At 34.9% G+C, this 108,722-nt stretch overlaps 3 protein-coding genes across 8 annotated transcripts; all 3 read left to right on the top strand.

Moving 5' to 3' along the window:
- Positions 1–3,604: 3,604 nt before the first annotated feature.
- LOC113491895 (dual 3',5'-cyclic-AMP and -GMP phosphodiesterase 11-like) lies at positions 3,605–30,161 on the top strand. 2 transcript variants are annotated; one of them, XM_026869108.1, is made up of 12 exons: positions 3,605–3,807; positions 4,453–4,701; positions 18,568–18,726; positions 20,914–21,048; positions 23,633–23,782; positions 24,264–24,314; positions 25,610–25,864; positions 26,630–26,739; positions 26,995–27,183; positions 27,507–27,735; positions 28,220–28,303; positions 28,512–30,161. In XM_026869108.1, the coding sequence occupies exons 1-12, from the start codon at positions 3,661–3,663 to the stop codon at positions 28,848–28,850; spliced, it is 2,097 nt and encodes a 698-aa protein (XP_026724909.1). In that variant the 5' UTR covers positions 3,605–3,660; the 3' UTR covers positions 28,851–30,161. The 2 variants fall into 2 exon arrangements, with proteins under 2 accessions (XP_026724909.1, XP_026724903.1); XM_026869102.1 differs by having other exon boundaries at positions 3,606–3,807; positions 25,607–25,864.
- Positions 30,162–30,290: 129 nt separating this feature from the next.
- On the top strand, positions 30,291–32,143 carry LOC113491912. Its single transcript, XM_026869132.1, has one exon. The coding sequence runs from the start codon at positions 31,378–31,380 to the stop codon at positions 32,056–32,058; it is 681 nt and encodes a 226-aa protein (XP_026724933.1). The 5' UTR covers positions 30,291–31,377; the 3' UTR covers positions 32,059–32,143.
- Positions 32,144–32,979: 836 nt separating this feature from the next.
- Positions 32,980–84,082, top strand: LOC113491865 (long-chain-fatty-acid--CoA ligase 5). 5 transcript variants are annotated; one of them, XM_026869081.1, is made up of 15 exons: positions 32,980–33,055; positions 35,910–35,949; positions 62,429–62,583; positions 71,640–71,763; positions 72,376–72,519; positions 72,604–72,729; positions 72,979–73,178; positions 73,271–73,471; positions 73,650–73,867; positions 74,771–74,921; positions 77,114–77,224; positions 78,330–78,497; positions 79,183–79,326; positions 79,767–79,940; positions 81,551–84,082. In XM_026869081.1, exons 2-15 carry the CDS (start codon positions 35,940–35,942, stop codon positions 81,686–81,688), a joined length of 2,064 nt encoding a protein of 687 aa, XP_026724882.1. In that variant the 5' UTR covers positions 32,980–33,055; positions 35,910–35,939; the 3' UTR covers positions 81,689–84,082. The 5 variants fall into 5 exon arrangements, with proteins under 5 accessions (XP_026724882.1, XP_026724873.1, XP_026724857.1 ...); XM_026869072.1 differs by lacking the exon at positions 32,980–33,055 and adding an exon at positions 33,600–33,769; XM_026869056.1 differs by lacking the exons at positions 32,980–33,055; positions 35,910–35,949 and adding exons at positions 53,375–53,526; positions 59,917–60,197.
- Positions 84,083–108,722: the final 24,640 nt, after the last annotated feature.

Raw genomic sequence — 108,722 nt, 5'->3', positions numbered from 1 at the left:
TATGGAACGTGAAATTTCCAACCAGTTCAAACATTTTCGAGGTTTGTGTTACTAATTCAGTAATTTACTAGATTTTGGTTAAATTTGGACACTTAAAAGCTTAAAATCTGAACTGCCCCTTTAGCCAAATGAGATTGCGACAATCGTAATCGTTAATATATAACGCTCGAATGTTTGAAGTGACAAATCTAAGTCACATGACTTAACGGAAGCAGATGTCATTTTAATACAATTAAACATTTCTATTAATGCTACTACTTCAAAAATGCTACCTGGCTACAGGTGATAATACATATAATTTAATCTGCTAAGAGGCAGCTAATGATTGTAGTAAAGGGAATACAACATCGTCATGGTTTGAGATGGCTACGATCGAAGCACTAGTAAAATATCTTCGCTCCCTACTGAGAAATGTAAAAAGTAAATACTTGAGAGACTGATTCAATGCCAACAACTTAATTTACTCCAGAGACCGTACGAAGAGCTTTAACATTGTGAGTTTGGCACAGAACATGTTCTGCTTAAATCTTACAAAAATATATACTCCGTAATTCACATTGGATTCGGAACGTCCTATATAAATAGTTGTTGTAAATATTCCGATTGACAGAAATATTTAGATCGTCTCAATGAATATGAGACGTGAAATTGAAGTTGAATATTTTGTCACGCGCAGGATGAAGACTGATAGAAATGTGTCAAAGAGTGATTTTGATGTTTGGTATTAGCTCAGTCGCAGCGTTAAAGGGATTTAGCATTCATGAACGTCCTATTGTACCCATTACTTTTACGATCCGTCCAAGATCAGAATCGTAAATGAAACTTCGATCTAGGACGTTTCATTTTGATTTCTGCGAAGGTTGAATTTTACTCTTCTAAACTTCCTCGTAATATAGTTTTCTTCCCACGAAGATATAAAATTCTTCTGCAAGGAAACTTGTATCTGAATTGAATTTCGTGCATGTGCTTTAAAGCTATTGAGTTAGTGAGAGCAAGTTTTTATTTCAGCAATTCTAAAGTCGGTCATAGCCTTAATGTTGGATTTGACTCCAACTCCCAAAGTTGATTATGCGGAAGGATTTTTGACGCCGTGCCAAATTTCCATGAGAAAATTAATACTATGGTAGACTGGTAGTTCTCTACGTCCCATTTACCATTCTATTAGGGTCCCTTAACCAAAGGGTTAAAACGAAACTAAGACACAAAAATTAAAATAACTATTGCTACGACTTAAACCATAATAGCAAGAAAGATGTTTATTTTTTTGTAATATTTCTGTATAACCAACATTACGGTCATAAACCTGATACGTGAACAAGAATCCATAGTCCGAGTCCGACTTGCTCTTGACCCATTTTTAATTAACTACAGAAATTAATGGAACTCATGGACTCTTTATACCGAAAATTGTTATGTTTATCCACGTGTTGAATTAATGTCACTCTAAACAGATTGTCAAATTCAACGGGACACGTGTATCGTTAAACATTGGCATTAAAATCGTGCATAAATTGTGACACAATATGCTTTAGTCATGGCTCTGAAGAGGCATGCGTAAATGCTCAACAATCGTATTACAAATTGTGTATGTTAGCAGTGTGTGAGTAATTCTAAATGAGCCTTGTTTTCCACCGATTTCAGAATAGAGTAGGTGCTCAATTTGTCTGTATTTATTTATGTTTTTACCTTATAACGACCTGAATGATCCGATTTTGTTGTTTTTTTTTATGTCATTCGATCCCATAAAAAAATCATCAAGTTGTTTAGTTATTTATTCCAATAATAAATAACTAGATATGTATGTTTTTGTTTTCAAAACAATAATGTTATCTTCAATTAATTTTGTTATCGAACACAAAACATCTACATCAATCACTTAAGCACGTCAAATACCTAGCGACGTAATAAATATTCAAATTAAATTACAGACGTAAATCAAATTGGTCTCGCACAAATGCTTTCCTGCACTTACTAAACTTCAGTTAGCAGGGGACTACAATTGAATACTAATCAATTTATATCAGATTCAAATTGACTACTGAAGTCAGTAATAGAAATCATATAGCACTCCATGCTCTAACTAGTACCTACTTTAGAATTTTCATGAGATATTTTGAATATAGGTGTTAATGGACTGGTTCCGACTCTACATTTCATCACCCTAACCTTTTCCCAACTATGTTGGGGTCGGCTTCCAGTCTAACCAACTAACGGGTTTCAACTCTTGAAAATGGGGAACGGGAAAACGCTTTATTGTTCGATGTTCCTAAATTTCGTTGACAGATTTATACCAGCCAGAAGTTTAACTGCCTTAAAATTCTGGATATTCGCAATACCAGAAAGTGCGATATGTAAGCTCAATGGATAGTTTAAGCCGAATCTGGCCGGCTGACAGGCGTGTGTAATGAACGGTGGCCCGTAATACCTATAACTTCCCCTCTTGGCTGCGCTCCATACGTTCGATTTCGGTTCCACAAATGTTCGTGTTCGCACTGCATTGTAGGAACAGTTTTGTGCATTGAGTCGTAAATTCGGCGATACAACGGATTCCTCAAATAGCATTCTTCTCTGCTGAGAGATTTACAGTGTTTGTCCAAATAAATTATACCAGCGATTGCCTGCGAGTGTGGGCATGTGATTGCTTTGCGTGATTTAACCGGTAAATGCTAAGATTTAATGACTTGTGGCGTCATTTGTGGAATAGAAATGTGTCAGAGTGAAATGAAATTACTGGGATTCGCGGCAATATCGAAGTAATTACAACCGCAATTGAAATCGGAAATTAATATGAATTTAAATCAACAATTCTGTCCTATAAATGAAATCCGCAACTTTCAATAAATAATAATATCTGATTCATGTCTCTACGTCCCTTTCAACTTTTATATTAACGACTCTTATATTCCTCGCTTTTGTATTTTCAATACCGGCGAATATAAATAACAAAACATATCGATTACCGTATTCAATATTGAATAAAATCTTCCATTTCTTTTGTTACCACGGAAAGCTCATTTAAATCGGTGCATAGCAACTGGAAACGTGGGACCATCGTGTGAAATAAATAGAGATGAATGGCATTTAATTTCCGGATAAGTAAGCAAGTTGCAGAAGAAGCAATAATATTGAGTCCGTTGTATGGCGCCTGCCTGTGGACAGATGTGGTCTGCGGTCACTACCACGACTCCGATTACTCGGCCCAGTTTCTGTGCTTCGTTTAGATCCCGATTTAAACGAGATAATGATTGTTCAATTACTCTTGTCTAAGGAGGCATGGTTTTGGAGCATCTTGTACGAACCATAAGTATAGGCATTATTGCGATGGCTAAATTGTTGTACAACCAATTGAGGTCAACATAGAAGTAGCAGCAAGTAAACCACGAGAAAATTTTTGTAGTCTAATTATTCGTGAGTTTAAAAAAAAAAACATTTCATTCCTGTCACTCAAGCCATAGGATGCCTTGTTTGTATGGCCTCTAGACAAATCAAGCTCAGTAATCTGTGAACGCGGTGTGTCGATATTAAAAGCGAATTTGATTTAACTAAAACCAGTTGAAACTAGGACAGTCCAAAAATATCCTTTGTATATTCCCAACATTTGGTTAAAACCCTAAATTTGAAGCTTCTACGACGAACCTAAATGTTAGGAACAAAGAAAGTATGAAATTGTATTTAAATAGTGTTTCTACGTTGTTGCAGGACGAGAGGTTTAACCACGACATTGACCAACAGACGGGTTACAAAACGAGGTCACTTCTCTGCATGCCCATTAAGGACATTAATGGAGAGGTTATTGGTGTTGCCCAGGTATGTAACCAGTTTGTATTGTACGCAGTTCTTATGAGAATGTAAAATTCTTCGATTTTGACCTTAAAAAAGACAAAGAATCCATCCAGCCCTCTCAACTAATCATGTTTGCCAAAAGTCTCATTCAAAGTAAACTTTGGTCTGTTTACATTAAAATGTTGCTTCAAAAAATCTGGTAAAACGGCGAAATGAGAGCTTAGCGAAGAAAAGATGAAATCAAAAAAGTTCCCGGCACCCTAAGCGTATTAAGTTATAAATATTCCAAAGTGGAATTGAAATTGCTCGGTGAAATGTTTGCAAAACTTTGTATTATCTATCCCATCAACAATGTCCCCTGGGGGAAAACGAATTAGACTCGCTTTTTAAGTTCTTAAAATAAAATATTGCATCTTTTCAATTAAACAAGATTGTTGGACGTAAATAGTTTTACAAGCGATTAATATTGAAATGGGGTTTGTAGTTTTAGTTACGTTTTATTTTATGAACAATTTCAATTGTAATTTTCGGAACTAACCTTTTGATTGCCTCATTGCGGTTTGTAAAAATATTTAATACAGTATTAGATCATTCTAAGAAAATTAAGTAAATTTTTGTAACAACGATAACTAAAAATAATACCAAACGCTAATCGCGATTCTCTTACAGGTTATAAACAAACAAAGCGACGGACCTTTCACGGTCAACGACGAGAAAGTGTTCGCTTCATATCTCCAATTCTGCGGCATCGGGCTGCGGAATGCCCAGCTCTACGAGAGATCGCAGTTGGAGGTCAAGAGGAATCAGGTCCTGTTGGACCTCGCCAGGATGGTGTTCGAAGAACAGAGCACGATCGAGCACATGGTGCTGAGGATACTAACCCACACGCAGAGCTTGATTCGATGCCAGCGGGTACAGGTATGTGAGATTATTTTGTATAATGTAAATGTAGCTCAGCCCGGAGCTTTATAAACGTTCCCTTGAATGTAGTTTCTTTTAGCGTATCGTAGGTAATTTTTTGCCCAATAGTTGACTACACCAATGGCAACATCATTGGTGAGGTTGAATTCTTCCAAAATAGTATCTATTTTTCTGATTACGAAAACCCATAAATCATGTCCCATGAGCACTCAGTACTTTCAACTACACCCACTTAATTGTCATTACGTCATTCCAGTCGATTTGCTCGTTCATAATCTAGGTACACGCCTCAAAGAGTACAGGTAACGTACCAGATAATACACGAAGTAACTCCCAAATATAGTTTATCTTATTAGTCGAAATGGAAAGTTGGAAAGGGTATCGCGGAATCCCAAAAAAACTTAGTAATCCCTACTAACTCGGGTAAAGCGAGCCGATATGCGATCCCGAAGTTATCGCAACTATTTACATGTTTGTTTATCGGAGAGACTTGCTTAAAATGTACCAGAATTTTACTTTAGGTTGCGATCAATATTTTTTAACGCTTTTCTTATCTTCACCAGTTTCTTTGTTTGAAGTCGGTTGAATTGCAATTGCAAGTTGAATTTGTTGGTCGGTTTCCATATGCTATTTTTGAGGCTGATCTGATGCCGATATCAAATTGACAAATGCTTGTTTTGAAGAAATCTATATTTCTTATTTGAATTTTAGTCAGTAGATTTTGGGTTGCCGTCACTGCTCTTTATCCCAAATGAAATTAAAGACATCATGTCTTGTATTTGAATTATCCCTTTGAAACCGTTCAATTTAATTATCCTTGCGAGAAAAGCTGTTCCCAATATCTTAGCGGTGTTCATTATTACCGCGCTTCATGATTGAAAACGAATTTCAATATCGGAATAAGTTTGATAAATTGATTCATTCAATCAACGAACAATTTGGGTCGACTTTTAATATCAATTTCATTTTCATTCGAAATGCTTTGAGACTTGAAAATTAATTTTACTTGTTTTCGTAATGAAACGTTTGAACTGTTTTTACCATAAATGTTGAGGTAATGGATTGTAGAGGTGCTTACACGTAAGGCGACGGGTTTTATCTAAAATTAATTAACTTTATCACCCGTATTTGGTATCGACCCAAATTGGCAGCAAAAACATTAAGGACCACGAATAAACACGATATTTAGTCATGAAATTAATATATTAAATGTGCTTAAATACTCAGGTGTTTATAAAGCCCTTCTTAGAAGTAAGCCTCCGACACCCAATGACATTGGTCACTAAGGCTGGTTTCTCTGTCACGCTGAGCGACAGCTGACGGCCAGTGCTGATGGATCAAGATGTATAAACGTAGATGATGTATGATGACGTTTTTGAGTCTTGCTGTCCACTCAGAGAAAATGGCCGCGTCCATTTCAGCTTTAGCGCTGAATACAAACTCATAGTTTCCAAAATATGAGCACGTATCATTGTAGACAAGACAGCGTATAGGTTAAGTGACCATGCGTCCAACTTTTAGACTGTCTGTGCCACTGTCCCATGCTAGCTTGCGCTTGCAAATAAATAAACGATAACTTTGTTATAATGAGTGACACAATAATTTAAGTAATTTTAAGGACAGCGGACATTTGGCACTATTATTATTAGTCATAAAGTCAGAATTTTCGGCTTACGTTGCCACGTACACAAAGAGTCTTACCATTCATTCATCATATTTATTCAACCTTCAACCGATTACATTAAGAACAAATAGACGGGTATATTTGTTTTAAATTATATTCAAACATCCAAATATTCTCTCATTCACTGTGAATAGGAATTAATCCGCTTTCCGGTCCAATGAATCAAGCAGCTTTGAATATCGTCAAAAAGGGCCAAAAGGTGTTAAATTTACATCAACTTGATTAACATTCATATCTTTTGTTTGATATTTCAATGAGTATTACAATTTTGTTGTTACATGTGGTTTCAATTGAAAACAGCGGAGATACTGACTGTCAATGTTATTATTGTATAAATGCCATGGCATCAATAGATTAATCGGGTGCAAACGGAACCCTATTATAATCCGTCTGTAATCAGTCTCTCACGGTATCTCTTGATTGGACCATGTTTTGCAGTAAATCAGTTTAAAGTTAAATATTCAGATATTAAATATTTATTTTCCCTTTTAACACAAAATTAAGCAATAGTTTCTTAAGCCTATTTGCACGGAACCCTAAGTGTTATGTGTCTGACTCGCACTTGACCTGCTTGTGTTTAATGTTGGTCTCGACTTGGCAGCGACTTACAACTTATCGACGTTTAAGAATTTGGTCATACACACAAAAAGTTAAATTTATGAAGGCATTTATGAATTCATGCAATTTCTTATTCTCATATCTCTACAAAAGTTCACAATGAAAGTTAGTCTATTCTAAAAGAGTTTTTATCGTCTAAAACTGTTCTAAGTTCCATTTATTTCTGTGAATATAAAGTGCATTATTAAGTTTATTTAAAGCCTCTCCAGCTTTGCATAAATTCGTACTGTACCGTTCCAATGCAGTCTATATGTGAACCAATACGTTACACTTAAACTGATTTAAAATATACTTTGAACTTTTCCTAGCGAGTTTTCAGTTCAAGGAAAATATATTTCTTTTTAGGTTGCTCTATTTTTCATTACTTAACTTAATTAAATATAACTTTTACAAAATAATTTAGTTATCTAATGCTTTTTTTACACTTTGATCTTAGCTAAAAAGACGAGAAGCGATATCTTATGCTATATCACCAAACGTGACGTGAGGTCCTTCTTATGAAATGGTTTTGAAATTATTATTTTTATCTAATGCCTTGTCTTTCTGTTCTAATATTTTTAGATTCAATTTAAAACCCTATTTTACACATTCAAAACATCTAATAGAGGATTTAAATAAAAAAGAAAGGCTGCCGCGCTATTAGCTTTAAACCTTGTGTCGCTCCTTGGAAAATTTGTAGTGGTGACCTCAACCACTCAGCTGTCCGTTGAAACAAAATAGCTGAAGATAAACACGACTCAAACTCCAATCGGCAAAAGTAGTTTCAGTTTAATCCAAGGACCCAATATTATCGTACCCAATTTGGTCTATTTGAGCGTTCTATTAATAGAAACAAGATCATAAGGGCTTCAATCCAAGATGCCCGACGATACAAACTATAATTAGTATTATATCCTCGGAAATCCGATCATAAGTAACTAACGAACTATCAATTGTCCTTAGTCCTGCCTTTGTTTAGTAAATCAATTTCTACATGAAAGGAGGCTTAGCTATTGTTAGCAAATTGGGAGTAACTAGGTAGGTGAACGATTATTGTCTGCGATGATGAGCGATGTGAACACGTTAGTGATTAATTTATTGGGTATAAGTAATGTCCTTTTTGGTATGGTTAATGTTGTTGCTAAGGAAAGCAAATGAAGTGTGTTGTATGAAGTAACATGACATATTGGACATTTTCCGATTTTTTTTTTAGCGAACTAATGATTGAATGTTATTATATTTTTGTTTTGTATCTTAAGTCTATTTCTCTCTCAGTCCAACAAGGTTTTAATTAGTAAAAAAATAACCTCCTAAAATTGCTTTTTAGTACTTAAAGTATTACAGATCATTTAAATTCTTATATTCCTAACCATCTAAAAGAGTAACACTGTTAAAAGCAATTTAGATACTGACGATGTCGTTCTCGGAAGTAATTAGCAAAACAGGGACAATTTGTTTCGCATTAAATTTTATCAAGATTGACCCCCAAGTTTATTTGAAAACACGCTTTAAAAGGCTCCTTTTAATTGTAATTTAACGACAATTTTATCCCTACTAATGTTTATAATACGGAAGTTTAATGCGACCTTTATTCTAATTAATTTTCCATTAAATTGAGGTGAAAATTATTTTATAGCTCCATTAAACTTAGCGTACTTCATAACCACGTTGTTTTTGAAATGTTATTGTTTTAGATCCACCATTATACTAACGTAGCCGGTAATAATATTTGTCTGTGTAAAGATGTTAATGTGGTCCGCTCTAAAACTTTAAAGCCTCTTAACCTGAAAAAGGATAATACCCAGTGCTCATCAAAATTAATAATGAACTTTTTTCATTTGTTTTATGGAAATGACACAGACATTTTAATTTACTGAAAAATAAAAGTGGTTAATATGAGTTATACCTTCCACAATGTTTGTCAAAATTGTTAATTAGCATTTTGAAAGGATAATGGTGACGGTGTATTTAAATGTTTGTGGATGAAAGCTTAATTATGCAATTTACAATATTATTTATACAGTCATAGCTCACTGTAGCTTGTACAAAGGATAAACCTGACCATTGCCTTTACGGAGAGATATAATAATTCATGATGGTTGATATTATTTTAACGAAGATTTATTGATGTGCAGGTGACACTAACGTTTGTAACTGATTTCGGTTTTTGTATTAATTACTACTCTTTTGTCAAAGTCAAAGTCTTTGACTTATTTTAACTTTTTAATTACATATTTCCGTGATTTTTAACGCAATGCGGGACACAAAATTATTTTCATTTTATTCATTCGTCTCAGACCGAATCAGACTCGCGAAAGTACGGGTTCAGTAAAATAGGATTTACAAACAATATTGGTCACCCATCAAATTTTTAGTAATGGTTGATGTAGCGGCAACAAAATCCAAAACTTGTGAAGCCTGGTAATCTCTTTACATAAAATACTGCCTAGTGACAGACAGACAGACGTCGGTGTCTCGGTAAAGGATTCGGAATAGGGTTACCCGTGAGCAACGGAACGCTAAAAAGCGTACTATTTAAATGAAACGCGGTATATACACGTACGTATGTTGTTTATGTTTATGTATGTATATAGAAATGTATTGCACAACTTAATGATATGATAGGAATGAAGATAGACAGTTGGCAAGAGTGCGTGATGGTGGGTCAATGTAAATATTGCAGTCCATAGAGGCATATTATATTTAGTTTTTATGATGTAAGATGATCTCGCATTGTTTATAAACAAGTTAATAAAAGTAATTACATTAAGATAAGAATTAGGACATAAAACGAAGCTAAAAAATATGTCCTATAAGCACTATGAGCAGCCGAGTGGTATAGGTGCCTCAGGTCTCAATCCACGCGTAGGACAAGCATTTCTCTGACCCACGAAAGCTTGTCCTGAGTCGTGGAACCTGCTGCATAAGGCTAAATATTAAGTTCTTTAGTGCGGGAGTCGTTTTTTTTAACCACTGTACAACTTTAGTAGTACAACGGCAACTGAAGTCACAAAGAATTACATACAACCTTTATCACGACAACCATATTCATGGGTTTAACTGCGGCGGTAACTAATTGTAACTCGTGGACAAAGTGAAGTCACACAAGTTCGTTCTCAATAACATACAAAGACCCCATGATGTCAATTATTCTGCTAGTATTACAAGTCCCATACGTTGGCCTAGCTGTGCAAAACGGCGTGACGTGAAGTGGCGCGTTAATTACGAACTGTCCCCATAGACTCATGTTTCCTATGTCGGCGAACGACGCGAATGAGGCTAAATCAGTTTGTTTCGACCAACTTCTAATTGGTCCACCGATAGGCCGACCAACCGCCAAAAGTAGTGTTGTGAAAGAGATACGACTATATGATGTATAGTGCTGTCACGCATCCAAAGTTGCAATAAATATATTAAAGTGTAGTATACCGTTGGTACCGAAATGGATCGACGCATGAAATAAAATTTTGATTTACGTTGATGATTCCATTCTGTACAAAAAAGCAATTAATGCAATTAAATAGATATATATTATTAATATTAGCCGCCTCGCCGCGCATTCCGACTATAAATGAGAAGAATTTTGAATATTGGGTGAATTATGATTATAAAGTTTATATATTAAAATGTACCTAATCCAAATCTGCTGAGTAGTTTCCGCTTAAACGCGCTCAAATTGTATCGTCAAAAAATTAAGTTCATGAGATGGATATCTTGGTAGTCACATTGCATAATGAATAGTTGGAAGACGGCACAAAAATGTAAATTTATAGTGGCGCCGCTTTGAAATGCGTTGCAACTCTTTACTTTGATAGACCAGTATCTATACCAAGAGCTCTCGTAAACCAGGGCTGTTGCCGTTGAGGAAGCGAGAGGGTGCTCTGTAAGGCAAATAGTGGTTTCCTGCTTGCACAATGAAAACTGTTCTGCTTAAGGTTTTTTAGTACTGTTATAGAAGAAGCCTTTCGACTGATTGTCACCAGTCAACTGTTTTATAGTCTGTTTGTTATTCTGTATGAGACTAAATAGCGATATTCTCATATCTGAAATAAATAAAATTTATTCCCACAATTATATTTACACGTTTCCAATTATTTTTGAAGCGCTATTTAATCCTTTAGCTTGGATATTAGTTTTTATTAAAATATAGAATGAAACTATGTTAGTGTCGTAATTTTAACAATTACGCAAAAAGAACCCAGACGTGTTTTTTAATATTGTTATGTAACACAATACAACTAAAATAACGCAAAAGGACCGGTACAATGTTTCGTTGATACGAGATAATTAAAAGCTAGTCTTATTTTTCCTCTGTGTAAATAATCGTTAGTATCTAATGATGATTGAAACGTCGCAGTGGCGCCAAGCGCTCCTATTGCGGTCAGACTGAAGGTAGAATACAAATTAAGGCTTATCTCTGAGCATCGCAATCATTACTCATTGCAAAACTGAAGATGGAATTATAAACCAGTTTCTTAATACCTGTAAGTAATTTTGTTGAAGATGACGTACATGTTTGTACAGTATTCGTATACAGCAATATGGTACTATGCTAGAGCACCAATGAGTTTTGCTATCTCAGTCATATTCTGGTGGTAATTGGAGGAGCTCGTGGCTAAGCTATAACCGCATAAGTGAATCGATCACATGTTAAGCTATGCTTGACGCGGTTGGTCCGTAGATGGGTGACCATCTTTGTCATAACAAGTTCCTCCGTGTTTCGGAAGGCACGTTAAATTTTTTATTGCTTCCCGGCTGTTAATCCTACATCTTTGACATTCGTTACAGGTAGTCAGAAGCTTGAAAAAGTCTGACAACCAGTCTAACCAAGGGGTATCGTGTTGCCCAGGTAACTGGCTTGAGGAGGTCAGAGAGGCAGTTGCTCTTTGTAAAACACTGGTACTTAGCTGAAACCGGTTGGACTGGTAGCCGACCCCAACAAAGTAGGGAAAAAGGCTAGGCCAAAAAAAAAATGGGAAAAACCATTATATAAGAATATTGAAGCTAAGGTGCTTTTCAGTACTAGGCGTTAGCTACACATTGTCTTGGATACAAATCCAGTGAAGCATAGGTGCATTCAATTCTTATACACTGACATTTGTTTTAAAGTAAATTATGCAAGTATTATGATTCATTTACCCCTGATACCCGGAAAGCTGTTCAACTTTATTTGTCACTCAAAGCAGCTGATTTTCCATTGTATTCATTTTTTAATGACTCCCGTTGTTAGTAATTTTATTATTTTAATAATATTAACGTCACACGGAATAATATATGAGGTATTGAAAAGTAATTAATGAATTGTGTTAATCACTTTTTCATAATAGGAGGGATTGGGAAGGGGAATGATATGAAATCATTTAATCTGTTATTAGGATATATCATCACTTTTACATGTCAATTTCGCTTTGAGTCGACTAATACGAAATGATTTCTCACTTTTCCTATGAGGGTGATGTATAAGTGTTGTGATCATGAAGTGTTGTGGTAACGTAGCCTAAGAAACTTACATTATAACATGACCCGCATGTGATATATCACTTAGGTACCTACTCAGTAGTCCATGGCGTGCAAAATTGTTTTTACTTTTAACACGTTTGCTATGACGTCTTTTGAAGTTGGTAGTCGACTTATATCGTAAAATTTACTACGGTCAGACGCGGATTCAAAGATGACTATTAATACTCGCTACTGACACTTGAAAGGATTAGTGCTTTATATTTAAGATTAATACGCTAAGGTTTAATTAAGTGTTAAATATATTAATTTCCTAAGTAATTCTGGCGCGTCTCACTAAAACGGAATGCCTCTTAAATGTTAAAACCAATTTATTATTCGGCTTACAAATTAGAGTGGCGTCACAGCTTGTTAGCTCTGTTTAGTAGTCTATCTACGTCTTAGGCGTTCTATAAGCTCTTTTATTCATACTAATTTTTCGATCTAAAAAAACAAGTAAGTCTTGCACATGTTCTTTCAAAACGTTAATATCAATGACTCTAGTTTTGCGTTAACAAAATGTCACTACGGGTATAGGACCCTCAAGAAATTCCATATGTTGTTCTAAAGTATTTTTTTTTTAAACAACAACAACATTCAAACGACTTCATGTAAAAACTACTGAGCCGAACCTGATGTATTTTGTGGTACCAAATGACAGTCAGTCAGACAGACAGAAAATAATCAACAAAATCGCTTTATCCAATCCGAAGTAAAAGAACTACAGACAAATTGTGAACCTCCCTCTTATTGAACTCGGACAAAAAAGGGAAACTGAAGTTTGTAATAAAACCTTTTACATAAAGTCATCTGTAAACAAATACGCAAGACGCTAATGTTTATGTGTAAACGTTTTGGCACTTATCCCTTATTTGTTGTTTTACATGAGCTTAGGTTTGCGCAGTATGTAACAATGTATCAGGTTATTGGGTGCTCGCCAACTTATCGCAATTTCTTAGAAATACTATGCATTATCGTAAAATATAGACAACGTTGTAGAAGTAGTGTCGATGTCTGTCAGTCATTTGTCAATGCTAAGTTTCGTTATGTAGTTAATACTTTCGTTTTGGGACAGGCTACTTAAATGAAATTCTATTAACAATGAAGTCCAAAAATTAGGTTCTATATTTAAAATATTGTAATTCGGTGTGCTACGGTAGGTATATGAAATAAAAATAATAATATTGGGTTTATTAATTGGATCATTAATGTGCGCCATTTCCTACACGAACAGTAAAATCAATATTTCAGTAAAAGATTTAGTTTTCGAATTGCGAATTCACCACATGATGTGGAATACACCCTAAATTACACTACATTTCGATCATACGGTACATTTCGATCACAAAACATAATAAAGATTATTTTAAATTATCATCGCTTGATATCCAATATGCGGACGGATATACATATATCTTAAGGATTTTATTCGCTAATTCTAATGATAACATGATAAAACGCTTTCAGATATTTTCCATTTTAAAATAGTAAAGCATACACGTTATGTTTGTGGGCGGGGAAATGCATAATGGTCGTTTATAACTCCCACGGCCTGTCAAATGATGCCTTTGTATAGCCAGCAACATAAGTTGGTTAACAAGTAATAAATAAATATGAAGCTAAGGGAAACAAATGGTTTAATACGTATGGTTAAAGATTGATTTTTTTTGTAAAACACTGGTACTAAGCTGAAACCGGTTAGACTGGTAGCCGACCCCAACATAGTTGGGAAAAGGCTAGGCCAATGATGACGTATGGTTAAAGATTGCCAAACACCATATTTTATAATACTACTAAATTATGCAACGGCTTGGTGACGCATATTTATTGGAATTTCCCGACTAGTTTCACTAGTTACTCATAAGCTAACCGGGTCTCGCAGGGTTGGGAGTTGAACTTTGGTTGGGTTCCAAACCGTTGCATCATTTAAGTGAACTAACCTGCATTTCCTAGTTGTCATGAAAACTACTGGCTTTTAATAAATCGGCTAGTGTTAATACTTTTGTTGTTGTCTGTACACTCGATAGCTTACGTGGAGTACTCTATCCGCACGCTATTTCATATTGAATCAGAAAATCATATTGAACTGAATATTTCTAAATATTCGACTAAATGTTTGTAACAATCATACATTGAATTTACGAGCGTGCGACCTGAAATGGTTTGTATAATATTTACCTAGGGAATGTTCGTCTGGCATATTGTACTAGACCTAAATAAAAGATCGTTTTACTAAATGTTGGTCAAAATATAGGAATTTCACAAAAGCGCACCCTAAAATGGTTTTGTATAATAATTTAACTCAGAAATGTTGGTTGCCTAAAGTACCTAAGTAATTTTATCTAATTGTAAACAAAAAAACTAGAAACGAATCGGCTGGGAAAAGCTAAACATTCCCACACACGTTAAACAAATACAAGAGACGTTGTACGACGATGCAGGTTTAGTCAGTAAGAGTCAGAAACTAGCATCTTCCTGTGAGTATCCAAGAATTCCTGCGCCTTATCAAACAAAAAAATGGTTCAATAAATGTCATTGTTTGTACAGCTAAAAAACTCTTCATGAAAATATTTTAGTACAGCAAATTTTTTCAATAGCCAATAAAGAATGTTCCAAAATAATCACATATTTTACCCAAGTGTCTTATAAAAACTGATGGATTGATATCATCACTCAAACAATGAACTCTAAATCGCTTGAAATATTAGAAAAAAATGTCTATAGGATCTCATTACATTGAAAATTGCTTTTATTATCCAATAAAGAAATACCTAAGTAACATTTGTATGCAAAAGTTATGAAAGATGTAACATATGATAAATGCTCGATGAAAACTCTTGAAATTAATTTAATTTGACGTTTATGCAAATATTTGTGATTTGATGTATAATAATGAGCGCCATCTGTAAGAAGAAATCTAATTGTATTTTTTATGGAAAGAAAGAAAACAATATTTCTTTCCTACGATTAGTCATTAAAAATAGCCTGTAATTAAGTTATAATTTTCCGGTTTACGTGTCGTCATTAGGAGTTTAAGATCATTTATTTTTAAAAAAGCATGAGTATGCAGTACAAACAGGCCAGCAAGCAAGATGGTACAAAAGAAAGTTACGTCCTTACATGTTAGTTCACACAAGCGAATGAAATACAGCATTCAAGTAAAGGTAAAAGTGAATTACCTATCTATCACTACCCATTCTTCTCCGAGGAAGTAGGTGTCTAAGAGGATACCTCAGTCATAAAAAAAAACCCAGTTCCTCATTGCAAATTGAATTGTCGAGTGGAATAAATATACTACACACAGATTTTCTTTCATCTACGTCCTTCGTCCTACCGCTCATATACTTTGGAAGGTGACTATAGTTATTTACGCCCAAACTATGGTATACTATACTAATAAAAATACATACCGCGTAAACAAAATAACTTGGAGGATAAAACCAGTCCAGACTTGGGTTTACGTGGTAACTGCTTATTTAGATAAAAGCGTGTCAAGAACCCTAATGAGAATGGAAAGCGATAAGCTTACCAACGGCATCCCTGCTCTAGGGACTGGGGAATACTTTGTGAACGTTTTAGAACAGATTGTATACGTTAACACTACGTTTTATAGTGATTGTGTCATTAAGATTATAGATCTTTTAATCTGTAATAATGGGATTATATGGTACGTTTTTAATTAGACTTATTTCACAGCCATCATCCACCATGGCAGTGCAGGTCTTTGATGGATCTCAATTATTCTTGAAACGAATACCTCTACACAATCTTCAAGTTCGTACATGCAGGCATGCGTAATAATTAAGACTTAAGTCCTCAGCCATTGAAGAAACGTACTTGTGTCATGGTTAAATAAAAAAAAACTGATGTATATACTTGCAAAGTACTTTTCATTTGAAGGTTCTTTTTAGGTCTGGAAATCGGACAACATCTATGTTTTCATAAGCCCTAAAACTCATTTGTTTGACAAAACAGCGTTTGCTGGGATAGCTAGTATAGTATAAGAATTAGTTCCCGGATACAATGGGTGGTATAAAAATTAGGAATATACTAAAAAAGTGTAATGTATATCTAATCTATCTTATACATACACGAGAGACTTTCTTTATCATTAGGTCCAGAATGAAACGTGTCCGGTTATATTACGACCACCCAGCATCCTCAAGCAATACTTTATTGGACCGTTTCCAAGGAAAACTCAATTATGAAGGAACAATGTGTAGAAATATCGCGAACTCCTTTAATGGAACTTGGTTTGTTCTGTGAAAGTAGCCCAACATTACAGATCATTTGAGGTAATCGAAATTTCACCTAGATGGAAAGGTACAGGAATTTAAAGAATTGGCAACTTCTGCCCACATTCCTATCACAATAGTAATGTGGGCAGAAATTGCAAAGAGATAGAAGTTTCGAAGGAGATTTAGCATTTACCTAGCAGTATGTTTTCACTCAGGCTCAAAATATCATAAATATGTAACTGTTTGTAATTATGAATTTAGGGTCATTGGAGACCTTGAGTAATTAGTGTGAAAATTGAAAATCAATTGACTTCTTTCATTTTTCATGTTTTAAAGATGATTTTTGACTCCGGTTGGGTCCGATAAATACGCGTGAGCAAACCTTTATTTAATTCACAATTATGATCCTATACCTACTTATTTTAATTAACCGTGAATAAGCGGAATAGAAAAACACAAATAAAAACCTTAAGTTAAGTATTATTATGCTACACTGAACATAAACATAATCGTTAGGTATAGGTGTTTGACCAACTACGCGTTTTGTTTACATAAAATGTAGGTGTCTCGGACCAGGTGTGCTTCTGCTAGCATTATATTAACATCGATTTCCCACGATATAGTCTACAATAAAATTAGCATTCAAATCGAGTCCCTAAAATAATTTTAAATCGGACGATCGACTAGACTATCTTGGCCGATACGAATTTCGTTTTGCCCCACCAATTAACGTTGTTTGCAAGACAATATTGAAGTTTAATATCGGTTTGGTTACTTTGTGCCCGTTCTTGGTGAATTCCAATTAAAATATTTAGCCTAGAGTCGTAAACAACATCAAAACGTACTTTAATCGATACTAATCGATTCATGTTTCATTACTTGTGAATCGAACATAAAATTACGAGAATTTTATATTTCACGTTTCGAATCCCGTATAAAATAGAGACTACGCATTGATAGTCATTGGTGGTCGTAAAAATATCGAATAGCCTGTAATGGTCAGTTAGAGTCGTAATAACAGATAACGCGGCCGGTTTTATCGGATACGATCGGAGACCCGGAGTTGTGTTCTGTACTTCTTATTGCAGTTGTGACTTGTGTGACTATTTTCACACGTGCGTACTGCTCGCGTCTGTGTCGACAGACACTTTAATGTTATATTGGTACAATACCCTCGGGACTAGGAAGAACGGATCGCGACTAGGAAGTTGTTTTCTTTCGTTTTGTATGACTGTTTTAATCTTAGAGAATATCGATAATTTTGATGCTGTTTTTGGTAATCGAAGGCCTTAGTTCCGTTTCTTAGTTTAGCTTGGAATTTGTGTGGTTTCAGTAGAAAAATACGAAGTTTAAATTAATAAAAATAAAACTACAAATTTTCTGGATTCAGATTAAAGTTTAGGATTATGTAAATCTAATTTCCATTTAAATAAAGGAGTGTATCTGTCATATTTAATTTGCATAACATATTGAAATGCGCGACTGTGAGCCGCAAACGACGATTAGCCTTTATTAAATTCATTAAATCAGTGCACAAATTAAGACACCCTTTGCCAAATTAATGTTTTTCTTATGATTTATATTTTTCAACAATTATATTTTCGTAACTTTTTTTGTGCTCATATCACAAATATGTTTGTTAATGTATTTTAGTGAATCGACATTCTAGGTATAAAATATTTGTCCACGGCAAGTTTAAATTATTGCTAGGAAATCCGTGGGCAATAATAACTAGTATTAGTAGAGAAACAATTTCGATTTAATCAAGAAACGTTTGAGACATGCCCAGCTCTGAACGTAATATATTTTGAAACGTTGTCCTAAACTAACGATACCTTTTATTTCCAGGTACTATTAGTACACGAGGCGTCGAAGGGCAGTTTCTCCCGGGTATTTGACCTGGAAGCCGGTGACGATACCGACCTTGGAACTCCGAGGACTTCCCCTTACGAGAGCAGATTCCCGATCAACATCGGCATTACGGGATATGTCGCAACTACGGGCGAGGTGAGATGGAAATTCAGTTATTTTATTAAGTGGTCCACTACTAAGAATTATCTAGGGGTCGTACCCATTGACTGAAATTGAGGCTCTATCACTGATGATTCGTTGGCTGGCCGTCTGTCACAAAGCTGTATCTCCATAAATTGTGATAGAAGGCCTGTGTATCAGATATAAACATCATGAATTTCTGCTTATTTGTACGGAATAGTGTTAAACTCCATTTAACTCCCATTTTGTGTAAGACTCTGTCATCTGTAATGAACATATCTCCCAAAAAAAAACAATTGCCATGCCAGTGTCATGTTTTTGGATAAAATCACTTTCAGGAACGAACTCCTCCTTAATTACTCAAATACCGATGATACTCAAATAGTGAATTAATAAGGATACCAAATACAAATCACAAAATTAACATTATTAACAAAACGATGCAGAATAAGCATCTTCTTTAACCTCGGTTTACACTATTGTTAGTATTAGATCTACGATATTTAGTTAGGTCTAACAAAGTCAGGCTATCAGTAATAAGGTTCTCTTGAGTCAGCAGTCAGAGACCCTCACACTTATTTGTCACACGATTCAGCTCTTATACCTATTTCTATACATTTTGATGATTTTGCTGAAAAATAATGGCCGTAGTTTAGCCTGAAAAAATAAACGCTAAACTAACACCTATGAGGATATTTTCCAATAATAAGGCATTTTAAGGTATAGGTATAGATTTCCAAGAAAAATATTGGCTAAGTATTTTTCCTTGAATCGCATAAACAAAAAAATAAGAGGATACAATAAGTTGTAATCCCGCATCACTTAACTGTTGAAATCTGACGTCATTTATCGGTAAGTCTTTACCCACAAGTGTCAATTAGCCCCAATTACGTTTCACCATCTTCGATGAGTTTTATCTACGTATATTTATTGATTTAAAAAGATATTAATAATATGTATCTAACATTTTTAGCTCTGACGGTCAAAATTGGCTTTTTTGTTAAATACTCAATTATCGGTAATGAGGCAATGAGGGCTCGGTTAACTAAAGCCACGCGTGACATCGTGTTTTATTAGGTACTGCAGTCAACATTACTGATGTGAAAGGTTAATACAAAGTTTTGCTGCGAGCCTTGTTTAAAAATTGATGTTTTAGCTACACCAATTGTTATTGGTTTGAATTTTACATGGTAATACATACCTACTTGCGTTTTGTATCATTTTATTCTTTGCAAAAGGATTTGCAATAAATGATATCTTGAATACTGTATATCATAAAAGACTGCCCATATACTTGATAATTTAAATTTCTAAATCTTATTTTCGCTGCCCGACTATAAAATCTACAAAAATAGGGGCTTAAATTGTAAATACAAAATCTTTTATCACGAAAAAGAAACACAGAGAATGAAACAGATAAAAAATATTATCAAAGTTTTGCATTTTGCAGTAGCATGCCTAATAAATAATATGCAACTCCGCTACTTTATTTGAATAACAAAGGAATGAAACATGCAAGTTTGTTTATATTAAGTACTTAAATAAATTGGCTGTAGTGTCTGGCCACTATTAGTGCCCGCTACGTTGTCTAGAGCCTTTATTCCGGCTTCCACTAGATGTGACAGTGAGCTCTTGAGTTAACTATCTTAGGGAACTCTTACTAAGGTTGTTTGTCCGGCCGACTCAGCTTAATAACTGTGAACACTGTCGGCAGAATGTGGGACGATTAGCTTAAGGACTGTACAGTAAAACGGGGGTGACATAAGACGTTGAATCTACGATTTTGAATAGTTTTGGTATATTATTACAAACATTTGTAGACCTTAGTAAAATGTTGTTTTGAAAATTTTGTTGTAATTTGTTACTGTAGTAAGTGACGTGTGTCAGAATATATATAGGTACTAATAATATTATCTTACACAAAATTTTATTCTAATTCTAATCGTGTCTCGAGAATACATCGTGAAGCCCCTTCGAGAAACTTTTAATTCAACGGCTATAGTAATTTGAAAGTTTTTCCCGAGTGCCGTTCCTCTAATTCTCGCTTGTTCATTAAAACTGTTTCCCAGACAAGTTGACTGTGTATTCTCATGACAGTCGCGAGCGTATTCATTCTCGAGAAGGTTAAGTGCAGGTTTGCGGGAACATTATTTGCCTGTTAACATCATGTTGTTAGAAGTAACATTTCGTGTTTATTTTCAGACGGTGAACATCGCGGATGCCTATTTAGATCCCCGTTTTGATCCGTCGGTCGACGAAGGCACCGGATTTAAACACAACACAATACTTTGCATGGCCATCAAGAATTCTGAAGGAAGGATTATCGGAGTCATTCAGGTAAGCTGCAAATTTAACGGAAACTTTTCTTATTTTATGCTTGTTCTCCTCATATTAAAGATTATCGTATAGAAAATGCTAAAATATGTAGGCAATTACTTAAAAGTTATCTAAAACGTGCCGAAATATGGTAATTGGATCCAAAAAAATAACCAAAAGTTTTTATAAACTGACAAATTTAAAGCGCAAAACGTGCTATTAGCCAACGTGGTCACGTAGAATTAATGAAAAATTCAAATAGAGTGAAGTACAATTGTTATAAAAACAGTAGCGCAATGCGGTTGGATGCGACACTCCGAAACTGGATACAGATCGGAGTAAGAGAAGGTTAGGCGACAACGACGCGGATTTTGATAATTAACTCCGTACTATTGCAAGACCAATACCTACTTAAGTAAAGTTCTAAAAAGACAATTTATCACAAACAAAAGGAAAGACGCTTCGAGTGATAACTTACTATGCGTTTGCCGTGTATTGTTCTTGCATACAATTGTTATAAAATGTTGAGCAAACACGTTTTATACATCGGATTTTGGATTTACGAGGCTCTATAGTCTTTTCGAATAAATTACTCAGATGTGTCAACTGCGTAACTTGACAGGGGTGTTATTAAAAAAGATATGGAACACAGCTTTGAATAATAATAATCTTGTGAAGCAATTTACTTATATTATATTTCCAGGCACTTATTATATTTTATCCCCTGAATTATTGGGCATTAACATGTCGTTTCCGCAATGCGTCATATATTTTGCATATTGTCGAAAAGTGTTATACTCGTAAATGCAGTCGTTTTCGCTTACGCAACTTATTACCGAAAAAGCGGCCCGCATCTCAAGCTGTTACTCGGACAAGTTAAATACCAAGTTAATTTAACTTAAATGTTCAACTGAAGAGTTCTGTGTTTCGTTTGAAGTTTTCTCTAGTTTAAAATACTTCATATACAACGTGAATGTTTATCTGGATCTAGTTGTAGGTATGAGTGACCTATAGGTTGATAATACTTTTAAATCGTAGTTTAGATAATGTAAAAAACCTGTGAAGAACTGACGACGTATTTTTCTGAAAGCAGTAGGTAAATTAACCGTAAAATCACACTTTATAACTTTATCGTTCTTCATAATTCCACTTAGTAAAATTAATTTCGCAAAAAAATATCGCACCAGAGTAAATATGTCCTTCAAAAGTCGCTCCGACTCTGGTGTGTCGTCTACAAACTTGGAGTTGTTTTCTTAATTCAGTTAATACAACAATTTCTTAATGAAAGTTTGTTTTTAAACCTAATTATATCAGCTTGGAGTATCGTTAACTTTCAGCCCAGTTTTAAACATTAAAAATGTATAAAGGCAAGACTTTGGTTCACTTTCTGAAAGTTTAATAAACAGATGTTTTCGTTGCTTAACTTTTGTTTGTAAATGCGGCGAGTTGTGTAATTAGTACTGTTCTCTTACAAAACTATGAATTCATATTTTTGCGTCTTTGTCTTGAGTTCTGACGTAGTGCTAGCTTTATGCCAAATTTCGTGATTCTAGGTCGACCGAAAGTACGTCATAAGTGGCTATTGAGTTACTGGAAAATGTTACAAAGAATAAACAGCACTTGCTTTCTACCTAGCGTGTGTTTAAAAAAGTCAAGAATCTAAAATTATTTAGAATTTATTTATAGATATATCATAACAACAACAGTCGTTATAAATATGTACATGAACATAACATTATTCACAGTACACATATTTCGTGCACAAATATTAAAAACATTTGATGTAACAAAATTACATTTTATATACCTATTATAAAAAATAAAAAACAACGATTTTCAGATAAAATTTGACAGACAGCCCTGCAAACAAATGATCTTGTTAACGGTGAAAGGAAGAACGAGTATTTTATAAATGAATGAAATATGAATTCAACAAATCAAGCACTCTTTTTAAATGTGTTTATGAGTCAACTAATAATTTTCCATCGCACAATGTAATTTTGAAAATAATTAATACAACCTTAATCGTATCCAAAATTAAGCAAATCTCATACATTTCTCATTTTAATGAAATTGCGTTATAGTTGCCGTTGGTTAATTGTCTTTATTGCAACTGTTACTACTGTTAGCTAGCAATTTGCAGTTTGGTTAATACGGATTTGAGTTACTGCTCTCCGTGTCATAATGGCTTTGAAATAAAGCTGTTTTATACACCTTATCAATTAGTCGTTAAAATTTATAATATTTAAATTTAGTCTGCAAGTGCATGTAGGTACTGTTTACTATAATATCCAAGTTAGGAATGCTATTTTCGGAATTAACTAATGCTCTTTCCATTTACGTTACAATAGTATTGCTTCTAAAGTCATAAATTCCTACCAAATAGACAGAAAATTAACGATTTGTTTCTCTGCCTATTTAAAAGGGTAAATAATGATCGCCAATTATTTGCTAGTCTTTCTCTTAAAGAATATACAATAAACATCTACAAACTAGATCTAAAAGGGTGTGAAGGTTGCGAAACTTTTTAGCACTCGCTTTTAAGCTTTTAATAAACGATGTACCTATGTACAATAGCTAATGTTTTCTCTTTATTATATTACAGTTAGTCAACAAATTCGACGAGTTGCTGTTCACGAAGAACGATGAGAACTTCGTGGAGGCTTTCGCGATATTCTGCGGCATGGGCATCCACAACACGCATATGTACGAGAAGGCCATCACAGCCATGGCCAAGCAGAGCGTTACGCTTGATGTGAGTTAATATCGATTTTATTGTAAAGGAATAAGATTGATTATGCTCTAAATAGGTCATTTTAGCATGTTATCAGTGAGATGACTTTTTTCTCGCCATTTCTCAATGGAAGTATTTACTTTAGTAGGAGTGATATCAAATTGCAATTGCAAACTATGTTAAATCATATCCATTTTGTGTAAAAGAGATTTGCGCTTTTTAACTTTTTGATGGCTATAGCCATACTTATAAGTACCTGAGCAAAATTCCTAAAGATGCATTTGGGAAAACTTGGATTCGATCTGGCTGTGATATAGTACCACTTTCCCGATTTATTGTTGTTTTATTCGAGCCGAAATAAAACTGTACAAAAGACAGTTTTCGAATTCATTATCGTTGAGTACAGAGGTACTTACGTAACATACAAATTAGCCAGTCATTTCCCACATACGCATAATTTCACTTGGTCCATTAAATGTGAACATGTTATTTGTTATTGCAGGTACTGAGTTACCACGCATCCGCATCATTAGACGACGCTCAACGGCTACGGGTGGGTTCACAACACAAATGAACATTACACACTAATCTGTACACACAAACAAACTAATTCAAACCTTAACACACAACAATAAAGTCCTATTTAACAGCTATAGAGTTCCAAAGAGATTATTACATAAGTGTTCAATGTACGTTGGTTGCTGCAACTTGTAGTTGGCTTCAAGCGAAACGTCTGAAGCAGTCATATAATTAACAAAGTCCGTAATTAGATGAACATGTTTGTGTTAACAGGTTTGCTTCCCAACTTGGGTCATGATTGTTCGTGGAAAGTTAGTCTGCGTTTTGTTGAGACGTACTTTAAATAAGGGAAGCTTTTTGTGAAGCAAAATTCGTATAACTAAACGACTGTGTAATATAAAATACGTAATGTATCAATATTATCTCGAGTAACGATATCCATTGCGGTTTTATAACAGCTATGGACATAAACTTTGATAATCGCTCCGCAATGTACACAAAAACTTGTTATACCAACAAATAAGCAAAGAACTAAATCACGGCGCTTGGTTAAACCACAGGTGCCTGTTAGCATAGCTTTGAGTCTCGTAATTGAACATGCCACATTGTTTCGGCCATTTAAATTCGCTGCTGAAGCCTGAATGCGCGTAATTAAATTCCAAGCGAATCTCACGTGGAACATTTAATATTGCGACTGCATACATATTCACATAATTTACTGAGTATTAATTGATAACGCGTTTTAATTTACCTCGTGTGTGTATGCCGGTGCAATTTGCTTGAGGTATTTGCTAGTTATGTATTATTTACGAATGGGACTGGAATATTAAATGCTTTTCAAATCTACTTATCAAGAAATTTCGTTTAAGAAATGTATTGTTTGTTTGAATTAACTGTCTGGGTGTTTTGGTATAAAATTATTGCTCTTCGCTCAGCGGGAGTATTCGAGGTTCACAATGCATCAAAACTTGCTTACAATTTGCTCGAAACGTACTAAATTAACTATTACCAAATTGATTTCATTGTTCTCGCCATCTGAAGATCTATTGATGTAAGACTGTTGTGAGATGTCATGCTACATTTTATAGAGTGTCATCTCACTAACAACCGCAACATACTTTGAGAACTGGTGTAGTGGTATGGCTTTTGTACAACCCTGGAACAATAGCCGAGTAAACATACCAAAAGGAAAAAAAAACAGCAGACGAATGAGAACGTCCTCCTTTTGAATTTGATTAAAAATTAAACTAGATTCACCACAACACCACACACAAACAAAAAAAGAAAACAAAGAAATAAAACTTACAATAATATTATTTCTATCAGCAGACGTTAAGGATACCCTCATCAGCTCACTTCAGTCTCCACGAGCTAGCATTCGACGACATCGACATGACGGATGACGACACGCTCCGCGCCTGTCTCCGCATGTTCCTCGATCTCGACTTTGTGGAGAGGTTCCACATTGATTACAGCGTCCTCTGCCGGTGGCTGCTCAGCGTCAAGAAGAATTACCGCAATGTAACGTACCATAACTGGAGACACGCGTTCAACGTCGCGCAGATGATGTTCGCTATATTGACGGTGGGTTTTGATTTTGGTTTTGATTAATAACCCAAGCAAGTAGGTGTAGAATTATGAGGTGAAATATATATACAATGCTAATTCTACATAGTAAGAAGAATAATTTTCAGTAAGGAAATGAAAATAAAGAGTCCTACTTACAAAATAATCTACCATCATGTTTCCAAAATTAGAATGGGTTTCGGTTCTGAAAATTTTGTCTGTTTCTTTGCATAAAATCCGTAGATCATTATAAAACCCTATGTGATGTAGGAGTTTCGTGATAATGGTTAATTATTATAGATTTAATTTTAATAACATTCGTTCAATTTTTCGAAAACAAATCCCTCGAGGAACCACGAAAAGACAATATTGTAAAAAAGATATAGATTCGTATAACACAGAACCATAAATTTTATACAGTTTGATTATTACATTGAAATGTATGTAGCAAGTTGTTTCTGCTATGATTCCGAACACGTTTCTTGCCCCTTAGGGAAATCACCGTTTTTGCAATGTAAAGTTTTTGACTGCAATATGCATATATCAACAATTTTCAGCTTCGGATTCAGTGAATTTAAATTAATTAACTTTATTGCCCTGGTATTGATAAGTACACAAGGATTTTTTTTTGGTATCCATCACATCCTTAATTTCGTTTATTTTTTATAACTACATAATTTCCATTTCGCTTATTTACTTAGTATTAAGTCATAAATATAATTTCGTATATTTGGAGGTAAATTTAAGCTTTAGTTGTTCATAAAAGAAATATCTCTTTTCCAGGAGACACAATGGTGGAAGATATTCGGCGAGCTGGAGTGCTTGGCGCTCATCATCGGCTGCCTCTGCCACGACCTTGATCATCGGGGGACCAATAACTCTTTTCAGATCAAGTTAGTTCATAATGTTTTTATGAATATACTTGTTTTATTATTCGCAACTCCCAATTTTAGCATTAAAATATTTTTTTTCTAATATCTTCTTCCATTCAATTTATGCTATTTTCACTTTTTTATCATTTTTACTTAGCTTTCTATACATAAAACCTAAAATTTAAGTGCCCACTTTTTCATCCAAATTCAGAGTCCACCAACTATACAATAAGAGCAGTAATCAAATAATGATAAATCCTGTTTAAATTCTTCCAGGGCTTCATCACCGCTGGCACAGCTGTACTCCACCTCCACGATGGAGCATCATCACTTCGACCAGTGCCTCATGATCCTCAACTCGCCTGGAAACCAGATTCTGCTCAATCTGTCCTCAGACGACTACGAGAAGGTCGTCAAAGTGCTCGAAGATGCTATCCTGTCCACCGACTTAGCTGTGTATTTCAGGTACTTATTGATTCCAAATAATAGTATAACACACAATATTACCATATCACCGAGGTATTAGGAAGATATGCTACAAATACAATTCTGAAAAGAACTAAATTAAAGACCTAAGGAAAACAATAATTTACTTAATTCCCCTTACATAGCCATATCAATTACCTAGGACTCGCAAGAAATAAAAATACTTGTATGCCCCAAATTTACCCCAACCTGACAAATGCAACAAGGGCAGCATTATCACTAATAATACACCAATTTAATCTCCAACGAAACCAAAATCTATCATAACCTATCCAAACCTAGAACCAAAATTATTATTCCAGCAAACGCAAAGCTTTCATCGAGTTGGTCAGCGAAGAACGTCAAGTGAGTCCGTCATGGGGCGAGTGCGAGGACCGGCGCGGGCTGCTGCGGGCGATGCTCATGACGGCCTGCGACCTCGCCGCCATCACCAAGCCCTGGCCAGTCGAGAGACGGGTGGCAGCCCTGGTCGCCGGAGAGTTCTTCAGGCAGGGAGACCTGGAGAGACAGAACCTGAATTTGACTCCTATCGTAAGTTAAATGTGGATTTGTGGTTGTACAAGGATTGTTGTTGGGAGGTAGTTAATGGATGGTATAGTAGTTAGCCAATGATGACCAAGAATAGGGATGATTAAAACGTCAGCAGAATAATCAAACGTATGGAAGAATGTTTTAAACACTGTCATCATGATTTAGAATTTTCTTTTTGTCATATGATTATCTTTTTTTTCTTTGACTGACTGTACGTATTCCTAGAGTGGGCGTGGCTAAGTGGTCATCACGCTAAACACACTGTGCGTGACGTGTCGCGGGTTCGATCTTCGCGTAGGGCATGCTTTTGTGGGATTCATGAATGCTTTTCTGAATCTGCATTTATGTGCATGTGAGGTAAAATCTCCGCCACACAAGTATTTAATAAATTTATCAGTGTGGAATCCATTATTGTAAAAAAATATAAATATGTCGTGCAATAATAAATGGGTATGATATCATTTTTTTTTCCATTTTCTTTCAGGACATAATGAACCGGGATAAGGAAGATGAGCTTCCAGCAATGCAGGTCAAGTTCATAGATACCATCTGCCTGCCCATTTACGAGGTAAACTATGATCATAATATTAAAAATTAAACACCTAAAAATCTATATTGTTGTAACATTCACGTACATACATACTTAACAATAACAAAATTCAATAAAAATTGCCCTGTTTTTTTTGTTTCTTGAGTTATAAGAAGTTTTTCAATCAACAAGTCTTAATTTTTAAACATTTCTTTATTATACTAAAACGACTTTATTATACTTGTAGGCGTTCGCAGTCCTATCGCCAGCTCTGCAGCCGATGCTCGACAGGGTGAAGAGCAACCGCGCGCACTGGATCGACCTCGCCAACAACGACAAGAACGGCGAGAAGTTCGACTACGGCCTCGAGAAAGAACCCGAGAGGAACGACAAGTCCAGCATTAGCTCGCAAAACGTCGATGACACAGAAAACACCTACGAAGGCGATAGCAGCGGCGCCGTCAGCCTCTCGTCAGAAACCAACTCCAAATACGAGAACCTCGAGAACCCTGTCGTAGGCCTCCTCTGCAACAACGTCCTCACCCTCAGGGAACCCAACAAATTCTGTCAACTAAATGACTACTAAATGTCCAGACTATGACAATGTGATAAACCGTCTCCACGTTTCAGAGGCCAATAGCGAAGCCAAATCGTCCATTTAGGATGCTAGGTTAAGTACTTTAAGTTTATCAGCACAACTAACATTGATTTCACTTCTTAGTTGTGATTCGTAATTATTGCATTTTAGAAATGGTTTTCGTCATTGTTGCGTTCATTTGTTTATAGTTCACTTTTTCCTATTGGTCTGCTTGGAATGTTGGGTACGTCAGATACGTGTACACATGCACTTCGCGCGAGTTTACTGACAGCTGTGTGATATTCGTTTAGTAAATAGATGATTTAGTCGAATTTGAAGTTTGTCTAAACGCAAGGCGTAATTATTCGATAAGTTGTCATGACCATCGCCGCACTATTTTTATACACTTCATTATGTAGCTTTACATTTTTAAGTATGTACCTAATAAGAGAAAATTTTACAAGTAGGTATGTAATGTTTTAATTTACCTCATTCGTCTATTCCTACTACGTATTACATGAAGTTTTTTCGTGTGTCGATAGTTTTGGTATCATTTAAGATACATTTTACAGCTAATGAAATATTCAATTTCTCATAGAAAATAAAATATTTCTACTATAAATACTCTAACCCACGCTAACCGCAGTAAGTGTAAACAGGGCCTAACTGTCGTGACGTAGTTGTATGACCAAAATACCAAAAAGTTTTTATGTAGTTGTTGTACTAAAATCCTAATTGTTCTCTATTGTTCGGATTTATCATGATTTCTTTCATACGTATGTATTGCATATGGATATATTTTTAAATTATTATAAATTCTATTAAAACTTATTATTATGGTGACGTAAATGTGTGTATGAGAATAATGTTGTACACTTCGACAGATTAGTGTATGTCAACTAATAATTTTCCATCGCACAACGTAATTTTGTAAATAATTAATCAATGTTATAAATACTGTAATACTAACATGTTGTAATTTTGGTAAGTACTTATTATAAATTCGGGTTTTCTCTATTTAATTGTTCAAGGATTATTTTTCTATGTCTGCTTATAGGAACCGAGGCCTCGCATTCATTTTATCAAGACAGTTAAGGCACCCGCTGATCCATTCCAATCATAATTTCGATTTAATAGATTATCATGCATCGATTTTGTTTGTGTTGTCCACAAAAGTGTCAATTATATCTGCAAAATAAATTATTTTAAAAAACGAGATGTTTTTAAAATAATATAAAAGCTGCTAACTTTGTTACTTATTTTTTATTGAACTGCAATGTTTGCACGTTTTCTATGAATAAACATTCGCTAATAGTTGTCCTTCTAGTCTTTCATTCAATTTGATGATCATTTCATTTGGATATTTTGTATTTTAATGTTTTTAAAATATTGGAAATTAATAAAAAATATAACATTCTTACGTACAAAGTTACAAACTTTAATGAATATAACTTTTAAAATATAAAGATTGCTATGTATGCTTTAAATTTGGAAGCAAAACAATTTCGAGTCGTTACTTCACATTTAATGTCGACTTTTTTCATATCTACATTATTATGACCAAATCCTCCATAAATGAAAGTAAAAGAATATTTTGTAATTGGAATAATTCTCTCTATAAGCATTAGATATTTACATGAAAAAAATCTCAAATTAATTGTGGTAATAAAACTATGTACAACGTTAATTTTAAGATTGCTGTAAGTATTATTAGAAAGTAATTAGAAAATTAATAATTGTAATTCACTAAATGACGAGTTGTATGGTGTGTGAATAATTATGGAGGTTGTTTTGTTCCAAACAAAAAATGTTATTTATTTATGATTAAACAAATTTTGAAATATCATGTTTTTTACTCCGTGTACCCTTGTAGAAAAATAATTATTGCATGATACCAATAGATAAAAGTGGCCAGAAAATACCTACCAATGCTATTTATTAAGTACTTAAAAAAAGGCAAGCAATCTTGGTATGCATTTCTAGGTAAGCACTGAGTTTTAAAATAAAACGCAACTAAAACCAATGTTACAGTGTAATAAAAGTTACCAAATCAAATTTACTACAAGAATATGTAAAAAATGGTTCAAGGTGGTGCAGTTTAGGGATTTCTGCAAATGTTTAGATACATTTTAGACCAGTAGTGTGCCAAGGCCAAAGAAAATATGGTTTAAAATTTACTTTGATATTCAGCTTCTTTTTTGCGACGATTGACGGACAACGAATTTTCTATTGAAATCTGTCTGCAGCGATCTAAAGCAATTATTGTTTTTGGGTCGACTTGATTGCAATTTTCCATACTACATATTTCATAATTGCGATGATAAGGTTTAATACAAATTTCACACTGGTAGCTGATAGCTTGCGGAGGTTTAAGAGTAATATGCAAAACTTCAAACTTCATTATCAAGAAGTCATTGTTCTTTCAACTATTGATAGTATTATTATATTATCTACGTATTTAACAGCTGATTTGTTGAATATTTTACCGAGTTTTAATAGTCGTATTTTATAAAAGTAATAAATAACACAAGTGAAAATGCCGCTGGACATAACGAACCCGGCTGCAATAATATTTTTCCAAGAAATGTATGAAAGAGAAAAACGTCTGCGGGCGCAATGGGTGTTCACACATCAAGCAAAGATGGAAAAGGCAATATCTTTAAATAGAGAAAGGACTAACTACTATGAAACCGATGTGATCGCTCACAATATGGTAGGAGGGCTAGCCACCATCACACGAGATCACAAAAACGCTGTGGCGGTACGTAGGAAAGTCCCTCTTCGTGACGCAAAGACCATAAAATGCGCTAAAGACATAAGAGAGGACTATTCAATCGTCAAACTGGGTCTCGGTGATCCCAAAGAGGATCCCAGGCTTGCAAGGCCAAAGACTGATCCAACTTTTGAACCAATAATGAGACCTGTCGACCCAAAACTGACGAAAGTACTACATAAGCCAAAACCCCAGTTTGGTAGAGAGCGGTACTTGAAGCTGCGAGGCTTGGAATGGCCTGAGAAGAAGTTTTATTTCCCTGAATGTAGCAACTGGGTTTACGGTTGGCGTATGGCAGATAGTCTTGGGAAGCAACGTTGTCCAGAGCATGGACGACGCTGGCTTCTAAGCAGAACCCTCAACAGCCGCGTCGGACCACAACCGGATCCATACTATTATACGTCCGCAGACATCCCTGGCGTCTCAAAATGTATTGCCCTATAAAAATATTCTAGGTTTAAAAAAGTAATTTTGTTCTAAATGTACGAACTGGTAGGTATTTTATACGTCCCTAATTTTAGAAATGGTAATTTTAATTTTACATTAATTTATTTTATTAAGTTTATATTTTGTAGGTTTTAGTATACTGTTACTTAATATATGCTATATTTAATAAACATATAAATAATTGTGTAAGTTTTTGAGTTTCCTATTTGCAAGTAAATTTTTTTTCTTTTGTGCATCTAAAATGAGTTGGAGCTATTTTCGATATCACAATAATAAGTATTCCTTCGTAAAAATCTTTGAAATGAAGAAAAACTCATTATTGTTGAATGTTTGTGAATGTAAAATAGCTACCACCGGACTTAGCTGGCACCCACCTAATTGGCAATATAATTTAACTCGAAAAAAAAAAAATCACAACACATCATTCACATCAAAGTAGTGCAATAGACATGCTGCAATAAAAAAAAACAGCGGCACGGAGGAAAATACACTGCATTGATATGGCCTGACAGCCAACCAATCACGTGACGCCTAAGGATCACCCCAGATGGTGTGTTTTCCCGCCAAAAATTTTATCAATAACACTGCGCATGTTACTCTAGTAGACCTCTTGTCTCTTTTTCGTCACAGGGAAACCGAAAGGGAAAGTAGATAACCTCTACGCATTGACGCATGCGCGGGAAGAAGCCTTTTCGGAAAAAAATGTTGGCTAGACAGCGCGTTTTCCGCGGCTCACGTCACTGAAAATGCGGTGTGTATAAAATAGTGCAGTGAATTGTACAATTGTAAATTTAAAAATAGAATGTACATAAATAATAGTTTATGATTTACGTTAATTTTATGTTGTAAATATAATATTAAATAGTTTTTTTTTAATATTCATTTTTAGTGCAATAGTTATTCGCGCTAGAATTATTATTGTATTTAGCTGTTTTATCGTGTTTAATGGAACGAGACTGTGTGATAGAATAGACAAATACCTGCAATATTATTGGTGAGTTACAATATTTTATTTAGTTTTACGAGATTAAGATTGCAATAGCTATTAATAACTAGTGTTCTCAATTCATTATCATGTGCGAAGCTAACTCGCCGACCGTCCTACCATTGTTTATTATGAGTATCGTTATTTTTATAAAACATGTGCTCTCGATCTACTTACACTGCAGGACCTAATATACTCGTCTCGATCGATACTCGGCTTCCAGTGATTTCCAACGCTACGTAGTTACATTACGTTCGAAATCGGTTCGATCAGAAATAAAAAAAAAACGTTCTACCGACTTAGACATTTTTTTGTAGTCAAAACTACTTGATACAATTTTAATAATAGCTCAGATTTATATATCGAAATTAAATGGAAATAATGGTACAATTTGTAGTGGGCAAACCTACCGTTATTGTGATTTTGACATAAGTACCAAGGAGGTAAGTGTGGATATTAATCAACCTCCTTAGTACCACGAAAAAGTATTTATTCCTATAATCTATGAAAATAATAATGGCCGCGCGTTTTTCAACAGCGAATTACAAAACGTCAAGTAGACGAAATATAAATACGTATACGCACGATGTTAAATCACAATTTAATAAATAAATCAATTCGTTCGTGTATATTATTAAAAATTGTGCATTTAACAAACACAGCAACTCTAAGTAAATGTGAAAATTCATAGTTGAATGTAAACAAACGAGTTTCATTTTCAAGGTAATGTATCGTTTTACTGTTTAATTGTTCATAATGGAAAATAGAAATTAATTGAGTACGCAATTCATGTTTGCTTAATTTGCGTAAAAGGTAAGTCGGTATGTTAACTATTAAGAATTTTAGATAAGGTTAGTCATTTCGTCTTATCGACGAACGATAACCTATTCGTGGGACATAAATTAAATTCCTTGCTTTCTACAGCCGTTTGATTCCATTGGAAAGTAAACTATATTTGCAAAAGTTATTTTTATTCGTGGCCACGTGCATTATGTGGACAATAGCTGATGTTTACAATACGTAATTATAACGTAATGGATTATTGACTTTCAAATGCATACAATATGTTGCATGAACATTTCTATTGTATGTTTGTGTTTTATCTACTTTTAGCACGATAAGCAAACATGCATTAACTTTAGCTGTTTTTCATACACCATAAAAATTAGGGTAGGCAATGATATCGCGTATTCTGCCAGCGAAGTATTAACACCAAAAAGGTTGTCAACACAAAAGGTACTTTGAAGGAGGTGAGGTCAAGTATCCTTTTACAAACCCTTACATCAAGTGACGTAAGAGCTAAAGCGTATTGTATTTTTTAAATATGATGATGTAATTATTTTATGTTTGAAATTTAAACCATTATTCTATCTGATTTATTTTATAACAAGCTAAACTATGTGCCTAAGGTCTTGTCTTAAAGTAATATTATTGCAGCTGTGGTAGTGACAGATACAATTAGTTAAGCATCTCTCTTCCACAATTTTAGTTATATTCCCTGAAGACTCAGGAGGTAAGTTCAAAATGTCTGCTGATCATCCATTATAGTAATAAATAAGGCAATTTTCAAAAAGGATCATTTGAAAATTATCGCCGTTCTAGCAAATTACAATACAGGTCAATGAACAAGGCACAACAGAAAGAAACGTTCATGACCATGATGGCTGGTTTTGGTTTTATGGAGCAATAGTTTCGTGTTACTAGACGCTGCTTTTATTAGTTCTAAGAAGCCATTATGGCAATACTCATGTTATAAAACAAATGAAACGACCTAATACGGGCTGCGGCTTTCCGAAATATGGAGGTTTAATGCGGTTTCGGAGTAAAATGGATTGAACTAAAAAATTTTCCCATATTTCATTTTTTTATTTTATCGGGTGTTGGGATCAAGTTTTCAGTACTTTTGTTGAATTACAGTTGGAATCCTATATCTGGGGGATGGACTCCACAGGTCTCCAATCTTCTAATAAATGTAGCTTTTCGAGAAATTCTGAGAGGATTGCGAGTTCAGCGAGTAAATATTAGTTTCGGTTTTAGTCAATAGATAATAAAGCTCGAATATTTGTAAAATTCCCCTTGAAAAGTGTTTTTGTATCAAGAAAGCAATTTACAACGATTTATAAAACCAAAAATATAGCAACTAGTTACTTAATTAATAGGAAAAAAACAATATTGTTTACCTTATACAACTTCAACACAAACATGTATTTTATTTACCTTCAATTTTAGCATATTTAACCCATACTGTAATGTTTTATCTTAAATATTACCAATCTATACACGTTTGATTCAAAATATATGACCAGATAGCATACGCGATAAGGATTGCACACACAGTATGTAATTAAACCCTTCTCCTGCAATCATATCGATCGCTATCACTAATGGCATTTACGGAACAGTTTCCACTGCGCCATACTATATTATAATATTTATAACTAAAAACAACTGGTCAAGTGCGCGAACGCGAGAGTCACAAAGGGTTCTGTACGAAAGTCTAAATAAAAAACAAATCGGTTGGGTGACAAATATATTGGTAGTGTCAAAAATTACAAATGTCTATCTATCACGGTTCCTGAGATGTAGCCTGGTGACGGAGGGACAAACAGACAGCGTATACTAAGTAATAGTGGATACTCGGTTGCCCTTTGTTTAAGAAACCCTAAAAATATAAGAGAAAGACAGACATAGAAAAGAGAAGAGAAAACTATGACCACATTATGTACACAGAATAATTGTTATCGCATAATAGATTTGATACTCGAAACAGACGTACATATTTCGTGTATGTAACTCACTGTCCGACTTTTGTAAAATATTATAAACAAATAAATTATAAATTATATTGTTCATTTATTTTCAGATTCCGAGCTGAATACATTGGACCGGCGAGATGTCGAAATGTAAGTGTCTTTGTAAATGTTTATTTTCTATTGTAGCTATTTAAATTTGCAAAAAATGATGTGTGATACATTGATTGACTAACATAATGTGAATTGCGCAATTGTTTTATCAGGCGCTCAACTAGGGCATGAGGACATGTGATAGTGTTTTCTACAACTTATCAATGTATTGCTCGTATAATGCGCGGTCTATAAATTTATGTTTTTCGTGTCTTCTTACTCAGGATTTGTTTTTGTGACATTTTGAATTTGGTTTTCCTAATCTAGCTTTTGGGTTTATGTTATGACCCCCTGACTTTGCGCACGACTTAAACCTGTTGGTCTTCGTCGGATAAATTTTATAGGCTGTAATTTCTTAGGGATAAAGTTCAAATGATTTTATTAACTTTTGAGACTCGGTATCATACTTGTTTACTCTGCATTTTTACTTGTTGAAGAAGAGTTTACTCACCAGCTTTTATCGCGATTGCCCGACTAGTTTCGAACGCAAACCAACTCGATTGTCCCGAGTTGTTAATAAAGAGCTGCCGAGGCAGCAGGGTTGGGAATAGATAAATACGCGCTAGTGAACCCTTCTTAAACAATTACAAATTCAAATTATTGCTTTGTTAAATATAAGAATAAGGTTAAATATAAATATGTTACACATCACGCACAATGCATATAGTGATTTCATCACATTCTGTTCTTCAACAGGATTTTTCTTTCAAAATCTATTAAATATGTTAATTTCCTTGGATTTGTGAAACAACTTTTCGTATTTTTATGATCCATTCGTTTTTTTCGTTTCATGCATTCTATTTGTTTTGCGTTTTGGAAAACTATTACGGCCAAACCGGGCATTATAGTGTCTTTTTTCAATAAACAATCTACAAAAAAAAATACCCATAGTACGGATTTAACGTTATTTTCAAAACAGCGAGTAACATGAAAACTGTATTACCTAATCAAGCATGCAATCAGCATTAATAATATATAATGAGGCAGTGCTGACCTCGGGCTAATCATAGATAGTACGGATGGCATGCCTGACCATACCCAGTAGCCGATCGATGGCATGGAATACCACCAACTGACAGTACGACGAGTAAGTCGAAAGCGTCGATACCGATGTTCCGATAGCTCTACCCCGCTATTATAATAATTATATCATGGCCATCATTTATGAGCCATGAAATTACTATGCTTGCAAATGTTTGTACGTAAATCGTTTTGGAATATTTCATACGATAGTGCAGAGATTTGTTTTGTTTGTTAATTGTTGATGCCTTGGACAACGAATTTTGTGTTAATAGCAATCATACGTGAGGAGGAGCTCGTGGCTAAGCTATAACCGTATAAGTGATTCGATCACAGGTTAAGCTATGCTTGACGCGGTTGGTCCGTAGATGGGTGACCATCTCTGTCATAAGAGTTCCTCCGTGTTTCGGAAGGCACGTTAAATTGTGGGTCCCTGCTGTATTCCTACATCTTTGACAGTCGTTACAACAGGTAGTCAGAAGCTTGAAAAAAAGTCTGACAGCCAGTCTAACCAAGGGGTATCGTGTTGCCCAGGTAACTGGGTTAAGGAGGTCAGATAGGTACTTAGCTGAAACCGGTTGGACTGGTAGCCGACCCCAACATAGTTGGGAAAAGGCTAGGCCAATGATGAGCAATCATACGAGTATTTCCCCTTCCGAAAAAAAAGAGAATTTTAACCAATATGTTAATGTTGGACCTAATCTAATAATGATGAAACAGAACTTAAGTTTAAGCTCTTTATATTGTAACTATTCGCACTGCTAAATACACAGAATAGATAGGGTTATATCCATTTTAAATACTTCATTCTATCAAAGGAATTCCAAAGTATTAAAATTTCTTGTAGTTCTATAACTTTCAAAGCTAAGTTCACCTATTTCTTCGGTTTATTTCAACAATAATGTACCTATCTACGTACTAATATAAAAAAATACTTTAGTAAATAATGTTAAATCTAATCATATTCTCTTTTCCTCTCTCGTTGATGACTGTTATTACAATAAAAGCAAACCCACAGCTTGTTAAATTCTAAACTTACTTCAAAAGAATTTCATCAAAATTTATACAGCAGTTTAGCCTTTAAATCATAAGAAACACGCAGTCATCGTACCTTTTGCGTTTATAACATTATTATAGTACGGATTGACTCATGGTTTTGTCCGTGCCAAAGGTTTATCGCTCTCCCCACTTGTTTAACGTTTACCTGTGGAAAGTGGGGACACAGCCGGTTGATTGCTAGAAAGGGGAAACGTTGTTCACTTCCAGTTCCACCTTTATGTTACCGATGAGGGTGCCGCCTTGCTTTATTTAAGTATTTACAATCATATCAATTTGCTTTAGAAACGCGGATATTGACCAAAGGAAAACTTGCTTATTCGCTTTGTAGAGTTGTATAGTTTCAAAATAGATGACAAAGTTACATATAATCGGTAGGTTGAATTAGTGTCTAAATGAAAGTAGCGGAAATTGTACATCGTCAGATTAGAGAGATCAATTAGGCAGTCGCTCCATGTAAAACACAATATTCAGCTGAATTCGTTAAAACTTATGTATAATCTCAAAATATTTCGTGTGAAAAATAAAAGTAAATAAATAGGTCAGTAGCATTTTCAGTTTTTTTGGTATTAAATGTTCAAAATGCGAAGTCACTAATACGTTTTAGTTCACTCGGGTAGTTCGTAGACCTCCAGTCCACTGCAGCGCCCACACAACCATAAAAATCATCAAATTCAATACATTTTGATGTAAAACTTATAGCGTTCGTAAATTTTGAACGATTTGTTCGTCCTGTTCATGCTACGTTTTTGTCCGTAAGAATGTTATATGTGAAAAAGAAAAATAAAGACTTCTTTTAATTTATTTCCAAACTATGTCGGAACTTGCCACAAGTTTGAAAAAAGATTAAATGGGAAATTTGATATTTTTTTGACTTTTCCGAAAAATTTCCACATTTTGTCACGGCTTAAACCTTCCTTGGACTGGTTCTCAAGTTTTAGCGAGACTAACGACCAGTAATTAATTTATTTTATTTATGTAGATATACAAGTGAAGTGCGTTTAAAGATATAACATAAATGACCTCACCTAAGATTATGAAGTATTCGTGCTCTTACCATTATATCTAAGTATTTAACTGTACTGCTTCTAGAATATACACCCTAGATTTATAATAAACATCGCTAGAACCACCTAGAACTATCGTTGAGACGTGCAACAGATCACGTAGTTCGTTCTCTCGCACAAACTATAACATCTTTAGTATATTAGACTAGATTGTTTTAACTATATTCAAGTCGTACCTATTGTTGAAGTATCTGACTATCAGTAATAACAGTGTTATATTATCAAGTTAGACAATAGTCCTTATTCTATTCGAGTTATTGCTAGGCGTCTACTTGAAGAATGTTACATTATATATATCTACGTTCTACATGTGTGATATGGTAATTATTGATACAATCAGTGTTTCGCTCTAAGATGCAACATGATATCGGGTTACCATACTTATGAATAAAATTATGCACGCAAAACAAGAAAAAATGCTAATTGGTGTGTGTATTCTATGCTCTAAGAATGTATGTGATGTGTTCAAGTTCCATGGAGTTTGTGTTACTATGCGTAATTTACCAATCATATTAATATATAATCTATTTTCAATAGCTTTGAATCTATTTAACTTGTTTTTATCTTTAAATCTATTTATCAGCAACTTTTATTTCACCTCATGTAGGTAAACTTTATTTGTTCATCGAATTTGAAGTCTGTGACGTCTGTTCCAACTTCTAGAGTTTCCGATTCCAATTTCATAATAATACGTAATGATTGTTTGGCACCTAAACAAACAAGAAAAGCAGTGTCAGTAAAACCTTATTATAATCGGCCTTATTTACTGTAAACACTGCCTTACAGTTGACTCAGCATTCGTACGTCCCTTTATTACCTACAAACAATTACGAAACGTAATGTGCGTCGATGTAATTCGGGGACCGGGGTCTACTGTTTGTTTTCGCGATCGTCAACGAAGATTGTCGGTCGTTGCACTCGCTGCAATTATAGTGAGAGCGGTTGTCGGTCACCGCGGCCCGTGCACCGGGTTTCTGTGTCAAACAACCGGACCTGCAGTTCTCAGACACCGAAACCGACTATATTATACTATAGTCATTTCACGTTACAGTTCGAAGTGTGAGGCAGGTGATAATTAACGAAAAGATGCAGCTTACTTCATCAGTTTTGTTACCGACGATAAGCTTAATAAGGTTAAATGATTTTTCATTTGAGTTTCTAGGATGTGTTGAGTAATAAGTTACACGAATTTATATGCACGTAATATTTACATACTAACCTTTTGTTTATAAGCTTTAAAGGAACTATTATCCAAAACGGCGTCTATATGGAATTCTCAAACTGAACTTTCTCGTCTAATAAATCAATACGAAACATGTTTTCCAACGTACGATAAATAACACCCACGCCGTGAATCGCGATTTTTATCTAACTTCACATAATCGTGACCTGTCGTCATAAACCGTACTTCTATTATGTTCCTTTGGCCTTACGGAAACCAGTTACATGTTAGATCTCATCAAAATTATTTATTTTCTGCCACTTCGCGTATTCTACAAACCGAGGCGTCAAGCCGAAAACATGAGTTGCAGCGGTCGTCGACCCCGCACTCCGTCCTGCCTCACAGATAATATGATTCGATAGATAACTGTATAGATTTTTTATTGCTGCCAAATCTAGGTTATGCATTTGATTCGTGATCATTTTTTTTGTTCGCAAATTGAGTCTCTATACTTTGTAACTGTTTGGATATGTGACGTCGATCGTTGTAATTTATAGTTGATCGTTTTTGTGGCGTGATGTAAAATGTACACGTCATTCTGTTGGATTGGGTTCAAATTGAGAGTCTGCGGTTACTAGTTTTTAAGTACTTCTATCGACTAGCTCAATTTAAGGTTTTTGTAATGGAAATTCCTGGTTTAATTTTATGCTTAGCCATGTGATTTCCAATTATCCTTTTTATGTTTTACAATAGATCTTTATTTTAATGAAACATTTAGGTACTTCGCCACAATATTCCTCGAATTCGCCAAAAGCTTTCATATTAAATCATTTGTTATCCTTCCAAACCATCTGAACGAAAATTTTCATAACGACAAAAGCACGCCAGTACAATACATATATGACCGGAGCAGTATTATAAATGTGCGTACAATCGGACAGCGCGAACAATGGTCAGTAATGTTTTTTGTGTATGATTAACATTGAAGTGGGTCAGAGGCATCACATAACTGCTCATGACACACTACAACCAACGCAAGTTCAATACTTTGCCATCCAACATGCACACACAGAGTTCGTATGCTCACTTCTACAGATGCGCGATTAGGTACGATGTAACAATACATATTTGAATAACTACATGATGTTCGCGGTGTGTGTGACTTGTAAGTGTCTCACACAGGTAAATTAAGTTGCGAATTAATGGTTCTTTGCTTTTCATAGAGCCAAGACGCAAGAGCTGAATCTGCGAATGATCGGGAATATGATTGGGAACATGATTGTGATATGGTATCCCATACCTCTACCACCGACTAATCTTTGGAGCAAAGAGCGATAGTTTCCATTTTTCCAAGGATCTGAATGGTTTTGCAGGCTTACTTATTTTTTGATAATGTCACACGTTCTAGAAGTCCCTAATTTGGTTACCTGATCTGTCTTTTAATCAAGCAACAATTTAATTGTTTAGCTATTCTGTCCTTTCCAGTTGACTGCCTAAGTACCTAGCTAGTACATATAACAAGTACATCGTGTCTACAGAGGCTGTTGCTCTGTGTTTCGGTGTAGGCGCGCTCCATCTGCCGCTACACCGTTACTCGACACACTAACCGCAAAGCGGGAGATTAATGTAACCAGTCGGCGCAGGCGCATAGGACGGCTGCGGGTAGGTTCATAGTTCCATTCCGGTACGAAATAGGTCACAGATACTTATTGCTCGTTGACTCCTTTGTCTTTGTGTTCCATCGGAAAGTTTACCGAAAAGCTCGCATACTGAATACTGTATAAAAAGTTGTATTCAATTTTCGAACAATATATTTGATTTTTTCAATTAATTCCTTTTACTGTTTTCATTAAAAATGTTCTTTATACGGTTCGTTCTGTGCCATTCCACGTGCAACATGTTAAAAATAGTTTTCATTTCAGCCGGCTGGCTACACAAAGCATGCGGGCTTTTCGGGCCATATACAGTTACGTTAATGCAATAAAACGGTTTACGACCTACACCACTTTGCCGGCGAAATAAGATTTATCTCATCTTTTGCGGTAATTAAGCTAGTATCAAAAGCCCCTTTGTTCTGAGAAAATAGGTAGAAGCAATAAACTTTACAAACCTCCACTTTATTCTGTGTTTCTGAACGTTTAATGGGCAATGTTAATTTATAATACAAAGGAATATGGAAAATTGTAGCGGTGTTACAATGTTGTACTACAAAACAAGAAATGAAGGTTGTTTTAAAAGGGATGCTTTGGTCACTGAACTGAATAATGTCGTCCATAAAATAAATATCGAAGTATTTGATTTAAATCTGCCACAATTATAGCAAATTTGTTGTGTTTATTTTTTGCTCTATTTATACCTGTAACGGCAAATATCTACAATTTGATATATTTAACATGTATTACGATATCTGCCTGTTAAAGACCTATTGTTGGTTCCCTTTCATAAAGAGAATGAACAACAGTTTGAAGGTTCTGTTACCTATTTGAAATTTTGAATAGAATGATCCTCTCAACATGTTTTCTTCAGCTGTCCTATGTCATGTGAATGTCTGATCATTACTTTAATCTATATAGTCTAAGAATTATCTTCCAAGGTATCATAAATAAATAGTAAGGAATTTACTACACATTTTTTTAGAATAAATTCGAGATTTTTAATCGTTCTGACGTGACTCGTAGTAGCCGTTGTTATTAATTCGCATATTTTATTAAGTTCTCGTATTAAAACTAGTTTAGCTAAACGGCATGATATGACTTTTAATCAAACTTAATTACCCAATATATCCAGTTTAATTAGATAACAGGGTATTAAATAAGAATCTATTTAGTTACCGTTAATTTTTTTATTACTTTATATTGTTTGTTTTACATTAAAACGTATAACTGGATTTGAAAACTGAAGTCGGAGGTTAACGGAGGTCATTTTGAAGTACTCGAATTAAAAATATATATTTCTTCATATTAGTGATAAAATAACGCTACAGCAATCTGTTGTGTTCGATCTTGAGCTTACTCGTTTCATTAAAATCGGTACAGCAGTTTAGATGTGAGCTTATAACAGACAGATATACAACATTATATTCGTATATACATCATTCGTAAGGATGTAAACATCAAAGCCTCCTTTTAATTACGCTTTCAATTCCTGGAAATCGTTAAGTCTTTTCTCAGAAATGTGTACAAAGTTCCCCCGACCCTATAAAGTTACCTATCACTCGGGAGGTGTCGAGTTAATCAATGTCCGCATTCTTATAGCCTTTTACAATGTTTCATGTGTGTATCATGTTCTATATTGACTGCATACCTTATAACACCAATATTTTCTCGTCCTTTCGGTATATTATAAGTCTAGCAAAACAAATCCAGTTCAGCTTAGATCGCTTTAAAGGTATATCTTAAGAGATGCCTTATGAAAGCTAATGATAACAATACTTATTTTTTAATCCCCATCTCAAAAAAAGTGGTGTCATACGTTTGAAGTGTATGGTCTCACTGTGGAACGTTATGAAAATTATGAAAGTAGGGGTTAAAAACTTCATTTGTGGGTAGAACGAATACTGATAAGCGAAGTCGAACATCGAACTAGATTCTAAACGTGTATTGCATATTTTTTGGAAATCTACTCCTATCTGACAGTCTAAATATTTTATATACTCAAATACGCAGTTGTTGTATTCTTGAATAAAGGAATATAAATTAATCATAGTATTTAAATATATTAAGAAAAGATAATCATCATTCATGTAAAGACATAACTGTAATATGTTATGATATCATTAAAATACTTGTCGAGTGAAGCTGGAAGCTTTTTCATGTTGCAAATTAATAAAAGTCGATGACGAAGTGTTCTCGGATAAAATAAGTAAAGTGCCATTCTAATTAATTGTTTATGACAAACGTGAAGACAAAGTTGTTGTAGGATGAATACTGTGGATAGGAAATGTACAGGCTACAGAAACGAATGTTTGTTATTTTCCAATATTTTGTAGTTTAAACAATCTAAATTAGTGTATGGTTTCTTGTTGTGAATAATAGAAAAGGAAGAAGGCCCTCTAAGAATATGGTGATGATCGGCATTGTCAAAATCGTTGCTCAAAGATACAGTAACAGAGAGGACAGAGTCCTATGAGATACGTTTCCAGACCTTTACCAGCGAATGCTAATGTTTATTAGTTTTCAGCGTTGTTAACACTTTGTCATTAATAATTGTCGAATCAAAAAGGTCACTTTTCGAACTCCGTTACATCAGTGATGACTCTGACAGTTTTTAATCGATTCTCGCTTTTTATTAAATCCTTATTACGCGAGCTTTTAGAAATATTCAGACTATATTATTACCCTTTATATATTAAAGTGAGATAACCCTAAAGTATGTCGTAGCAACAAACAGACATTTTATAACATCTTCAATATCAGTAGAGTTCCAAATTTCGGCAGTAAAAGAGAATGTTAAGAGCTTAAGAAATCAAATTAAATCATAGTATTTGTGCGATAGATTTGAACTGTGGGTATAACTCACAAGTGATTCGTCCACAGCAAACATTGCAAACGATATTCCTCATTTAACAGCACAGCGACTATGTACGCCTTTGTTCTTAGTACTTAGTATTGTAAATTAGTATCTTTAGCTCCAGCTGTCGCCAACTTGTCACGTTATGACAGTCAATCTCAGATTCTCAGATCATAATAATATACTGGTCTAAAGGCATGCGATGCTAGGTAACACCAAAGGACGTAATATGATGTATTAATACTAAGTTACATTGAATGGCCAACGTATATTTGTTGCCTTAGAATGACTTGTTTATAGTGTTCCGTACGCTAGGAAAGAAGGAACCCTTTTATGACAGATGTATCCCAAGAACCGTGATATGGAGACAGTTTAAATGTTTTCTGATAAAATATTTCTGTTGCCGCTTCAATAAGGTTAAGCAAATCAAATCGAAGTTAAGCAATAGTTGGGGATTAATATTTTATTTCATTGTTTTTCTTAAAAGCATAATATACATATTTGTATAGGATCCTGAATATCGCGTGTTTGACTCGCACTTGATCGTTCTTTTCTTAATAATAGATTTGTAGTAAGATCGCATTTAATTGTGCTTTAACAAATAAATATAATATTATTACTACTGTTTACGCCTGTTAGATTGAATGATTTTCAGTTTCAGTCTTGCTAAATATTTTATAACAGGCGTTACATTTATTTATACGAGCATAAACATAACAAAGTAGTAACTAATTTTAAAAGCAAATCTTAGTTTAATAATGTATCTATTTTCATTTCGTCATTTTTCTCTAAACACATATCCTGAAATACTTACCACCCAAAATACGAAAACATATTTCGGGATCTGACGTTCTCCTACACATTTAATACTGGCCATAATAGCTTCGAAATGTGGGCCAAGTTTGTCTCACTATGTCCGCACGGCAAAGCTTAAAGCTCGACCGGTTGGCGGGTCGTTGACCCCGCAACCTACTGGCTGTTTACCCCGTACAATTCGCGAGATCGCTGGAAAATTACTAAACTATCCTTTACTTAACTCTCAGAATGTAATGCCACTTAAATTAAATAGGTACTCTTAATGTAAGGCAATGCTTGTTTATTTTATTATCGGCCATTTAAACTTAATATAATATGCGTAAAACCTTGTTCCTATATGTACCTACCGTATAAAATTCAGATTACCTACTTGACTATGAAAGTATAAATTGTGATCTAATAAATTTAAATCCCATATCTATAGAGCCACGGCTGAAAATAACATATATTTTCAGCCGTGGCTGTGTGTGTGAGGTCGTCCATAACTTACCATAAGTTTGACGTTTATATATTTGTTAAGATTAGTATTACACGAAGCATTTATTATAAGTTTTATTATAATTGACTTCCCAACTCATATCGTACGTTCAAATCATTACGAGATGAAATCATTTTCTCAGCTTAATACGACTCCCAAATTACATCGTGATAATTATTTTTGAACATTTGAAGAATGACATTCCCACATTCAGAACGTAATGCCATCCAATTTGGATGATAAAAGTCCAAATAAACGTGTTTTGAGAATTTAAGTTCATATTTATGACTACATTCTACAGTTATAATATTTGTTATTGTAATGTTAGCGGGGGGATTATCCGACGATTGCACTCGGGTACGTCGTCAACGCTTAATTAACATATTTCAGTGTTATCGGCCAGGGAACACGGTGTCGCACAGATGGGAGCACGGAGAGCGCGGGGCTCCGTGTAACGCACACTACGCATTAGGTGCGTTCTGTGTCCGCCTTGTTGGAAAATCCTGCGTGTCGACTTTTACGTACGCATTACATGACGTGCCGACTAGAAATGGCGACTGCTTTCGCATTCATCGCTTGCATAGAAGTGCATGCACAAGTTCAAGGCTGGTCGAGTCCCGCTTCCCATTGCATGTGCATACGCATTAATTCAGCTCACAAACACGACTACCACCATTGTCTATCACTCGAGAACTGGGGTCGAGGAACCCATAAAGGATTAATGACACTATTGTGGGGAGTTATAATCGTGTCTTTCATTTTTCTGCTACCACCTGCGGGTACGCTTATTTCCCGCGGTATAGCTTTATTGCTGAACTGTAATTTCAGTCAAACTAAGTGTGTGGGTAGCGCCAATAAAATTCGATTCTCCAACGTTTTACATTTTAATATCGATTTGCCATTTCTTTAGAGAAGGTTGTATAGATTTACAGCTAGATTATTATGAGATTAGTATTGCGAATTGTATTCGGTATTAATATGGATAAAGAATTTCGGATACCGTAACTGTTCAGTTCGATGTTCTTTCCTTAAGAAAATGTTCAACAAAATATCTGTAGAAGTAATTTAAAATTGAAAAATAATTACTTCGAAATCATCACTGAAATTAATTGTAGTTAAACATAATCGTTCGACTATAATTGTTGAACAGTAATTATAGAGGGTATTTAAATGTGTAATTAAGAAAAGGAAGCTCTGGTTTAAATGTATCAAGTATTTATAAAGTATACTCTCAGCTATGCAAATGATATCGTCATATCAATTAGGTATTTATATAGACTTCCTGTTCAGAATTATATTTTGTATTATCTTAAGTAGGTAGTTGAGGAAGGTCCGTGTCGATGAACTTGAAAAAAATAACGTTTTCTGTTTTTGTTTTGACTTGAAATGTACTTAAAATATAAAAATATTATACAGGTGGTCTACCACCACGACTTAAAGTAATCTATACTCTATAGTAATATACTAATATAGAAGAGTTTGTTTGTTTGAACGCGCTAATCTCAGGAAGTACTGGTCCTAATTGAAAAAATCTTTTTGTGTTGAATAGAACATTAATCGAGGAAGGCTTTAGGCTTTAAATCATCACGCTGCGACTAATAGGATCGAAGATACAATGGAAAATGTGAAAAAACAGGGCAGGTATAATCATAATTTATATCTTCTACCCACGGGGACCAAGTCGCGGGCATCAGCTAGTGTTATTACAACAACTAGTGCAATACATGGCGTAGAGCGGTCTCTCACTCACAATATTACTGTAAGACATGGCGGTTTTCCCCCAGGATAAAATATCTCCAGTATTTGTTGTCATAAATAGTTGTTGAATAAATAAATCCCACCAAAAACATTAAATGTAAAAAAATGCCAAGTCTCTCGATGCAGTCTTTCCATCGTAAAAAGTTTTGAGATCTCATAGAAGCCAAGTCCTATTCAAAATATTTTGTAGTTATAAATCAACATTTAGTAATTGTATCAATAGTTTTCTTTATATTATAATTATAGTGACTTGGCAATGAGCACAAGAAGAAACAAATAAAACGGCATATTTGTAGGAGTTGAAAGTTACACACACCGCATGCGTAAACATTAATATCACAAAATTAATTTTCTTTTGGTTTATCCGTGTCGTCCCAACCGAATTTCGGCAACGGCAGTCAGTCTTAGTGTACTCTCGATTCATTTACTTTCATAAAGCGATGGCCCGTAAGGTATTCTTAATTATTGTATTGGAGCATGTAGTCGGTAGTGACCATCATGATTCACACATAACAAATAATCTGATCACTGGTCTCGTCAGTAACATTTGCACATAATTCCAGGCATCAAGCAGCTTTTAATTTGTGCTCATTGCCAAGTCACTATAATTATAATATAAAGAAAACTATTGATACAATTACTAAATGTTGATTTATAACTACAAAATATTTTGAATAGGACTTGGCTTCTATGAGATCTCAAAACTTTTTACGATGGAAAGACTGCATCGAGAGACTTGGCATTTTTTTACATTTAATGTTTTTGGTGGGATCTCATTTATTTTTTGTAAGTGTATTTCTTTCTTTTTTTTTAGGTGTCATAATTTCTAGGACTTCAGCTACTGCTTTGCTTAGAACCCATTCTCTATCTCTATCTCTTTTGTTTCTTCTCTGAGACTTCGTTACTTCTAATGTAAACAAGCTTAAACTTATATATATATGCATATATATATCTACTAACTTACAAACTATAGCTAAACTAAACTAAATAACACGTAAAGTTCTCCGAATATCAATTATCACTACAATATTTTTTAGTTTCGAAATGGTTTTTCATAGACAGGTGGCGCTATCAAATGAAAATTATCGAATTATTCTGAAGTACTACTTAGACTGCGCTTTGTAACGAAACCATAGCGCGATTCAGACACGTACAACGCCATCTATCGAGCGCGCATACAATATTTATCGCAATACAATGGAGTTTTAGCTTTATTAATTTAATGAATTATGAATTTTATGTATTAATTTGTATTAATGATAGTCTGTGTATTACATTTATATTATTCTTTTCTATTCTATGTATGTATTCATCCAATTGAATAGGTACTTAAACAACGAACAAAGTTAACAATGCAGTCAAAATCCATACATAATGTTCTTGCCAAACCGCAAATATAAAATTGTTTTCTATGGCATATTATTTTTTAATGTTTTTATAATTTTTCCTTTATATGTGGCTAAGGACCTATCTTGGTGCAAAATTTGAAGTTTCTAAGTCTGCTAGAAGTACCTTAGATTTTTGATGATCTGTCAGTGAGTCAGTGAGTCAGTGAGTCAGTGAGTGACAAAATGGTGTAACTTTGATCGACCGTAACTCCTAAACCATTAATTCAATTGGCATGTAATTTCGAACTTAAGCTTGTTCTAATGCCTACTATTATTCCCCGAAAAGCTAAACTCCTAGCTTTGTCCACGTCGAAGATACAGGGGGGGCGAAACAGCCGCGAATCGCTTCGAGAAAAGATGGTACGGCCGTGCCCGTTTTGCTCGAGACTTGGCAGGGGCACTGCCGTGCCCTCAGATCAGTATGTGTAGGTCCCTTAAATGTATCAGTGAAACGTGTAGTAGATGAAGTCTTTGAAAAGCACCGCTCATGTTAGCCTTGCGATTTAGAGTTGGATACCTAGTCCCCGTCTCGACGACGCGACGCGGCGTTGCGCCAAACTGTTTACACACTGCATAAGATTTGCAGATTTACTCTATACGACCCCGATTAGGGCTGGCAAGAACTTCAAAAACATTAAGATTTTTTTTTAAATAGCCTGCTTTTGATCCCACTGCTGGGCAAAGGCCTCCTTCTTTCTCTTCCACACCTCTCTATTCTGTGCAGAATATATTAAAAACAAAACAACGATTTTCTTTGCCTTGTTTTCGTCTATATCGCGGACTACGTTAACCTCTCAGACAGTCTCAAGGCATTTCCATGGAACTACGTCCTATCTGATTCCAACGGTCCATTTTATTGGGTTACACAGTATCCCATAAATGAAGCGATCAAAACGACTTAGTTTAATAAATACAGGAGATTGCTAAACATGTTCACAGCTTTACGAACATGAAAGAAAATTATGTAAGTACGAGATGAAAGGTAGCCTAAGGTAATGGGATTAAGAGGGTAGCTTTGATACTCAGTCAAACAAAACAGTGAGCTCACTTCCACGTCCTAAAGTAATGTTGGGATTGTGGAAGAGAGATGCCGCCCTATGTCAGGTCGTGAGCTGTTACGCTTTCACACCTGCAAATCATAATATTTCAGTGCTGGTCGTGGGCGTTTCAATAACGATTGATGCTGATAGTGACTATATTTCTTATAAGATTATGAGGATTAAAAGAGAGGATTTAGGAGGTTGTATAATTGTTTTTTTTTTATGTATGCAAATTCTCCTTTTCCAGTTATTATTTGACTCTTTCAGTAGAGATTGATAAACTCTCACAGTTACTTTAATTTTTTTTTGCTTTTCACCATTATGATTATACCAGGGTATAAACTGATAATATACGACCTTCTCATTATGATTATACTCAATTGAACGTCTAGTCATTGTAACTCAAAAAAATGCAGAATTTTTGTTAGCCCTATTGATTAAACACTGAACAATTATCTCTCTATTTTCGCCAACATTTTTGGCGGTTTGCCTTCCTTTATTTTGCTCGACACATCGTAATTTATGCCCTCATTACAGTCAGCAAATCAATCAGATTATTCTAGAATTCTCGGCGCATTCCAAAACAATAAGCAATAAGTTTTTACATATTTTTTTAAACTTGTTTTTATTTTTATTTCTTTGAACTAAATTATCGTCGCGATCTGTGAATTATTTTATTTCTACGCTGTTATAGTAACTACATGTTACATTATTCGTACACCAACAACAACACAAAGCAACAAAGATTCATTTAAGAGGTATAAAAGAAACATATCTCCAATGAATCGTTGCATTTTTAACATTTGGCATTTCATCAATCCATTAAAAACGACTATTGCTTTGCATTTTACTGAACTGCCTTGCCTGATAATTTGTAGGCCCTGTTCAAGCATTCAATTGCCTCAAAAGCCTTCTTTCATTATCTATTCCATTTAATATATGATATTGCAAAATCTAAGGAGATGGAAAACACATCAGTCATGTATTTTAAACACCAGTAAACAAATTAACACCAAATCTGCCAATATGTTCGGTCTATTTCGACGCCCTTGCAAACTGCATGTCTGTTTGTTTTACTGCATTGACACGGTTAATGCTTATGTCAATATATGCGAAGTATTTCGTAAGAGTTGCGTGTTTATTGACTCCAAAGGAAGTAGGTATCATAAATTGATGACTTATAGTTATACATATTGATAGAGGAGCTCGTGGCTTAACTACAACTTCATATAACCGCGTGGTTAAGCTACACTTGATACGCTCTTTCTGTGGATGGATGATCATCTACGTTGTAACGATCTCATTGTTTTTTAAGGCTCGTTAAGTTGTGGGTCTCAGTTTTTATTATAACGCCGGTTAGTTAGAAGCTGGTAGCCAGGTTACTGGGCTGGGAGGTCAGATAGTCGCTCCTTGTAAAACACTGGTACTGAGCTTCACCCGGTAAGACCAATAGGTATATTTAGGAAAATATTAGGCTGTTGATGAATTATAAATATTTATTAGTAAACGATTTACAAATATGCACCTAATGCAAACACGAATGTTGTTAGTGTTATCGGAGTGACTCCTTTCATTATTTAAAGATAGATGCACATACTAATTTCGTGTATTTGTGTAATAATTTATTGTTACTTGTAAGTCGTTATGAAAAATATAGAAGGCTGTGCGTCATTGTTGCGGTTTGGCGTTCGTTAAACCTGCTTAGTTACTTAGCGTGGTTAGTTTGCTGGAATGTCTTTTTAGTACGAATTTATGCTCACCAAATGGTTTTTATTTGTCGTAATGTACTAAGTAGTCTGTACCACTGAAAAAGATTCTTCCCTTCATGAGTCTTCAGAAAGTTTTATTTTACGTTGAGAGTAAACGAGCATCACAGAGCGTGTTTGCTCATTTGCGGGTTAATGAAACCTGATTGGAGTTTTCTGACTGTTTTTCTTCACCTCATGTCAGTAGTCTTGTAATAGTTAAGGCATACAATATCATTACCGTTGCTTGACTTGGTTTCCATCGAAAATTATAGCAATCATACATTTTAAACACATCTTTCTATCTCCTTATGCATACAAACGAGCTACATATAATATTCCAAATTAACTATGTGTTAAGTATGGCGAAATTGAATAACGGTTAAAGGACTGTGCCTTGTGGTGAACCCAAACTAAACAAACGTAACGCTATACAGCTTTACAATTTGCTGGATGATTAAGCGTCAACTATTCATTTTGCGTCCGGTATTATAGTGGTATTTCCAGGCAGAAAATTAGAGTACTTTATCCCCGAAGCAATCCTGAAATTTTTAGGCCTAGAGTTCCAAATTACATGACATATAATGAACTGGTCGTCAAGTTATAAACGGATCTAAAACTATTACTATACAATTTCTCCATAAATGAAGTATCAAGGACCTATAATTATAATGACCAGCAATCTCGTCCAGTACGATGGAAGGTCCAGGTTCAGCACTTGCATGTACGGTGTACTTAGTTCATACTATATCTTCCAATAATAAATTTCTTTCCATTAATTTAGTTTTGAAGTACGCATGAGTAGCTTTTCATCAGAAAATTTAAATAAAGGATTTAATACGTTCAAGTTACGACCAAGAGCTCTGAAATATTGGCGATAAAGCAGTATTATCTGGATTTATTTTACAATAATTCAGTACAAGAACGTATCGGAAATTCCTTTATTACTTTTAATTGCGTCTTACTTTATAGGTGTGAACATAATTTACATTTCAATCGAACCATCTCAACAATGTTTTGCATACTTGTGCGCTCTATTTCACCTCTGATTTCATATGAGTTTAAACACGCAAAGAATATGTACTGAACTATTACTTTTGAAAAGGTTACCTCATAAGTAACTAGGTTTATTTTCAGTATTTTATATAATTTCAAACAAATTGGCAAGCTTGAGTTAATTGTTTTTTAGGTATTCAACGTAAATTTTATTTATTTAATACCACCCTTTACACTAAACTTAAACATTGCTTTCAACATTGATGAAAGATAGCAAAGTGTGGGCCCGTGTGCCTACCATTGGCCCGACCCGTGACAACTCAAAAGAGAGAGGTGGCTAGGCAATTGGTGAGACTGGGGGAGGCAGCACACGGCAACATGGAAGCGCATTGTCGCAACGGACGGCCGGCGCAACGGCCGCGCATACAAGCCTGCGCACGCGCTTACCGCGATACCGACCCAGCTCGACTACTCGATACTAGTGACGATTACCGATTACCGAGTCGCGATAACCCAAACTTTGAGTGTTTACAAATTTATAGGTAAAGTGTATAGAGACAGTGTATGTACGCCGCTCGAATGTCGTAATGTTTGTTGTCGTGTTTTCTGTTTGGTGTTCTCTTTATTTCTGCATGTTGGCTTAAATTTGTCATTGTTTTTATTGTTACTACGTACGTCATGCGGTTGATTGCATCGCGTTGGCTCGTTTATACGGTTTGTATTATAGTCTCACGTTTAGCAGGCTCGGTCCAAAACAAAAACAATTCGTTATATCGTGGTAGGATGAACAGTATCGTAATGTAAACATTTTTATAGTGAATCTATTTGCAATGTATCTACGATTGTAATGTTATTTTATTTAATAATTCAGCACAATTTGAGTTATGTTTATTGTGTGTAGGTATATTGCGTAAAATTGTTATTGTAGAGTCATCGATCTCGACATGCTCTAGCTATGGTAGAAATTCGATAGCTATTATGCGTTTGTGGGTCACCAGCGCTGTGAAGAGATCTTTGTTGTCTCGCTGTAAACTGTATCCTATGCATATTCACGTTACGCGAATGAATCTAATTATCCTAGGAACTTAGAAAAGCGAAGGCGAAGAAAAGTTAAAATATTTTCACTGAAACTTATGACGAAATAATCTATTATTTTATTGTTTAATGTTAACCACTTATGCAACTTGGCAATGACTATGAACTTGATCAATTCGTTTCGTAATCCACACATTTGATATTTGTCGCGACGACTGCAAAGTTTATATAAGATCGGTGCAAGTTGGAGCGAGATGGGAAAGGGTCGATCGACATTAGGGCCAAATGGTACTGGCCGGCTCGTTAGTGCACACCTGCTTGCATCACAAGGAAAACGAATAAAAAACCTAAGCCATGCTCTATTTGAGGAAAAGGGAACTGAATATATGCAGCAGACCAACGGTCTGATGTCTAAGAATGGACTTAAGAGTAATGATAGCGTTTGATTGATGTTGCTCCTTTAGTCACGCGATGTTACGTCGGACTAGAATAAGATAAAGCGCCTTAACTTCATATTAATGCTGGATTATCTTCTGAATGCTTTACCTAAATAGGTTTTGTGTCGTTCCGTATACTAGCAATATATTATCATGTCAATTGCATATTGTATAAGATGGTTCATCGATCTCTAGTCCATTTTAGTATTAATAGTTTATATTACGTAAAAATCCCTATAAACAGCTATGTCCGCATTCTATCGAGACTCGAATGCTAAGTATTTAACTTCCACGCCCCCATAAATATAATGACGGCTTGGCGAGTGAACTGCTCTTATTATTACTAATTAATTCATGTCAAAGCCGTCATAGGCCTTGAGCATTGCCAAAGAAATTGCAACGTAGCTATTCAGTCATCACGACGTCCTGCGTAACGAAGATAAATTATCTAAAGCCAGCTCGATGTCAGTAAGAAATTCGAAGGTTAGTGGTTATACCGACTAAAGGGAACTATAAGTAATCGCACTGCAAAAAGTTCGAACCATTTTACGAACGCTTAACCTTAAACTTAAAACATTAAATTACGCTCGTTGCTTGATGTATCCTTGACTAGCTATCGCCCAAGGGCCAACAGCTACGAATCAAAAAAAGGCCCAACCTGAACATAAAGTCGGGATAAAACTATTCTATGTGGTAATCCTGGTTATAAACTTTAGTTGTACCAAGTTTCGTCTAAATCCGTTTAGTGGTTTTTGCGTGAAAGAGGAACAAACATCCATACATACAAACTTTAGAAGGAGTATTTTTGCAATATTTAAAATTAATTATTATTCACATCTGAAGGTTCAAATAATCAAAACCCTTTGTAGCTGACACTTGAATTATAAATAAAGTTGCAGTGCCATACAAAGTTGGTACAACATTTAAGTCGTGCTAATATTAGCCCTAAACGTTCTACGAAACAGTAAAGACATCCTGTAGTCATTTAATCCTGTCATTTGAACGATGAAGTCTCTACAATAAACATCATTATTGTCTTTGCTTGTACAGTCAGCAAGAAAAGACTGTGGACACTGTCACATTTTAACTGAGCAAATTGAAATAAGTTAGTATTTGCCTATTCGAGCAAAGTAACTTTAAAACGGGGTAACTAATGCAAATCTGAAATATACCAGTATTTTAGGTTAGGTAGTATATATAGGTATATTTATAGTACGTAGGCCACTTATGGTAGTTTGTGATATGACTTTGTTCAGCGACTTTCGTTGCTGATCGTACATAATGTATGTGCAATAGTAAAGTAGGGCCGGAGGCGCGTGTGGACGTGACTCACTTACCGTGGGTGTCTCGTTTCGTATGCGCGGGCGCAACGCCTAGGAAGTGCATTCGTGTTCGTACATTGGTACCTGCTTGCGTAATGCCTTGAGCAAAAAAAATATATTTAATTCTTAAAAAAAGACTGGCCATTACAACGACTAAGCAAATCGTCTAATAACTATACACATTTATAAAATACGCCTTTTTAAAACTTATTTAATATCAATTAGAATCGAATCCAACCAAACCCGTATCTTGATTGACAACTGTAAATATATACGCAGTCAATGACTTTTCAATAGTTCCCCGATTAACAGATTCTATCATACGAAACTATTTTTTTCTCAATTTTATATTTGTTGTAATGTAATACGATATCAATTATATAGATGAGTATGTAACTGTTTGCAATAAACAGTAATTTAAACATCGAGTTTTACTTCAACTTTATTTTTTCAATTTTGTACTCGAGTGTACCTGGTCCGCCGCGAATAGAATGGTGATAGTTCGATTTGCATTTAAACAGTACCGATCGACGCGTAGAAGTTATACGGACGACAATAAAAATGGTAAACAAACTAATTACGCATTTACCACGAGGAAATGTTTGTTTTGATTTAGAGAGCGGATATATGCGGATATTGCTGCCTAATATTAAAACTCCATACCTCACATAAATAATACTAAAACGCTGCACGCCATTATACCGAGCTTTTGAGAAAAAAAAACAGAGATCCAATATCGAACCACGTCCGGTTTGTCATATCACTTTCCACTAACGGTAATATTTTACTACGAGTACGTGACTATGAAGTAATTAAAACGGTCCGAGTTTGACCGCTTAGCGCTTTTTTAACTGTAACTGCGATTCTCTCGGAAAAAAATTCGGCGGATGGCGAATTGGCGACCTTATCAAAACACGCTGCGTTCCGAGTTCGTCGAACCCGTGTTTTATTTCCCCATCTAATACTATTGATGAATTCGTCTGATTGTCGTGTATTTGAGCTGCAATTGTGGACATGACAATGCTCTACACATCGATTATGTTCATTGGCCCCACTGGCGCTACTCTGACATCGATGCAGATTATTAAGGTTGCTAATAATTGAGGGTGATGACACTTGAATAGGCCTACGGTATAACAAGTTTCGATGACAGGCGTATAATTTTATTGTTTCGTGAACCAGATCAAAATGTCAGAGTTACCGTTAGGTGTGAATGTGCCGATAGCGGAAACACCTGACAGCTCACTAATCCCTATTGAATCACTTCGCGTTCTCTATACTAAAGTAAACAGCATTTATTTTCAATTAACTGGACAGCTGTGTTCAAATATAAGACGGACTATTCATAATAAATAATTAATGTTTACTTAATGAATTTGTTCGTGAATCATACGGCCGAACTACCTATCACATGTCACAATTTCCACCATCTGGCTGGCTCTGGTTTTCATTTCGATTCCGGGAGCTGTGGCACACGTGGACGCTACATCACTACTCATGACGAGATGATTGTGCGTTTAATTCCTCGACTATTACAATGTAGTGTTGAGAAACCTAGGGCTATATTTGGCAATGCTCACGCGATACATTTAAATACAGATAGATGTATCCGTCTAACACGTTTAAGTGATTATCACGAGTATTATTCTATTGTTTGTGATGAGCTGATGATGATTTGTTTTGTATCTGGCTGTTATCGATCTATATATTGTATTTAGAAATGCATAAGCATGTTTATTTGTAGTCCAGTACTTATAAAACCAGCTTTGCTTAGTTTAAGACTAGATGGCGTTGTAAAACGTTAAATTTGTTTTATTGTAAACATATAACTGGTATACTTACCTTCCTTGCTACTTCGTCTATTTCCAAAACACTTGTCATATCAAGGGATGTAATAATATCGACGACTTATGCGTATTGTCGATTGTATTTCTAGTTTCAGTGCAAATAGTTTGCGTCAGTTGCTAGATGAAATATTGCTTATAAGCGGACTTAACAACGGACCAATTATTAATTATAATGGAGCGCTTTGTTCCTGTATCGGTGTTGACCAAACTTGTTCGTAGGAATCGGTAAACTGTGAGTAGAATAGGTAGCTAATGAACGCCGGACGGATCATATCATTACGAAATCTAGTTGAATGTTTGTACGTACTACTAAGGTAGGTGGTACCTTTACACAGAGTAAGCAGTGTTTTCATTATATTAGGTCAGCACGCTCCTTGCATGTAGTATTGGGATTAGAAGCTTGATTGTCCGATGTGAATGAGGAATATGTCACGATCATACACCCCATATTCAATATATGTATGTATTCAGTATTTGAAGAGTACTAGGTATCTAGATTATTCTGCAAAGTACGTACAAAAACGTTTTATGCGTACTTAGCTTTTTATCAGAACCGTACTCTCAAGGAAATATTTGTTATTTAACATAAAAAATGATCAGTTCAAGTAAGTACAACAGACACAAAAAGTGGTTATGGCTAACTAAAAATGAAGTTTATACCGTATTAAATTATCGTACCGCGAGCTTGTAAAACTTAATCTTTTGTCAAGTAAAATCACGATAAATAAATATACTTTCGGGTTGGCGTTAAGTTTGGCGGAGACTTATGACGTTCCTTTATAGGTTCAATATTAAAATGCAGTAAAACATTTTTAACTGGGTCGTGTTAATATTTATTGTTAATAATCACACATTCACAATCATATTTTTAACTCAGTAAGTTTTATGTGCTCACGTTAATTAACTTGCAGATAATCAAAGTACTTGTGTTCTGAAGTCGGGTTTTCTGTGCACTAATTTAGATGTTATTAAACACTTCGGTTTTACCTTTGTTTTTACTGTAATTGATTACAGTATGTTGGGAGTGTGGCGTAGGTTATAACTTTCGAATGTATCTACAAAATATTTTGGTAAAATAGTCAAAGCCCTTTTGGTAAGGTTTGCAAAAACTCCCTGCCTCGGTAGCGGCGGTTTAATCAGTAAGACTTTCGGACTAAAACAGTCAAAACATGCACTCAGGCTGACTGCAGAATATCTCAAAAAAGGGCTATAAATCCAATAGAAATATAATTTTACAATTTGAACAAGTAGTTTCTAAGATCGCGTCCAAAATTATTATTTCTAAGATTAGCATACATTGAATGAATTTTAAACTCTTAGGCTATCTTATAATTGGTATCTGAAAATAATTGACCCGTCAATCACCTATCGTCTGTAACTTTTATGAACTTATTCCAAGTGTACCTTGCCAAGAAAACGCTAAGTTATGCTAGATGATTAATTAGAACATTTTAATAACATACTCTACTGTCAAACTCATGTTATTAATACATTATTAATTTAATTTCTCTAGACGTTTACACGTTATTATTATACTTCAACGATTTATCTTTTATTAAGCTTGAAGGCATATTTATTACAAGATACAATCATTTTAGGCCCTTCCGTATTCCGTATCACCTGTATTGTACAACAATTACTCTTGAACGAATAAACATTAATTGTTTATTACCACTCAGCTGTTAATATTCCACTGTTTTGTACCTACTTAAGTTGAGTGCCTATTAAGATTCTCAGAAATACTACTAACTATCGAATCACGACGACAACGTACCATTTGGTACTTACAACAAAGTTGCAATCAAAGAATTTAACGCCGAACTCTACATTCATAGTTAAAACCGTATAATAGGTATTTTTTACCCTGTATAAGGGTCGTGCTTCTCTTAGCGTAGAAAATATCTCCAATAAACATAATTGTATCCGTAAAAGATGCTTTATCTCGCTATTTCTAGGAATTGTGAAAGTATTACGTAGGAACGTGAAATTTCTTTGTTCCCGATTATAAAAATTTCACTATTAATGTAATCAGTTCAATGAGTGAGTCAAATAGATAAGAAACCGATGGAATCACAAGCTTGATTACATTTTAGTTATTATCGACCGGGTAGTGTTAATGAACCCTGCAAGGCCAAAGCCTCCTCGAGATAACTCTATAAAACCTTTTAGTTTTATGGATTCCGTTTCATTCCGCAACAAAATAATTCGATATCGAATATCTTTACGACACTCGAGTGGCGACCGTGTACTTATATAGTACACTCATAATTTCAACATTTTAAACAATACAGCCGACGCCAGCCATGCCCTAGGCGCCTGCGCAGAGGATTATGTGCCTATAGGTACCTGTGCTCATGTGAACGATAAGTGCTAAAACTAAAAATGGGAAGCGGAAAGTTTGGTTTTCAAGTCAAAAAGGACAAAGTGAACAATAACATGGGTGCCCCTAAGACTGAGTTTAGTGTTAAGGAAAAGTGTCACAAAATACAGAAAAAACTAAAGAAGACTGAAAATAAGAAGACTGAAGCAAACACACGAGAAAAGACTATCTGGTGGAACCAATGCAACAGTTGTAAGTGCAAGTTGATGTTTTAACTTTTTTGTGCCATTTAAATGCACTGTCAATAATTGTAACCATTCAATACTTACTCAATTATAAACAAATTACCACAGGACGTGTGACTGTGGACTGACAATTATCTTCATTATTGTGTTACACTGGTATATATTTATTCAATTCGAATTCATGAAATAATCGTGTCTTACGATTCTGTATTAAAGGCCTGTGATTATATTTTTTTAAACAAATAAACGGCACTTCACTCAAAAAACCGCATACAAAATAGAACAATAGAAATGAGATTACCGGTTTGCATCGGTGGAAGACTAAGGGCCCCTTGAAGGGCCGTCATGCTTGTTACGCCCTTTGAATGCTCAATGAGGGGAAATTAGATCACCAAGGTTCTAACTTTTGAAATCCCCGAGTACATTTAGCTGTACCAGCGACAAGGTATCGAGGCCAACAATGCGACCTTAAACGTTGCCTTCAAATAATTTGAGCCCTTCTAATGATTGAAACGTTGATTACGACATTGACTTTTGCGATTCATATAACCCTGTCCCTAATTTTGGACTTGATTTACTTTAGATAACTTATTACTAAGTAATCATTTAAACTTACCTAAACAGACATCTTCAATTAAAATTCCAGTTTAACAAAGTTCTAATGAGAACTCATGATGCGTATTTATAGTGAAATAACAAATAAGTGCCGCCGTAAAAGTATGTCAGTGGAAAGCGCGAGAGAATCCCGAGAAATCTATGCGCTAATGCATCGTCTGTGCAAATGTGCACGCTCCCCAGTTTCCACTTTCTAAACTGGCTAGACTGTGCGCGCGGTTTATAGTTCAGGAACTACTAGTCGCTCGGTCGCATGAAAGTTGTTTTCTTGACATTTCCTTATGCGACGGAACATAATACCGACGTATGCAAAGAAGCATCCGTACCACCCATAATCTAAGAGCAGACAGTTCAGCGTGCCCCAAACCCTTACTCGCTGCCATTTAAAATTCAATATTTCTGTAATGCCAAACGGTTATAATTAAATATATCCTTCAAGTACTACTTTTTCCGCCTCAAGGATTCTTTTTAAAAAGAATTCTTCAATCTTCATTAGCGGCGTCGAGATTGACAGGGAAGGCCGTTACTGGCAGGTCATTATCGAAAGTACCAGTTGCTCAGATAGCTCTTTTGTTCACGTTTTATTGGGTTGCCATTATCATATCACCTTATTTGGATTTAACGATTTATTAATCGGTATCCTGACGGATTGTTTGCTCATGCAATGAACATCTATTTTTTTTCGTCTGATTAATTACGTGTCTTCTCCAGATTCTTACGTACAATGCTCAATAGTTTATGACACCACTTTTTTAATGGAATATTTAATATTTCAAAATAGTAATTAATACTTTTTAACACAGAACTATGGTCCATTAACTTTGTTGTTAACTGCAAATTAGGTGTCAACAATCAATCTTGCGAAATGAACTTGTAATCGAGCCTATGATTAATGGTACACCTATCAGAGTTATAACAATTCTATTGAGGTAATTGAACATGGAAACAAGGAAATATAATTAATAACGTTACTTTTCACTGAAGGAATATTTTTTCCGTAGCTGAATAATTATGTTTCTAAAATTAAGCGATTATGAGTAGAGTCTTAAATTTTCATTTTGTTAACCAGCTGAAGAATGAGGTTATGTTTTGAGAAATAAAACAGTAATAAAATGAGGAACGTATCAATTTTATGATTATGTTTATTTTCGCTGCATTTTATTACTATTCAGGTGTTGAAATACGTCGTTTTAATTTCAACTCGGGATTGTCCTCCATTTGGAACCATTATAACAATAATGCCACCCTATTAATACCCTATTATTGGATCCATGCATGTCTCATATATAGAATGAGCGTTAAACATCTTGTATGTCGATATTTCCTGCGCTTACAAATTACAGCGTTTGTGGATGGCCACTACCATTAGTGACTGTAGCCTCCTTCCTTCTTGTTTCCTCAAAAAGAGTGGAGACTGTATGAATTTGTATTATCCACCAGCATCATCGATAGAAAATGCACAAATGGGTTAAAATTACATTTCGTTTCGATAAGTTACGTGTTATAAAGATTATAGAGATGTCACTTGGCTGGAGACGAAAACCTCTCGATACGTACCAACGTACCAAAGAGCAATAAATATCAGGCAGATTGTCCCATTAACTGTATTGTTTTCTTGTCTAGTGAGCGAAATCGACCAGTACCTATGGATGGTGGGTGGTTCGGCTGGTGCGCTGGCGCTGACCGGCGTCGCCGCCGCCTCCGCCTTCTACCTCAGCACGAGGCCGAAACCTGAGAAGCCACTCGTCACACTCCACGAACAGAGCCTGCTAGAGACAGTGAGTACGATCTACATAGTAGCCTACATGCACCTACATGGTATTTGCTAGGAACATTCATATTGTTCTTTCTACTCATGTCGAATTATTACGCACTTTTTTGTCTTTATTTTTTGAATTTAGACAATCCATGTTTTGAGAGTGTTAACTATCTCTGAATCGGGATGCGCAAGACATTACAAAATTTTGATGTACTGGATTAGCTCGCTCTTAAACTTGTCTCTGGAACTTTTTTCCCTAAGTAATATTTAAGATTGAAAGTAGTCCATCACGGGCCCTTTAAAATGCTCTAGGCTGTTTTCTTTTGTTTTTCAATACTTTCAGCGACAGATAGCAGATAAATGATACGTGTCAAAGAAGTAATAGGTTAGAAACGTTTCGAGATATTTTTGAGTATTGCGATAAGATATTGACTGTGTTAGGAGTATTATTTGTGTTTCCATTTGACAAACAAGGCCAAGTTCATACTTTTTTTGCTCAATCGTTTAGAGCTATATTCCTATGTTTATGTTTTGGATACCAAAGGTAAAAGAAAAGAACCCGTTTAAAATTACCCGTTTTGGTAAAGATAGATAGATTTTAAATAGATCATAAACAGGAATAAATATGAATCTAATAAAATAATATCTTGATTACGACCGATAAACTTGGCCTTATTTGTTTCATTGTATTAGTGAGGTCGATGATCGATAAACAAGTATTACTACCAGACGGTGATAAAATGAATTATAATCCGCAATGGATAGTGTATCTAACAATAATAAGCAAAGTCATTTAACATAAAGACATGCATTAAGGAAAATTAATTGAAAGACATTCGTTGTCAACAAAGATTAAAACGCCAAATTATCATTCATAGCACTCTGGAAATAATTTAGAAATATAACATAAAGGTATATAAAATGATGACGCCAGGGTATTCCTCTTTATTGCGGTATCAAAGTTCGAGTTGTCCTAATACCAACTGCCGACGATCTCGAGTTGGCAGAGCGCATCTTTGAGCGATATTTTTAACTCATTGTACCACGGGCAGCCCTGCCCGCTGCTCTCCTGTCAGTACCCAAAAGTGTCTAGCGAAAGTGACGAGATACTAGCAAAGTACGCCAAAGTGTCTCGGCCAAGACGATTAACGGGAACGGTCCATTCACTCGAGGATCATTGTGAACCCTGAAAAGTGTAGTGAACTTAACAAAAACCGTGGTCTCAAGTCGATTTCGCAATGGTTTTGCAATATCCAACGGTTTTATTTTAAAGAATATTGTGCATTTTATAGTGTGATAACATTTAGTTGTAACAATGGCGTGTTGTGATTGCTGCATCGGAGTCCCTCCGATTCGACCTCCGATAAGTCTCAGCGAACAATCGGACACCTTTAAAGTGAGTGATACAGATCTCAGCAATTGTAATAAAAGAAATAACCCTTTATTACACAATTTAAAATAATTGTCCTAGCATTCGTGATTAAATAAGCTTAGTATTTATACATTTTTCAACGATTCACCGGTAACCTAAAGAAGATTTATAATCTGGAGTAACAAGTTCAGTCGTATTAATACAATATAGTTGTCATGAATGGATAGATAGAAATAAATTTTGTGATATTTGTAAATTGTTGTGCAAAATTTATATACTCTAGAGGTCGGAACATTGTTAGACGTTGCTCATGGTCGACAGTTGGCAAAGCTCCGTAACATTTAGATTCAGATCATTTAAAAGTTCCACCGCCAAAGATACTGATTAGAAATAGAAACATTCTATTCTAGATAATTCGTTTTATAAACGTATGTATTTATATTTACGAAATTAAAGTCGAGATGAATTTTATTAAGAACGTAATTACAACATCTGTGACATAACGATGTTACGGATAACGTTCATGTTAATTGAATTATGACATTTATAGCGACGGATTATACCAGAATACATTTAAACTTCTAATTGATGATTGACGATTGTGTTATAGTAACAGTTAATGAAGTAACTTACCGTTAAAGATTAATTAATGAAATATGCGCTAGAAAAGTTGATCGAACTAAGAACATCATTAAAAAAGTAAAGTGAGCAGTATTCCTTTTTTTAAAAGACTTTTTAATTTTATAAAGATACCATACATCTAAATCGTTTTACGCATTGTGGATTAAATAATTGCACGGATGTAGTGCAAATATGTTCACTCCTTTTTTTAGACAGTCATAAAAAAGGACAGCCGCATGACGTATTTGCCCACCTGCGATTGAAAACAAGTTTGATTGATATATCTGATTACTGAAGATAATGTACGAGTTTCAACGCTATTGTCAATGTTTTATTATTACTTAGAAGTCTTAGAACTTTATTTTTGGCAAAAATTACAAAGTGTATACAAATGATTACATAAGTGATAAATATTGTCTTGTTGTTGCCAATGGACAGCGTTTCAAAACAACGCCCTATATGAAACATAAGTCTATTTTTATTTTCCTCACATCGTGTTTTGATTAGTTATCAAAATAAGCGGACGAACCTAGAGTTTTGTGTCTTGTGTAATAAATACTGCTTCTCTTTACCTAGATAACAGTTTTATATTTTAGTAAAGTACCTATGCGTTTCATTTAATATACATCTAGACGAAATTATGGTGACACAAACAACAATTGCTCATGCTCATTAATCCATTCGTACGAGTAATATTCGTAAAACATCTTTAAGGTACTGCTTTTATCTTATATTTATAAAGTATTCGGATAAATTTTGAGTCCTGAAAGAAAATTGTTGGAAATTGTTTGGTATTAATTTATTTATTAAATAGGTGCATTAGCATTCGGAATACTATCAAAGTGAACCAATCTGACTAAAGTGTTTCAATTTCACTTCAACTTAAAACAACAATCGGAAATTGCGCCTATTTAAAATTGTAGATGGAAAGCAAATAAAATTGGGCACTGTACTAGTGACCACTTTTTTTCTATTAATTATTCCTTTGAACATACATGTGAACTTCAGATATCAAACTAAATTGCAGCCGTTAAACGTGATACATAAACATCGAAGTAATTTGTTAAGACTTAACATAAAACAGGCGACTCTAGCCGTTACGAATAGTTGTACTAATGTTAGTGATTAAATATCTCATAAATTGAGGAAGTGGCGACGAAAGTCTTTGATGTGTGGGCGTTTATGGTGTCAACTACACTACACAAATGCAAGTAATTAAAGAAGCTATTTGGTCTAACCTTCAGTTCTGCCAAGCAAGCACCAAGCACCTTAAAAAATGAACTGAAATTGCCGAAACCGATCCGAATGATTCTGATGAGTGCGATTGAACGAAAAGGTTACCGCGGCCCCGGCGTACAAAAGGCAAAAGAAGGAACATGGGTTTTAGTCAGTAAAAATCAGACTTCCGCTCAACCCAAAATGGCAGGCATCACTTCATGATTTCCCGAATGAAAAAAGGTCTAGTTATTGAAATTTTGGAATATCCAGGGTAACAAAAATGTATGGTGATAAAGGTATTTTTACCAACTTGTAATTGTGCAACTGCTAGGCCTACCTTTTTATATTTAATTGATTAGATGCCGATTCTCGAAATCGTATATGAAACTTAATTTATTATTTAGTTCTGCTACGCAAGAATTAGCTACCCAAATGTTTACTGTCATACATGAAAATGTTTGTACACCCTTGACACCTTTTAGCCTACAGACTGCTTTGTGTAAATGCAGCTCACCCATAACTAACTTCGAGATTTAGTGGACCGTGGGATTCCCACAGTAAAATTTATATTGGTTATTAGGTAATAACAATAATCGTAACCTCAAAGTAAAGACCAGATAAACCTTGGCCTTCCATAAAATTCGCCTTCTGTAGAACGTAAGGAGAATTTTACGACGCTTTTAAGTTTGTTAGTAGGTGCCTGTTATGAAGATCCTTATGTTAACAGGTGCTAAGTTAAGTAACATAACTTTTGTTAGGCGGATTCATAACTTTACGTATGCGTCGTGAGTGTTTTCGCGTAGGTATTTATCGGGTCTACTTGCGACGGTAACGCCGCGTCAGCTTATGATTTAGGACTGCAATTGGGTCTGTAACTATCCTATAGAAAATAGTAGGCGTGGGTACACCGTTGTTGAATAAATAGTAAGTGAAGTGCTTCATACGTTTTTGTCAAAGTTGGGCTAAGACTTTACTCATATCGAATACACTGTATTTAAGCGTTTTCAAAGCAAAGCCTAAAAACGTTCAAAGCATCATTAAATACACTGTAGTTGCGGCTCTAGCATTTATAGTTTATATTCTTCTTTTTGCTGGTAATATATATCTTGTTTATGTAAGTTTAGTATTCCGACACAATTCACAATGATCGACTACATACCTACCTGATTGAAGTTTAATCTTTATGCTGCTGTTATTCATATTGTATCTTTTTTTAATTAATCAAATATTAAATCTCCCTACCAAATTCTTTCTAACCAACACTAACATATTGACAAGTCGTAAATACTTTTAATGAAAGGGTCGTTTACTCGCGACCATTTTTTATAGATTTTTGGCAAACGGACCAGACATGTCACGGGACGTGTATCGAGAATAATCGAGTAAAACTATTGTTACGTATTTTCGCACGCAATCAGTCTTCGTAACTGACACAGGCATTAGACTACAACTAGTAACACACGAATACTCGAATTTATAACACACTTGTTATTTTTGGTATATCGTATTTTATTAAAGATTGTGTAATATGAAGACGCAAATAAACTTCTAATTTTCATTTAATTTATAGCTTTTAGTTTCCGATTTCGTAAGCTTCAGAAAATAGAGTTTTGTCAGTATGTATAGATGAAGTGGTTTGTTATGACAATGTTGTTTGCTTGGCTGAGAAGTTAAAGGACTTTTGGGCTGTGTTTAGCTAAGCCTAGCACAGAATTCTATTTGTAGATAAAGCGATTTTATAAACTCTTGAAAAAATGGTCAAGTGCGTGTAGGACTCGTGACACTGAGAGTTCAGAATAAATAGGCTAAAGATGACTAATAAATTTGTGCCTACCCACCCTCATATTTTTCACGGTTCACGAAATACAGCCTGGTGACGAATTTACAGAGAGACGGATAAACAGCAGGCTCTCAATAATAGGATTCCGTTTCTATCCTTAGGGTGCGGAAACCAACGGTTCCGCGCCCATGCTTCGCCACTCCACTTTAACTTAACTGTAATGGTATAGAGTTCCACGCCACGCTGTTCCAAACCATTTGCACGATCTCACTGCGCGTAGTAGAAGCAGTTCCCCAGATCTAGAAAATTAAATCTGGAAAGTTATCAACGACATGCCGAGAACGAATAGCTCGCAGATTACCTCAGCACGATATTCGTCAAGTAAACAATTCATTCAAGTTTCGCAACATCAATAGTTATATTAATAACTCATGATTGATCCACTCCAGTCATTTCATAGCTTACAATTTCCAGTCTGTGTGTGTTTGAGAATCAGAATAAACATCTAATATGAGATCACAAAGCTGAATAAACTAATCTTCTGGCGTTTAATGTTCTGGAAACAGGAACCACTAATGCGATCCGCAATAATATAATAATAATCTATTTTAAATGTCATATGCTTTTTATGATATCACACGTTCTTTGATGAACTGAGAGTTTTGTGAGTAACAGGAATTGCGGATGCAGGAATTAATTTTAACTTTGAATTAATGTTATGTATATAGGAAGTATCAGCAGAGAAATCTACGGGAAGAGTTTTAACGTTTGTAATATCCTCTTTTGATATCAGCATTCTATCGTTTCACTATTTTCATCTAGTTTGGCTTTTTATATTGTGTTCTTTTTATCATTTTACAAATCAATATTTAACCAGACAGTTGCATTTTTTACGTTATTTCCGATGAACGTGATGACGTCACATATATTTTCATAGCTACGGTCAGCAACAGACATTCACGTGATATAACTGACGGATCATAAACTGTATAACACTCGAAGAAAATGATGATTTTATTTCTAGAATCGAACTCATGTGATAATTCCAGAAATAAAATCACAGATCCCAATCCAATGATGATTATTAGTAGATTATATTTATGTAATGATCAATGATTTTTAGAATTAGAAGAATTAACTAACGGTCATCTGTTAAATGATTATACCTAATTAACTATTCAATTTATATAAGGCAACCAACGGTTAAAATCAGCTGCCACCACCGCTTCTTGTAGGCTGGTTGTGTCGATGAAAAAGTACAACAAGCACCCTAGTAACCTCTTCGTTCAAGCGTGATTCAAATTTGTGCATTTGCATTTTCTCTAGCCGTAAGAGGAAATGCTTAAACCGTAGCATCAGAATCTCTTAATCTAATAATTAAATAATTTAGACAAACCAATTACGATAGGAATGATAGCCACACCACAGCGATTGACATGCAATTTGTGATTGATTAGAAACATGATAAGTTCATTCTTTCATTAGTGAAGAATCTTTAAGTAATTAATATTGTCGAATTGTTGCCGCGCCTCAATACAAGTCAATCAATACTATTAATGTCGACTCATAGCATAGAAACGTGGCACCTTCATACTCATCGGCTTTGTTTATCACATCGTAACGGTGTTGAACCCTGTAAGTCGTCATCCCGTGACATTTTTGGTGATCAGCCAGATTTTTTTATACCTACTCATTGTCTCTAATGCGAAATATTTCGCTAATAAATATTAATTAACTGATAACTCGGAAGAGGGTTAAGGGAGAAGATTAAAATATTGGATTTGGCAATTTTATTCGTTAATCCAATCTCAACTCTTCTTTAATGGAAATAAAGCATTACCATAAAACCTTTAAGTAAGTATTTACATTACGAGTCACTAAAATACACCGTTATACGTTTAAAAATGCATGCGTTTAAATGGAAAACGACGAGGCGATGCGGTTTGACAGACAATTTATCGATCGTTTGTAGAAACCTAGATACTTCGTTCTAAATTATTAGGTAGGTGAAGCGAGGCATGCTAAATATTCTGTTTATTTGAATGTCAAATTATTACAGTTTTACTTTCATTATTCTGCAAACATAATATGTTAGCACTTATACTATGGGTCAACTGTATAAATAAGTCAAAACATGCGTCAAAAACAACCAATTACATCAAGGATTAGATTGTTTATCATATCCTCTGGACGCTATAACCTCACTATTTTAAAACCACTTAGTGCACTTTAACGAAGTGTTAACAGCATCTTACTACACGATTTACGCGGAAATGCTTGCCAGCTAAACTCGTCTACAATGTCAACTATTTCGGAGACATCACAATTCCCATTGCCAAGATCCTCCACTTGTGTCCCGTCACGCCCTCAGGGCTTTCCTACAGTATTTTTAGAATTTTAATACGACGCACCACGCCCATGTAAAACTCTTTCGTCCATCAATGTCAGCTCATGCCTATTAGCAACAGAACTTCAGCGCTTATGTAATACATTAAACATTTTATATGCACGTAGGAGTAACAAATTAATTAGCACTGCTCAAAAATGCAATTATAATTACAATAAATCTAAGGGCTGAATTAACACTTAGTGCAACGTAATGGATTGCTCTGGCCGACGACGACTAAGGTCTCGCCAAATTACTCGCTGAAGTAGTACAACCAACAGACGTGGACCGTTAAAAATACAGTAAAGACATCTTGAACAACGTGATTATTAAGATGCTTTTGACATAAAACTACAACAATTTTGATATCTTTACTCAACTGAGAATGACCGGACAAATCGTATGTGTCATGTCGTTTTGTTAAAAATACTCGGTCACAAAACCGGCACATTTTTCAGTTGGCATCGCGTGACCAATTTCCTTTCGACCTTGCATACTAAATTCAAGATCAGGTTGCTTGATGTTTAACACATTTGATTTTTCATATTTATTTAATGGAAGGAAATCAGTCATTTCTATTTCCATTTCTTAATAGCAGAAGCTCTCATATTTAAAATATAAATTACTTTGTAATTATTTAAACATTTCGTAGCTGTAACAAACAACAACAATGTTATGTCTACAAGCTATTAATAAATTTGGTATTAACACGGAAACATCATAACATGTAATAATATACATATAAAAATATAATGTTAATAAAATATCTGTCGCAGCAGTCAGTTTCAAGGTAAACAAAACGGTCGTAAAACGGAACAGTGACAACGCTTACAAAAAGCTCTTCTTAATTTTCATCATTCATTTATTAATATTGTAAAAAAAAAAGTATCTGAATTTACTGTTGACTATAATAGGACAAGGGAAAATAAAAATAATAACGAAAACTGTACAGTAACCGTCATTGAAATCCAATCATAACCTTAATGACATAACGTTTTATAGTTTGTCGATTCTATCATCAAATTACATTTTTTGCTTTCCCACAAGTGTCTTTGACCCGTTCATCGCTCCGTTTATCATTGTGCAAACTGTAATAATAATATACCGTAACGTGTAAGAGTGCTCGCAGCGAGTCAAGATTCGGAGTTAGTGGGCCAACTATGTCATTAGGTTAACGGAGAAGCATTTGCATATGATTTTAGTGACTGACATCTATGTTACTGTGGTTTATTTATTTACTTGAAACTATTTTTTGAGCATACTACTTTATTTAATCTACTGTTTTGAACTCACGAACTTGAATCATAATTATGTTTTTTTGGGATTGCCCGAACAGTTGTAACAGACTCGAATGACAAGCCGTCATGGTGAACGTTATCACATGTCAGTCGTTTTTATGTAAATGTATGGTTAAATATGTTCCTCATTAGCCGCTAGTAGGTTGTAGTAATAATCCGATGACAGCGAGCTTGTTAATAAGATTACAACTGATTAGTTCCATAAAGGTCCATTGCAAGGATTCAGTGCGATGACACCAAACTCATTTAGTTATTGACGACATCATTTTTCTAATGCAAATCATGTTTTAAAATTTAATTGCCATATTTTCCTTCATTGGAACCTCAGTGCGTTTCATGTTTTGAAGTAATTTTTGTTCAAAGCAAACAAACCAATTAATTACGTGTATTTTTATTGCAGGGCCCCGAAATGGTTCGTGTGTCGAAATTCTACAAAGAAGCGAAAAATGGTCGTTTTCTTCGCTACTTACACGAGGATACACGCACACTTTATGAAACTTTCCGACGGGGCGTCAAAGAATCAAGTGAGTACGATGCAATTTTGCTGTCACATCATATGTGAGGTGTGAGGTGTTCAAACCTATTCATACGTATTTCTCAGAATTATTCAAAAGGCTCTTCACATTTAGATAGCTGCAACTAACTTGCAGGTCTTTGTATACACCTATACACTTGTATACTTATGTTCAATAACCTGCATTCAAAGTAACAGAATGGTACACACAATTGCAATGCAGGGAGTGCCCCAAGGCACAATTCTAAGACCCACCTCATTTCCCTCCACATTTCCGCTCGTTAGCGATAAATACGATAATACCCGTGTATTACAAAATATTGTTAACATCATTCGCAAACTGGTTTACAGGATACAGTTAAACGTAATTTGTGCCACTAGAGTAGTCGGGACACTGTTTTTTTTTCGTTGTTTTTTCACCATAATACTTACACGAGTTCTTTGTACCTACTCATTGCTTTAACAAAAATAAACGTGGAACAATTTGCGAGTTTATCGTGTAAGGAATATTCCACTACTTAACTGCTAGTCGAGTTGAGACAGCTTTATGAGATTGAAGAAGTGATAAATGAAGACCATAATAAATACCATACTAAATGACAAAACGTAAATTTCGTTGCAGATAATGGCAATTGCCTGGGTTGGCGCGAGGGACCAAATAAGCCATACATATGGCAAACGTACAATGAAACTTTGCTGCGAGCGAAGAACTTCGGTTCTGGCCTCATATGCCAAGGACTCGTTCCTGGACAAAACACATTTGTTGGTTAGTTTCCTAATTATAATCATTTATATTACCAATGGTGAATATTTTTCCCCCTAAATTACTTATAATGATTCTTGCTTCCAGGTATATATTCACAGAATTGCCCTGAATGGATAATGACAGAACAAGCAGCTTACTGTTATTCAATGGTCATTGTACCACTGTACGATACTCTTGGAGCTAATGCATGTGCCTTCATTGTTAATCAAAGTAAGTTTTTTTCTTGTTCCTATGGCAACGAAGTAGGTTTTTTTTCAAAGTTTGTTTCAAAATTTAAAGGACATAATTTACAAAACGTCTATTCAATTTACTCCAATTCCTTTTGTGTCTAGACACTGGAATCGGACTCTAACTAGCGATTCAGTTTTTATTGTCAACGTTTCTCAGAAAGCCATGGCAAGGCATGTGTGTTATTTATTTTTTAGATTGCCATCTAACTATTCCCTTTGTTCGTTCCAGCCGAAATGACTGTAGTTATTTGTGAAGACGACAAAAAAGCTAATCTGCTTCTCGATCAGTCGCCTAGATGTTTGAGAAAACTTATAACCATTAAGGAGGTTTCTCCGTCTACCCATCAAAGAGCGAGGAGCCGAGGCGTTGAAATCATTAAGTTCAGCGACGTAGAAATACAAGGAGCACAAAAGGACCACCCCTGCATGGTTCGTTTTTATTTCTGCCATCGTTCAAAATACTCAAGGAACTTAATGTTTTTAAAGTTTTCAGTATTTTACAAAACATGTTTTACTTGCAGCCACCGAAACCAGAAAGTCTGTGCACAATCTGTTATACATCGGGAACGACAGGTATGCCCAAAGGCGTGATGTTGACGCACGAGAATGTGGTGGCGTCGATGTGCAGCGTGATCATGCAGCTCGGCGAGCACAGGCCCACCAAGCATGACGTCATGGTCTCCTTCTTGCCACTCGCGCATATGCTGGAGCGATGTTGCGAGGTACCTAATCATGCATTAAAATATGATTTTCTTTATTTCAATGGAGTTTTCTTAATATATGAACATCATTTAGCTGATAAAGACAGAAATCAGATTTAATCAATATTTTTACTTATAAAATTTCGTTGCTATTTGTATGGACGATAGTTTTAATCGATGTTTTTTTTTCCATATTCAGAATGCTCTCTACATGGTAGGAGGAGCTGTAGGCTTCTACAGTGGCGACATTCGGCGGCTAGGCGACGACCTAACTGCGCTGAAGCCGACCATGATGCCCGCGGTACCCAGACTACTGAACAGACTCTACGACAAAGCGCAATCTGAGATATCCAACTCGAAGATAAAGAAGTTGCTCTTCAATATGGCGCTTTCAGCCAAGGAGTCGGAACTAAAGAGGTAGATAATTATAATAATTGAACAGACAAAGCCGCTATCAAAGACAAATATAATTAAGTACTTGTGCTACATAGAGCATACCTAGTTATCAAATTGCTTATTGAAGTCCGTATGAACGACCCACTCTTTAAAAAGGATAATAACATATTTACTTCAATGCATATTTTATAATTAAGCACGAGCCGAGCTTATTGCTACTCAGCCCCATGGAATTATTAATGACTATATTAATTGAATTCTCTTTATAAAACGAAAAGAAAAGAGAGCATGCTTATTTAGAATAAAACGTGTCTTATAATTAATATCTCTTTGAAATTTAATTATACTGGAGCCTACCGAGGCTTACATTAAAGTTGATTATAAGCCAGCTGTTTATCTGCCTCATCATTTTACTTTGGCTTTCGTAGGCATGTGCTAAGTTAAGCTTTAATTATACTTTCGTCTTTGTTGCTTATGCTTAGTTCTGTTTTATTGAGCAAGCGAAACATTATTTTAACATTTTCTACCGACCAAAGTTCAAAATTTTGTTTTATACAGCAGCCAAGCAATAGCACTTATATAGATAGATAAAATTAAAATTAACATCATTATTATCATTAGTAGGTATCGCATCCATCGCTCTCCTGTTATCTTTTTATATCATCTGCCCATCTAATTCTCGGTCTACTTGGACAGCTCTGTAAAAGTTTTATAGGTTTATATATTAATAATTCATAGTCCGGTTGGCTACAATCTCAAGAATAATTGAGCCGTACTGAATTTAGGACCAAACCAGACGACCATAATTATCTGGACAATGTATTAAATGTGCGGGATTCACAACTTGAAGTATTGTGCACTATTAGCCTTAGCCTAAGTGGATTCGTTCAGAACCTAGTACTGACAAAGTTGTTATGTCCGCAGAGGCATAGTCCGCAGCGACTCTGTGTGGGACAAACTGGTGTTCCGCAAGGTGCGCGAGGGCATGGGCGGGCGCCTGCGCATCATGGTGGTGGGCTCCGCGCCGCTCGCCGGGAACGTCATCACCTTCGCACGCTGCGCGCTCGGCTGTCTGGTACGTGGACTGTGCCCATACACACATAACACTTACACTTACAACGTAGCCACTACCACATACACACCTACTAGAACTTAGTGCGGGGTTAGCTGGTGTTCCATTAGGCTCCTGACCTGACCGGCTTGGGTTTTTACAATGTTAGGGATATCAAGAGCTTTGGACAACCATGGATTGATGAATAAATTTTGACCATCATTTTGCGATAGTTTTCATGATGGAGCGCGTTATCTCAAATGGGTCAGTGGTGAATACACATTACGATATTTTCCTTCAGCACAAGTATTGTCTTACATTTTACCAATTAACATGTATTCAGTTGCCAAAAATTATGTTGATGTGAATTCGTTGGATGAATCTCAACTATTTTCACATTCAGTTGAAAACGCTGAATGAAACAATAGTTTATATTAAGATCTTTCTGCTTTCATTGTACTCGACATTAATTTCAACATGGATTCCGGCTTCGATTATATCTTTGAGCATACCTCAGATACTATCCAGTCGTATGGAAAACAGCCAACAGTCCTTTCTGCTATTTCGAGAACGGCTTTGCTCTTATTTTATATCATAACATTGGTATCCACAGGCTGGAATAATATTATATCAATCTGTTCATATTTGATTATGACGCCCGTTATATTTGCCGGTTTGTTTGTTTTCCCCACACAAATATTATGATTACTTCATTGACTATCTGTATTAACTGCGTATCCATTTTTAACCGTTCATTTTATTTTAAAAATAAAATCTTTACTGTTTGTTTCTCATGAAATACAATGAGCCGCATTCTGATTTTATTTATTAATTTTGCTCACTTTAGTGTGAATGACCTTAAGATTTCAGTCTGTTGCAAACATTTTAAATGCAGAAATTAAATTAATTAATTTAAAACGGGTTTTACTACATTGTAACGGCATATTTTTCGCCTTTGAATTCCACATTCTTGTTCAGATTCCCATATTAAAATAAACAATTGAAGGTTTTTCAACTATTTTGACAACCAAGTCATATTTTTTTACCACGCTTTTATTAGCTCCACCTGTATGTTTGTTTGTAACGGACTCCTTTGGACTCGATTTTTACCCACTTCGAATGTTTTAAATTTTTATTCTATGTCTGATTACCTTCTATTAGATACTATTTATTTGTTATCCTGAATGAGGAAGTCGCAGAACTATTTGTAAGTGTCCTTCACTTGTTTACTCCACTTACATTATTATACGTTAAGTGTTTATCATTTTATAAGGACAAGCAAACAAAGCTTGTTGATTCTTGAAAGTTAATTGTTATTGTATTATGTACTTATAGATAATGGTCCTTTAATAATTGGACAACTTGTGATAATAAGTACCTATTGCTATAATATTATATGACATTGAAACAGAATCTTTCAATAGGACATCAAATATGTATTCATCATCATACTCGTTAGATTAAAGAGGAGACATGTAGTTTTTGTGAAGATGGGTGCTCTAATTATTTGACTATTGCTCTCAGCTTACCATGATATACGAATACAGTTCTCTTCGATCAAAGTGTCTACATTAAAACGTATAGTATACAATAACATAAAGTAACGTTTATGAAACGGTTCCGTTAATTGAGATCTCAGGTCAATTGTCTCAATAACATTGGTTGTTTAAGATCGTACCGCATGATTCACATGCACTTGTGCATATCTGTTTTAATACTTTATTACTTTCAATTACTTCCTATTACGTCATTCATTTGATAAATTGTTCATGTCGTTGGTATATTTTAACCCTCTTTTTATGCAATCACTACAAATTGTATCGTTTGATGCAACTTTGATGTGTGTACTACCCATATTGATAATGGACTTCCTGTTGTTCACTTTAGCGTGAATTTAACATTAGATTCGCTCCTGATAATTTAGTAGTTGGAGTATCAAGCTACCGTCAGCTTTATTATGTATGCGATTCTACTGCACTTTCATTAAACGGCTTTCGATCTAAAATACTTGACTGATATTGAATCGTATTTCAGAACGGAAAAGACAATCTTAAAGACTTAAAACGTAAGCAATATGTCCATATGAATCAGAAATACTTAATCCACAAAAACCCATTTTGGTCTCAAATGATTGTAAAAATAGTGTATTTATCCTATTATTGTCCTATCTCTTGACTTGATTACTATTCTAACATGTATTCACGTCTCCCCAACAGATCGTGGAAGGCTACGGTCAGACTGAGTGCACGGCGCCGGTTACTCTCACAGTTCAGGGCGACCACGTGCCTGAACATGTCGGACCTCCCGTCGCTTGTTGCAAAGTGAAGGTAATTTCATTTTATTGCACATTCCAAGCACTCTTGAGGCCGGGGACAAAGGAGACGTGCTAACAACAAAAGATGATTGCAATACTGCGACTGAGACCTCCAATCATTAACGGGTTATTGAACGTTCAGATAAAAGAAACTGACTTGTCATTACTGTTAGGTTGTCAAACTGGTTGGTAACATTGGTTGGATCTAACCCTATATAGTTTAGGATAAAAATATAAGTAGGTTGTTATTTAAAATTAGCACGTACAATAACAACCAAACCATTTTATTAAACACCTACTTGGTATCGACAGCTGCCAAAACACGTTAGTCATAGGCGTGACAAATTACCGTTAAATCCAGGATTCAGTAAGTGGCAGTCAGGAATTTTAGCTGTTTACTCCGTCCAGATTAGTGGCATCGACTTATTTATACACCTTGGAGTTTCCAAGTAAAAAATATATGTAGAATTCACTACCGCATTGATCGGCCTTCGTCGACTATGATAAATGTGATGACAGCCAGATTTATTTCTAGCTCAAATGTTAATACGTCTCACTCGAAAATGATTCATAGCTACACTTTTATCCACATATTTCATTGCGCGAGTAACTCCGTAATCGCTGGCCTTAAAATTGTTGTTTCAGAAAATAATCTTAATGTGATCCATCAGAGCTGGATTAAACTTCAATCGAGAACATAAATCTTTTTACTTCACATTAGCTTTTCGACTGATTCAATGGGAAAATTTATCAGATCATAAATTTTATCCAAGTGCCAAATATGTTTGAACTTTTTTGTACAATCTAACATTCATAATATTTCTAGGGGGAATTCCCAACACAAGCATCTTGACGACCAGGAAATACAAAGGCTGTTTGCCTTGTGCTTTGCAAAATACACATACCCTTGTATTTAAGAGCACCGCACAAGAAAATATCCGTCGGTGTCATGATGACTTTTTGTGAAATGTCGCGACAAATATGCAATTTAAAACTTTCTTAGCTCAGAATCGTTTTTTATGTAACTCGCCAACTTTATTTCTTATCGAAGCACCTTTAAATTACAAAACAGTCCCAATATTTGCCAAAATTTTAATTTCGTTTATTCCTCGTTCCAGTTAGTGGACGTGCCGGAGATGGAGTACTACGCGTCGCAGGGCCAGGGCGAGGTGTGCGTGCAGGGCGCCAACGTGTTCAAGGGCTACTTCAAGGAGCCCGAGAAGACGCGCGAGGTCATCGACCACGACGGCTGGCACCACACCGGGGACGTCGGCAAGTGGCTGCCGGTCAGATACTTTACTTACTCTAACTTGCGTTCATAATATGTTGGCTTAGTAGTTAAAAGTGCATTACATAATTTTGGTGTCCGGATTCGACGGCTGTTAAATTTGCCTCGGGCGAATCTGCCCCTAAAAATGTTCAAAATTGAAAGCAGTCAATTCGGGGCGATTCAAATTCGGGCGAATCGACTTCTAACCTAATCTAACCTAATATGTTATTCTTGTGTTCATAATAATCTATAAGTACCAGCTAGGTACTTATAGATTAAATTATACCTAGTTGAATTTCAAATTGTATGGTAAAGTTAAAATCTGAAAAGAAGAAGAGCGAGGTAGTCCACCTATGGATACGGTAGCTATTTAATAATAGGGATGTATTTCATTGCAATTTTCCTAAAATATATCTATCTCTTTAGAAGCTGAAAGTTGTAAATGGATAATGTCAGATTTTGGGAAAATAAATTCACTTTTTAAAGATTTTCATCATCATTTTACATCATTATTGGAGCCAAAATTAATTTACTCATAATCATAAAACTGAATTTAATCTGTCTTTGAGAAAAAACTTAGCCACGAATAAATTAGCGACTCGTTGCTATTACTTTTTTAAGCGGTTATAGAGTTCCTTTCACTTTACCTCAAATTTTCTGTAAAACACTTGTGTTAATAACAATTTTCATTACAATTCCAGAATGGTACCTTGAAGATCATTGACAGAAGAAAACACATCTTCAAACTGTCACAAGGCGAATACATAGTTCCTGAAAAAATTGAGAACATCTACATTAGGAGTCAATACGTTGAACAAGTTTTCGTACATGGCGAGTCATTAAAGGTGAATTATTTTAATTTTGATATCTATATCAATACATAGTTTATTATTTGTTTATAAAGTTAGGTTATGGAAGCATTAGCGCTAAGTTTCCTTGGCAATTACATTGGCGCTATGTATCTCCCAGCTAGAACGGAAGAAATTGAATTAATTTCTCCCCAAAAGCCTTGTATTAATCAAATTAAACCAAATCAAATACATTTCTTCAAGATGGGCTGCAACGTAGCACTTTTTGAACGTCAAAGTATTATTTTACAGCCACAGCACCCCATATCGCCCAAGTTTCAGTAAAACTGATATCAAACCTGATGCTGAACGGAACTACCCTGATATTCTTTCGTTTTCTTAACAAATCTCTCCATATAGATCAGGCAATTATTTTAACAGGTTCATCATACCACTTTATGAATGCTTCTATTACTTAACCCCCGTTTGTTGTTCAGTCATGTGTGGTGGCGGTGGTGGTCCCGGACGTGGACGTGGTGAAGTGCTGGGCGCTGGAGAACGGCATCAAGGGCACGTTCTCCGCGCTCTGCGAGGACGCGCGCGTCAAGAAGATGATCCTCGAGGACATGCTGCAGTGGGGCAGGAACGCAGGACTCAAGACCTTCGAACAGGTATGGCGATGCTGGATATTGTGCTTAGTCTTTAAAATCGCACTGAGTATGTGGATGATTTTTAGTCTTTAGTGTCCTATTGAAGAGCCTTCAAAGGCCCTTCATTCCTTCCATTATTCCAGTCTCTACGAGCTATAACTCTTTTGACCAGTTTTTGTTGTTTGAATCTTATTCGAAATGAGATGAGGTTTAATGATGATCGAATAATTTTATTTTTATTTTTGTACTGGCTTTTGACTTAACCTCTGACCCTGGCCGAGGCTTGAGAATAGGAAATAAAAAAAATCCTCCAATTTGTGAAAATGTAGAAGACATGTAACGTAATAAATATGTATGCGATTCAGACATCAATGTTGTTTAAACAGGAAGAGAATTAAGCATAACAAAATTTATACTTAAAAGGGGTTAAGGGTTGTGAAGCTTGATATTGACGATGGACTTCGATTGTTTTATGATGAGAACAATTATTTTAGAATAGGTATATTGTCAATTATTATTATTAAAGATAGTATAAACACAAGAGATAGTTGTGATACCATCGCATGATTCTCTGTCCATTGACGTATTTATTCGAGAATCTATTATCATTTCCTAATCTATTCTTGGAATTGTAGAGAAATCGATTTTATCTGGATTCATATATCAGCCATAGGAAGACTACCGTTTTCCTTCAAGGTATCGTCTTATCAGAATGCAAGACAGCCGTTCCGAAAGATGCCAATCTCAAAAGCTGTTTAAAATGCATATTTCTGTAAATGTATGTTATTGAATAGACCTAATTATATGAGTGGAAGAATTCAATCAATTTACATTGTAATCAGGAAATAAATTTTCGATTTTTTATTTTTTTAGAGTATACTGCACAGTATACCAATATTTTCGAAATAGATATGAGCCACTGTAAATGACACAACAACAAATAAATAAAACGCACGGATTAAGTTTATTAATTTCGACCATAAAACCAATGACACACCCATTAAAATAATAATAGTGTGGATTTCATGAACAACAACAACGTTCGGATTTACATTATCACTGCAATAATATAAGTTTTTATGTGTCTTAAATCTCATAAAATACGACGCATTATCATTAACATTCAGAAATAAAACAACCAACGCACAACTGTTCTTGTTTTTCACATTCTTATCTACGATGGCTATCGCGGTAATCTCTAAAGTCTATTTTGGTTACACGATAAGCCCGAATCGATTGACGCATTGTATCCAGTCCAGTACTTTACCTTAACCTAAAATTAAGTTATTTTTAAAACTAGGAAGTAATTAAACATTATCTGCCTTGGGTTTACTTACTAAAATAAAAATGATTACGAAAAATTTTTCGTTTAGCCGATAAATGTAAGATTATATCGAAAGGATGCGGTTATACGCAGTTTATGTATGTTTCTGTTTAAAATAGTGGTCATATAAAATCCTGGAGTAGGTCATGATAATATTCTCGGAATAGTTTCAGTTTCAGCAGCCCATTATAACATATCCAACGATCAAATTAATAACCTTAAACCAACTGAACGGTTTATAGAATTAACTTCACCAAATCAATCAGAAGTTTGAACAAAATTTTGAGAAATCTTTTATCATCGACAGGTCAAGGACATCTACCTTCACCCGGACCCATTCTCAGTACAGAACGGTCTGTTGACTCCTACGATGAAGGCGAAACGACCAGAGATCAGAAGTTACTTCAAGCCACAGATAGAAGACATGTACAAGCAGCTTGAATAACACCAGCACGCTGTATGATGGAGTGAGCGAAACTTTGGTGCGAGGCTGTACTTGATTAGATTGTAAAGCAGAGTGACTTTGTAGCTATAGTAAGGAAATAAGGGTGAAATTTGAATGTTGAAATTTATAAAGATAAATCAATCGTATGCTTAAAGAAGATGATAAAATTCTTGTAGCTATCGAAGATTTTCGTATCGACATTGAAGATGCATACCAAACAGATTTAACTCACCGGCAAATCTTCAGCCAATAAACCACTTAACTGCCGCAAAACTTTACTTGTTTTTAATGTGTTTGCATTTGGATGCCGGCCAAGTTCAATAACAAAAAACAAAACACAATGATTTATGAGGTTAAGGAAGTTGGTATAGGTCCAAACACAATACATTGGTTAACCGTGCCAATTAGCGCAATCGATGACGTCACCAGACAATGCTAAGCAAGTGGATATTGTGACGTGCCTCCGAATGTTTCGGATAGTAAAAACGTTTTAGTACTATCTTTACTATCGGTTCTACATAAATCGTTGGTGTTAACGGTTACGTTAATGTTTGTTTGTACTGCGGTTTTGTTTTTATCGTTTCTTTGAAGGCCGTCACTTTTGGTGGAAGCTTCAGTTATTTCATACTGTAGTTTACATCAATCGATGGTTGAGCCATTGATCTAGATTTCAGATATATTTTTGCCGACAATTTCGAAGTGGTTTGGCTGAAAGTAAGTCTTCTGTAAGGTGAAGTGTCGATCATTTACTTACTACAGCAACAAAGTCATTCAAAACAGTGAAGTGCTGTCACAATACTTTTCACTCAGCATCCAGAACAATACGTTCGCTATAATTTTAGTCCTTTCACTTCGCTAGCTAAACACTGCTAAATTCAAAATAAACAGATTCATTTATCTGGCTTGACATTGAGAATAGTCTTTAAAATCCTTTGATTCATAAATAGAAGTCTATTATTGACACTGTATATAATCAAATTGAATTTATAGTATGTAGGATAAATTCTTTTTTGCTCTTGGCATAGCGGGGTAGTGGGGAATCCTGGTCGATAGCCCCGCCTTGGCGCGTCTGATGAACAACGCGTCATCAGTATTTATGGCAATAAATTCAGAAACATCGTTTCTGTGCAGTCAATTAAGAAGTTTATCTTCAAATGAACCCGTACTTATATATTTTTCGTAACAATGATTTCAATTATTTACGAGAAATCAGCGCTATGTTGAATACGGTATACGTCGATTATTGAGAATCGATTTTTAAAATCGATTCCTTGAAACTGACAATTAACTATGACATGACTAGTAACCTGTAAAATATCTTTTAATTTATCCAGTATTTCAATTCCATAAGTGGATTTCGACATCAGTGTTTGTCCTTAGGTACCTATGACGGAATTGCCTGTAGCAAACATTTTATAATATGTATAGTATTCACTTCAACGATATTTCAATTTTATAGGGGAATATCGTTCACAATAAATAGGAGTAGGTAAAATTAGGGCAATATGATTTATGTTACAAATGTACTTAGACACAAGACGGTAGGAAGTATGAGGCAATCCTAGAAGAATGGTTATGATTAGCACATAATAATAATGTTTTATATTGTGTTTCTGCTCTGAGATTATAGGGAAATATTAAAACTAGACTTAATGAAACTTGTTGATTCAGAGAAGGGAGTTATTTGAAATAAATACTCTAAAATAAGCTTTTATAATACAATTTTATAATGCAAGCTTTCACTTTTCTGAATATTAAACAATATGAGAGCTAGGAATGATCGCATGACCCATGTATTATAGTAAACTTGTATAATTTTCGATACAATCAAATAGCATTGTAAGAAAATACTTGTACTTTTTATACCGTGCCTTCGACCGACGTTTAACTCTTGACGCGAGATGCTGTTTTTGTTACTTGCTAAGTTCTTTTTTATTTTTTTTTGTCTAACTTTTTTGTGTGCAGAGTTGCTTTCATGTTGGTGCTACACTGTATAATCTTATTATGAAGTGTTAAAATCATCATTGATATTTAAGATAGTGTTATCTATCTGCATTCTGCGTGGTTATAAGATCAGATGATTTTAAAACGTCATGATGTTTGCATGTCCAATCGGTGTATCCTCAACATCTGAGGGGCGAATCTCCGTTTATGTTGTGAATGATAGTGAGTTTTACACGACGATAATAGTATAAAAATAATACTTGTCTTAATCCTAGGTCAAACTTGAGCACCGTGTAGTGTATAATTTTGTAATTCTAGAACGCAATATTAATAAGTTGATATGCTTTGAGCGAACGTTACGGTTTCATGTTGTTCAAACCAAAATTTTGTTGTTATTGGTGCAAGTTGTACTACGATAATTTATTTTTAAATAAAATTTTCAAAAACTTCGTGCTTTGTTTCTTTTTATACCCATGTTATAGGCATAGACCGATGAATAGCTATCGGATTACCGGTTCATAGTTCTCATTACCAAGTTAGCAACTTTGTATAACTTACGTCAATTAATGTATCCTGCCTACCGCCAAGTCAGTTAAGAATAAATGGCTGGATGTATTGAATATTCAAAACCGATATCTCAACATCTCAGAACCTAAATAAGTGTAATGTTCCGATGCCTGGAGGCGAATCGAAGAGTCCCCATTGATGGCAATTTGCCAACAAGTTGCTTGGAACAGGAAAAACGTGTCTTCTCAACCAGTCGTGAAGTTTAAGGTAAAGCAAATTTTCAAGATCCTAAGAAGCTTAAAGTGACGTCACTCGACCTCCAAATTTCGGAGAAATCTCTGGTTACCATACAATTACGAAAGAATTCAGTGTGACAAGTATTTCAGTAATTTGTGTTTAATGTTGCCCACATTAAAAGTTAAGCTATTTTAATCTTTCTTCATTTAAGTGAAGGTTTGGATTAAACATTGTTTGGATTTTTATTCTGAATTCGAGAAAGAACGTCGCTTGTTTAATGACTCCTGTCTTTCTCGAATGGGAAAACAGTACGTAAGTTTGTTCTTGAATGTTAAACATGGAGATGGAACTGTATCGAATTAGGATAAATAAATGGAGTGCGTAATTAATTGTCAAACACCAGCCAAACGCAGAAGACTTTCCACGGCTTTCCTCCCCCAATGGGGTGGGTGTCCATGCATACTCCTGCAGAAAATGGATAAATAAATGGAAGAAGACTTATATTTGCCCACTGAGTTAAGTGATGTTCTAAACTGTCTTTTATCTCTTTACTTTTGATTTGACACAGAGTAAGACGTCAAGACAGCTAAAGGCGATATTTTGCCCTTCGTTGTTCTTGAATGACGGCTTTATGATTTAAGTCAATCAATCTTTATTTGCGACTTGCGTTGTATCATATCTTTAGAATGTCGGTTACTCACCGACGTTTTACCTCATAGCGAACGTCGCGAATGTAGTGACACAACTCTATATAGTTCAATTGTCTTTAAAAATCGTCATTGTACCGATAAATTAACTGCAAAACGAGGTTTTTCGAACGATGACATGTGGTATACTGAGGCCTACGCTTGTACAAGTCCAAAATATTAGTCTTAATAGCGGCAGGCCCAGCTTACCTCTACATTTGTTTCTTAAAAAACCCATCTCTACTACCAAGTTTTCAGCATTTTTGTAATCAGAGTCAGTTGTACGAAAAAAAAATATTTAAAAGCAGCTATGAAAAACAGGTGATCTAAAATTTGTAAATATTTAATATGCGATACAAGTAATGATTACTATAATAGTCAGGCGGGACTCGTGCTCCACGCAATGCATACAGTTGCCATGAACTAAAATACAGCGATCGTTAACTCTACGACTGTGTTGTCTGATAGTTGCAATTAATATGGTAATATAAAGGTGGTTTTAAGCAGGTATGTGGTTTTTGTTCTGTTATAATTTTCAATCAAGTCATTAAATGATATCGAAAGTCTGATGATGTTTGTCTTCAACTTGGAACCCTATCATCAGCTGATGCAAAGGTCGTCGCAGATACACGTCGTGAATGTATAGACCTCGTTTCTGGGTAACTAAAAGTTAGTCTAATTAATTGTTAATAAATAAATAAATAAATAAATGCGGACAACATCACATACATTGTTCTGAACCCAAAGTAAGTTGCTGAAGCACTTGTGTTATGGAATTCAGATACAACGAAGGTACCACAAACACCCAGACCCGAGACAATGCAGAAAATGTGAGTTTTTACATTGACCCGACCGGGGATCGAACCCGGGACCTCAGAGCTAGCGACACCTTGAAACCGGTGCGTACGCCACTCGACCACGGAGGTCGTCAATAAAAGAGCAAAGCGGCTAATGGCAGAAATTCGCACAACATGAAGACTACCACTAGTCTACCCGTGACTGCGCATGATTCCTGACATGTCGGAGAGCAAGGTATCAAAAAGTATTTACTTTTTCCGTCAGCAGTTAAATCCCGTTAACTTTAATTGGATGATATCGCCTGATCCTTGGAAAACAGATCAATTTATGTTGTAAAACCCTAATAGTTTGGTTGTTTAAAGAACAAAAAGAGCAATGCTTATAGTAAAATATATTTGAATCCAAAGCCCTCCGTATATAATCACTGGGATCACTGGGATCACCAATATTTAAAGACACGCGCCTATATGGAAACTGTAAACCTCTTTGAGTTATAAGGTGGCTATCAATTCGAGATTAAATCTTCGGTTATAACAGCCAAATTCATAGCTACCTCCTAGTACTTCATAATCATCATCATCATCATCATCTCAGCCTATAGCAGTCCACTGCTGGACATAGGCCTCTCCATAATTTTTCCAGCGCGACCGGTTCATTGCCACCTGCATCCAACGAGACCCAGCGGTACTTCATAATCTCTTTTCATAAACCAAAGTGATCATACATTTTCATGCCTCTATAAGGGATCCACGTGGATTCACTTACGTGGGATCCAACTGTAATAGTAGGTGTTACCACGTGTTCTTAATTTTATAACGATTCATAAAGCACGTGTCAAATGCATGATGTACCCTGATTGAAGTGCAGAGAAATATTGCAAACCAATCGAATCTTCTTAATCATGTGACTTGTAGATCATGACCCGTCTACTTGATGCAAATGACTGTATCTTTACGATCGATGACTTCAGTTTTATATTGATTTTATAAGGAAACCGTCACCAACTAGTTGAGGTGACTTGCTCGGGTCGACCTACTAGATCTAGAATTCTGACTTAATTGGTCATGGTTGAATCTTGTGTCTCTACATTTGTACAAGTACCTACCGAAATTTTGCTTATTGACAAAACCTCGTAAAGTCCTTAAGCTATTATTAATTCATTTCTGTCTGTCTGCGCCAAACATCATTCTAATTATTAATTTGGATTTTATTGTACTATGGGCTGTAGAATTATTTAAAAGTTCTTTACGAATACTCTACGTTAAACCAAATCTTTGAATTGTTGTAAATCCGCTATATTAACTTAGCAATATTTTGTATAGTATCCAGTTTGAAGTTGGAAAAATCGTATGTTTAAAATGCTTTATATAAAATTTCGATTAATAATTAGTTAATATTGTAGTGAGGGTTTTAATGGTTTCAATGAACGCTATCCAGCTTCTACTGCCATCTAGCGTCAAGTAGCAAAATGATGGCGTGTGATTACAATAATTTTAGATTCCATTAAGAATAGTTTATAAAGTTTATTTATGGATTTAAGATTTTATCAACAGTTGCCGACACAAATTCACTAGCCTTGCGAAAATTGGGATATAAACGCATGAAAATGTACCCTTTCCGTTGTTAAGGAACCTTTACACAACTTGAATAATTTCTTGAGAAATGTTTATTTAAATACTAATTTACAAACGTAGACCGGTAGGCCCGTACACTAATTAACCATCAAAAAGTACTCTTAGTGGACAGTGTCAACAAACTTGAAAATCTATTTTCGTCCCCGTATTGTTTAAAAACAAAATGTTATAGCCTTTTAAGCGGATAGCAAACCTCCTTCACGACCTATTATGTTGCTAGAAAGTATTCAATGTTGCATCCAAGTAGGTATTAAAAAGACAATGAATAAAATGACGTAAAGTTTGCCTGCACATTCATTCACATTCAGAACGCGTCGCGTTTTTATTTATTCCATAATACCGCTTATCGGCGCATCATGCCGGGCCATACTTACTACTTACAGTGTTTCTGTTTAGTTGCCATACGGGCAGCGCACCAGCCGCCCGTGCCAGTCGATCGCGCCGCGTGCTGCCCTCTGTCGCCGCGCCGCCGGTTTTGCCTCCAGTGACCTTGGCGCATCGGGCCGTGCCGTTCATTGGCCGCGAGAAGCTAAGACGAGTTACGCTCCTCCGACTACTTCACTCCCTAAACTATGTCATTCGACAACAGAATACACCACCTCACTGGGAACTCTCCCGTGCGTCCCTAGCCGCGCGAACTGGCGGTCACATCGCGCGTCACCTGTCAAAATGACGTGACGTTAACAGACAATCGTGTTTATAACCTCTCTGTGAATCTTAATAAGTACTTTTTAGTGCAATTACAAAGGTTGGCAAGATGACGAAGGTTCTAAAAGACGAATTAGGTGAGTAACACTTTGTTTTGTAAGTTTTTAGGTTATGTAACGTATTGTTTTGATCGGCGGCGCAGTTGGATTCTGTGAGACCTGGAATGGTTGATAGTCATTTACATTACAGCAGACAAAGACGTGATCTCTGTGCGGATTCTAAAAATAGCACGCACTGTAATGGCGGTTAATCATAAGTTTACTCTTGATTCAAAACCTAGTGTTAGTACCTATTTGGTATAACGTTGCATGTTTACTTAGTTCTCTATTACAATCATGCATTAATTCCGTGCTAACTTGGGTAGTTGTTATCGTAAACAAACTCAAGTCGGATAATAGCTATGCAAATAAGTTTAATTTTAAAATAAACATCGATAAGTGACTCAATTGTCACAACTTCTAAACTATTTGTTTTCTTGATTGCTTAATAAATTTAGAAACTGTAAAACTTAATGTAATGCTTTCTAAAAGTGTTATGACTGGTTTATTTAAAGTCTGTAGTGGGCAATACAAACAGAATAAATGAACTGAGTAGATAACTTTGTTACTGCATTAATACAAAGTTCACTTGTCCTTCTTGGTCTAAACCTGTAAACAATAAAGAACATACACAATTATTCCGACTCCTCGTTTAACTAAATCTTATCTTATCTCGTGTGCTGGATAGCCAAATCACTTTGGCATTTTGTGCCTAACGATAAATGATCAAATGCCCTTTTCATAATCACATGATCATAAGAGATTCGCGACAATGCGAATAGAATGATTTACTTAACATTAATGTTTATAGAATGAATATCGATTCTAACCCTTTATTATGACTATGACACTTCTGAATGCGCATACATGTGAAGGTTCTTTGAGATAATCCAATAGAAACTAGATACTTTAATACTTAGTCCTCATTATGGCGCAGACGGCTAAAAATATTATTAACCATCGCTGTTTCAAACTCTATTGCTGCAATCCATAGTCCTACGATGGCTCATCGGGATACCATTATAGTTTGTGGCAAACACATTTTTATCTATGTGCCAAACTTTGTTAGGGGATCTTTTTAGTATAAATTGTAGAGATCAAGTCGTACGCTCCGGGTCTTTACATCTACTACACTTTGAAATCCTCGAATAGGTAATCCTCTTTCATCCATTTAAATTTGACACTGTAAACTTAGGAACACTTAGGAAAAAGTTAGGAACTGCATGCTTGCTTGCTTTGATTTATTGTTCCAATAAGCCCTAAATTTAGACATACACTGTCAAGGACTAATAACAATATAATCGAACACGTGTATATTTTAGATAATAGCGCGTATCAAAATTAATTAAATTCGTATAAAGATTTTAGTGTAACTCCGCTATCAGGTAACCGGCACGGATCAATATCCGTTGTATTCATAGTGTTACGTGTATCAGATAACGTCTGATTTTATGAAGGAAATTAATGAAATAGAAAAAAATGGCTTTGCAAAAATATTCAATGGGAAAAGGAACAAAATCACCACATTCCGAAGTGGTTGAAAGGCATGAGTCGTAAACATATTGATGTACTTGATGATGATCAACCTATCGTATTGTAATTGTGCTAAGTAATGCTTGCTTTAAAATTAATCGCAATGAGAAATCAGGCAAATACATTACATAACATTGTATGTATTAAGAATCACTGCTGTAATTCCATGGTGTACAATAAAGAATATTCTAATCTAATCTAATCTAAAACAATTCAAAAAGTACCAAAATGAAATCATTACCAAAACTATATCAATGAAAGTCACGTCATCATTGAAATCATCGTTAAGTTAATTTCAATGCTATAAAATAAATACATTTAATTCATAAACTGAGAAACTGTAAATTAGTTTCTACAGAATAAACAGAGATAAGATGAAAGCAAGGCCGGCTGACCACAGCCAATTTGTTCCTTTCGCAACTGTTTAAGGAATTCCAATAAATTTGCAGAATCGTTTTCTAGACAGGCTTAGGGCCCAATGAGTTAATCAAATGAAATTCAAACATTCAAATCCAATTAAGCAGTGTCGACTGATATCTTATTATACTCTCATAAATACTAGTTACATGTATACGTGTAGTTTACATTGGAATAGAGGGCTACAACCTCTATGCACTAAAATTCTCGTTCGATTTCAATTAAAACGGCTGAGCAGTGATGTATGAATATTACGCACTGCAGAATTTAGTTAACTTCGCAATATACGCGAGACGGCTAGAATCGGATGCTTGAATTAATTCAGTTGTTTAGATGTTTATTTTTGTGTATATTGGCCTGATTCCGTTTTCCTCTACGATATTTCGAGTCTGTTAATTCACAAGGTGCTCAAATTGCGTCTAGTGAGTAAGCGAGGATACAATACGAAGATATTTTTAGATAAAAGCGAATCATTTCTTATTATGTAGCTCGTCCAGATAATATTCTCGAGAACGTTTACTCTGTTATTATAGCATTTTTGATATGTGTTCCGAGACAGTTAACGTAAACGTGTTTACGAACCGGCTTTACGAATCTATTAAATATTACTAACTGGCTTTTAATAAATTTAGGACTATATATCGTGGGTGTAGAGATTATCGTTATGATAGCATACTAAGAGAAATAGATGCAAATATTGATAGTAATTATCCTTAGAGTTCGTTGTAGTCAGGTTCGGTTGTAAACCGTAGCTGGCGGGCATAAGATTTCATCTTAATTAAGAATTCGAAGTTGAAAAGCAAACTGCCATTGCAATATAAAATTCCTTATTGTTTATCTAACAGTGAATGTTACAAATGAATGGGTCCAGGAAAAGCCACAAACGAGTGACAAATTACAAAAAACCTCTTCGACAGCTTAATCGTATAAACCTAATAATAATTTAGAGATTTTGATTTCTAAGCACACAAAGGCTGCTAAAACGTTAACATAAGATAAAATTAATAAAAAAAAATAAAAGCTTTCGCTCCCTATAACTTATAAATAGTTAATCCAATATTTATCAAACACATCTAAGATCAATTTTACATAATTCGACTTTTATATAAAACAAACTAAATTGAAATCGCTCAATCTGAAGCTGAAACACAGGCAGAAAAATTATAAAATCGTCTTTTTCTGTCGGGGTCTAAATGAGAGTATTGATTGCAATCTAAACTGCATAGTATTTCTTATCAAGTGTATCAAATAACAAGACAAACTTATCTCAGATTTTTTAAACTTCATTAGCTAAGGCCAGAAGTTGAAATCAATTCAGACTTCAAACAACCTCTCCGTTTTTTTAATCGATTCGTTCGATATCAATCGGACACTTGACACAAATCTAAGTTTAATTAAAAAAAAACGACTGTCGCTGACATCATTAAGTGTATGTAATTGATAAAAATATTATTTGGCTTGAGGTTTTTTTAACATTATATTCCATATTCTCGTTCTTCTTGCCAATTACATGATGAAATGCAGATGGGTTCCATTAAAAATTCACAATTCGACTGAATTCCCTAAAATCGCAAATCTTCCAAATTAGCTTGAAAAAGGGGTCGGCAAATATTTTATATTCCAGCCACGAAGACTATTGGCTAGAAACCAATAAATTCTTCGCTTGCAGTTTTATTTTCAATATTATAATCGTTTGGAAGGCCGCTACCTATAATTAATGCTTATAAATCTATTTGTTGTTAAAGGTCATCTTCATTGCGGTGACCGTTGCTATTGATTTTAAAAATAGTTGGACATTTCCAAGCTGTATCAGGGCCTATTTAGCTAGTGATGCGTTAAATTAGATGAAATCTTCAATTTTGACAAAAAGTCTTTTATACCATACATTTATTCACTGAATGATAAACCGTATATAATCATCCATGTTGTTCATTTTAATAACCGTCAATTTTGAATATTATAAGGAAATGTCGCACAGAAATTACCAATAGAATTATAAATACCTAAGCTTAAGAGTCGATAGACAGAATAGCCAGCATATCTTAAGGATATTGAGATACTTAGTTGTGAATGGGAAACAGAAGGCATTGATGATACTATCACAGCCAATCACCCAGCTTAACCGATTGTCTGTCATCGCACTTTAGGATTTGCCGAAGATTCATTTTAATATTCTGGTCAGTATCTTGTGAACGATGCTAAGGGCGTTAGTAACGCTTTTGTTTTCAACATTCGGGACATACGAATTTATCGATGACAAGGACCATATATTCTTTGCTATTGAGCATTAACGTTGCATCGTCGTATCATTGCTCACCATTCTATTCTAAGTTTCCTTACCTAGTAAAAGTAGGTCCAACTTCCGTAATGCTTGGTTGGATGACAATATTACCATAATTACCAAGTACTTCAAGGATATTAGTTAGAGGCAGTTAAATTTTATTAGCATAGGCACTCAAAGATGTAAATGTGTTATATGTTGTTCCATTCAAAGGTGACTAACTCGATATTTTCTTGTCCCTTTTGAAATAACTTTCCACGCACTCAGTTGTTTCATCAAAATGTAGAATATTCACTACTTCTATTAGTACATTTGCACTATTGATCATTTTAATGGGTGCTTGGTATAAAGTACGTACCTACTCGATTATAATATGAGCTATAAATATTCTTTTATCCATTTATCTATAAATACAGAATATTACTGACACTATTGCCAAAGGTCAGTAAATATTATGACAAGAGTTGATGGAACGATGATTTCTACGTGGCTATCAGTAAAAGCCACATGAACTGTACCTACGCAAAGTGGTACTTGTGGCACTATTTAATGTCAAACCAAAAACAACCAATACCTACAACTCATATTATCGCCAAATTGGATATTTCGGTACCAATTCAATTTTCAGTAAGTATTTTATTATAGTCTAGCTCAAAGTAAAAAACTAAATTGCTATTTTGAAATAACCGATACAGACAGTCGTGAAATGTCGTTTCTATGACTAACTAGTTTAACTTGTATGTGACCAGGTTTTAGGTTTTTAAAAGTACTTATATCGCAATTTTTAGAACATCTGGTTTTGTTGTACCTGGAACCGGAAAAATAAATTCCTTGCCAATGAAAAAAAAATTTTTTTCACCCCATTGTGGAAGATTTAAAAACGTATTCTCAAATTGTTATAAAAAGTAAAATTCTCCAAAATTTTTACTGATTAAAATAATGTCGACAATATTTTTAAACAAATGAAAATTGTGACTAAATTAGGACCATCTGGAAGCTTTGGTACCACAGATGAAGATATAAATAAATAAATTTAACTGGCAATAAACTCTTTGGTTAATTAAGTATTAATAAGTAAGTATATCCTGCGATATAAGATTACCAATGACAGCAACTATCAGGAATCAATGTGACAAGAAGCTAGAAGTCCATCGCCATTTGTGGACCGTTTGGACAGTTATACAGAACTCAATTTCACTTTTGACCATCTACGGATTCCTGTATCAGCACTAAGTATAACTTGTTTTCACTAAGCCAACGAAGTATAAATTCCAAGGAGGACACTAAACGTAAATCAAGAACTGCTGTAATGCGGCACAACCAACCAGCACCTATTAGCCATTTAGAATTCATTTGCACGTCTTAAAGTGTAAACGGCATAGTAACTTTACTTAGTATTCATCTATGCTCTGTTTTTTTATAGACAGCTGAGCAATAAACCAACCTAATTTTTCTTTCGTGCTGTACCCATAAGTCGTGTTACCGAATGAATAATGCAGGTATGCAAAATATGTAATGTATTACTTCGTCAAAACACGTGACTCGGGTAAATATCAGCCGTTCGAGGTACGGCCGTGGATCGCATGCCAAACGAAACTGATAAATATTTTTAAGTGAATTTTAAATTGACTGGTTTTACCCTCAATTGAGGTCTCAAAGATAAAAGTCTGTCGTGTGTTCTAAAAGAAATAAATGTCAAAGTAATAAATAAGTTAGCATGAGTAACATCTTTCGAACAAAATTTAATTTAATTTTTAAATCCAATACTGGCAATTATTTGCGAAATCCATAAGGCTACACAAAACTATTAGGTAGACAGAGTCCAGTGATGACTTTAATACTAAAAATATAATAGTGCCAACACAAACATATCAACAACATTTCCATCTAAAAGAATTTGATATAACTCCATGGTCATTTCTTTTCGCCGGCAAATCATAATAGTCGGCTGAGGCAAATCAATTTGCGTCAAATACTAGTACTGGCTAACACATGCTACGCATTCTTGATACTTGATGTATCGTGAGTGTTGCAGGTGTGTTGATCCACTAAATGTCGAATGGGATTATTACATAAATGTGTTTGTACGTCCAACGAAATGTATGAAGTGACAAGTGAAGTTTAGTATGTAGCTAGTAAAGTATTGGATAATTTATAAGTTGCTAGTACACCCCTCCTTTCTTTCATACGCTGAGAACAAGCAGTTGAAATATTATTGCAGAAGACGCCAATACTATTTTAAGATGTTAGTCAATAAAATCACATCGTTATTTTTCATGTGAGTACTGAGTCACAAATCTGTGGTTTTAGAAATTGATAGACTTAGTACTAAAGGTCACGGCTGGAAACCAATGCTATTTAGTACGATATTGAGTTACAAGGAAATCTATCGAGAAATCTAGCAACAATGACAAGTAGTTGCATTTTGAAATAATTTTGTAATATATTTGTGATATAATCTAAGATTAATTAAATATCTGTTAAGAAATGTTCTCATAAGTTCTTATGATATAGATTCAGTGTGATCAGGATGGAAACAATTCCGAACCAGGCAAGTCATTAAAAGTACCAAAAAGGGAACTTTATTTCCATCCAAATATACGAAGACAAAATCCTCATTAAACACAACAACACCGCTTAACAGAAACACATGTCTTCGTTTCACCAGTCGTGTAAATCACAAAAGATCACTGGTAGTTAAAATTAGGATACTTGATCATTCCACTCACGTATTTTTGCCCAATTTATAATGACCACGACTTCACTGTCTACACGTACAGATGTGGCCTTATGTAGTCCTATTTCACCTAGCATTACAAAACAAAATTTCGTTCACGTTTTCCAATAAAATTTTGCATAGCAACAAGTCTGGACAACAAAGTTAGAAAATTACCATTCAATGGGTACGAAAGGTTTAATATGTTGAGAACGTCGCTTTGGATATTGCGAATATGAGGGGATTACTTACTATAAGGCATGCCCCTAAATATTCAGTATGCAGTAACGAAGGAACGCAGCTTCAAAATCGATGAACAGTCAACCATTCTTTATTTTACTTCGACCATTCCGTATGAATTGTGTTTTGTGTTAGTATCCGCCTGCGTTTGGTGCTGATTGGGGAATTGCAATATAAATATAGTGTGTTATAATATATTTAAGACGTGGCTATAGGCCCCAAGTTTCCTCAGATTGTTTACTGAACCAATGTGGTATCTTAAAATAATTAGAAAGAATATAGTCGTAGACATTTGGATATCAGATCAGGCAACATAGTGTCTATTAAATGATACCAGCGAACGACAGACAGATTTTGTTTTGCATAATATCTCAAGCGATTAGGACATTAAACAAAGTCATAATGAAAGACGAGTAGGTAATATCATAATTTCATGACACTTTACTTCAAACTAAAATTTGTATTTAACATTATATCAGGAGTCTAACCATCGAGAGTAACACTCAAACGCAAAACCAAATTGATTATAATCGACCCGGCCGTTTTGGAGAAGTTGACTGGCATACACACGAACAGTAGAATGATATTTGACATTTACATTTCTGAGTAAAATGCTGCATATGTAGAGAACAGTTGCGGTACCGGTACGTGTACTTACTTAGCATCTTATCTCCGTTTACTTACATTATCCACCATAACACGCAGGTTTAACGGTAACTGTGCCAGCAAAAGAATTGATTATGCATAGCATTTGATATTCCATTTTATAGATTTCACAATAGAATTAAAAAAAAATGTATTATTGGGCGAAGATGGAATTTGAATAAGACCTTATTGATAAAAAAAATGTCCGAAGAGGATGTATTGTCAAGAAATTTAAATATAAAAGACGAAATACGTATCCTAGCAGGTGATAATGGCAAATAAATAACCATTATTAATTTACTGAACCAGAAACATATATATTTAAGAATGAAAATGCTCATCACGAATTAATCGTTAAAAGAATTCTGAGTTTCTAGCTTATGAAAACAAACGAAACGGTAACCATCTACAAAACAATAAACAGACAATTATTTCTTCGCTATTATTGTTGGCTGTCGACCAACTCAAATTGTTAATACCAATAATAAAGCGAACATGAAAGAAATTAGCCAATAAAACGTAATTATATCCAAATAAAAAGTGGTTTAACATTGAACTAACACTAACATCCTTTTAAACCAGACATTCGTTATCTTTTTAAATTATAATTATTACTTTTATTAATCGTTATCTCAGTTTTATGTATCTGGGATTGCTGTTCTGAAGTTTTATGATTCGTTTAACATGCGCTCCAAATATCTCGCATTGGAGTTCACAAGGTGTGACGTCATAGATTTCATTTGATTCAGATGAGTTACACTGATGAAAGGGGCATAAAAAAATCCTGAATCCCTCGTGTGATATTACTCCAAATATTAACGAAATCTTCAAAATGATATTAGATTTATATACATTTGAGGCTTCAGCCTTGAATTTGAGCAATCAGTATTTATTTTCGACTTGTGCAGGGAAATGTTGTTATAAAGGAATTATAAGGAGGAATAAGGAATCTGAAGTATTCACTACTGGTTTCCCAAGTAAATTTATTTAAGAGGACAGCAAAAAATGACCAATTAGTAATTTATTTAAATGTCAAATTTGGAGAAAAATTTGTCCTAATTAATCGACTTCTCATGAAATCACTTTGTATCGGGCTCTCAAAGTGATGTCTTATCTTAAATGGTAATGTTAATATGAGTTTATATAAAACATCTTTTGTCGAGTTTTACGAAGATGTAGTGTAGTGTACCACGTTTATACTTTTTTCCGAACATTTTGTTTAAACCATGTAAGTCTTAAATTAAAATTTTATCGACAGATTCGTCAAATATTTTGTACAGAAATGTCATGCCATACTCCACGTGCATTTGATGGCTTAACGCCAAATAAGATCTAGTTTATTTACCTGTTACTTTTGGCTGCGGTTCCAATAGCTTCCTATCAATCTTTTAATTTCTAAGATTTAACGCCAGCTTAGATTCAAGGCCATGAATATTGACGTTATTTTCTTTCTGAGCTATAATTGAAACGGCATTACCAATAAACCAATCAACGGAATCTGCGTAAGAAATTTAATGGTCACAATCTGCGTTTTAATTTACTGTTGCTCTTACATGATTGGAAATAGCCTGTATTGTTTGGATCCTTCGAGATACATTCAATACTTTTCATTCAATTTCATTAATCTATACTAATATTATAAAGCTGAAGAATTTGTTTGTTTGAACGTGCTAATCTCAGGAACTACTGGTGCGAATCGAAAAATTATTTTTGTGTTAAATAGACCATTTCTGAAGGAAATATAGGCTATATAACATCACGCTGCGACTAATACGAGCGAAGATACAATGGAAAATGTGGAAAAAACGGGGAAAATTATTCATCTTTGAGGGCCTCCGTTGCGTGCGCTGCGAAAACGGTTCAAGATCTTCTAACCACGTCGACGGAGTCGCGGGCAACAGCTAGTAACTAAATACGTTTCAAATACGGAAAATTCTTTATCATAATTGAACTTATCAATATTGCTACAGTTAATTATAATGATAACACGTAGCGCATTTTGAAAACTCAAAAAAATGTTCTCTTTATCGCCAAGGCTATTCACCTCAGTTTAAAAACACATAAATTGTCATATCTTCATTTATTTCAGTTTAAAGTGGTACTTAACGGTTTTACGGTTTTCGGTAACATGCTGCAACTGTTTCGGTATCTCAAAAGTCAAATAAAAACCGGAAAGATTTATCTCGGTACATATTTTTACGTCAGTACTTGTTATCTGTCCGTCTTAAAGTTTAAAATCATAAAATACGCGTCAGGATATGGATTACTTCGAGATGTTATCTGAAACTCAATATTGCACTACTCTTAATGTAAGCAGTGGGAACACTCTCAACCAGTTACACTGCCAGAAGTTATTATTGTAACGTTTATTTGTAGTTTTCCACGATTACTCGGTGATAACAGCCATAATAACATTCAGCATAAAATCTGCCGGATTTCGTATTTAGTTAAAACATAGTTTATTATATGTACAGATAGCAACAAAACTTAAATTAAGAAGTACCCATTTAGATTCATTTAAGCAAAGCATTTTGAAAACTTTTCAGAAAAAATATGTCAAAGTATAATACCAATGCCAATATTTATCCTAATCGTAACAACGAAATACTTGAAGCATATGATAGTATTCATGTAGGTAGGTACCTACATGTTATAAATCTGATTGTGTTCAAGGACTTCTGTTCTAGACTGTACGATCTCGGAACATCATATCATAACACTCTTTAAAATCTATAAACTGTTGGATTGAGTACGCAAATACTTTAAATCTTATGAAACATTAGCTCATGTTTATCATAATTTTCACTTATATTTGATTTACGTAGTTTCGTTCAGTATTTTTATAACTCGATCTAATTTAGGTTGATATAAACAGCAAACAGACTACGTTAATAAGATTTATAAACATCACTGGAGATACTAAATTATGTTGTAAACTTGTGTTTGGGTGAATCGGAATGTAATTCTTTCTTTCTCTGGTCTGAAATGTTTGAATATCGAAAAAAGCAACTAATTTTGTAAAACCGCTGCTGAATGGATGCGGAAGGCGGAGGACCGGGTGTTGTGGCGTAAATTGGGAGAGGCCTATGTCCAGCAGTGGACTATGATTGGCTGATTGATTGATTAATTGATTGCTGCTGAATAGCAGATATTTTTAAAATTAAGTAATAGATTTTTAATTAAAACGTTAGATAATAATCGTAATATTTCCAAAAATTGGAGAGTACAGAAAACATGTCGTAACTTTTGAAAATGCATGTCATTTTCCTGTTCTTCCATATACCAACAAGTTTGTATGTCCGATTTCATACACCAATGTATTTTTGAATTATTAAACCGGTTTTTGTATATTCGTTAGAATCCTCTCATGACAGCACAGTGCATATGCGACACATATATTTTATTATACACCCTAGCTACAATATAAAACAATAATACGAATTTGTTTGTTATTCTTCTAAATTAATCAAATATCCGTGACATACCTATTCCATAGCTTTTTGACTAACACAATTGTGTTTTATCCTTCTAAATCTGGAAACTAGACAGAACGCAATTAGAGTCATCATGGCAATGTTTTGAAAGTTCCTGGCAAAACGGCCTACTTGAAATATAAACTTTTGATTTTAATTTTATTATTTAATCTTCTGACTAACACGTATAATCTTTTATCTATAGAGGTAGAGTTCGTAAACGTGTGCTAAGGATTTTTAAGTAGCTACAAGTTTATCCCACTTGATTCGCATCACGTTTATCAGATAAACTCTATATGTGCTTGGGTTGTATCTTTCCGATAGTCAAAATCGTCATCCGTATAGATAACTGACGTACTTATTACGTAACAATAATTCTATATTCTATACTAATATATAAAGCTAAAGAGTTTGTTTGTTTGTTTGAACGCGCTAATCTCATTAATTACTGGTTCAAATTGAACAATTCTTTTTGTATTGAATAGGCCATCCATCGAGGAAGGTTTTAGGCTCAATACCATCACGCTGCGACTAATAGGAGCGAAGATACAATGGAAAATATGGATAAAACAGGGCAGGTATAAATCATAACTTATATCTTCTAACCACACCGACGATGTCGCGGGCAACAGCTAGTTGTTGTATAAAAAAACTTGCGGTTATGAATACAGGAATATGCAAAGTTATAATGGTTTTTTTATATTTTTTGTATGACGTTGCATATATTATTGAGCTCATAGCATATTTATACATACACGCATCATAGTTATTCAACACAATAAACTTCCATAATATATCTATTTCTATCTTGAATATAATGTCTATTTTATTGGCGAATAAACTTTCCATTATTTTCTATAGTACCTACTGCCATAAATAACTATGTCTATTTTTAGAAGTCAAGACTCTATAATATAGTTAAATTATCTAAATATTAAAGTGAAGTATGCCTAAGTGTCTTAGCAAAAGCAGAAAAGAGAGATAACATAACTAAAGATTGACTGATATCCAACAGTGAGTTTACTTGGGTTCGAAGGTAATGACGAAGACTTCAGAATAATAAAGAACCGAGGTATGGTTTTCCAAGTTTTTTTTTAATAAGCCTCCAGTGTAACTCCAACGCAAAGGCTTCGCTTTCATTCGTTCATTCGAATTAGGCTTAAAACAAAAGCCACATTCACAAACAAATGAAATAGAAAATCCAGTCAAGCTAGCAAAACACACAATATACAAATGCATTTTGAAACCGACAGGTTCCAATGTATTTGTTTGGCGAACATTAAAATACGATGACATTTAGCACTAGGGAACAGAACGAGCTAGGCTATGTAGAAACAAAGCTAAAGCAATATGCATATTCTGTTAAAGATAATGTAAGCAAGGGCGGGACCTACGGTTGTATGTGAACTCGATCAGTAAGAGCTAATCTCGATTAAAGGTTAATGGAGTTCTATTCTCCAATTAGGAAAAGCTTGGTAGAATTATTATGTAGTTTGATTTTAAAATCAAAATATTGCTATTTCCAGTGGCGGTTTTAAAATGTCATTAAATATGACACAAAGTCGAGCATATCTGTTTAAATAGCATTCCAGGCCTCCATCTTTGATCAGTGTTTTAGCCGACCCTCATATATATGTACGTTAGTAATTAGACATCTTTAACCTTAAACTAATTTTAAGAAAGTTTAAGAAAAAAATATCTATGAAACTTAGTTCTTGAAACAGAGTTTAAATATCATTGGAGAATTCGCTTCTATACATGGTGTTAGCAGAAGCAACAAGTTCAAAGCGAGGTGATAACTATTTAAATTTTGTCCTACTTAGCGAAAACACTAGATAATGTAGTGTTTAATTATTAGTGTTTATTATCTAATGTTTCTGTCAGCGTTTACGATGGAGAATTCATAAAACAAATGAATTTGGTAGACTTATCCTTGTTGCTGTCAGCGTGTTACCGTCGTGGAAGGGAGACGAAATAACGCGCCATGTATGTAATTTCATAGTAAAACTATAAAGGCTAAAAAAACTGAGATCTGCCGAAAATTCAATCAGGACTCCAAAATTTATTAGGCTAGCTTCAGGGAAAAAGTTATATAATTAGAAAGTTTTATGCAAACTAAAGGTACAACAGACGAAAAAATTTTCACATACGGGATTCTGTTTAAAACCTCGTGGATTACATAACTTTTAGTTTACGTATATTGTGTCAATCGGGAGAGTCTGGAGCTATCAACCAAAATACACCTAAACTTGTTAAGTAACTATTAGATCGAAAATCACCTAATTATACCGCTCGTGGCTAAGCTATAACCGCATAAGTGATTCGATCACAGGTTAAGCTATGCTTGAAGCGTTTGGTCCGTACATGGGTGACCATCTTTGTCATAACGAGTTCCTCCGTGTTTCGGAAGGCACGTTAAATTGTGGGTCCCGGCTGTTATTCCTACATCTTTGACAGTCGTTACAGGTAGTAAGAAGCTTGAAAAAGTCTGACAGCCAGTCTAACCAAGGGGTATCGTGTTGCCCAGGTAACTGGGTGAATGAGGTCAGATAGGCAGTCGCTCCTTGTAAAACACTGGTACTTAGCTGAAACCGGTTGGACTGGTAGCCGACCCCAACATAGTTGGGAAAAGGCTAGGCCAATGATATACCCGCCGAGGCCTGGAAAGGGGTTAAAGATCCATGTTACATGGTAGTTAAATTTCTACATGACGATAATCAAACCAAATGTCAAGTAATTAAGCGGTTTTAACGGTGTTCACGTTACTTAAGGCTCAAATTAATGAAATATGAATATGCTAATTCTCCCTGCGAGGTAAATCCATAATAAGATGCACAACTAAAAGCTTTTATATCTTAGCAGTTGGATAAAACCTTTTAATTACAAGCCTCTGCAAAAGGACTAATTTCTCCATACAATTCTGCAAATTAGCGTCTTGAAAGTTTTGCCCAAATTAACAAGACTTCTGCAACGAGTGACTCACTTGCACAAACGTAATGACTAATTCATGAAACCTAAAAGGGACTTAACCATCAAGTACTCCTTAAGTCTCCAGGCATAAACTTGATCTCCAACTATAAATAATCACTTCAACAAGTTTCAACACAAAGGTATTTTAAACGTATTCCGTAACTATTTCCATACCGCCTGAGCTATATTTGGAAGCGGCATGGCATAAATATGACCAGTTTGGTCGAGTTAGTCCAGTTATCGCCACACATCCAGGCGGGGATCTATTTTTAGAACAGTTTAGTCATGCATGACCATTTACATAGAGACACAGCGATGCGATGCGATGACCGTTGGCTTAACAAATGCTCGTACAATGTCATCCCAACTTACACGACGTGAATTATCTGTAATTTTTCCTGTGATATCGAATGTGAAATTTAGAGTTTTGGATGACGTAGACCAGGAAAATCAAGCTATAGGGTAGACTAAATATAATAATATACATCGGTTTAGTCCATAAGACAGATTTGAAAAAAATATTGAATACTGAATTTTATATTATCACACCATTAAAAAGTTAGGAAGTTTAAAAGCACTTAAGATGATGAAATGTATGCTAGAGGGGATAATTAAATCTCTTGTTGGTAAAACGCGTATTGGTAAGTAACGTTAAACGAAATTCTATTTCACTGTATCCATAAATGTAAAAAAAACGTAATTATTCCATATTTTTGGAAATCTGTCTAACGGACTCACTATTGTAACTATGTACACTCTACTTTAACGTCGGGCTTATTAGCTGTTATTTATTCTTTCTCTAAATGCAGGCGCTTTTTCTGTTTGACTTTACTACCAACGTCATTTTTAATTCGTGCAATATTCTATACTAATATTATAAGACCTCCGTGGTCGAGTGGCGTACGCACCGGTTTCAAGGTGTCGCTAGCTCTGAGGTCCCGGGTTCGATCCCCGGTCGGGTCAATGTAAAAATTAACATTTCTACATTGTCTCGGGTCTGGGTGTTTGTGGTACCTTCTTTGTATCTGAATTCCATAACACAAGTGCTTCAGCAACTTACTTTGGGTTCAGAACAATGTATGTGATGTTGTCCGCATTTATAAAAAAGAGAAAAGATTTGTTTGTTTCACACGAATAGGCTTCGAAAATACTGGTCCGATTTGAAAAATTCTTTCACTGTTGAGAGTTGAGAAGCTACATTATCTCCGCTGAACATAGGCTATAATTTATTTCAAAATAAAAGGGTTCCTAGCAATCCTAGCATCAACCCAAGGCGTCATAGCTTATTTATCTTCTAATCATGAGGACGAAGTCGCGGGCAACTGCTAGTAATACAGAAACAGACATTACTCGGACAGATCAAAATAACTGTAATACCTCAAAGTGCCTTATTGTCGTTATTAGTTTAATAGACTAGGTATGTCATTACTGCTTTGTGTATCAGTACGAATGATTTGATTAGTGAGTATAAAGAGTTCTGTGTTTTATGATTGAAAGGAAGCAGATGTACATATGTTGCTGAACACTTGCTTTTTATCTATGGAGAGCAATTTGCTCTGCCCCACTAAGACTCGCAAGAGCGTTACTTTACTCACGTCTGGTTTAGCTGGGTGCGAATTAATGTAACCTTACCCCTATTTTTGGAGCTAATAGGACCGGGATATTCATCTGTTTTTCTGCTTAAAAAATCTGAATCTAATCGTCAAATGTTTTTAAAGGGTGACCCCCTTTGATGTCTTGAAACATGCACTTGTAAGCCATATAAGGATGCATTACAAAACTTGCTTTTTAAGGCTTTGGATAGACACGAAAATCTCATTATCAGTTACAAAGCGTTAAAGAACATCTGCTCAAGGATTGAGACCAAACTAGTCTGTATTAGACATGTGTACCGGAGTCGTCCTTAACTGGACTTTGGTCGGCCGTTGCCTGTACGTAATATTATTATCGTTAGTTGTAGATTTATTATTGGACGCTGTTTGCGGTCATTACTTGCTATATCAGTGCTGGTTTTGTTCAACATGTGCATGAGAAATGTATTGACCTGTTGTGATGAAGGAAATACGCTCTTTACCTTTAGCGGGCAAACGGCATTTTCAAACGATTTAAGAAAGAAGGAGGTTGTCAATTTTTTTACCGAATTTTTGATTTAACATAAAACAGCTGTCCATAAAAATTCACCATTTTCACAGTGGCGTTTACTTGAAGTCGATTATACTTTTTTCAATTATTATATTTTCTAGTTTCAAGGATATATACATTTTGCACAATTATTATGCATTCGGAGGAATAACTCCAAGATTACGAATATTAAAAGCAGATTAACATTCATGCTTACTCCCACGCATGAATTCCAAATATGTGAATTATTGTATAATTATGGGTATATTGGATTCAAAATAATCATTACTAAGTTAAATGAGTCTCGGTTCTGAATACTTAAGATACCTAACACGCGATGCTAGGTATTGCATCATAATATAATGAGCCTGATAGAGGCAAACCTGACCATCTGGTTTCATCTGACTAAGAAACAGGTGATGGTTTGGATGAGGACACTTCGATCAATAGTGAGTCATCACTAACCTACCCTTTTCCCAACTATTTTGGAGTCGGCTTCTAATCCTACCAGATGCAGTTAAGTACCAGTGTTTTACAAGGAGGCACTGCCTATCCGACCTCCTCAACCAAGTTACCTGGGCTACACAATACCTCTTAGCTAGACTGACCGGTTCCTTGTCAGACTGTTTAGCTTCTGTAACGAATGTTGAAACTTACCTGTGATCGAACCATTTGTGAAGTTATAGCTTAGCTCGTCTATGCATAATGAGTATAAAGTAGGTAGTAATAGGTGCGCACCCGCATAATCAAGCATTTAAAATGGCTACTGATACAGATGTCACATTAGAAATTGACGTAATGAGAGCAACGGTAGAAATACCTCTTAGAAATATCTGAGGTGAGTTTAGGATACCCGAAAGAAATGTCATAAAGAAAGTAAAGCTTTCATCTTCAACGTCTGTCATTGCCATAAAGTAGCATTTATGTACATGGAAAGAGGGTAGAACCATTTGTCTAATTTACTGCTCGTTTGGAAAAAAGATATATTATAAATGGGTGACATACATTTGAAAACAGGTCACAAATACATAAACTTTTACCCAAAGAGTAAAAATAAAACCCTATTTATGAGGTACCGCTGCCTGTCCGTCTTTTCATCCGACTGCCACTCGTCACGACAGGTAAATGTGTTATTTGCAAATTTGTTTTATTTTAATCTACGTATTTGTACGGAACCTTTGAGTGTCGTAAGTCCGACTCGCAACCGGTTTTATTTTAGCAAACTATAATCAATGGTACGAGAGACATTTAGTCTATCAGCTAAATTAGATACATTCAAAACACCTGAGAATTGCTTTAAAATGTTATAACTGACGTGCTAAACATCTTTATTGCCGTATTGCACAACTTTATTGCTGTAAATTCGCCAATACTGTAGTAAAATTTATTCTTGCGACAAATATTGCGTGACCTATATCAACAGAAGTAAATGTCAAACTAAAATAGAGACTAAGAACTGAAAATGAATCTTATCTCTTTTATTTTCAAGCGTAAAAATGAGATAGATATACATTTAATTAAGTTGATGCTAAATAACTTTTTAAGTACATATTCCTGTATCTAGTAATTCTACATTCAGATTAAATCATGCTGTACTGGTAATGTGAGAATTAATTGAAACATTAAAACATCTGAATAAGATGATGCGAGAAATATCGTTAATGATAAAACACTTTTGATAGTAGAGCAATGGACTGCAACTCGTACGATATCTCCCGCGTCGTATATAATACTTTCACTACTACTGTGGGTTTAAAGTGCACTTACAAAGATCTATGGTATCGCTCCGATGGTACTGCTTCTGCTTTTACCGATTGTATTCATTCGAAATTGTATAGTATAATGCCCCGGGCAATGGCAAACCGGTTGTACCGTCAAGTTCAAAATACTATAAGAATGTCTCACGAATGTCTGTCAACGTCCGTATAGCAGGAGGTATTTTAAGTCCTGACGGTAGACTTAGTCCAAATAGAATTGAATATCTGTTTAAATTAAATTGAGATCTAGTTGGTTCGTATTACTAGCGCCAGTTCATGCAGTGGCGCTGATCTTGGTTTAGTTGAATAGTATCATTTTGGGATTGAATCGGGATCTGAATGAAATGAAATAAAAACGGTGAATTGTGAGTTAGAGTCGCGAGAGAGAGAGTTCCGTACAAAGAGACCAAAAATAATTCAAATAAACCGTGCTTAACTGCAATCTAATTTTTATTGCTATGGCAACAGCAGGAATGGAATCATCTCCGAAAATGACATACGTTTTGTTAAGGTTCTTGTGGTACAGCCTGATGACGTACTGAAGGACGGATATTAAACAGTCTGTTTTTGCCGTATGGATATGAAACCCTAAAAACCAGAACTAATCCATTTTTACCCGTAGCTAGCTGAAGACTCCAACAACATTTGCCTGACTAAAACCTCTATGGAGTCCATAAGTAGACTTGGTGTCTAAAACCTTTAACCTTTGTACGAAGGGACTAATTCCGTTCATAGATGGCATTGCAGTGTCATACGATCTGATGCAATATCATACACATACTGCGTTATGTTATAATGAACTGTAATGTATACCTAAACAAAGTATTTATAACTTATTTACGACTCTGAACTTTATTCTAAAGTTTTTAGACTTGTCGTTATTAGTATTGAGAGACTACTTTGGACTTTAAGCGCATACATTTATATTATTAAAGGTGAATAAAGAATATGGGTAATTGAAAAAAAGGTAAAGTTTTCGCACCATCCTGTAATATGGGCAAATCAAATATTTTGGCCCACCAAGACTTTATATGAACGATACTTAAAAAGAATCCATAAGTAAAGAATCCAAAAATATTTTCGGTTGTCTTCTCAATCTTTCTGAGGGCTCTTCATTTATAACCCTCAAACTTCTTTTAAACCTTGACTATAAATACTTGACAATACCATCAATTTACGGATTTTAACACATACATAAACAATCATACGTAAACATTTCATAAAAATAACAATAAAAATCACAAAACTCCACATGGCAAAATTTTTATTGTTAACAATGTTCAAATCGAAATTTAGTGGTATCTTGGGGTGACTCGAATGTGGAAATATAAAATTTCAAGATCACGCTATTCAAATTTAAAACAATTTATTTTTAAGCTTTCGGTTCAATAAGAAAAGGGTTCCAAGTAGTTAACACGAAACGCAGTTACTTACCGTTCGCCCGACTTTAACCGAACCGAGATCCAGGGAGTTATAATTTTCAGTGTGATTTCTATACCAGTAAACAATAAGTGTTTTTGTATTTTTGTACGGAATCTATCGTATACGAGTCCAGCTCTTAGTTCTTCAGGTATTTTTATAATCAGAGACTTCTATATCTGAATATATTTGGTGTGCCTGCATGACTTGCACTTGCTTTAGATATTAAGACTGTTTGCCTTACGAAGCATGACTGTTGAAAAAATGACCACACATGTAGCTAGAAATAGCTGATATAAAATATTTTTAGTATTAAAATACATAAATCGCTGAACGATTACTATCGCGCGTAGGGTTATTAGGTATTGATAGACATTTGATTAATGTATATTATTATTTAATAAAACGTTATAATTAGACGGCAGATCAGACAACAATACCTGTTATATTAGATGTTAATAAATATTTAAGTGTAAATAAATATCCGAAGCTTTTGGAAACTTTTTCCATAATACAATAAAACCTAAAGCACTATCTCATGGACTAAACTCAAAGGCATTATATTAGGCGCAAGATAAAATAAAAAAAAAACCGACAATCAAAATTCACCTCTCACAACTTTTAAACGACGCAACCGATTTTTTTTTTCTTAAACTTACTACTTAGATACTACTGCGACTTACTCACACATAATAATTAATTCTTACAAAACAAACTAATAAACTATCGTAATCGTTCAATCCGTTCGGGAGCTATGATATCGCCGACAAACAGACAGACACCTGACACGTCAAATTTATAATTCCCACTCCTCTTTTGTGTCGAGGGTTAAAAATTATGTGAACAATATTTCTTTGAGCTTTTGCTCCTGTACGACCCCTGGACTTTGTCGTTACACAGAGTTCTAAAA

Source organism: Trichoplusia ni, chromosome 1 (assembly GCF_003590095.1).
Source record: "Trichoplusia ni isolate ovarian cell line Hi5 chromosome 1, tn1, whole genome shotgun sequence".
In the NCBI taxonomy this organism is placed as follows: domain Eukaryota; kingdom Metazoa; phylum Arthropoda; class Insecta; order Lepidoptera; family Noctuidae; genus Trichoplusia; species Trichoplusia ni.
Note: the sequence above shows the minus strand (reverse complement) of the source record. Positions and strands in the feature narration are given on the sequence as shown.

Bases quoted from the DNA above. Each gene is read 5' to 3' on its own strand.
- LOC113491912 (XM_026869132.1), top strand. From the start codon at position 31,378: ATGCCGCTGGACATAACGAACCCGGCTGCAATAATATTTTTCCAAGAA.
- LOC113491895 (XM_026869102.1), top strand. From the start codon at position 3,661: ATGAAATTGTATTTAAATAGTGTTTCTACGTTGTTGCAGGACGAGAGG. The intron at 4,702-18,567 runs GTATGTGAGATT...TTTTATTTCCAG, and splicing joins TTCGATGCCAGCGGGTACAG to GTACTATTAGTACACGAGGC. The intron at 23,783-24,263 runs GTGAGTTAATAT...TTGTTATTGCAG, and splicing joins AGCAGAGCGTTACGCTTGAT to GTACTGAGTTACCACGCATC.
- LOC113491865 (XM_026869056.1), top strand. From the start codon at position 60,008: ATGGGAAGCGGAAAGTTTGGTTTTCAAGTCAAAAAGGACAAAGTGAAC. The intron at 72,730-72,978 runs GTAAGTTTTTTT...TGTTCGTTCCAG, and splicing joins TGCCTTCATTGTTAATCAAA to CCGAAATGACTGTAGTTATT. The intron at 79,327-79,766 runs GTGAATTATTTT...TTTGTTGTTCAG, and splicing joins TACATGGCGAGTCATTAAAG to TCATGTGTGGTGGCGGTGGT.